This window comes from Nothoprocta perdicaria, unplaced genomic scaffold (assembly GCF_003342845.1).
Source record: "Nothoprocta perdicaria isolate Ctin4 unplaced genomic scaffold, notPer1 scaffold_91, whole genome shotgun sequence".
Classification (NCBI taxonomy): domain Eukaryota; kingdom Metazoa; phylum Chordata; class Aves; order Tinamiformes; family Tinamidae; genus Nothoprocta; species Nothoprocta perdicaria.
In genome coordinates, this window is record NW_020456210.1 from 770,491 (window position 1) to 896,163 (window position 125,673).

At 47.6% G+C, this 125,673-nt stretch overlaps 3 protein-coding genes across 3 annotated transcripts in view; 2 read left to right on the forward strand and 1 right to left on the reverse strand.

The window, feature by feature from the left end:
- Positions 1-42,283: 42,283 nt before the first annotated feature.
- Positions 42,284-83,628, forward strand: RASSF3 (Ras association domain family member 3). Its single transcript, XM_026052788.1, has 5 exons — positions 42,284-42,438; positions 78,245-78,352; positions 79,246-79,513; positions 80,572-80,687; positions 81,759-83,628. Exons 1-5 carry the CDS (start codon positions 42,310-42,312, stop codon positions 81,906-81,908), a joined length of 771 nt encoding a protein of 256 aa, XP_025908573.1. The 5' UTR covers positions 42,284-42,309; the 3' UTR covers positions 81,909-83,628.
- A 7,470-nt stretch (positions 83,629-91,098) lies between these two features.
- GNS (glucosamine (N-acetyl)-6-sulfatase) lies at positions 91,099-107,849 on the reverse strand. The gene is made up of 14 exons (XM_026052755.1): positions 107,769-107,849; positions 107,407-107,466; positions 106,562-106,768; positions 105,571-105,636; positions 105,101-105,199; positions 102,998-103,165; positions 100,513-100,595; positions 99,106-99,224; positions 98,511-98,614; positions 98,090-98,191; positions 97,088-97,195; positions 96,320-96,430; positions 94,571-94,731; positions 91,099-94,183 (listed from the first exon to the last, which is right to left on the reverse strand). Exons 1-14 carry the CDS (start codon positions 107,769-107,771, stop codon positions 94,108-94,110), a joined length of 1,467 nt encoding a protein of 488 aa, XP_025908540.1. The 5' UTR covers positions 107,772-107,849; the 3' UTR covers positions 91,099-94,107.
- Positions 107,850-108,996: 1,147 nt separating this feature from the next.
- TBC1D30 (TBC1 domain family member 30) overlaps positions 108,997-125,673 on the forward strand; it is a 43,913-nt gene continuing 27,236 nt past the window's right edge. The window contains exons 1-2 of the mRNA XM_026052760.1: positions 108,997-109,059; positions 110,471-110,635. The gene's annotated coding sequence lies outside the window, so the exon portion shown is untranslated. The remainder of the gene's footprint in view (positions 109,060-110,470; positions 110,636-125,673) is intronic.

Consider the following 125,673-nt stretch of genomic DNA (forward strand, 5'->3'; position numbering starts at 1 on the left):
GTAACCCGCAAGGAGGGAGGCCGGCGCGTGTGCGGCCGCAGGGTGCACCCCGATGCTGCGGGGCGTCCTCTGCCTTTGTGGGTTTAGTTTTCACCTCTCGCAGCTTGCTCGGCCTTGGGATACCGAATGTCGCAAGCAGGTACCGCGTGCCACCGCCTGGGTATGTCTGGGGGCTGTTGCGTTTGSTTCGTAGGAGTTTGAATTCGTAGTTGGGTTCGGCTTTTTCCTCCGCGCCTGTAAAAGCGCCGAGTTTTCTGCTTGTTTGGGCTATTGCCCTCTCGCTGAAATGCTGCCAGGTGCAGTGATTTCACTGACCTGCTGCCCCCTCACAGCAAGGAGATACAATCTAGGCCTGATAAATAAAAACGCTCACTTTGTTATTTTACCCATAAGTTGAGAAATATTTTTTTCCTCAAGGCCATCGCCTCAAAAGTGCTGAGCAGTAAYCCCTGCAGTTTTGTGCTGGAGCTCTGCCTGCTGAGACCCCGGTGGTGGTTCCGTTCCTGGGAAACGAGAGAAAAAGGCTCGTACAGGGAGGAGCCACGACCAGGACAGCCAGGGATTCTGCTTCCATCAAGAACCTCTGCGGTTACTGCTCTTGTATCCCCTAAGAACATTATGCAACTTTCTTTTGTCGGTGCTTTTATGAAGTGTATTGAAGGAAGAAAAGATTGTCCCCCATTAAGAACTCCAGGGCCCATTCTTCATAGCTGCAGTTAAGAAAAGAAAAAGATTAAAATCACATTACTAAGGATAAACTAGTACTGTCCTTAGTGGAGTGACACATTGAGATGAGTGGCTTGCTCTCAATCTGTGTCACTAAACCTTCGTTTAGCAGCTGATATCTGAAACCCAAGGAAGGACAAAAAGCTCTATCTTCTTTCTGACTGTTTTGTTCTGGCTTAAAGAGATGTAGAAACCTCATGTTTTCCTTTGCTGACRTATGAGTTTTCTCTTATTATGTTGTTTTATATATAGAAGGTGTTATACTCATCTTCTATAGCTCTGCCTTTACAGGTTCCTAGTCATAATGCAGATGCTTTGGCTGTGAGAAAAGTGTAATTTTTATTTGTTGTTTAAATTAGTGCAAAGTYTGTTCTGATAGGATATATAATATGCTTATGTGGAAATAGACCTTAAAATCATGATTTTGCTTTTAAGATCATTTTTTCAAAGTGGCGAGGATTTCAAATTTCAATATATATTATATTCGGGTAACATTTTCTCAGAACAATTACAGCTTGTAGCATTTTTCCTTCTTCTCCACAACAGCTCCATTTCCACGAGCCCTTCAAGCCGCTCTCTGAGTTAGGAAGCAGTCAGCATTTCCAACCCAGCATGAACATAACAYGCAAAAGCAGCAGAGCCCTGTGGAGATGAAGGGAAACGGTGGCTGCGATGCACAAGGATCGCTGCAAGAAACTCAGGTCTTCCTGGCTTGCAGGCACAGYACGGAGCAGATGGGTGAGAAATCAGCTCAGGGCCACCAACCCAGCAAGCCTGGAGCTGGGAGCTCCAAAACAAGGAGCTGCGTGTCCCTGTGATCTGCAGTCCCAGCTCAGTGCTGCGGCCAGATGTCACTTGGTGCCCTCGGTCACGGGCTGTTGTGGGAGGGTTTGAATACGGAAGATGCTCCTCATTTCCCAGCTCCTAGACCAAAAAGGTGTGAAGGAAGCAGCCGGCTTCTGAAGTGTGGCTTGAATGGCCTTGCAAGCTGCAAGATGCACCACTGAGTCCAGCTGGGCTTGAGAAGGGAGGATTACACCTCACGTTACAACTGCAGGTGCCTTCCAATGGTTTTAGGCTGCCAGCTGCATGCAGCAGTGCCCTCCTTGGGCTGTAAGGTTCTAAAACAGGGTCCCTGCGGAGGCACCTTCATTTTGCGTGTCATCTGAAAAGCAAAACACAACAGCATCTTCCAGGTGGCCCATAAAGAGGGAATACTGAAATGAATGAAGACTTACAGAGTAAAGATCTTTCTCCTTTCCTGAAAGGAAATTTGAATTTCCTTTCCTGAAATCTTTGCTTATGATTTAGAAGTTTGYGCTCAAGCTGAAGCTGAATTGAAAAAATATTTTAACGTACCACAAGGAAGTAGGAGCAGAAGGGAAAGAGTTCAAGGAGATCAATGATCTTCTGTTCAGATGTGGGACACAAGGTGCACCTTATTCCAAGAGGAACAAGTTATTTCTTGGAATAAACTGAAGCAATAYGATCTTCGTGCCTCTCTGCCCAGGAAGAAGCCAAGTGCAATGAAATACTCAAGCCAAAGAGGCTTTGAGGTGTCTGAGCTCTCACTGGGTTCCGGCGTTCTTGCTGCCAGGTTTTGAGTTGGGGTTTGTTAACAGGTTTATTTTCCATTTTTTTTTCCAATTTTTCCATTTTTTTCATTTTTTCATTTTTTTCAATTTTTTCAATTTTATTTCCAATTTTTCAATTTTACACTGGTGGCAGGGGCTGTGAATGGCTTGATGAATTTATTTGCCCCTACATCTTCRGACTATCTTTTTAGATGCACTTTTTTTGTGGAACCAAACAGAAATGTTACTGCATTTTTGTGGTAGAGGTTACTGCCTCTTCAGAAGCTTTACCCATGTTGTGTGTTATTTTGTATGTCTACATACAAAGCACATATCCCTACAATCATTTTTAGGCCAGTGTAAAATGCTCTTACATGAATATAGAGAAATTACAGAGATTTGTGGCTTTTAGTTTAAGCTCTCTGAAGATCCTTAATCAGAGGATATTTAGAGGAGAAGGAGAGAGGAGCAGGTTAGTGGATTCGGTGGCCAGTTCCCTCTTCGCCCCCAGTCTGACACTCCTGTCAGAGTCATCTCTTATGTCTTTTTAATATTTTAAAAATACTCTTTTGATACTGGCTCTAGGTGACGGCTACTTCGGTGCAGTTGAAGGACTAACTGGGGGATCCTGTTTTAGTTTATGGGATGTATCTCCCACAAGAGGGCTTTGTAATTATACGTTTAAAAAAAAAAAAGAAGAAAAAAAAAAGGCCCTTGGGACAAATTAAGATATTATCTGAATGCATTCCAATTAGCAGCAACATTAAAGAGAATTATTCCTCCTTACAGAAATGAAGGTAAAATGCAGAGGGAGTGGGGAACAAACAGGGTTTAATGAGTTTCCTTTTTCCTTAAAAAGGCTGTATGCTGATGCTTTTCAGAAASAGGACAGACTTTATGAGCCGCGTCGGCAGTAGGAGTGTGTTCATATTTAAAGACATGTAGTAGTGAAGGGATTCAGTTGCTAGAGGTACATCCCGAGTGGCTGCTTCAGTCACCAGAACCATTCAAGCTCCAGGAGCCTCCTGGGTTTTTAGCTTAGGAGGGAGAGCTGTGCCCCAAGGCTGAGGAAGCCTTGGGGAGCACAGAGGGCCTCGGCGCTCGGAAGCCCTGCGGAACTTGCTCCATCTCGAGGGCGACTCTGTAGATCTAACATTGCCGTGCTCAGAGTTCAGCATGGGCTTAGTGGTGCTTGTCTGGGAGTTTTGTGGGAATTAACAGTGCTCACAGAATGCTTAGGGTTGGAAGGGATCTCTCGAGATCATCTAGCCCAACCCCCTGTTCCAGCAGGGACACCCAGAGCACGGGGCACAGGGCGGCATCCAGGCGGGTTGGGAAGATCTCCAGAGAAGGAGACTCCACAGCCTCCCTGGGCAGCCTGTGCCAGGGCTCTGTCAACGCTGGGCAAAAAGATGAAGTTTTCCCTGATCAGTGTATTCTTGGATGAACTGGATGATGCTTGTTGAAGTATTCGTTATTTTATTTTATTTTGTTTTGTTTTGTTTTGTTTTATTTGCATTAGGGCAGCAATGGGATCTCTCAGCCCCACCAAGTCCCTGGGAGGCAGCAGCCCCTGCTCTGGGATGCTGGGAGCAAAGCAGCCACGGGTGGGAGCACCCAGGGGTGCAGTGCCTTTTTCCAAGGGTATCTCAGAGGTCACTGACCAAGCTGGAATTAGAACTCGCTTCTTGTCCAGTGATCTTGGCCATCTCCTCCTGTTGCCAAGTAGCACTGCAGAACCCCCCGGTGTGACTGGATGGATTTCCTTGTCCAGGCGGTCACAGGCAGGTCAGCGGCGGGAAGGGAGCGAGCGGCGAGGCTGCCCTCGGCTGCGCGGCTGCATTCGGGCTGCCGGACGTGTCCGGTAGCGACAGGCGCCTCCGGCTGTGCCCAGCCCAGCGTCAGGCGGGCGCGCGCTGACGGGGGCACGGGCAGCCGCCCTCGGGGCTTGCTAGGAGCTTAGGAAGAGCCTAAAAGCTGCAGTAAAGGTGAGCGCTGCAATAYCCTCTTGTGCGTTTTTCTCTTATGCTTCAGATCTAAATAGTGTCTTCTGCCTAATATCTACCCAGATGAAAATAAAGCTTGGGGTGGGGGGACAAAAGCCTGGCTTTTGCGTTCCCAGGGAAAATGAGCGTGCAGGGTACAGCCTTGTCAACCTCAAGTGTGTAACCACTGTCACGGCATTGAGACCTGAAGAAGGGTGTCCCTGCWTTATTACATCCTGAAGAAAGATTGGGTTATTTTTGTCTTAAATTAGGGTGACCAAACTGATTGCTTTAGCAACACGCTCAACACCTTTCCTTGTTTTTCTGCCCTGACCCAGTTCCCTTTATAGATACTTCCGTGCAGGCTCCCAGTGAGAAATCTGCTAATTTTGGTACAAAGTCACCCAAAGGCCGCAGGCGAGTAGATCTGTCACCCGCTGAGTCAAACCCTTCGTGTCAAACTGTGTTAAGAGGCAGCTCAGAGTCTGCTCTCTACTTCCAGCTTTGAGATTTATCTTTTTCTGCATTCTAAACTATGTACAAAACTGAGTCTCCTAAAGGCCTTTGAATCATTTTTCATCATTTCATTGCTATTAGTATAATATCTGTAGTATAACACTAAYATAATAGCCCAAATTAATGTCAGTCTGTTATTTTTATTGTAAACAACTTTTCTGCATTTAGTATTTTCATTAATACCCAAATCTAATGTTGATACATGGATACATACAGGAAACCCATAGGAAGCCCAAGCTACATTAAAATGATGCTTTACATCCCCCTGTGCCCCGTGCTCTGGGTGTCCCTGCTGGAGCAGGGGCTCGGGCTGGATGATCTCCAGACGTCCCTTCCAACCTCAGCCATTCTGGGATCCCATGTGTTGGGATACTGAACTACAGAGAAGCAAGCACATGTGTAAGGTCGAGGGGAGTCTGATAACAGATGTGATTTACATCAATCTGAATGCTACAAGTTTTCAATGTCCCTCTTTCAAATTGAGGCAATTTTGAAGGTTGCAGATTGCCGAGCGCGGGTTCGTTTTTAGTCTCTTCCTTTTGTGTGTGTGCAGCTGCTAGGGATCAAAAGGGTTTTTTTGGAAGCGCACAAATAGAGCTGCTTGCTTGGGCTGGGAATGGGTGAGCAGCAGGGCTGGAGCTGSAAGTTGGTTACGCTGGTTCTGCTGAGCCAAGCACAAATGCAGCGGKTTTTGCTCCGGGACTCCTAGTAATTAACGCTGTCTTCGTTAGGAGCTTCCCAATATCTGTGTGCTTGTCGCATATGTGATATTGTGCATGATGTTCCAGCACAGAACGGGAGATGCTGTCGAGGGACCAGGAAGGCAGCACCCCCTTCTCGAGCCTTAGCCATAATCCCTTCTCACCTACAATCAATGGGATTGAAGCTCCTGTTTATTCCCAGCTMAATATCCTTCACAGAGGAAGCGAGGTCCCCTGCACAGATACAGTATTTCTGTGCGAAACCCAGTTCGAGGTTACTAGTCTTCTTAAAATCTTTTGTTCTGTTTCATCGCTCTTGGGCAAAGCCTGAAGCGAGCTGGTGCACGGAGATGTGGAAAACTCCTGCTCTTTAAAGCTCTGGAAGCTCAAGCTTGGTGGGCACAGGAGGTCCTGTACGGCCTGGCCTGGGGATGTTTCTGTGCTGAACTCTGCCTGCAGGCGCAGGGCACAGCACAGTGCCACAAGGCAGCGTCCTGACAGGTTAGGAAGAGGCTCCTTTGCCTTCCAAAGGTGTTATTGTCCCTATGTGCAGACCCCAAAGAAGGCAGGGACCTGTTTTTGGCTCAGCTAATCCGGCCAGCTGTTAATGCAGGCGCCCAAGGGCTCCGCAGTCTGCACAGCTCCTCCTACATCAAGTTCCTGCTGGGAATGGGGATCATCCACACGGATGGGGATCTTGGCACCTGGTTCCAGCCTGAATGGAGGAGCCCTGGAGTATAAGGACTAGCTTTGGAGCTGAGCTTTGGAGCTTTTCATGCCACGAGGCGACAGTGACGTGTTTGCGCTGCTGGGGGCTGTGTTCCAGGTGCCCCTTTGTGCCCAGTGTGGGGCCCGTGTGGGCCGCTCCGGCCCTTCCTCGAGGTCCTCCTGCCTCCTTGGGAGCAGCCCTGTCCTGCCTGCCCTGCCACGGGGGCAGGCTGAGCCTGGGGCAGCACCCACTAAACACAGAGGGTTCCCAGCTTTGGGTCAGCGGCTCCGCGCAGCCTCAGAGGGGCTCCACAGAGCCCGGCCCATGGAAGCTGATGCGGGCGGCCCCTTCCCAGGACATGTATCCAAAGGGAAGAGCTGAGCTTAACAGGAGCTGCTGCCGTCGCAGCGGTGCCCTGATCTGATGACCTGGGTAATGTGAGTGTGGAGCATCATCCATCCATCCATCCATCCATCCATCCATCCATTCATTCATTCATTCATTCAGCATCTTGGTTTGACTGCAGCCTAGAAGCTTAAAAGTGATAGAGGACCCATGAAATTGTTGCGAGGTCAACCACCATTGAGTTCAGCCGGAATTCAGGTTTGTGTTCTTGTTAGCTCGTTCACTGTAGAGTGTACTTGTCAGATTTATTTAGCTGACATTTTAATGTATAGGTTGGGTTCTCTCTGCATTACAATAACATACACTAGGTACATTGTGCTCTTGTATGTATTTTGTTCCTATAAGGCAGTAGTCACTGTAAGGCATGAACCTCCTCAGGTTTATTGTTCTCATCAGCAAACTCGGTTTACCCTTTTACAGTGTTAAATCCTGGTGTGTTTTACTGATTAGTCCTTGCCTTGTTAATTAGTGCTAGGGTAGCCAGAATGCTCTGTTGGCATTTTCTGCTTAGGAAGCAAAATCTTCCTGTGCACTTTCTGTCTTCCTAAAGGTAATAGCAGCGCTCGGCTGCTGGAGCTCAAAATAGCTTATATCTGGGTGGGTTCTTCATAAAACTAAGTATGAAAACGTATTCATTTCTAGTCTGAAATATCAAGTGTTCTTCTACGCGTCGCCTTTATTTTCATTAACCTTATGTATCATTTTTAGCGATGCCTTTGTTCTTTGGTTCCGCAGTTGGTGGATGCTGGTAGGTCCCTGAAGGCCGTGTCCCGTCCTGGGCGAAGCGGGTCGGCGGCGGGGCCGTGGCTCCGCTCCTCGTCCTTGCGGAACTGGGTGACCGGCCTCCCRCGTGTGCCAAACCTGTCACCTTGCTGCGGGTCCACGGGCTGCRGCCGGAGGCAGCCACGTGTCCGGCCATTCGAGTCCTGCCTGGGGCTCTTTGGCTGGCACGGACGGAAGAACTGTGGCAGATAGAGCGAAACTGGAAATGTTTGTTTTGTTTGCAGAGAAATATTGACCAAGGGAGATGCAGGATCTGTCTAGCRTAGCCCTGAGAAGTGGCAGTGTGTTGGAAAGGCCTGGTGTTTAAAATGGGCTTAAATATTTCCCATATTTTAGCGTAGAAAAATACACTGTGAATGCTAGAGGAGTTATTAGCTGTGCACTGTGAACGTAGCTAATGTAACAAAGCCCTTACTTACTGATGAAAAGGGATCTTTGTTTAATAATGCCCTTAGTCTTGATTTTCAGTGTYCTCTACCATCCATATTCAGCAGAAGAAAAAAAAACCTGAATAAGCTGTAGAGGAACTTGTGGCGTAGCTGAGATCATACAAAGCTTGGGAAGGGATTAAGCTGCATTGCTGTTAGAAAGTGAATGCTGGAATTCACGGGAAATTTGTAGGGGGAAATTTGCTACTTCATAACATCTCTGGCTTTATGTTTAAATACATATCTTATTGAAGCATGTGGTCTCAGTACTGAGATAATAATTTCTTTGGATAAGTATTAAGGAAAGCTAGACTTAAATTGTGGCAAAGAATAATTTGACTGTTATGTGTGTCTTAAAATYCATTAAAAGTAAAAATTGCTTTTTAGAAACCCTGTTTATCAATAGAAATCTCTGTTAAATTCATTGCTAAGAACCTTCCTAAGAAGATCTTTAAGTRTCTTTCTCTGTCTGGATAACATCCTGGTGATTAAAATAGAACTTTTTTAAGGGGAATTATCCTGTAGGGTTTGAAATGCATTTGTTTCCTGACTGGAAAAGATAGCTGGAGATGAACAGCAAGCCTTTCAAAAACCTCTCCGAGGAAAACACTCCTGGTCTTAGCGTTACTGGGATTAGCGAGGCGCTGGGAGGGCTGCAGCCGGAGCAGCGCCGAATACAGCTCCTGTGGGCACTGAAAGGGGAGGCCGGGAGGCCGGGGAAGCTGCAGGGGGATTTGGGGTGGCAGGCGGAGGATTTGGGTGGCAGATGGGGGTTTGGGCTGGCAGGTGTCCCAAGAGGCGCCGGTGGGATGTGCAGGCAAGACGGTTTCTTCCCGTTTTGCTGGATTTTGCCTGGCGTTGTTTGGATTATTGTGTTTTATGAGGCTCACTTGGACCAAGCTGTGGAAATAGTTTGGCAACACAATACAACATTAGGATTGCTCATGAGGAATTCCCTTGCAGCATGGCAATTTTGAGAGGTTAATATTCATGTCCGTGATATTTGGTGTCCCGTTTCTATAGACCTGAGGTTAATACCTTGTTTTTTCCTTAAGTATGTTAAACTCTGATATGATTCAAAGTTCTGCCAGAAAAGGATACGGAATCGCCTGATCTATGGGTTTAGCTGGAAGGCTACGTGCAGGATGAGCTGCCTGAAGCCCCTTAATTCCCATCTTGGAGCCCGTGTCCCTGCAGCGAGGGGCGCTCGCAGCGGCCCGGCCCTGGCCCCAACACCGCTCGTCACCTCCCCGTTATCCAGCACCAGGCACCGCAGCACTCGGTAAAGTCTCTGCTTCCAAACGCTCCTCTGTGTTTTCATCCCTGGCCAGTCCTAGTGGAGAAAGGTTTGCRTCTCTCCATGTAAATACCTGGAGGATCTTTATTTCTTCGTAAATATCCCTGAAGCTGAAAGGCGCCCTTTGCCGTTGGAGGTGCCCATTGGGACTGAGGCACATGAGTGTCACAGACAGTCTGCAGCAGCGGACGGGCTCTGGACCCATCCAGGTACCTTAAATACCTTGGGTTTGTGGCTTGACTTCACCTCCCGTTCCCGAAATCCCTCTCGCTCTGAGCCAGCGGTGAAATCTGCTGAAGCCCAAATGGGTATTTATGTGTAACTGTGAATTGAGGCCTGTTGTCGCAGGTGTAATCAGAGAGCTGTGTTTGACAATTCCGCTCCAGCAAGATCTATCAAAGTGCAAYTGGGTTTCTGTTCCTAAAAATCTCTCGTTTTAGAACCTCTGCCTGGATGGATACGTTGGGATTTTTGACCATGATTTATTGCCTGCCACTGACGTGCTCGCTTCTAAATAACACTAAACATTGACAACATTAGGCACAGTTTTTCGTATGGGGGCATAATTGAAAAAACTCTCCTAGGAGGTAAATTCTAGCATGGTGCTCACTAACTTTTTTGGGGAAGGACTAAAAAAAGGGGGCTTTAACTGTGGTCCAGATTATATCAAACGTAGCTCCTAATATTTTAAGTGCATTTAGTTTAGTCAAGGATATGTACCATTTTTTAGAAGAGCTCGAGTCTGCAGGATGTATTATTTAAGATTTTAAGATTTTTATTTCTTTGAAATAGGTTTATTTTTTTCCTACATCTTCATCCATTGTACAGAGTGTAGAAAACAATGATCAAAAARACAATTTATTTATTTTTATTTTTTTATAGCCCCTGGTCTCTGTTTCATTGCAGAAATGCACTACATAGATGCAACAGTTAACAAATATAGAGCTTGCTTTTTCTTTTCATTTAGCATAGCATGTAATTAAATTGTCAGACTTACTAGCAGAGGCTGCTGCTGAGGTCAGGAATGTAACAAGGTTTAAAGAGGGTCTGGAAGAATAAGAATATTCCCTATCATGACAGGAAAGCTACAGCAAAAGCTCTGAAAGGCTCGAATCTTTTGCTCCAATATTCAAACTGTTTTCCACCATTAGGGGTTATTCTGAGATAATTTTGTGGTTAAGGTGCCACAAGCGCTGCAGTTTCTTGTGGTTTATGAAGCTCAGCAGTAGCAGAGACAGGCTGATGATCCACGTTGGTTTAAACCTCCAGGCCACTTTGCAGCCTTATGCAGAAGAAAAGCAGATTTTGGACCTGTTCCTCAAAAAAAAAGCATCCCATTATATCCTACAGAAAACATAAAGAGCCTAATGTTGCCATAATTTTTTGCTTTGACTAAAGGGTCCCAGTAATAAAACCCTGCTGGCTTTGAAGCTCTTATAACAAATAACTAAAGCCGATTAAAGCAATGCCAGGTGGATCYCTCGGCATAGCCTTGTTTCTCATCAAGTCCTACCAAGGCATGAAGAGCTCCCAGCTCGTGAGAGCTCTCAGGGCTCGAGCTGCTGCCCTGCTGGCTACTGAGGAGGGTGTTTCTGGGGGCAAGAGAGGGATTTATTGACAAAAATCTTAAAACTGACTGGATCTTTCATGTAATTCTAAGTTGGTGATTATGCTTCAGTGCTGGTAGGGACTTTGTGCAAGTTCTCTGTTCTAGTGTGTTACTCCCTTAGTTCTTCTCTAACACTAAAGTTAATAGATTATTTTTATTGATTTGGAAGAGTTTTTGGCCGGGATGRTCAAACACTATTATAAAATCGTGTTTATGTAAAAATGTGTGTTTTGAAAAGTCCCCAGAAATGTAGTGCTCTCTCTTAATTTGGCTTCCTACTGAAAGAAAACAGGCAGGCCTAAAGTTCTCTGCAAGCCGCTCACGGAAAAATACAAGACAGTTTTTCAGCTSTCTCTCTAAAATGTGCTCAGCCCAAAAAAGAAATCTGTAACATGCACACATAGAATATATATAATTATTTGTGTGACAGGTCAACTTAAAGAGATTTAGTTTAAAATATTTGTGTATTAATTTCTTATTTTTACATCTGACTATTAGTGTAAGTGCATATATTGTGCATATAATAGTGTAAGTGCAAATATTCTTACATAATCTTTTAAACTCTGTTATTCCAGAAATKCTTTGGGTATGCAGAGGTAGCAGATTTATACCTGGCATTTGTGAGAATACGCTACCAGGAAATGAATGTATTATGGATCTTTTCATGTATCATTTTCTTAGAAATATGCTTAACTTCTAGAGAAAACTCTGCAGGGATCTATACTGCACATAATATTTTATTAATAAAGAGGATATTTTGGGATGYCAGTGTTTGCAGGTCTTCAGGACAGGTTCATCGTAGGTTAAAGAAGTTCATCATATTAGTGACTGGATAATGAAACAGAATTAATTCCCTATTGATAAATACGGGGGATTGATAAATACAGAAACGCTCTGGCAGCGCGTACGGAGCAGTGGCTTCTAAGCTGCCGTCTKCTCCTTGGAAGAATCTCTGAAGAAACTCGTCTCAATGTTCAGGGTAAAAGGCAACTAAAAGCTGTAAATGCATTAGGAGATGAGAACACAAACCCCTTTTTCCCAACCCGCCTGGATGCCGCCCTGTGCCCCGTGCTCTGGGTGTCCCTGCTGGAGCAGGGGGTTGGACTGGGTGATCTCTAGAGGGCCCTTCCAACCTCAACCATTCTGGGATTCTGGGATTCTTTCACTGGGTAGAGCTGTACTGTGCCCACCCATCATATAAGGCATAGCTTAGGTCACCCCATCTTGAGGAAGATACAGAGGATTAGGAGACACACAAGGCAGCTTTGGCTGCTTGAAGGGATGACGGTTCTYGCAGAGCCAGGGCTTTGCCGCCCGGAGGGAGCCGGCAGCGCGGAGCCTTCCCGGAGGGAAGCCCCGTTTCCTGCTGCTTCGGGGGACCTGGCGCGAGGGGTCCCCAGAACCCTCGTTCTGGGGCTGGAAGCAGAGGCTGGAAGCAAACTGCTCTCTCTCACACACACGCACACACACACGTGGAGCTCATGCAATGGGGTGCTTTGGAGACTGGAAGCATAAATGTGCTCAAGAAAGCATTAGATAAATTCATGGAGGAAGGAGCCATCAAGGCATATTAAATAAGAAGATGCAGATACAGCCTCTGGCTCATCTGTTTTAAACTGCAGATTGCCAGAGAGCAGGAAGGTGCAAGGGAGAATGTTGCTTGAAATTCACCCTTTTCTCATAYGTTTTCTCTAAGCATCTGCTGGTTGACTGCTAGAGACAGGATTCTAGCCTAGGTGAACCTGGGTCTAATCCAGTCCACCTGCGCCCGGGTTTTTCAGGTGCATTGCTGGTGAAAACTGGGGCAACCCAAACCTCTGTCATCATTACAGATTTCTRTGTAATTCTCCACTCATTGAGAAGTTGTTTAGATTTTCCTTTACATTTTTCCACTGGAGGCGGGAAATTGCATCAACGCACTTTCTTATTCCATCTCTCAGATAATTAGGTCCGGCTAAGGTAGCATCTCACTAAATTCCTTTTTCCTTGACTGTAACAGTCTTCCTTTTTYGCAAGGGAAGGGAAAATCATGATTTGCAACCTGAGATTTTACCAAGATCTTTATAAGCTCTTTATAAGATCTAATTAGCTCTTTATAAGTGCCTAATAAACCTAAGTCAGAACTCTGTACAGACGGTGGCTGTTCATCTCCTGGAGCCTGTGGAGACCCTGCACGGAGCAGGGTGCAGATGTGACCGTCCTCACCAGGTCCMAGCTGTTAGTGTCACCAGGAACTGCTACTACAACCTGGCCTCACGTGGATTTGTTCTCCTGAACCCTCTTTAGGGAAAGTACTTCAGAAGATTTGATTCTGCTCTCAGTTTTAGTGCTTCCACGCTTCTCTCCTTGCGCGTGTCCAGCAGTGGAAGCAGCGTCTCCCTGCTGCTCCCGTGGGCTCCCGCTGGCTCCCATGGGCACTAGGAGAGAGCAGGAGCAGGGCAGGATGGGGGGACGGGGCTGCGTGTGTTGAACAGAGCCACTCCTCCGGCTTCAGGCTCCACGGCAGCCTGGGAATGGGGACAGGAAGGCTGAAAGAAAAGCTGCGGATTCGTCGCTTAGGGTGAGGGACATTAATAAATCAGTAGAATGACCTGGTTTGAAGACATAAGGTAACATTATATCCTAATGTGCCCGATAAACCGAGGCCTTGGATAAACCGTCCTTGGATGCGGCGCGCAGTTAAGCGCTCAGGCCTGGACAGTGCCGCATGTGAGAGATCCCAGAATCCCAAAATGGCTGAGGTTGGAAGGGACCTCTGGAGATCCCCCAGCCCAACCCCCTGCTCCAGCAGGGACACCCAGAGCACGGGGCACAGGGCGGCATCCAGGCGGGTTGGGAAGATCTCCAGAGAAGGAGACTCCACAGCCTCCCTGGGCAGCCTGTGCCAGGGCTCGGGCACCCTCATAGTAAAGAAGTTCTTTAAACGAACTTAAGAGATGATGAATCTGTAACACCCGTGAACAAGCATCTGCACAACCGCTTCTGCAGGTGGGTTTTGAATCCACTTTTTCCTCGTCTCATGTTTAAACATGGCAAACTCCAGGTTTTATTAGCAGAAAGTTCAAGTACTTAGGTTTTGTTGAAAGCAGTCTTTCAATAAAGGCCTGGCTTTTGTCCTACTAGAATATGTATTTTTTTCCTCTGCTAATAGAGTGAGCTTTGGTTCTTCAATGGAGATGCGGAATGAACTCCCAGTTTTCTGGGCAGATAGATCAGTTCTGCTCCGAGTTCTCTGGAGGCCTTTCCTTAACCCGCTCCAACTGAAAATGTTCCCTTTATTGTGCTATTAACTCCACTAAAAAGAGGAAAATTATTTACTCAAATTTGGTCATTAACTCACATCTCCTTGACATGCAGGTAACTAAGGTTAAGCCATACATTTAATTCCAATTTTTTTTTTTTTTTTTTTTGTACAGGCTTCTAGACAAAAGGAAAACTAAAAATGCTCATTTTGTGAATTAACTTGATGCTAGCTGTTACGGGTATTCAGCAATAGAGGGCACTGGAGTAAATGCTTTTGAGGCAATTGTGTTGGATTTGCACATAGGACAAACAGTTGACTTTTTTCTCCTTTTTTATGTAGAAAAGTTTTTTTTCCCCTTATTTTAAGAAGTTTTTAATTTGAAGAGAGGCTAACAATCAGTGAAGGAGAAGTCCCCAAATGTCAGCATGTCAGCTGAATTGTCCAAGTAATTTGGAGCAATTTCTGGAAGCATTTTTTGTACAGCCTTGTGGTCCTGGGGCAGATGTTCTCCAAACATAAACTCATGTGACAGCAGTACTCTCAAAGGTGGATTTTGAAGTAACCACCTCCTTGGTTTTCTCCGCTCAGCCTCCAGGTCCCTGTGTCGCTGTTGCATGTGCCAGGCAGCACAAAAGCCCTCTCTGAAGTCTGTTAAAAAGGGGAGGATAAGATGATATATCACGATGTCTCTCATCCTTCATTTGAAGTTGCTCCACAGAAGAAATGAGGCTCTGCACTCCAGCTGCACTGGGGAGGAGAGGACGGTGGGATCTGTGCACCAGCTGTAAGGAGCAGTTAGGTCTCTGAGCGCTGGAAGAGGGCTCATCTCTGGAAGAGGGCTCATCGTTTTCACGTGTCCTTCTAGCTTGCTGCGAAGTATGGGTATAATTTATTGGTCTGTACTTATCAGCACATTGAGCCTTGCCACGTCTGGCAATTTTTGTGTTGGSCAAACACAAAACCAAGGAAATAAGGCGAATCAGCGTTCAAAGCTTTGCCAAGTCTGGGGGTTTGGGGCAGGACATGACAGTGTCCCCAGAAGGGCACTATGGAAAAGTAACTGGGTGCGTCGGGACACAAGAGTACTCCATCAAAACACCCTATTCCCCATTTCATGGTTTCATGCTTGGTGTCCAGCCAAAGCTCCTGGTAAAAATGGGTGTTATCAGCCTAAGGAGACACTTTTTCAAGACATTCAGTTCACATAGTTTTTAGGGGATTGTAGCAAGAAGSGTAAGCATAAAGCCATAGCTTGGACGTGCAATTGAAGAGCCCAGCAGAGAGGCCTATGAGAGACAATGGGGAGGCAGGAGGAATGAAGTGTCTCCCGTCCTTCCCAGGCACGTGCTCCTGTGCGGGGCTCCGGTGCCCAGCTTGCTCCAGGGAACGTTGCATCAAGCCCAAACAAGGAGGAAGAATTTCAGTTTGTGGAAGGAGAAGGATGTAACCCTGGGAGGTGGAGCGGCYGCCTCACAGGCTTTGATGCCGAGGCAGATAAGGAAGGTGCCGTTTAGTAAATATAATCTAACCTTGTCTTGTCTTGTGCTTCTCTTTTTAAACTGTTTCCACTGTGGCGACTTAATGTTTTAATCCTAGCTTTATGGGGGTGACGAGACCAAGCTGTGAGGTGAATGTATTCGGTCTTGCTTGCAGGTGGGTTCCAGGACTGTTTTGGGTGCTCGGGCAGGCGCTGGATCTGTGTGCTTGCAGGAGTGGTGCTGTGAACAGGAGTGTGAGGAGAGGAGAGCGTGTCTGTCCCGTGAACAGGGCTGCGTGCGGAATGTCCCCTGTCCGCAGGGCCGGGCGCCTCCGRAGCCAGGGCTCCTCGTAGGGCATTGGCTTCCGGAGCTCTGGTCGTGAATGTACCTCCTGTAAGCAGGCGCTGAGGACCTGGCACTGAACCTGTAGGCTGATAAAAGTGCAAATGGGCCTTACAAAGAGATTAAATTGACTTTGACAGCCCTGGAGTGAGTCAGTGGGATTCATGTCCCTGTGTCAGTCCCTCCAGGGCAGCTGCTCAAAGGCCTGTAAGCATCAAAGAGCCCCCTTGGATTCGGTAGTTCACGGTACGTGTGSGTCTTCCCTCAGGTGTGTGTTTTACAGTCATTGGACAGTCGTAGTGCTATAAACTCCTTCAGCAGTCGGGCATTTTTCTATGGCTTTTGGCAGCAAGTTTATGTGGCTCTTGAAGATGCTTCTTCCATGCAGCCTCCTATATTATTAGTTCTTAAGAGTGCAGCTAGATGGCAATGCCCCCTTCCCGTCCTCGGGTACGAGATGGTGACCTGGCTTGGGATGTTGGCCCTGCTTAGCTTGGAGGATGCCTGAACTCTCACGTTTTGGGATTGGCAGCTATCTRGCAAACCCTCTAGCACAAGCCAGGTGAGGTAAGTTCAGAATAAATAAGGTAAGATCAGATAAAAAATAGCCTTTTGAAAGCTCCAACATAGACTACACAGTTTTAGAGGCCTTGAAGTCCCAAGGACTGAGGAAAATCCAGTTTTGTCTGTTTAGTGCAAAATGCCTTTTCCAGTGTCCTGCTCTGCAGTTGCTAAGCCCACAACATTGCCTGATGCAGGTGGTCAGAGATGGGCCCCTGTGCTCCTGAGCAGCAGGGACATTGGAGAAGCTAAAGTTCATGGAGGCTGCTGGGTTTTATAGCTCAGGGCTTCCCTGAAGTTGGGACCTCCCCCTGCTTTGCAAACGCCACGTCCTTTGGATGTGGCTAGATCAGGTCGCGGCCTGCCTAGATGATGAACAGTTATCTGAAAACTTGGATCTTAAGCTGGTTTGTAGTAGTTAATGATGGTTCCTGTGTGTTTCTGTGTGTAGCAGATGAAGTCCAGCTTGGTAGGATGCTTCAGAGGAACAAAATCACTGAGCTTGTGGGTTGGGTCCCGCATTGCTGTGGTGAAACACCCATGTTCTGCTGAGGGGATATGTCTGTATGTGAACAAAATATGTCTATATGTGAACAGAATATGTCCATACGTGACCTCGCAGCTGGGGGCCCTGGGAGCTCTGGCTCGTTCTGTCTCGAGCACCGTGAGCGGTCCCCAGTGTAGCTGGTTCCAGGATCTTCTCTCGTTCGCAGGCCCTGCCTTGGAGCAGAGCCCAGGAGGGTTATCCCTGCAAACATGTGGGTCGCCCCGTGCTGGTGTACGGGGCGGATGCTCAAACAGGCAGTCAGGAAAAGTCCTACCGCTACCCAAGCGGCCTTTGCAAAGCTCTGCTAAACTTGTGCTAATTGTTTCTTGCTGCTCTTCAAAAGCACAAAAAATGCCAGGGCTCTTTTCCGCTTGGTGAGAATGTGGGATGTGGGGAGAAAGGGGCACCAACCTCTCTCGTAACAGGTTTCTTGCTGTTTCTGAAACAGCAAGATATTCTGCTTCTCCCAACAGCTTCCAAAAGGATAATTCTTGATGGTCTGGAGCAACAAAGATATAAATCGAGCAACATCCTGAGACTKGAATTCGTGAGAATACTGTTATTTTCATATATTCATTAAAAGAGTGTAAGGCATATGTTTGTCTCATATGGACATAACATTTTTTCTCCTTATAAAAATTGATTAAACTGAGCATATTTTGAATTGTCATGCCTGCCTTAGACTTTTGTCTAAATGTAAGTCTTGTTCTTATACCTAACACATCTTTAATAATGGGTAGTTATTGGTGCAGTCAGTATCTTGTTTCATTTTAGTTTCTCAGGATGATTTTCTTTGTTCAAAATGATTCTGTTCAGTAGGTCAATATTCAACACAAAGAATAGGGTATCGCAGCCTGACTTTCACCGATTGGTATCAATAAAGCTGCAATTCTTTAAATGACAGTCATGATCATGGTTTAACATTTCCTGAGAAATCACTTATCCATAATTATATTCCATTGATTTTTGACTTTGTATTTAGAATTTTACTACAGAAAAAAATTTAAGACTGTTATAGAAGTAGTGAAATGTGTGAATATGGGAGGTGTAGCGATGGATGAGAGCCCGAGAGTTACCTGTTTGTTTTTGTTGATCGGAGATGAGAATCCAGTTGTATCTGCGAGCTGTATGGAAGCAAAATGCTGGTTCCACGCATGTCAATTAAGATTTAAAGTACTGAGCACCTTAGTTGGTTTCCCAGGAATGTATTCCAGGAAGCTTTGACAGCTCACATTCCTTTGCGCAGTTACGGCAGGAGTCTCCCGTGCGATGCCGGGAGCCAAGCCCCAGGCTGGCAGGTGAAGCCGCTTTTCCTGGCTAACTTCCCAATGGAAGCAGCAGCAGAATCAAATCATGTCCCCCCAGACCCACAGCCTTTTTCAGGTCATTGCAGCTGACAGTGGCCCAGACCCGAGTGATGYGAACTTGGCTTTGAGCTTCCCTCGTGCGCGAGTTGCTCCGGCCCCGCGTCCACCTTTGCAGAGCCCTTTGGAAGCTGAATCCGCTCCGGCAGCGCAGAGAAGAGCATGTAGGTTCCCTGGGAGAGGCAGGAGCCCGCGGAGGGATTTTGCTCCGGAGCCTCTGCTGCCTCCCTGTGACTCCGTGATGCTCCATCACCAGGGCTGCTGCTCGCGCTGCCTCCGTGCGCGGCTCCTGCCCGGCAGCCTCGGAGCAGAGCGCGGATGGGGACGGCTATTTACAAGCTATCGAGCAAAATCAAGGCGCAGGTGAAGAAAACCCACGGGGCATCAGGTAGGGGCTATTCACGTGAAATCAGTGTGACTCTGGTCAAGCCGATGCTACAGTAAAATCTGAAATAATGACATTTTAGATTATGCCTTAGTAGTTGCTCACATGACTTTTAAAAGGTGGTGTTTGTGTGTTTGATAAATACGTATTTACTTTGTATTTACCAGTGATGCAGTAAGTAAATATTACACATTCTATATGCATCCTTTTCATAAACAGGTGTACGAGACAATCTTAGAATAAGTAAAATAGACCTGCTAGCCTTTCTAACTGTCATGAATGCTTTTATCAACCATACCTAGTATCCCAGGGCTTTGAATTTCAAGGTTTGCAGGCCAGCTTTCGTTTCAAAGCCCATYGGAACAGCATGCCTGGTTCGGATCTCTTCCCAAGCAATCTGCCATCTTCCAAAACTGGGTTTGCAGAACAACAGAAAACTGTGGAACTCTGGTGCTCTGGGGCTTCCTCTGTGGAGGAATCGCCTAAAAAGGAGGGTGTTGTTTTAAATTTGGTGCTATCTGYATGTTTGTGAAACACCTTCGTGGATGGAATCAAACAGTGATTTTAAAAGCAAAATACATAGATAAAGATTGCAATTGTTGCTCTAGAAAAAAAATCAGAACTTTTTTTTCTTCATCATTAAACTTACATTCARTATACTGAAATCTAGTTTCTGGTCAAAAATGTTTCTGGAGTTTCAGACAGAAAGCTTTCACATTTTTCTCAATTGTGTCTGTAATAGCTGGGAGGAAATTATGGGCTTGTCTTACAAATGACATTACGGACACAAATTAAAATTAATATAAATGACAAACAAAATAGCATTGAGAGAAAATGTTTCCTAACTCAATTAGTAATCCTGTCTTTGAACACTGCTTAAGGAGCAGATTTTTCCTAACATTATTTATGAAAATGAGTCTCTAGCGTGGGTGCATTCTATCTACAGATGTTCGCATAACCATCCACAAAAAAMTGTTAAATTAGTGAAGTGTTTAGGTTGGCTCGCCCTCTTTCACCCAGGAGGTAATCTTCATAAAACCGATATCATCTTAAATATCTCTTACGCAGTGCTGGATTAAAATAGGCCAAGTCTCAAGATTGCAGGGGATAGATGGAAAGATAGACAAGCAGTGCAGGCTCAYAAGCATTTTTATAAGAAACCAAGACAAAAAAAACTATTAAAAATAGTTGAACTTCCAAAGTAAGGAGTTCAAAATTTAAGAAAAGATAAGAAATCCAGGTAATGCTTTAGTTGGGCCTGTGTGTGTGTTTGAAGTAGGGGCTCACATCCGTGTTGCCCATGGAGCGCTGCGCCTCACCTGCTCAAAGAGGTGGGCAGGTTGACTTTGTGTGGGCAGATTTTGTGCCAAATAAAATGTATTTCGTGCTGCATTAGTGTGAACATAGCATAAATTGGGTATCGGGCCCCACTGAGCAGAGCTGTGCTTGCATCCTTGCGCCTGATCCCGCATCAAGCTCTTGCTTTTGGATGACCTGCCTGTGCGAGGATTTCAAGGATTTTATAGCACAGATTAGTGGTCTAGTCCATAGCCAAGCGGGGTGGTGTTGTGGGAAAACCCCTGCTGCCTTTCCCCAAAACACTGTGCTGGAAAGTATTCGTCGTAAACGGGAACCGCAAAGAGTTTGTTCTCCAGGAACTGTAGTGGGACTCTAAGCCAACTCATAGGGAACGAGGATTTTTCAAAGGCTGACAAGGGAACAGGAAGCATGTCCAGAATCCAAACGTTTGCTCCAGCCCAGGAAGGTGCACAGCTTTGTAACAGAAAGGCATTTGCAAGAATAGTTTTGTTTGGCGAAATCAAGGCATTTCCTCCCAAACCCATTCTTAGAAACGGCCTTAGAGATGTTTTAGCTGAAATGTCCTAAAACAAACAGCGTGAYGCTCCCCAGCATGGAAACTTCAAGTACAAGCGGTTATGTTTTGGCAAAACTATAAACAATTTAAAACAGAGTCTAAAAATAGGAAGCCGGATTGGAGGCTAGACTGAAGTGGGATAATGAGCTCTRTGGGAGCTGTGTGGGAGCAGCATGTGCAGCAGGGCCTCAGAGCTGAGCACCGCGCTGTTCTTACGGATACCCTTAAGGTGCTTCTTACGTGTGAAATCAGAAAGTGGAAGAATATCCATGTGGATATTCTTACGAGACCTCAGGTTTAACCCAGACCAAACTTGTAGCAGTGGCTGAACTTCTAAACTGAAAGCCTAGAGGGTGACMKAGCCYTGGAACAGGCTGCCCGGGGAGGCTGTGGAGTCTCCTTCTCTGGAGATCTTCCCAACCCRCCTGGATGCCGCMCTGTGCCCCGTGCTCTGGGTGTCCCTGCTGGAGCAGGGGGTTGGACTGGATGATCTCTGGAGGTCCCTTCCAGCCCCAACCGTTCTGTGTTTCTAACCGCCGTGTCTCTTTGAGCACAGCCCTTTGGTGGCTCCGTGTCCGCAGCTCCCTCAGCAGCACCTGCAGGAAGCTGGTGCCGAGGCAGCTCCGAGCTGGCCGGAGAGCAGGATCCCCGTGACACAGCACGGAGTCCTGCACTGCCACCTGCCCTCCGGGGTACCCGTGTACCGTGGGTGTACCCCCACCTGCAGTAAGCTGTAGCTACAACCGTAAACTGTAACCGTTATTTATCGGGCTTCATTCCAGCCCCTCAGGCACGGGGAGGGAGCAGTTTCCCAGAGATCACGCAGCCCCTTCCTAAGGCCCTGCCTGCAGCAGTTCCATCTCTAAAGGTCTCCTGTGCTTTGTCTATCTGTGTGTGTGTGCGTCGCAGATTGCAAGTCCTGCCATGCCCGCTGCCGGGAGCYGGTGCACCTGGGCTGCCGCTGGAATGGGAAGCTAATGGACACCCTCCATGGAGCCGACGGCCCCGGGCAGGTAACCAGCCCCACGTCTCCCCGCTCCCCTGGGCTGCGCCGGCCCCGCGCTCGCCCGCGGCCGGAGGGTCTCGCTCAGGGCAGGGCCAGCAAGGCTGGATTCTGCTCCTAACTCTGCCCTCGTGCAGCTGGGGCCAGGCTGCATGTGGTCACTGCCAGACGGGCACTCTGGTTTCTCCCCCCTTTTTTTTGGCTAAACTAGCTGGAAAGCAGCCCCCCAAGGAGAGGTGAGTGCCTGTTATCATCCTTRGAAGTCCAGCCAGACTTTAAGCGCATGAAAATTCACCCTCCACCAGTAGGAACTTCCGAGAGGGCCGAAAAGCGTTCCTGTGTGTCCCTGTGTGTCCCTGGGGAGGTGCTCCCGGCAGGGCAGCGCGCGCTGTGCCGCCGCAGCGCTGGTTCCGAGGGAGCCRCTCCCTCCAGCCACCCACAGTGTCACCGAGGACGCGGTGTCCCGTGGGCTCCCGGTGACCCGCRCTTGGGAGACAGCGGCTTGGAATTGCCCACGTGCTGGAAGGAGGAGAGCGGGGCGGGAGGGCACCGCGACRCACGTTCTGGTAATAGGGGTGGCTGGGAGCAAGAAAGTGGTGCAAGAGCAGAGAGAGAAGGCCATTAAAAGCTATTTACGGTCAAAAAGGCATTCCTGAATGTGCAGGAGATCCCAGACAGAGCTAGTATTCCCCAGGAGAGAGCAGCTCTGCATAGTGAGCACGGGAACCAGCCCGTGGTGTTTCCCCAGGGAAGCAGCGGTGCTCTGCATTTGTCTGTGTGCAGTAAGATTGCCTCAAAGAAGTGCTGCTCTCCTCTACGGATTGCTCCGCGCTGGGAGAAGCCACCCTTTGGCTGGTTCCTGTTGATGACAGTYGTTAGCAAAGCTCCCTTTTCCTCACTCTGGTCCCGGGTTCATGTGCCCAACCAYGGGTACAAGTAAGTTCAAGTGCTGGTTTCAGCTTTCATCTTCCATTGATTTTGAAGGAACAATCGTTTACATGCACAAAAGCTGAAATGCTCACACAGCTACCACTGAATGTCACACTGAGTTCCCTCCTTGCTCTCCTGCTTACCTGCTCCTACCACTCTGCCCTTCTAGCACTTAGATTTCATTAGGCTAAAGTGACAGTTTTTAAAAAACATTTTAAGGTCTCTGAATAGAAGGAGCTTTTGCAAGAGCTGTCAGGTGTTATTGTTACTGAAATGTAACCCTTGGCCAGCTGCTTTTTCAAAAGTGCTTTTCTCTTCTGAGGTAAAATTTTCTGGAGCCAGTCTCAGCTGGAAGGAGATTTTTTATTTGCGTTTGAAGTTTTTATCTCCCTCTCCTCCTCACACGCACCGCTGAGTAGGTGTTGGGGATAAGATAATCAAGGAGGTGCAGGGTGGGACAAAGGCTGAAGATTTCTCCWTTACAAAATTATTCTGGTGTTGCTGTTCTGAACAGCTCTAGTGGAGGGGGTTGAGTCTGTAGGTTTTCAGTTAGTGTCCAAGTGTGTTTTGAAGCAAACCTCCCAACCACCCTCGCTTTACCACAAAGCTGATTCTTACAAGCACCACAAAGCTGATTCCCTCCAGGTGAAGCTCCCTAAATCGTGTCCCTGGTGGGCTCCAGCCCCCAGGAGCCAGTGGTGGCCACCTGGGGGAAGGCTTGGTCCTCAGCACCAGCCCTTCTGCTCTGTAGACCAGCCTCTGTGCTCTATAGACCAGCCCTTCTGCTCTGCAGAGCTGCTCCTACTGCACCCCACTGCTTGCTGATGCYGCTGGAGGAAGTTTGGCACCGAGCAGCCCCCGGTGAAGAGCCGACTGATGCGTGTTGCAGTGAAGGCAGCCTTTGCTGCTCCCGCATCCCGGCTTGGAGCATCCGTGCTGTGCAGAAGCAGTTAATGTTCCACCAAGATCTCGGCTATGGTGGTAAAATGCGCAGCCTTTTGCAGGAACAGAAGAAGAAGTGCRTAACTTGCCTTGCATGCGTCCACACAGCGAGTGGGGACTGAAAATGTGAAGAGCTTGCAGAGAACTGCTGGAGCTTAATAATATTTATGGAGAGGAATCTCCAGCTAACAGGCTTTATCCCGAGGCTCTGGACACTTCGTTTTTTCTATTGCGATAACTGTTTTGCTTTCAGGTCTAATGTGTTTTAAAACCAAATACTTACACATGGCCAAAGCACCGTGTGGGGCTGTGCTGGGGCTCAGGTCTGCCCCCAGGAAGGGACGTGGCAGCTTGCTACTCGCACAGCTTCATCCACACCGGGATACAATTCCCTTAGGGATAACAATGGACAAATGTTAACTCTGTAACACCTAAGATCACTTCACACCGGTCTGGCAGCGATCCAGGGATATAAGCTGCGCTTCGGACCGCTATCATGATCCTGAGGTGCCTTCATTGCAGCAGAGCTTGTTTCAGAGTACGGAGTATAAACATGCTGTTTGACTTGGCTACAAGCCATTGGGACTTGAAAGCCCCGAGGTTTGAGCTCTTTTCTATGTATACATACATATTTTTCATTATGAASAGATCTTGGAAAATTCTGCCATGGGCCTATGTTGAGATAACAGCCAGACTGCGGAGTTAAATATTTGTAAATGAAGCTGTCACAGTTTCCCATGGACTGCACGTCCTTGGTGACAGAAGTATATGGCTCAGTGARAAGATGCCTTGCTAATTCTGCAGCCTTAGATTTTTTCCTCCTGAAGAGGCTTCCTATAGAGATTAAACAGAGGAAGGGGTGGATATAAGAGAGCTCTCGGGAAGTACAAGCCCCCCAGGCCCTTGGTAACGTATAGAAGGGCACAGAGTCGCTAAAACCAGCCGCATTTTTCTCCTGGTTGCTCCAGAGTTCATGGACCTTCCATGAGGAAGCCTGACAGTGTTTCACAGTGAAACTTTGAGCATCTTCTCACAGAGAAACTTTGGGATCTGGGTCTCTAATACAAATGTAACTACTGAAATTGAAAGTCATTTCAGCTCTTCCCAAGCAGAGGTGAGGTAGTTTGACATCAAAATTAAAAAGTATCCCATTTGYGGGGAAAAAATGTCAATAGAGAGCAGAATATCGCCGGGGGCTGTTTGCATCTCTTGAATATTAACAAAAGCTGCTGTTGTGCTGTCGATCACCCTCCCGTACTGGCCCTCGATCGCAGTTCGTATTCTGCCCCGCGTGCAGGGTTTTTATAGGTCATGTATTTCCCATCACTATTAAACCAGTCTGTGCTGGGCGGCAGTGCAGGCAGAGGAGGAGAACCCAGTGACGATGGTTTTGGCAGGCTCAGCACAGTTTCATTTTGTCAGTGACTGGGAGTGATTATAATCTGGAGCTGATTTCACTTCCAGTCGCGTATGTTGCTCAGATGACTTCTAGAAAACCCCACTTTGCATAGATAAAAGCCATGAGGAATTATATAGGCTGGAAACCAGTCTCAAGATTTCAAAAATATCTTATTAGGTATCCACAATAATTCTGCTGTCAGCACCATCTGCAGCAGCTCTTCACAAGAGTGTTACAGTTATGCATTCACTGGCCTAAAATCTTTTAATTATGGATGCATTGCAACTTCTACATGGCCCCAATTTACTGTATCTGGTATTTGGAGTTAGTGACTTCCTCGCTGCCTCCCAGTTCTGTGGAGCAGGAAGCATGAAATAGTCTGGCAGATTTACTGGTGTSGACTGGGTGAACACTTGGGTCAATGATTGCCGAGAAAGGAGCAACACGTGGCCCGTGGGGCTCATCCCAAAGAATCATTTAAACAAGGAGATGTTTTTTTTCATCGAAAACTGTATCTTCAGCCTTACGATTTTTTTCTTGAAAATGATCTGCTTTCTCCAGGAAATAGCACTTTTTTTCCRCAGATAAGTTTTCTTTCTTTTGATGAAATTTTTAATATTTTACACAGACAATTGTAAAGCAAACTGGATTTTTCGTTTCCTTTCATGTATGTTTTCCACCAGGGGGCAGGGAATAATCTCCAACCAGCTTTAGCTTCAAAGGAGAACCTCAGTCTGGCTTTGATCATGTTCCTATATCCTCTCTGCAGCCGCAGTTGCTTGAAGCCTTGAGCTCTGCCATAAACTTATATGTTCGTTCTGCTGCCAGAGCAGTCCTCGTAGCCCACAGCTGCCTTCCTACCAAGCCTCACTTAGAAAACCTGTCGAGAGCCAGTTACCACATGCCGGAGTTATCCTGACCATCTCTTTCCAGCCGGCAGGAGTCGGGCCCGTTTTCTCTGGAGAAGGCTGAGAAGGGATCTGATTAACATGAAGGGGGAATGTAGCGAGGAAGGGGCCAAGCTCTTCTCAGTGGTGGMCAGTGACAGGACAAGGGGCAATGGGTGTAAGCTGAAACCCAGGCAGTTCCATCTCCATGTGAGGAGGAACTTGTTCACTGTGAGGGTGCCAGAGCCCTGGCACAGGCTGCCCAGGGAGGCTGTGGAGTCTCCTTCTCTGGAGATCTTCCCAACCTGCCTGGATGCCGCCCTGTGMCCCGTGCTCTGGGTGTCCCTGCTGGAGCAGGGGGAGAAACCCTCCCCGTGCACAGGGCTGTTATTAAACACAGCTGTTCTGGTGCGCTCCTCATGGGAAGCTTTGATCTGCCCGCAGCCCAGGAAGGCTGGGGCAGGGTCATGGTGCGTGGACCTGKATCACCCAAGTAACATAATACTGCAATTCATGTATTTAACAGAGCAAAATTCAACTTATCCAAAGTCAGGGTCATGGTGAATGGAGCGGTATCATCCAAATAACGTAGTACTGCAATTCATGTATTTAGCAAACTTCAACTTACTGGTGCCTGGTGGGAATTTTCAAGCCAAAGATGCAATCAGAGTAAACATTGATACGCTGTTGCAGCACTATTGATTTAGGAAGGTATTTTAGAAAGACATACTTCCATAAGGAAATCTCTATTTAAATCTTTCCATAAGATTTGTTTTCCCTTTAGAGAACTTGGATTATAATATACAGGCCTGGCCTCTCCAGCAGTAAGATAGTGAGTCTTCTGTTTAAAGAATACACTGTTGAAATCCAAGGAAGATCATTTAGGAAGATCAATTATTGGTCGATTAGCCACCAGATCAACCCCAGTCAAACAGCTCTGTCTTTCTAGTCACAGAAGAGAGGCAGGCAAGGTTCCCATTACAGGAAAATGCTGCTATTAGAGCAACAGAACATTTCAAATACCCTTTTGATTTTTTAAGTCACATGTTTTCTTATTCAAGCCATCCGTGCAGTCCCCGGAGAGCAAGTACACAGGGCTCCCCTAATGATGTGTGCCCAKCTCCAACCTGAAAGGCTCGCAGTGGTCATTGGAGCCTAAAATCAATGTTATTTTTCCTCCGTTTAATTCTAATACTGACTCTACTCCCCATGACCATATCTCCACAGTCTCTTCCAGTTTGAGCTCTCAGGGTTGTGAGACAGGGCTGTGTATTTCATATAAAATGCTAACTATCTTTTTGTAATTTGTTTTTTTATTGGAGCACTTTTTCTTYACAGTATCTGAGCAGACCCAGCAGAGTGGAGATGATCACGTTAGAAACTAAATTCCAGGAATAGGGGACTGCGTGTCTGGTGAGTTCCAGGTGCTGCTCTGAGATGCACAAATCATTGCCTGGGCTTGCTGGAGAAGAAAAGAAGAGCTCAGGGTGACCCAGTGCTCTGAGGTGCTCGGTCATGCAGGCTTGCATGTTACAGGGAGCGGTATTTGCTGCGAGGTGCTGCCAAMAAGGGCTGCATTTGTGATAGTCTGAAGCCAGGAGATCAGAGGGCAGTTTCTCTATTTTCTTCAGGGCGGATTTTCAAGTGCAGATCAGGACAGCAGTCGCTAGATGATTGKTTTTGACGGGGTGTGTGTGGGCAATTGACTCTTGGCTGCCTGCATAAAAATGTGCATTGAAATCCCTGAAGAGAGGTAATTTGCCATTATATGTCATACACTGCATGACTGTACCTGCAAATTGCCCAGTTGCTTGGTGATAAACCACTAACTGTCGTAGTGCCTTGAGTGCCTTAGTGAGCTGAGGACAAATATTTTGCCTTTCAAAGCATGCAAACAAATGGGTGCTGGGCTGGGGCACTGGGAAATGCGGCGTCAGAGCCGGTCCCTGCACGTCCCTGCTCCGTGCATTCCCAGYGCCGCCTCTTCCCAAAAGTCAGCGTGGAGACAGACAAAAACTAAACTCCCCTTCCACCCGGGGGCTGGATCGGCTGGTTAGAGCGTGGCAGCGACTTTCACTCCTCACTTTAGAGGCTGCTCGAGGTTTTCTAAMCCCCTAAAACACCCTGAGCAAAGTGGAGCTGCCGGCAGCCGTGGCAGGGCTGCCTGCTCCCACGCAGCGGTGACTGCTCTGCAAATGCAATGGGGGGTTCACAGAGGGGTTTGCTGTCACCCTCTTTCCAGGGGTGCCCTTCACGAGGCTGCTGCTGTTCTGCGCTGGGTGTTTGGGCAGGAGGCTGGCCCAAAGTGGGGCTGCGGCCTGCCCCTTGTAGGCCGGCCCTAAGCAAACAAGAAGGTGCCAGGCAGAGTTGATTAAAAAGAAAGATAAAGGAGGTTGTTGTGGAGCTCGCCTCCCCTTTTCTGACCCAGATTTGCTGTAATGTTCCTCCTTTTGAGGGTGCCGGGGTTCCTCTGTTGGCTGTGGCGCCGCGCGGTGAGAGCGGCCGYTGGGCGGGAAGGGCCTCCCGCCCTCGGCAAAGGCGCCGCGCGAAGCCTTCCTGCTGGGAAGGAGGGTGGGCAGCCCAGTTTGGTTATTTCTGACGATAACATTGATGGGGGAAGATAGGAAAATGTTTGTTCCTGTTCTTTGGTCCGAGCAGTTTCCCAACTGTCAGTCCCACAGACAGGTGGAAAGAGAGCCCTGTGTTCTTGCGGTTTGTCACAGGGGAGCGAGGAGCCTCCTGTCCCAACAGGAATCAAACAAGGGGAGCATTGTTTGCTCCCCTCATGGCTTCCTCCGGCTTGGACACTGCCTAGGAGCTCCCTTCCCAGCTGTTCCCCGGTGTCCTGCTCTTAGTCCTTGTGCTGATGGCCTCCCAGGAGCCCTGCTCCTCACGTGCATCCTCGCCAAACTGTGGATGGAGGAGTCCTCCTGTTTCCACAAGCTCTGTTTTTCACTGGCTTGGTGTGTGCACTGGGTGGTGGGGGCCTGTGCTTCCCATGATCTTGATCTAGAGTGAAACTCCGTTCTTGTATATCTTCTCATGCCAGTCTGCTCCACGGGAAACGTGATTCAGAAGACACCCATTTCTTGTTTACACTACAGATAATGCGTATGAGCGCATACATTCAGTACATGCYGCTGTGCAGTCAGTGTTAATGCTTCAGCACATTTATGAGGAGGAAGGAAACTGTCCCCATTTACTGTGTCACTTAAAAGTACTGGCAATGGGGTCAGCAGCCTTACGGGGAGCRGTCCTTTTCCTCACCCAAGGATAAAGAAATAGCTGAGTATTCCTGGGCAAGAACTGCTGGATCCTCACAGCAACTGAGAGCCCAGGCCACAGTCACATTGCCATGTTGTGTTCTCCGCTTTCATGTAGCCCTTGACGAGCCTCCCTTCTCACACACTTGTCTTTTTGGGGATCCTTCACCTCTGCTCCTGGGGCTTCCTGGTCTCTTACTGCCATGAGGAGGAAGATGCCCAGATCCAAAGCGCCGTTGTGCTGTTTCTTCCAGTCACAGACAGAGAGCTAGGTGGGGCAGATTCCTACAGGCTTTTTAGATTTGATTTATTCTAAAAATAATATACTGGTGATTAGCTATTCATCTTCTATTTCATTCAGTGTTTATTTCACAAATGATATAATAACCTTTTCAAAAAACGAGATAAAGACCCTTCATCACTTTACTGAGGATGGAGCATATTGTTATGGTTGTGATCTTTAGCGTGAGATTCTTGATCCAGAGATTGTTTTCCCCTTGATAACYTTTCTCCTTTGACCCTCAATTTTCTGTGGCTCCCATTTCTTTTGTATCTACTTCTGTTCTGTTGTGCTGACAAAAGGAAGTCGCCTAACACTAGGGTGAAAAAGGGGAAGAAATCATGTATGAGTAGGTATGGCATACTCACTTAGCAAGTAAAACAGTAATTGGTTGAAGCATCTCTTTCATTAGGCACATCTTCTGCATACTGTCTCTGCACACATTTCATGTATAATCTCCAGACATTCCTCAGCTGCACTCATGGGGAGAAACCTAGATGAGTATTTTCCTCTGTGTACATATGGGCAGCTATTTCCATCACACTTCCCAACTTGATACACATCTGGACCACCTGCAAAGTTGGGAGTTGGTAGGTTCCTCATGTGAAGTGGGGATAAAGAGGCATGGTTGTTTTTTCCTGTAAAATGTATACAGCATCCTTCATTTTCCATTAACTTCTCTTTTCTCTGGCCCTGTTTTTGATTAAGAGGCCCCTCTAAGGGTGATTTTTGGAGCAGCTGCTGGCCTGGAAGTCTCTGGAGTGCTGCAGCTTGCAAGGTGGATGGTGCCTTGAGGGGATAAACCCCATGGGGACACCCTCCGCGTGCCTGCCTTTTGATAATGCCAGGGGTCCCCTYGGAGAAAARGAAAAACTCTTCCAAACTCTTCCCTGTGCCTGRGAGATGAAACATTTGTGGTGGGAGCCCAAGAGGTCCTCCCGCAGGTAACTAGTCTCACGAGCCAGTGGRGCCTGTGGACACCCATGCCACAGTCACCTGCCTTGCCTAAACCAGGTCCCATGGGTCTCCATCTGTCTCCATCTCTATGGGTGCTTGCAAGTGTGTAGGTAGCCATTTCACTCCCCTTGTAAAGCTTTGTCTTCTCTGACAGGGTGTTTACGAAAAGATAAGATACATATGGTCAGTGATTACCTTGCTTTACAGTGCTAAGTGGGAACAAAGCACTGGGGCAGCGGGATGAGGTCAGCCCCTCACTGGCGACTTCACGGTACAATTACGTCCTCTTGATTTCACTAAGTCCCAGCATCACCCTGACCTTATCAAGCCACTGTGCAACATCTTTATCATGGAAGGAGGACGAGTGTGCACAGCGAGGCTGCCCGCTGCCTTGGCATCTCCCATGGAGTGTTTGGAGAGAGGCTGCTCCACACACATGCTCCRCTCTGAGGTTCCGCACTGACCTCTTCCCTCTTCCTCCTTTTGCCAGAGTGATTAGTATTTTCCTTTGCTGTAACCTTGGACGGAGGTTTCTTTATCTGCATATATGACTAATCAGAAAGGTCTTACGATAATTAAAAAGCAATTTGTTGGAGGTAGGAATTAGAGCATGAAACTGGGGGTGAGGAAGCCAGACTTGCAGTCCTTGCTGTACTAATAAGTGATTAGATATGGCCTTCAGCAAGTCAATTTGGCCACAGTTTTCAGATACGCTGATTTAATTTTTAGTGTCATCCCTCCTGCTTTCCTTTCTTCCTTCTCAGGGGAGAGGAAGGTGCCTGTGTAATACAAATGTGATACTTCATTCTACCTCAAAAATGTTGCAGTTTGAGGAGTCAGAAGTAACAGGAGTTTTTGGAAATTGTGGCACTATGAATAAAGCTGTTGGCCTGTCGACTGCACTGAGGATGCAAAGTGTTATGGGCAGATACAGCTTCGAGGTGGCACAGCTGTGCATCAATAGCAAGTAGAGTTAGATTCTGAAAACTTTATTTTTCTTCTTCTCTCCCTCTGTCTCCCATCGCTGGACCACCTGTGGCAACCCCTCTCTTCAGGATGAAGACCACCACATTAGCTTGTGCAGTGAAGAAGGAAATACAGAGGCAAACAGAGCCCGTGAGGCCAGAGTTTTGCAACAACACGTCCAGTCTCCCCATCAGTTTGTAAACATTTGTTAACTATTTTTTTTTAAATCCTCAGCTGATATTTTCCTTAGGCCGGGGTTCCCGGGGAGTCAGCACAGTTTGTCCCAGAGCCTTCCTGGAGGTGGGGACAGGAACTACCGCTGCCTTTGGCACCAGAGGGAGAGGGTAGCAACCGTGGGGCGGCTGCCGTGGGGAATGGCCGGGCCTGAGTCCCACCCAGCCGCAGGCTCCCGCCAGGTCAAGGTCAGTTGGCAGACGCCCATGATGCTATGGACCGTGGCAGCGTTTCATAGCCCCGTGCTACATATTGTGTCGGAGCAAAGTGCATAAGAGCAGCGCTTCCTGGTCATTCCACACTCTTCCTCACACTTTCATTTCTTTTGAGTCACCTGTGGTTTTTGGCTGCAATTAAGAAGAAGAAAAAAAAATCTCTGGCACTTCTGCTGTAGTCAGATTTGGCAGGGTCACTTCAGCCACTTCCAGCAATTATCTTTGTGTCACAGATATACCCTCAGTGCCAGCTTTAGGAAAAGTGTCCACCTTTCTGGTGTTTTAGTTAGGAAATGGATTCTTTAGGAAATTGCTTTTCTCCAAGAGCGCCCCTTTCTTTGCAAACAAAACTTAAAAATATGCTGATCTGAAAATAGTTTCCATAGGCRACCTGCAGAATCCGCTGGCAGGGATACGGGGCGGGCTGGCTGTGCCCCCATCCGTGCGCGGCGCCTTGGTAGCCCAGCACAACCTTCTCCAGGGTGGAACCACCTGGAAGGGCTTCACGTGCCGCCTCACACATGCACCTCAGCCTATCATCTATGTGATGAAACAGCGCACACTGCCCTTTGCTTCCCAGCAATACCTGGAATGAGCCCTGGGAAGCTCCTTTGTAGATCCATGGCGGGGAGGCTGGCCACTGAGGAGCAGAGGCTCTCACGCTGCAGCGGCGGGGGAACGAGAGGGGAAGGTATGGAGACCCAGCCGAGCACCACTGAGTGGAGGTAACAAAACAAAAGCCATGCCTTCCTTTTGCCTGGAGTTTTTAGCAGCTGGGCAGGTTTGCCTTTGCAATTGGATTTGGCTGGCCTAGGACACTCAGAGCACCCTGAATCATTGGAGGCTGTGCCTGGTGCTCCAAAATCCTCWGTGTTACCACTTGCATCCGTAGGTCTCCAGCTTCCCAGTGATGCCACCTTCCCTTGGAGTCCCCACGTCCCTCCTGCCCACCCTGTTTCCCCCAGGGATGCTCCAGCTACTGAGGCAGCTGTACCACTGTGGCGGATCTCAGCCTAGTGTATTAAAAAGCAGGGACAAAAGTATATATCAAATATAACTATCAAAGTGGGCTCCTGTTGGTCCCAACAGGCTGCACGCTCGACRGGGCCGGCTGGGCAGCTGCTTTGCCAGCAGCTGAGGYGCCTTTGCGGGGGCAGCAGGAACCTCCGGGACAGGGCCCATCCCTTCCTTGCTCCGTGCCGGGATGGAGCCTCGGGCTGGAYGTTAAGCGCCAGTCGTGTCGTTGCRGGCTGAGTCTCAACACGGTGAAGAAAGTCAGAGATGTTTTCATGAGCCTGCAGAGCGCCTTTTTTATGGCACTTACAGAAACGAAAACATGTTGGAATAAAGAATTCAAATGCAGGAAAAAAGAAGCTATATTTAGCTGCTCTAAAAATTGCTCAGGGCTGTGGTACAAGAAAYGGCTGGGACAACCCAAGTTCCTGGGGTTTCACCTGTTGCGGTGTTTCTTAAGCTAGAAATATCCATAAAATAAGTAAGCAAGCAGTTAAACCTTCCCCAGAAGGGGTGTAAGCAAAGTAAATTCACTCGCTAAGGCGGCTCTTGCTGAACTGCGAGTTGACCTTGAGCGGTGCCGAGTTGCTGTAATTGGAGCCAGCTGCTCCAGCACAATTAAAAGCCCTCAGATCTCGGCAGAGTTTCCTTCCTCTGATTATAACTTATGTGCTGCGGTGAAGCGCGRGGGTAAACAGCTAGTCAGTGTGGACGCGCGCCTCTCTCTCGTCTAATGGTGCAGCCCATGCAAACCCATTTCCAGCTGCAGGGAGGGCTGGCTTTCAAGTGGCAAACGTCATCTGGGCTTTGTAGCGAGCACAGGGGCCGGCGGTTGCAGGGGGGCTGCAGTCAGATGTATCTGCTTCACCCCTGTCGCTTCCCTTCCCAACGGGTTCTCCTTGGCACGTAACATCTRTGATTTTCAAAGCCGTTCCCATCTAGTGCCATTCTAAGAAGGCGGTGCTGCCACGCAAACTCTTCCTTTGGGAAGGCCTCGTTCCCCTGTATAGCTTAAACCCATGGGATTTCTCAAGCAGTGGTATGTAAATAGTGCTTCTCTGGAGGGAGTCTGTGGCCATGTTTGCAGAAGAGKGATTGGATGACAATTACACTTGATTTTTTACAAATCTCTTTGGGTTTCCTTAGTTTAGAGGTAACTTTTACTTCAGTTTCCAGAAGCTAACAGTTGACACCTCTCTAAAGGCCCAGAAGAAGTCAGTCTTTGGTCGTGAAGGCCAATGTTTGCGTGTTACGGTGCTGGGAAAACAAGAGCGCTGCGGCGCTCCTGCGCGGGGTCTATGCAAGGCTCTTGCTGCGCCAAGGCCCTGGCCGTGTGGGAGGCCATGGCCACCTGGGCTGGAGCAGCAGGCACCAAGCAGGGCCTTCTCATAGCGATGAAAATAAACCCAGCAGCGTGATGGAAGCTGTGCGCAGGCCCCGCTGGAGGCTCTGGCGGCTCCACCCACGGCATGAGTGGCCAAGGATGGCAGCTCCAGGCTCGCCATTGCCCTTCTTCCCACACCCCAGCTCCGGAGGGCTCCTGCTGCAGGGACATGCTGGCTTTTCCCTCTGACCATTTCCCTTTTCCTACAGCGTCGCCAGGGCCTGGCGGTAAAGCGCAGGCGGAGGAGCCTGGTGCAGCAGGCGAGCAGGAGGCCGGGCCGTGCGGGCCGGGGCCCCGCGTGCTCCCTGCTAGCATCAGGCATCGGCTTCTCCCGGCCCCCTTCCCTCTGYGCCTGAAGCCAGGGAGCTGGCCTGGAAGTGACCAAATTAGGGATTCAGGGTGCCTTGTACATCATGTTGAAAAGAAGTGAAAAACACCTCCATATTTTTCTTGCTTGTTTCTCTCCAGTATCTTCACAATTCCAATACACACACATTCTTCAGCTGTCTCTTCATGTGTTCTACCTTTCCTACAGTCATCCTCTTTTTTTTTTTTTTTTTCTAACTTCTTCCTAAGAATTGGAGTGCCGCATCCCTGCTTTCCTGGATGTGTGCTGTTTCTCCAGCCAGCAATTCATCCGCTCATTTTGGGCTAAGATGCCCCGAAACTTTAGGAGAATGAGGTTCCCCACAGGAAAGGTTCCCTTTCTCCTCGGGTTTCTTTGTGGCTCACTGCACTCGCGGGTCTTGCTTTAGCCGCCGCCTGCCGAGCTGGCGATGTGGGACTGGGAAACCCTGGCAGCTCTGCACCGGCGTGGGGCGGATGAGGGGCGGATGAGGGGTATATGAGCTTCCAGCAACACGTTCTGAGGCCTGTTGTCCTCTCAGACTCTGCTGTCTCCATGCSATGCCTGTGTTCATGGATACAAACTGAAGCACCAAAAGTTCCACAGGAACTTCAGGAAAAATTTCTTTCCTGTGAGGGCGACCGAGCCCTGGCACAGGCTGCCCAGGGAGGCTGTGGAGTCTCCTTCTCTGGAGATCTTCCMAACCYKCYTGGAYRCMGCCCTGTGCCCCGTGCTCTGGGTGTCCCTGCTGGAGCAGGGGGTTGGACTGGGTGATCTCTGGAGGGCCCTTCCAACCTTAAGGATTCTGTGATTCTGGGATACCTGTGTTCAYGGACAGTTGTCTAGTTTCCTTACCAGGAAGTCCTAAACCTCCCCTGAAGAGGTTTAGGTCCCCTAGCATCTCTAGGGACTTTCTACTAGATACCACAATTAGAGAATTATTAGAAAACAGCAAAAATGATCTCTCCTGCGTATCTGACACGGGAATTCCTTGTTCTTTGCATGGAAAATGACACTGCGGACTCCACTGCCCCATGAGAAGGCCCCTTCTCCCACCGATTTACTGGCTTTGGGACAGATGCCRGGAATCAGATTGCAGCTACAGTACATTAGGGCTCACATTTTCCCGGTATTCACAAGCATGCTGAGCTTCCACAGTTGTGGTTTCTAYAGTTAAAACAGAAGGTCCTAGTTAATTTTACTGCACCAAGTGTTTTTAGATACTGTTAGCATTTGGGAAGAGAATTAAAAGTAGGAGAATGTTTTTTGTAGCCTTTGTTATAGATTCCTATTTCCTTGGGGTTGTGTTTGCTCCTGTAGCGGCTCTGCCATGCATGCTGGTAAGGCCTGGTGCTTACAGAGAATGAGATGACCTTGCTCCTCAGACCTCTAGGCTTCCTCTATGTCAGYCTCCACTTATGCTGCAGTTTGACTGTTCCCATCAGCGGGAGCWTGAGCTGGGGCTGGTGTTGCAAGGACTGGCTCCAGCGTGAGCCAAAACGGGCATTGCTGAGGGGAGCACCTCTTCCCATGTAGTGACGCCGCTTCCAGCTTTGGTGCCAGTATTGGCACTTGTGCTGGCCCCGCTGCGCCACAAACACCCGGCGTTGAGGTGAGAGTGAGGAATGTGGCCAAGCTTGCCCTGGGCTGTTTGCACCCCCTGGAACTCCTCCAGGAAACACAGGATGGGCCTATGAAATACCTGCTCCTCATTTTTATTGTGAAATCTACCTTTTTAATATCGGTGACAAAAGAAGTACATGCTTAATAATTCTGTTTATGGTCAACAGGATTGAAATAAAGAAGCATTACAAGCAAATGCCTCAGGTACAGAGAGCGCTTAAGCCTAATTGGAATGCAAATATATATTTTTAATACAGTATTAAACGAGGAGGGAAGCATACCGCTTGGTAAAGGCTCGCTTTGTGAGCAAACACCCAAACCTGCTGGAATCAGGTTCCAGCTGGTGCCGTGGGATCTGGGATGAGGGCAGGATGTGGTGGGGTCAGGCGGTGCTGGATTCCCTGGCAGCATCTGCAGACTGCAGTGATAGTGCCCTGGTGAGAGGGGCATTTGCAGCCCGGCACTGGCCACTCCTGTGCCATGTTGATAGCCTGGCTCCAGTGACATGCCAGTCTTCTTGAGGTGAAAAGGTGAATATTTTGTGAATATTCTGGGAAGCTCCCACATCTCACCTAGAGAGGACGGTAATTCCAGTACTGTAAGGAGGGACACAGCTGGATCTTTCTGCCTTTAGGCTGGAATAAAAACGGGGCTCCCAGGCCTCCAAGCCCTGCACGTTTGCAGCCGTGAGTCACTCTGCTGATTCCAGCACGTGGTAGGTGGCCACGTGTTTGCAGCATCACCAAAAAAGGACAAGCACAATCTCCTCTTTCTGTCCTCTTTTTCATGTCCGTTCAAGGTAATGCGAGCCTGATGGCTCCGAGCACAGCCCCGGAATGGGCACGGTGGAAGTGAGCTTGTCCTGGGGCCTATAAGCTTGTGCTCAACAGCTTTCATGGATCAGGGCTGTGGATTCAGTGTGGGGACTGCGAGTGGGTCAATGTGCAAGTAACAGGGAGATTACACAGATCTCTTCTCGTTTCCAGCTCTCCCTTTTTGGTTTTGGAACAAAATAGGATAAATTCAATTGGATTTTGAATAAAAGAGCTGCACTGAGAAGTCTGAGGAGCTTCTGCTTCTTGAGCAGAAGCACAAATTTTAGAAGCCAGAGAGGGCCTTAAGGCTGTCTAGGGCTGCTTCTGCCCTACCAAGTACGTGCCCCCATCCCGTTTTTCCACCAGGAAGTGGAGAGGGGCTCAGGAGTGGCCTGCTGCTTGTTTTCAGCCTGCACTCATGTGTCAGTGCGGTTGGAGTGACCTTGTTTGAGTTAACAAGTCACTGCGTATGAATCAAAGTGTAATTGTCACTGCTGGCAGTGCTACTAAGCAGACCTGAGCTATTAATTCAAAGCAAATGGAAGAAATGAGTAAACAGAAAGTTTACTGGTCTGAGGAAACTACAGGCCTGAGTGGCCTGTTCTGCGTTGGGTGTATTTCAAATTTATTGCTTCGCTTTGATCATCTGAAATTACCACTCTTTTCAGCTGGAATGCAGAAAAACTAAAAACAAAGGGCCCCAACATTATTTATTCTGGTTTTAAAGGGGAGTCCTCTCACAAACTATTTCCTCCTCTGCAACCTGCCTGTTGGATGCTGTTTGCTCTACAAACATAATTTGCATGCTGAACATCACAGGAAAGCTTTATTTCATCATAAAATGTTACAAACAAGCCAAACGCGGAGCGCTCCTAGGTATGAGCACTTGCTGGCCTCACTCCTGGGCAGGTCTTGAGAGGCAGGACGTGCATAGGGACTAAGCACAGCTAAAACTAGGTACATAGTTAGGCCCTCATGGGGTTGGTGCCAGCGCACTGGGAGATGTGTGAGCGGTGGAAAACRAGAGCCCTGTGGAGGTGTTGCCAGCCGCGGAGCTGCGGCCACCGCTCCGTCCTGCCGGCGGAGCAGAGCGGAGCAGAGTGTCCCAACGCCCAGGTGGGCAGGAGGCCACAGGCTTCCCTGGAGTGTCCCAATGCCCTGGCAGGCAGGAGGAGGGAGACTCCAGCCCTGGGTTCCCTTCGGGAAAAATGGAAAGGGCGGAAGCCGCAGAGGCTCCCGAGCGCCGGGCTGTATCCAGCCCCGGCACGAGAGCTGCCGGGCCATCTGCTTTTCCCCAGTGCCGGGGTCAMGCATTTCAAAGGCTAATAGGGCTTGGGAATATTTAAAATGTAGGCATATGTTTAATTCCTTACTATCCTTGTGGYTAAAAAGATGGATTGAGATTCTCTCGAGATCTCCGTGCTACTGTTTTCACTTAAGTGGAAACTGAGTGTTGTGTTACAGCTCCCTGCAACCCTGTGCCGTATGTTGCTTTTAGCTTTCATGCTCCTTCGACACGGTGCTTTTTGGGACCCTCGGGTGAATATGGGGATAAAAGTCCAAGCGTGGGGTGCAGGACGGAGCGTTGCGGGGCCGGAAAGTCAAAGCACTGCCGGCAGCCGGTGTCTGCTTGGTGAATTTGCCTTTCTAATGAGCTCCCCGAGTTTCTGTGTGAGAGGGCTGAGGGTGTGTTTTAGAAACATGTAAACACCAGGCAGTTGCTGACGGAGTTAATGTAAACTCTATAGAATGTTTTATCGGGTGTCTCTGTGTTTAGTCTGGAGAAGAGAAGAATTYGGGAACAATTGGGCTCCTCAGATGCCCCAAAGGTTGCTCTAAAGAGGAGCGACCAACTCTGTTAATGCAATCAAACAAATGAAGCCGGACCCCATGAAGCGGGGCAGCTTTGTTAAGTTCCGTATCTGGTTCTAAATGTTGTTTCAGTTATAGTAGTCGAGTAGTTGAAAGACCAAATTCTTACCAGATTAATCAAGTTATTCACTCCCGTTCTGCCCTCTGAGAAGGTCACGGTCAATTTTCACRTTTCTGGAAGCTCTACCTACTGTTTCCTTTCCCTAAAGCGAGTCTCCAAAACCACAATGTAAAGCTGAATCTTAGCCATGAATGTCAGAGGGATTTTTTAATATTGTTTTTTCCCCCTCTATAGCAGTAGCTGCACGTCACATGGCTCCTCTTTGCCTGGGATTGACTTTTATTAAGATTTTATTCATGAGATTTTTTTTTTTGAACACAGAGTGCCCGTTACTATTTTTGGTTGTATTACTTGAGTTTCTACTTTTAACTGGCTTGGGCAGGCTATAGCTTAAAAATATTCTGAAATTATATTTCTGCCTCATCAAGATTTAAAAAAGAAGAAAGTTTCATATTTTCTTCRTGAGTGCATTGGAAGAATGATTTGGTATTTGAATTTACTCGCTCTTTTAAAAGATGTATACCCTCTTCTTGCCAGTTGCCTGTCCAATCGTGTGGTAACTGGGAGCCAGCAGAACTCCTCACTGGATTTAATTTTTACATATGTTATAGTTGACTGAGAGCCTGACAGTGCTTGGGTTTGGTTTAAAATCTTCCTCCCGGGTCACCTTTATTTTGGCATCGAAATGCATTATTTTTACCTAATGCTTCRTTAATTTTGCAGAAGAAATTGTCTGTTCTCAGAAAGCGTAGCATTTCTTTTATACATGCAGTATTACCTGATGCTTGAGATGTGACTCTGTTTTCACTACGCAGTGTTCTTTTTTTTCACTAATTAAGAGGCTTGTCAGATCGGATCAAAAATAATCCYGTCTCGGGAGTCTCAAGATGTGATGCGGTACCTAATAAGCAAATGAAAAGCCATGGACAGATCTTACTTAGGTGAGATTAAGAATGGGATCTAAGAAGTAGGAAAAGTACCTGAGGACGGAGACCTTATAAAATGTGCTCCTGAGAGGACCAGTAAAATCCATTAAAGGTCTATTCCATTACACGGCAGTGTAATCCACACATTAGGGTATGAGAAATCCACACATTAGGGTATGAGGGAGCCCTCCCTCCCGCACGGCGGAGCCCCTTGAGCCTCACGCTGACCCAGCCCATGGTGCCATGTGGAAGCAGAGTAATCACTGACAGATGGAAGCTGGGAGGGAAGGYCCAACGGGGGCTTGTTTTTCCTTTTAAAGCTTCTTGAAATGCTAGTGGGTACATGATAATCAATATAATGGACCCTCTGCTTGGAGCGGGCCAGGTAGTGGCATCTCAAGTGACAACATATGGCTGTGTTTTCAAGGAGAAACTGTGCTCGCTGGTGCTGTCGTAAATAAAGTATAGGCCTGATAAATAAGCAGACTTTATCTGAACTTCGYTAAGTTGAATTTCTGTCCCAATATTGCAGCTGATGCAGTCACCATTAGTTTGTACAGCATTCCTGAAAGATACCTCGGTGGAAAATCTTCCAGCTCGGACTTCAACGTGCTGCACTTAACCAATCCACAGGCTATGGGATGACCTGCGTTAGTTTAAAACACATTCAAAAAAAAATATGCCTGAATTACAGCAGTATAATGGTACTGCTTACTTTTTGTGAAGTATTTGACAGGATCTCAGCATCCTGTTTGCAAGCAGAATGCAAAACACAATTGGAAAGCCTCACTGCTTGTATCTTTAGGTGAATTTTCTTTTGTTTCAGAATCATATCTCAAAAAGTTAAGAGGAAACTGCTGAAGTTAGAAGGTTTAAAATTAAGCTAGACTTAAAAATTAAGCTAGACTGAACCCACTAACAGATTTATCATGAAGAGCTTGGGCACACGTTCTTCCCACCAGTTTTTGTTGCAGCATGAGAAAGYGAGACTTGAAGTCTTTCGGGGACAGCAGAATAAGTAATTCTTCACGGACAAGGTCAATACTCCGCCTTGCTGCCAGAGAGCAGCAGGCTGGAGGGCGGCGCGCGGCTGGCGCTGCCCGGGTGGAGCGGAGCTGCCCGGGTGCAGCCGCGGCGCCCAGGGAACCTCCTGCCGGCACCRGGGCCGCCCAGACGCTGAGAGGCCCGAGGCTGAAGCCAAGCAAATGAACGGGCCGCTCTTGTTGCTGCAGAGACAGCAAAAGCACTGCCGGGGTTTGGAAGTACAGGTGCTGCTTCYTAGAGTACCCAAGTCACCTAAAAACCCTCGTCTGCTTCAATCCCGGTCACCGTTTGGGAACCCAGAAACGCGGTAAACTGGGGGTGTGGGGCCTGGAGCAGGTGGGGTATCCTGGCCTGGGCTGGGCTGGGAAGGGGTAGCACGGGACTCCTCCTCCTAAAGCGAGCATTTCAGTGCTCCTCCAGACACAGCCAAGTGACTTGGCATCCAGCTTAAACCTGTCCTGAATGTGTGAAGCTTGACATCCCCGGCGAGACCCGGGGCATTCACCCCTGCCCTGTTGTCCTCAGGGGTTGTTTTTAAAAGCTGTGATACCTCCTAATGTGCTGGATGCCAAGCCTGGCACAAAGAGCTGGAAGTTCATAGGAAAAGCAAGGATTTAAAGCATCATCCCTCCGCACTTCCCAAGAGAATAGCTGTTTTAGTTCTCAACACGCCCTGCTGAAGCAGAGGCCACTTTGTCAATATGTATAGCAGAGTAAATGTGTGGTGGTGGCAGAGGAGCACCAGGGGATGGGAAGGGAGCCAGACCTCGCTTGGGAGYGGGGAGAGGGAGAGCAGCTGCTCCGAGCGGTGGCCGGGAGCGCCAGGATGGACATGGGACACGCGGAGCGGGCGCGGGAAGGGCTGGGCTGCTGGGCGCCCGCAGGAAAGGGTGCCTTAATCCCAGCATSCTGTCTCCGGCTGCAGCCAGCCCTATGTGTATTATGGAATATATGAGAAAATCCACGGCGGATAAATATGGAGTGACTGGGCCTGCAGGGATCCGCTGTCATTTCCCCCGTTCGTCACCGGGGATGATTTATGCCCGCCACAACTTCTGTGTTTCCCAGTCCGCTCCCCACAGCCGCAGCCACCGCTGCCCTCCGCGTTATGGAAACTTCGTGGCTCGGCTGCATCCAGGCGGGAGCTGGCTCSGAGGGGCAGCCTGGCACCAAGCCAAGCACTGCAGCTCCCAAGGGCGAAACCAGGGAAGGTGCCCAGCTCCCTCTTGCCGCTCCTGGGTTTTGTGTGTTTGATTTTTGGTTTTTACAGCGCTTCCGCACACACTGGCCGCGAGCAGCGACCTGCGGGGGGAGCCGCRGGAACCTTCCCCCCTCAGGTGGCCGCAGCCGGGCAGCGAGGCCGCTTCCCGGGCGGCTCCCGCGGCGGGACGGGGCGGGATAGGAGGGGACGGGAGGCGCGGCCGGCTGCGTCGCGGCCGGGCAGGGCGAGGGAAGCGGCGCGGGCGGCTCCTCCTCCCTCCCCGCCTCCCGCAGCTCCTCCCGCGGCAGCGGCGAGGCGGGAGCAGCGGCCGCGGTGGGGCCCCGTGCGGCGGGCGGCAGGGCGCTCTCCGCCGCCGCCGCCCGCGAGCGGCACGAGCAGCATGAGCAGCGGGCGCCCATGAGCTGGACGAGCAGCATGAGCAGCGGCTACAGCAGCCTGGAGGAGGAGGACTCCGAGGAGTACTTCTTCACGGCGCGCACCTCCTTCTTCAGGCGGCCCCCGGGCAAGAGCAGGGCTGCCCCGCAAGTGAGTGAGGGCGGCCGGGCGGGCGCCGCGCCGGCCTCCACGTGGCCGCTCCCCTCCCCCCCGCGCGCCGGGCGGGGCCCAACGGCCCTAACGGCCCCAACGGCCGAGCGGGGCGCGCCGCGCCGCGCGCGGTCCCGCCTGGGAGTTGAGCCCCACCGAAGCGTCGCGGAGGGGGGKTTTTAAAAGTGTCTTTTAAGTTTGTTAATTTTGTGTTTGTTGGGAGGGGGGCTCGTTAGTACCTGTTGAAAACCCGACTGAAAGAACTGATTTGCGARTATTCGCCCCAAACCCTGCCATGTGGGGATGTGATTTTATTGAAAACGCAAAAACGCACGCGGCGTTTCTGCTGGCGGCGAGGCCGCTGTGGCGGCGCCTTGCCCGTTCGCGCCGTGGGCCCCTGCGCCCCTTGGCGCTCCTGTTGAGCGTCCGGAGCGGTGCTTGGGCGAGCACTCTCCGAAGTGAGCACTCACCCCCAGCAAGCCAGGTGCGAGTGGGCACTGGGGTGAAGATCCCGCCGAGGGCAAGAAAGCGCTTTCCTGGTTAGCGTGGAGSGTGTTAGTGAAGTTCCTGCCAGCTTGCACGAGTGGGGAGAAGTTTAACATTCGGCATTTCCTACTCAGGAATGCCCTCAAACCAGGACCGTGCCCAGGCCGCTTCTCCCGGGAGCAAGCTCCGCTTCAGCAGTGTGCTGCAGATGTCTGCTGTGGGATGGGTTAAAATGGGGGCTCAGCAGCACAGGGTTGAACTTCACGGYTCCTGAGCCAAGCCGGCAGCCCTCTCCGTTTCTCTGCCTCCGGCGCYGGATCTCCTTCTAGAGCATTTTGTTTTGTTTTGATCTTGGGAAGCCAATGAGCTACTGCGTCTGTTTGCTTTATACTAACTCTTCCCCTGCTGCCCCCGCTGCTTCTTGTAGCTTTTCTGTTTCTAGTTCATTGTGCAAATTGTTGGTGCTTTTTCCCCGCTGAACTTCGGGCTTAGTAATACTGCTGCTATGGAGATGTAGTTAAAAACTTGCCTGACTGAGCCTGAATGTTTGGGATGCCTCCTGGTCACCCCAAGGTCTTGCCAAGGCTCTCCTTTGCCGCCAACCCTTTGCTTCAGGTTAAGTTGTGCTGCAGAAAACCCACCTTGTTTTCTCCAGGGTGCCCCCACTGTTGTTCCTCATGTGAGGTTTGCTTAAATTTTAGAACCCCCTAACCCATCAGGTAAGTCCTGCGCCCCTTCGGGAAGCGCTTTCTTGATCCCCAGACTCCCCTGTCCGATTTGGGACAGGAGCTCTGGGCTCTCCCAACACCTGAGCTCGGGCGCCTAGTGAAAATTGCCTGGAACCCACATTTCTTTGCTGCCTCCCGAGGGTGCGCCTCACAGTATCACTTCCCACCCTTTTCTCATTCGTGTTGTGCTCCAAACTCCCACCAACCTGAGTGACGCTGTGGGATTCGGCAAGCCCTGCGCAGTGTCCTTGAACTGCATGTGCTGACCTATTTGGCCAGGCTTGGCTACCACCTGGCTGCTAAAGAGGAGGACCGGCCTCTGATGGTGTCGTGCCAGRCTAAGGAGATGTTAGAAGGCTCAGATCTTGATTAAAAAAATAACCGTGTCTTCACAATGCTGTTACATGAGTGGCCTGCGAGTTGTGCAAGTGGCAGGTTGTGCAAGCGCCAGAGTCGCTTAGTGGGACGTTAACTGCCCCACCGAAGTGCGAGTGGGGAGTAGCGTAGAGCTCCGTGGGGCTGGGTGGAGGTGCTGGCCGCTCGCACCGCAGCCTCCGGGTGCGCTCGGATCCCGCTCGAGAAGCTGCTGGCACTCGGATCCCGCTCGAGAAGCTGCTGGTGCTCGTGCTGGGCGAAGGCCAGAGCCCCCAAGCAGTGCTGAACGCGGACGCCGGCCGTCATGTGGCTGGCGAGAGGGAGCTTCCCCTTCCAGCAATAACAGTCATAATGAGACTCTTTGTGTGCGCGAGGATGTTGCTTTTGGTTTGTGTTTGAGGTTTGGGCAAAAAATGCTTGCTATGCCCCCTGAGCTAAGGGAGAGGAGTGGAGGTGGTAGCTACTGCTTCTCTGTCTTTCTTGGCTGCACAGATACTAAGTTTAGCAGTGTGGCTTTTGCTTGCAGAGGACTTAAGTGCTGGTCACTGCTTTTGTTCCTCTTGTTTTTCCCATGAGAAATGCAGGAGAGGAAACTGTATAGTTAGAATCTCAGCTTGCTGCTGTACTTACAGACAAACACCCTAATGGCTTTGGGGTTCATTTTGTCCAGATTTCCAAAAAAGTGAACATGGGTAACTGTGATATATTTAAATATTTAAGAAGGAAAAAATGAAATGGAGTAGCTTGGCKAGAGTTTGTCTTCTGTTTGAGTAGGGGAGGGAAGACAACTTAYTGACAGACTTCAATTTATGCAGCCGAGACAGCATAACTGGAATAATAGCAGTTCTGGTGTAGATATCTCGTAATAGTGTCTTTTGACTTTGCCCATGAGGCTTGATCTCCCTTAGAATATGTAAAGATAGGAATTTGTCTCTTCCTTTTTCTCCATTCCCCAGAAATAGTCGGCATAGGAAGCACTGCAGCCTGTGATGGGCTGCAGTCAGTCGGCAGCCCCTTCCTTACGTAAGCTGTAAAGAGCAGGGATTGCTTCCCCTCTTAGAAGTGCCATGGAAGACCAAGCCCCTGTCCTGCAGAGGCCCCTTGAGAGAACCGCTTTGATTCCCAGAACAAGCTGGATTTACATGGTTTCATTTGGTGGAAGGCGGTCTTGAAGCTAAGAGATCTCACATTCGAATGGCCATTCATGTTTTGAATGACATGTCCACGGTGTGTTGCCTTCCTTTCTCTCAAAACAGCCTCCTTTTAAAGTGTATCGTTTAGAATAGGTGGCCTATTCCATCACTGCCCCAGCTCCTGTCAGTAAAACAATGTGGGGGAGGAAAAAGGTGAATGAAGTCAGTGAAATCTGGGATTTGTTAGGTGACAAACATAGTTTTCCCTTTTTTTTTTTTTCCCAATAAAAGTGATATATGTAGTTGATCCAAAATAACCTTTGGGAAGAAAAATGAAGCAGGTAATACTTCAGTGTCATGGCAAAGTGCCTAAAAGGCAGGTTGCTCTGTGCTGTGGTTCATGAAGTTCAGTTTCCCACCTTCTTTCCACGTGCCTGCTGCCCGTTTTCCTGCTCTGACGGAAACCTCGGCCCTCCCCTCCCTCTCTAGAGCCGGCGCTTTTGGGGCACCTGGCTCGGTGCTCGACCTCCTCTCCTGCCCCTGTCTTCCCTCGAGAGCCCTCCAGACCCGTGGGGCAGCCCTGCCCTGGCTGTGTCTGCTCTGCCTTGTGTTTTTAAGGGTTAGAAACGTGAGGTGGCAGCGCTGCCGGAGAGAGGGCGGCCCCTGTTCCCAGATTGGAATCACTGTGAAGAGCGGGAGCCTCCTGCATCACAGGGCACGTCAGGGGGCTGGGCTCTGCCTCTGGAGTCTTCGAGAGGTTCGCACTCAAAATGTGCTTCGTGMCTAATGGAAGAGAGCTTGGGAGTGTGAAGTTTGACCCTTGAATACTGTTGTTATAATTAAACAGGAACAAAACACATGAACAAAATACCTTGTGCTTGATTCTTTGCTGTTTCACACCTGGTCCCTGAAAAAGTGCTTGTGAGAAAAATGTAGTGGCTACTGTTGGGTGCGAGACGTGCACCTTCCCCAGCTGCTCCTCAGAATATTCTCATTTCCTTACTTTCCACTTTGGTCCTTCCTCATTTGAGGTCAGCTCTCATCTCCTCTCTTCTCTTTATCGGTCTCCGTGAGYTGCAGACCATGACAGTCTGTGTTGGTTCCTTCCCCCGCAGGGTGCCCTGTCGTTGGATCCTGCYGTGGCACTGCTTTTCCAACTGCATCCTCCGTGCTGTGGTGGCATCATCGGGGTGGCCAGCAGGCTCGGAGAGGACAGCAGCAAAAATGCTGGAAAGGAAAAAATGAAAAAGAGTTGGGAGAGCAGAGATGGCAGGAAGAGAAGGGACAAAAAGCATTGGGTAGAGGTCTCATCCCTAACTAGTCCCAGGGAGGTCTCCCATTCTGTTGGCAGAAGAGGCGATTTGTAGAGAAAGGTGTAGGGTGTTTTTTTGTGTGYAGTTTTTAATTGGCAAGCTATACATAGGGAAGAAAATAGAAACTTTTATGCCCAGAACTCACGTTTTAGGTTTRTTCTGAGAGAACTTGCTCTATCTCTTGAAGAATTTCACTGAGAGGAAGATGCCAAAGGCGAGATATTTTTGGAAAAAAAAATCTGGGGCTAAAATGCTGTTTGCAACTAAGCTTAGTTAGCCTAAGCTTTGTGTTAATAATGTTCACTGTTAATGTGTTTTGTGTAGTTTGGCTGTTACAGCTCTTGTTTCCTTTCGGTTACATTCCCTAGAGAAAATGGCTCTCTTGACTCCCAGAGCAAGTGAGGATTCCAATTATAGACTTTATTTGGAGCCAAGAAGGTTAATTTTTTGTTTGACACGTAGTAACGAAGCTTATTTAAAAACAAAACTAAAAATACCTACTAATGCATTTCATTACTTTTTATYTTCCTTTAATCCATTTGGCGGTTGTTGAACATTCCGGGATAAACATTGTTGCAGCTAAAATAATTGAGAGTTACCACTTGCAGCAACGAGCGGGCTGGATTGTGCCTGTTTTACGTGAGTGTCACTGTTAGACTTGGCTTGTGTTGGCTTGTGCTTTGCCTCGTTCCCCTCTTGCAGCTCTTGCTGGGAATTTTACACGGCAGTAGCTTAGAGCAGGACTCTTAATTGGAGTGCGGAATCGCCTCCCAAGGTGAGACAGGGTTTATGCCCTCCTACGGAGGGAAACAGCAACCTGGTCTGCACTGACCATAAGTGAGTGCAAATTACTTGTAATCACCACAACCTTTTTTGATAATCACAGGTTTGTATATTTGGCTTATCTAACAGGCAAGCTCATGTCCTATGTATGAGATGAAAACTACAAAGGCAAAAATTAATCCACCCTTTGCAAGAGGTGGATTAATGTCYTGTCCCAAGAAGTGTTAAGTCGCTAAGACGTCTAACAAGTACTGTTAATGTTCAGCAATTTAAGTGCTGTGAGTGCAGCAGCACTGGCAGGTAACACTCGGGCTAGGTAATTATTAACTCTTTATCTTTTCACTTTATCCTGTAGTCTGCTGTGTTATAGGGTATTAGGTTTGTTTCAAGCAGTCCTTTCACCATTAGAGTGAGATTTTGGAGCTTCGGCACTGACTTTGTTATCGACGTTCACTTGATGACCAAATAACTATTAATATTTCTTGCTCTTTTTGTTTTGCTGGGGAGAAAAAGACTGAGTAACGTTTGGGGTCTTTGGAGGACAGTAGCTAAACTTATTTCTGTTAAAGTCCTAAATTCTGTTAAAGTATCTAATATGTAAGGCTGTTTTGAGACTTGAATTTCAGTAATGTAATTGAGTTTGGGATAATCCTGTGGGCTTTATCTAAGTGCACAGATAGAGCTTAGAAGGAGGCAAAAAGACAGAACTATTGGAGTTTATAATTGCCWCTCATGGCAGAAGGTATTAGGAACCTATATATTTTGTTGTCCAAGATGTTTAAACATAGAGTTTTGTTTATTCTCATGTGAATTTACATGCAAGACACAAGGAATTTTGTTTAGATTGAGGAGCCTGGGGAATTCAGAAAAATGCCTTACAGAGCATGTGAGCGCAGGATCATCTGAACAGGGTAAGTTTTGGGGGGGCTTTTTAAGCTCTGTAAGGAATGAGGGGGAATTAGTACCCAATGTCATAACTTATACACAAATCTACAGCAGAAATAAGAACAACATTGGAGCAGTCATCTTAGAGGAAGTTGCTGGTTAATATTTAGCCACTGTAGGAACAAAAACACAAAGAAAAACTGAAGTAAAAACAAATTCCATATTGCTGCCCATTGTTTTTAAAAAAACAGTGACATTGGTATTGGATTAACAGCTCAAGGTAAACTGATTAACAGAGGATTTTAGATGAAACAGGAGATCTGTAGGGCAGCATCTGTCTGTGGCAAGATATCTGTGAGCTAAGCCAAGCAATGTAAGTGTCAGGAAGAGATAAATCAGGATGATAGATCCTGTAGTTAAACTCTCTTTTTTTTTTTTTTTTTTTTTTTTTTTTTTTGGTTGGAAAGCTAAGTCTCTGGTGACTTCAGCAGGCAGTGCACACCAGGACAAAACTCTTCGGTAAATACTGGGCTTTTCCTTGAAGGTAGAGGTAGTGGTGCTTCCATATTTACAAAGTTCTTAAAACCAGAAAGTCTTGTGGACTTTAGGGAGATGCCTCCTTATGCCTGAAGTTAGAGCAGGGTGCTTCCACATAGCCCAGTTTATGCAGAGCCCTGACCTAACTATTTTGCTAAAGTTTTATGCTTTTAGGTGCCTGTAATAAAGCACACCCATTTTTGTACCCAAGAGAGGCAGTAGTTGACTTGGGATGAGTAACTGCCCCTCTCATTTTCTCCTTTTGCAAGGTTGATGAAGCACTGCAGGCAGTTGGGATGAGAGAACCTCCTGTGCAGACGTGTATTTGGCTATGTTAAGTAACCGCATGTGATTTATGTAGTAAATAAGATGATCTTCTAGTTATTCATCTGTGCGTGTGCTGGAGACGAATTTGTGTCCCTTCCTGGGRAGGACTCTGTGCTGTCCAGAAAGTAACAATAAAAGCAGTAGTAGTTCACGTGCCTCTCAGAGGAGGCAGCGAGTGTTAAAAGTAATGCTGCTTATTCAGGAGTATTTAGTGTGTTTTGTTGTCGGATTCTCTGACTGGTTCTCTGCTTTACCCAGGAGATCCTGAGGAGTCCACGCTAAGTAATTATGGAAAATGGTGTGTGCAGATTAAGCAGCACTGCCTCTCGTTTCTGTCCTTTAGCTGATCGTAGGTGTGCGCAGGTACGTGGATGAAGAGCCTAACTGTGCTGTACTTGTGCTCGGGGTGCTGATGCCTGTATTGCCTATCTCCTGTGCCCAATCAATACTCTCTCTCTAAAACCTCATTAGGTTTCATCATTTCAGTGATGGAAACTGAAGATCAAGTTTAAAGCCTACTTAGCACTAAGCCTGATTGAAGATCAAGTTCTGTGGTAACTGAAGATGATGATTATTTATTTAATAACTCAGCCTTGCTGCCACTGAAGGAGACGGTCTCACAATTTTGGCTTATTGCTTTTGAAGAACAACGAAGAACAGTTCAGGACAGATTAGGTCTGTGGTCACTGCAGGAGTGGCTTAAAGCCTTTGTGATGAAKAGCAGCCTGTGTTGTGGGGGACTTCTCAGCGCCTTCACCAGCACATTAAGGTCACGTCATTGCTTGCAGACACATAAGTGAGGATTCTGGAAACCATTTTGTCCTGAACCAATTATTTAATTACAAAAGGTCTTTGTCGCCTGTTTGAGAGGCACCTGGTAAAGCCCTGTACGCTGCAGTAACTGCACTGAAAATGTCAGCGTGCCCCGAATGCCCACGCCCATGGGAGCTGGCACGTCTCTGCCCAGCAGAGGAGCCTGGAAGGCTGGTGGTTGTGTCCTGCAAAATGGGAGACTTGACCGTCCATGGCYGTGGCTTTGGGAGGGGAAAATGAGACAAACGTCACAGTGGGCTGCGCTCCCGAACTCGCCGCAAGCCCCGACTCCTCCAGGTGCTGTCCCRGCAGCTGGAGATGGGTGGTGCTTCCAGAGGGAAGGCAGGAGGAGGGAGGGGGACTTTTGCTTATCCAGGCTGTGTTCCTTGCAGGGGGACATGTGGGTCACTTGCCTGTCTCTGGGAGCAAATCAGAGTAAACTGCAGTGGGTGCCGGTGAAGTGCAGGAAAGGCCTCCTAGCAGATGGAGAGTGGATCTGCGGCACAAGCCATCCTCCTCCTTCCAGTGTGAGCTCCTCAAAGACAAGGCGTTGCGTTTGCTCTGCTGCATGTGCAGCCCAAAGAGTGGCCTCTSCATATCTGCGCACCACGGAGCGTTGTCTGTTGTCCTGTGTGGTGATGGACAATTTAGTTGTTCATCCTTGGAGCAGTTGTTGCATCAGGTGCCCACATGCAAATGTTGGGATGTTGGGCCTGGAAGAATTACCAGGTGCCTGAGCATGGGAACATCACTTGTGCAGGCAACTTCATGCCAACAGTAAAACCAGACTCCTATATAATCAGCAGAAGACAATTATGCTTTTTAAAGGGGAGCTTAATCTTTCATTAAAGAAATCTTGCTCTTGTAATAACATTCCCAGCCTGGAGGGAACCTAAAATAATATGTTATTTTTCTTCTTCTTTTTTTTTTTTTTTAATACAGTGTCTGTGTAAGCTGTAAGCTTGAATGAACTCTGAAATCTTGTTTTGTGTATGTGAGTGTCTTTGTGCTAAGTTTAATATGAAATCTAATAAAGAGAACAGTTTGTAGTTCTTGTGTGAATTAGCAGGTCAGGTTAAAATAAGCCAAATCCCCACAACCTTTAGCTCGATCTGTAGGGTCCTGTAGTTGTTAAAATAAGAGTACACCATTTTCACCTTTAAATAATGTATAATTTAGGCTGATGGCTAGTGACCATGGCTGAGGTCTTAATCCTCTCTTTCTGTCCTGAAAATTACTTCTCTGAGGATCCGAGTTGATGGATGCAGAGTAGCTAGATGAGATACTGGTGTGGGGCGACCGTCAGGCAGTTTGAGCACTGTGTCTATTTCTGCTCAGTAATGTGGCTTAGTTATCTGCAGGGGAAAGCAACACGTCCTGAACCAGYACAATGCTATATTTATCTTTTAATTCAGTATAGTGGCCAGAAAAGAGACTGAACTCTGCACGCTTTGAGGAGACAGACAGTGCTTCTGGACAGCAGTCAGATAAACCTCTGAATTAGATCACCACATAATTTTTGACCATGTTTTTCTGTTCCCTTTTAATCTAAAGATGAATTGCCTTTCTTAAGTTGCCTTGTATCTCCATTTGTGTTGTGAGTCTCTCCTGACATTTCCATCCTGGCTGCATTACTGACGTACCCGTGTGTTCCTTCTTCAAGGTCCTGGCCACCTGAGAACCTGCTCTGTCCTTTGGGGTTTGAGTCTGCTTTGCACTGATGTGCTTTATGCCAGAATTGCTGATGAGTCTAATACCATCTATGTCTGCTCTAAAGCATTGCTTGGAGGCTGACTTCTGGCCTTCATGAGAACCAGTTTGTTTTTATAGAGTCTGAAAAAAGGTATTGGTGTTCAGCTGACCATATGATCTGCTTCTTTGAACTCTTTTTGGTCATGTATTTGTGTCCTCGTTTTATAAAGAATAACGTTGGCAAACTTCAGAGTGCCTTGACTACCACGTTTTAACTTAAGTGTGATAGCGTAGATATTTTTGAAATTATTTAATTTCAATTAATTTTTTAATTCCATGCTGTAGTTTCAACTCATATGCTTAAAAAAAAATGTTCAATAGACTGTATCATTAGAGATGAAAAGAAAAGCGAATGCCAGGAGAATGCCTCCATCACCACCGGCCCCTGGCTCTGCTGCCTTGCAGAGGGTGGGGTGGGTTTGGCTGGGGCATCTCAGGCTTTTTGTCAGCCTGGCTTTTAATTCTCGTTTCAGTAAAATGCTCATTGCAGTGACAGCTCATGCACTCAGGATAGTGAGCTTTTAAATTCCCAGGTGCATCTTAAATTCTCCCATTCTAAACCCACTCAGAGTGTCCGCAACATTATCCCAACTAAACATCAACTTGAAGGACGAGCAAAACCAGGGACACTTTTTAAGGCACTGAAAGTCAGATACGAAGTACTTTGCTTCCCGATCCAGTGTGTTTCATCAGGCTCTTCTCTCTTTTGATTGCTAAATCGTAGCACGTTTATAGTAGCCTTGATCCTGTAGTGGCAGGGGGGCTGCTGCTCCAGCCCCGTGGCTCCCGCGTCCCACCTTTGCGCCCGGGTTCCTGGCAGGTGGGTCCCGTGTTGTGTCACAAAACGCTTTGCACTCCTCTGTGCCCGCAATGAATTCGGGAACAGACATGGGAATTATTGGCAGCACCCTTGTGTTTTGGCCTGTTCCCATGGGGAGTCTGGCTTGTTCTCCAGTTGCCGTTAACCGTATGACTTAATGGCAGCAGTGGGCAAAGGTGTGGGGTGGTTTTTTTTTTGTTTTTACTTTTTATTTGAATATTTCAGTAGCTGAGTTAAATTCTAGAAAAGACTTTATTTTCTTCTCTTAATGCTTTACCTTGAGGAGAGCGCTGACACTTTTGAAACTTCAGGGATTCTCCTAACACTCCTACGTAAGGATTGTGGGAAGACATAGGGCGTTTYGGCTCTCCAGGCTGCTCTTCCAGTGCTTCTTTTGCTCCCAGCCCTGGGAGATGCCCTAGGACAGATGTTAAAACCAAAGTTCTGGATTATTCACACAGCACAGAAATTATGAAATGCCTTTAGTACCTTTCTGTATGATTGCTATTGCAGCACACATCTGCCCAGTAATGGGTTTTTTTTTTTTTTTTTTTTAATTAGATGTAGGTAGAATTATTTCACAGGTTATTTTGTTTTGCACATAGAGTTGACAGCGCTGTCTAGGTTGACAGCTGCTTTTGATTCAGTTACATGTTCCCTTGGTATGAAGCTTATCTCAAGATGGGGGAACATGATTGTTTATGCTGTGCTAAAAGGTTGATAGTTATATGAAGTGAAACATCAAAGTAGTTTCGGGTGCTCTGAAGTTTAAAGCTCACAGCTGATTTAATTAAAAAAATAAAAGGAACGTGTTTCCCCACCGCCAGAAACAGACCCCAAATACTCTTCAAAGCATATTTGATTTTAATGATTTGTGATTTTTTTTTTCCCTGAGGCATTTGTCAAGTTCTAGTTACCACTGGAATATGAAGATGTAGTTTTGACATGTGAAGATAATAGACCTTTAGTGAAGTAGGTGCTTGTATTGCAAGCTGATAAAATTACATGTTCTGTAAAAGCAGGCTGGTGTTGCGATAAAAAAGAACAGAAACCTGATGATTTTGTTTTGACAGCCCGAGTTGATGGGGGGCCTGGAGAGCTTCCTGGGGAGTCACAGCTCCATGCAGCTTCGGAGGCAGCTGCGGGAAGCAAGTGCCAAAGCTGCTAAGATGCTGCCCTGCTGCTGCGGCTGCTGCTGCGGTTTGAATTTACCTCGAGTGCTCTGGGTTGCAACGAGCACGGTTGGAACTAGGCCTTTATGGCTGGCATGAGAAACGTCTTGTAATGTGCAATAAAACCTGTCACATTTTTACAGCAGGATAGTGCAGTGTGTGAAGAACTCAGGATAGGGGCTCCATGTGTTATGTTGGGATTTAACCCCCTGCTTCTGTAAGTAATAGACTGKTTTTGATCTTTGGAGAGAGAGATCTTGAAGATACTGAGGAAGAGGCCGTCTCTCAGCAGATAGTTGCACATATGGTGGTAGCTGAGGCAGAGACAGAAGACAGCCAAGCAGTGTTGTGAGCGGCAGCGCTGCTAGCCCTGGCGTTGGCATTTCCTTATCTTGTTGGTCTGAGGTGTCACGCGAAGCAATGTGCTGCGYGCAGCCGGCGGGAATGCGGTGCCGCTCCCGGGAGCGAGGATGGAGCAGTGTTTCTGGCACTTCCAGAGATCCCTTCTCGCTCTGCCCTGCTCCCTAAGCGTGTGCTGCCAAGTGAACCTCAATTTTACCTTTCTGTACGAATCCAAGACTTTTGTATTCCTTTTATCTGGCTGTTTGTAATACTCAAAACCACCCCAAACAAGCCAGAGAAAAAAGGATTGAAGTATGTTGGGAATGACCCACTGCAGCTTAGAGCCACAATTTGAGCCCGTTTGCTCTCAAGCATGAGCCAAAATGACACCCCTGGGCAGTGCTTGCTCTGTTCCCCTCGCTCCTCTGGTTTCTGCATGGTCTGTGTTTCCCCAAACTCCTAAATGTGAGATAAGTTTTTATGCCCCTTAGTTGTTAGAGTGCYTCTCAGTGTTAGAGTGCTTTCCTCAGCCTGTCACTGTGCCGTGTGTCGCCTCCGTTCCAGCTGCAGGGTCCGTAGGCAGCCTGCTTGGTGACCACGAGCGTGGTGCCGCCCGCCCGTGTTGGCCCCGCGATGTGGCTGGGGCCAAAACACGAGCCTGCTGCCACTCAGCGCGCGTGTTTGTGTCTGGATGAGCTGTGCGGCACGTGGCCAGCCCTTCCGCGTCCCAGATTTATCCCACTGGCCACGAGGAACAAGTGAGGGAGCAGGCCGGGCCCTGGCAGCTTCCACGTGCGGATGCTGTGGCTCTTGGGAGCGCGTGAGCAGCGGGGCTGGCTCTCGTGCAGCACCRAGGCCGGGTGTGAGGGCAGCTCCGCTGCCCCAGCACCACGTGAGGAGCAGCACCCAGGGGTGCCACGATGGGGAGGCCGGGCCACAAAGCCTCGGGAGCTTTGGGTGGCCTTCCTGGGAGCTTTGGGCGGCCTTCCTGACCGCTCGTTCCRTGGAGATGCTGCCGTGGGGCCCTCCGTGGCACTTTATTCCCGTACTGTTTATCTGTTCTCTTCCCTGAATAAGGGTACTGAAAGGACATGAGCACAGGCAAAGCAGCGGAGTTCACTGCATGGAAAAAAGGAGTTCCCGCTTCAGGATGTGATGGGAGGGAGCACACCAAATAGGGTTGCAGGGTAAACCTTGGATTTACAGACTTTTGATTTAAAAAATTAGTATATTACTGTATTTCTCACACTTATTCCTCTTCCGTTCATCACTTGATTGTTCCCTCAACAGGTTTTATAATCAGTTCATCCATTCAAAGATTAGAATGGAGGGCAATGTTTTAAATACATTGAAACAAATTTTTTGGTGTGGCATGACATTTAAAATAGCTTCACTCTTTCCTGTGCCTTGAATAGCTTCAGTATCAAGAAATTATAAAAATTTCCATTGCAGTCATAAGCCTATAAATAGTCTCTTGCTTTTGTTTGCCTTTGAGAACGGCAAGTAGGTGCTTCTGCTTCCTGGTTCGGGTGGGAGGCTGGGAGACTTTATTCTGCTTGACCGACGTATCGTTGGTTTGAAACATATCTTTGGCATATCATMTTTATCTCCACACTGCGCCACGCAGAGGTTTTACAGCTGGAGCCACCTGCCTGCGGTCGTCGCTGCCTGTGGGTTCCCTCTTGTCATTTTGGACTTCGGTTGATCATGGCAGGCGATCGGTGCTCTCTTCACAAGCGTGAACGCGGGCAGCTTTGGGAGCGCCGTGGTTGCTCAAGGGCAAAAAAATAGTTTGTTCTTAGTGAGTGGATGGAAGGCATAGGAGAAATGTCAATGAAGGAGAGAGGAGCAGGAGGAGAGAAGGCTCTTCCTCACAGGAGATCCTGTTTCCCGTTGGACTGCTGAAAAGAGAGAAGACTGGCTTTGTGCTCCTTGTAGTTCTGTCTTATTGTTAGATGGGGATCAGTGAGTGTCTTGGCTGTTCAATCGTGTGTCCTGCTCATTTCAAAGGGGGCGAGCAGCACCCGTTGAGCTCCTGGCCAAGCCATGGGGCAGCGTCGCTTACTCTGAGACTGGAGATGAGAGGCAGGACGGGGCTCAGTAGAGTTGTCCTGGTCTAGGCAGCATTGCGAGTTACCCTAAAATCGTATGTGCTGTCAGTGTGGGAAAAATAATAAAATGTGCAGAATGGCTCTGTTTGAGCATGCACATCCTAAGCTGCCGTGACGTGCCAGCACTAACAGGGAGGCCTGGCCGGGGCTTTGCTGCCAGGGCTTTGGAAAGGTGAGCGCGATGCCTTGTGGAAGGGCAGCTGTGCTACCAAGCTGCTTGGGAGGGCGGGGCGAGTCCAGGGAGATTCCTGGATTCCTGCTGGGTGAAGGACACACAGCTGGAGGAGGCTCCCGCGGCTGGAGGAGGCTCCCACGACTCTGCATTTCCTGCGGGCTGGTTGGGGCTCCTGCTCGGGGTTGGGCAGCAGGACGCAGGGCCCTCTTGGGTGTGAGGYGCAGAGGGCCGAGGAGCTGTGGGCAGGAGGGCGCAGAGCTCCCGGGAACAGGCTCAGTGTCGGCTGGCACCTGGCCCTGGAGGCCGCTTGAACTCGGCCAGGCTGGTGCCGGGTGGTGCCAGGAGAGGGAACCTGGCAGCACYGAGGGCAGCAGCTTGTGCCCTGGGGGAGCCGCACGGGGGTGTTGCTCGGGTTTGTTTTGCCATCTTTTCCTCCACCGCCTGCTTTGTTTTATTTGCTTGTCAGGACTGGCTGGGCCGGCTTTGAGCCGATGCCATCAGTTCAGCCTGTATTATTCTGTGTCCTGTTAAAGGGCTTCCTTGGGATCTGCAACGCCCAGAGAGGTCAGGAAGCGGCCCAGATCCCACCGTGCTGTGCACAGAGGCGTCTGCCTTTGGGACATGCTCCCTAATAGCACTTAGCAAGCGTCTGCTGGGCGAGCCTGTGCTCCCTGATCATTAAACTAAACCCCTCTTGGCTGCTGTTCTCTGGACGATCTGCGACAGGCCGGTTGTTGGATGGTAGCCCATCCTTGCTAGTCTGCAGCCTGGATGGGTGTTAGCCACTCGCCTCCCTTGGCAGGGTGAAGAGAGGCGCTCGCACGGGCAGTTTGAGGCTGGCCCTGCAGCTGCTCTTACCAGAATGCGGCTGGCTGGAGCTCGGCTGGCTCCCCGGCAGCCTTCAGGACACAGAACYGTTCCAAAAGTACATAGAGGAGCAGGGGGCGGTTTAAGCTGGAGTACGTGAAGCTCATACCGAGTACGGCAGCACTTGGAGCCTGGCTGTTGATGTGCAGTGATAATGCGTGGCAGTGAGTGATGCAGCTCATAAAGCTGCCACCTGCTAGCTGCGGTTCTGCGTGGCCTTTGTGCGGGTAAAAATGCGCCCTTTACCTGGTGGCCGGAGGGTGAGTGCAGGACCCTTGTGGGGAAGTGTTTGCAGTGGCAGCCCTGGCTGCTTGTGAGAGCCTCTGCTCCAGGCCTGAGCTCGGGGCAGGCGGCCGGGCACCGCGCGGCTGCAGCGCTCGCCTCGAGCTGTCACTGCTCTGCGCGGCAGAACGCACGGAGCGGCTCAGCAAACGCCCTGCTGCAGAGCCGCTCTCCCTGCCTTGCAAAGGATACGCAGCTGAAAACTGCCCTTTCAGGGAGGTCTGGTTCTTCAGTTCCTGTTTGTTTTCTCACCCTGAGCCTAGGTGATGCCTTTCTGTTTTCTTTTAATTTGAAAATGCTCTATGTTAATGATATGACTTACTCCTTTTGAAGGTGACCTGTCATATTTACCCTTTGAGGTAACATTAATTCACTGAGCAAAACTTGTTTTTGTTGTTCTTTTTAACAAACACACACACAAACAGTCTACCTTCTGTAAAATTAGTTCTCAGTAGCAACTTCAACGTGTTGAATAGCCCTCAAATTCTTGCCGTGAACCTGCACGCAGGCCCTTTCCCCCGTATATGGCAGAAACCACAGGGCTCTTTGCCAGGCTGCCTACCTCCAGACGGAGCAAAGCCTAGAAAATYTTCCATTAGGAAAAACGAATCAAATCTGTCTTCATCTTCATCACATTAGTCTTTTCCAGTCTTTTTTTTTTTTTTTCAATTGTGTGACCTAACTAAACTTTATCACCCCTGACATAGACGCACTTTTTTATTTTTATTTTTTTTTAAGCTGGACAACTGATGTGAGAAGGCCCCAACTGAGGACCTTGTGGCTTATAAACAAATACGCAGAATGTCCTTCCATTTGATGCAATCGCCTGTATTTTAAGGGGGAAAGGGGAAGGTTTGTTGATATGAAGTGCATTTATGACCTACTCATACGCAAGAGACCATTCATGGGCACAAAGGTTGCCACTTTTCCTTTACTGCTTTTATGACCTTAATCTTTGGAAACCCCCTTTGTAATTCTGAAAGCCTGATTGCATTTGGGTTCTTTGTAATTCTGAAAGCGTGATTGCATTTGCATGGCCCAGCAAGGATGGGAGATGTTTGATCTTAGCAGCAAGTTGATCAGAAGTGTGTGAAATTCATGCCTTGTTTTTATTGTACTCTAAGGTTTTGCTAAACTTCAGAGACTTCCAAGTCTTGGAAATATCAGTAAAATACCTTAAAGCAGGAAGGTGGTTTTCAATGGAGTAACAGAATATTCAAGCTTGCTGTCGAGCTGAGTGCCAGTGTTCTCCGCACAGTTTCCCTTATGATCATGCTTCCTTTTGCAGTAAGGACATGCTGCTTTGTTGTCAAAACCGACCATTTGCCTAAGAAGAGTTTGGTGGAATGGGCTATAAACAAATAATTTATGGCAAATGCATGAAGCACAATAGGAAATTTGAGCATTAAGTCGGATTAGAAAGCTCAATAAAGGAAATACCACTTCTGAATGCGGAAGGGCTGTGAGACATTTGCAGCTCCATGCCTCTGGAGTCCTCACGGGGTGAGCGTGTCCCGTGGTTTGTTTCCAGCAGCCGTTTCTGATGTTACCTGTCAAAGGCTGGGTGTGTGAGCCCGTGTTTATATCCATGGAGCACGGCCCTCCCTGAGGGAGCGTATCAGGGTTTTGCAGCTCCCAGAACCGATCCCTGTGGTACCGTGCAGGGTGCAGGGCATTCGCGGCGCTTCAGGCAGCCTTTTCCCGTCTCCTTGGAGGTGCCGCCCGCGTGCCCGAGGCGGCCGCTGCCCCTGGCTGCGGCGGAGGTGGATTCGCCGCACGGAGGCGAGTGCAGGGCCCGTGGCTCGGCCTGCCCGTGTCTGTGTCCCGTGCRCGGCTGCGCTCCGGCATCAGGCATGGTCTGTGCCGCCCCTGTTCCAGGGGACGTGTGGCCACTTTGAGGTTCGCTGCTGCTCTCGGAACTCCTGGAAGCGGCATGTGAGAACTGAATCTCTTTCGAGACCTGACCTTTAGGTTTTACCTGCGTATGCTGAGGTTTTGGCTTATTAATTTGATCAGGTAGCACTTAAAGAGGTGCCCTCAGTGGAATRCAGGCTCTGCTCAGAGCACACAGCTGGGTTAAGGATTCTGGTGAAAATCAGGACATGCTGCCTTTCTCATTCTGTTAATATTTTGCTTTTAAGAAGCAGCAAAAACCCAGAAAGAGTGTTTTAGGGTGCTTGACAATGTAGCAATCGCTCTAGTCCAACCTACTGAAGTCAACCACCCCATTGAAGAGTTTCCCCTCGCTTTCTGTTATCCACGTTTACCCCAGGCTCCCCTCTACTCCCTAGAGCATCACATTGACTATGCAATGCTAAAAAAAAAAAAAAAAATCAAAAAATCAAATTACTTTTCAAATGGTGGCTTCAAGGCATGTTTGACAGCATGTAGTACTGCCTACTGTTCTTAAGTTTGAACGTTAATAAATTGGAGTGTCAGTTTTGAATTATTTGCTTTTGGGAAGTATTCACTGGGTACACTTCCCCACTACTTTGGGAAGTATTCACTGGGATGCACAGCAAGTCTGCAGGCATTAGTTTCCTTCTGGAAAGGTTTAATGGCCGAGTGTTTCTCTTTGAAAGGTGAATTCTCTTGAAGTCTGAATTGATATTCTAGTATAGGGACTTAATGGCTCCATTAAGTCATCTCATAAGAAAGAAAATTGATTCCTGCAAGTGCTATCAATCTGCTCAGTGGCTGGTCTTTAATGTCAGGCTGAAAGAAATTGTTTTAGTGGAATTGAACTGCGCATTGGTAATGTTGTAGATGGCCAGAAATCGTTTTCATTTTAAATCACAAAAACACAAGACACAGCTACCACGTAGTGTTTTCCCTGTGTTTGTGATTCACGTTTGCCAGTGCAAGTGGCACCTAATAAGAAAGTAACCTTGTGTTATTGTTGAGGTCTAACCACCCTTTAGACATCAAGACTGGATTTTAAGGATGAACTTACAAATTCATAGTCCTGCTGAACTTWGTACTGTGCAAGTAAGTTGTGTTGTTACTGGTTTGGCTCCTATGGAAGAGATTAAAGGATGCTTTTAATCTTTAGTGTAACTCTGTGGTCCTCCACCTTCAGAAGCTGATGACAACTGCAAGCTCTTATGAAAATCAGGCCTCAGGTTCTTCAAGTTCCAAAAAGCTTTTTCCATTTTCTCCCTGGTGGAAGATGGTGTTGCAATGAAAGCTAATTTGGAAGCGGCCTCTGAGCTGTGTACGCCCCAGTGTAGCTCTTGTGCCCGGCTGTTCTTCAGCGAGCGCCCTTCCTCGGGAGCCTTAGCTGTGGTGCCAGGGACCTCTCGGCGAAAGGGCCCGCACTGGGCAGCGCTGCTCTGTGGGTGTCGCAGCGGGAACCGCTGCCTGGGGGCTCCCCGTGTAGCAGTCGGCCAGTGACAGCTGGTGGCCCTGAGCAGCTACTGGACCTGCAGGAGGGGCTTTGGGAGCTCTGGATGAATTCACGTGCACCTCTCTCTCAGAAAAACCTCACTTCTCGCGGAAGCTCCTGCTTTCTGATCCTTGTGCCATGCGCCTTCAATGCCCTTTGCTTGTACAGCTGTAGAAGAGCATTTCTGCGGTTGTTGCACGTGGCTTCCGTGAACGAGGCCAGAGCCATCTCCGTCCTCATCAGTTAGTGGCAACCAACCGTGCCATGTTTTCCCAGTGCCCCTAAGTCACCAGGCTTGGCTGCCCCTGCATTTCTTTTYACCTGACATGGTTTTCACCTGACGTGCAGTAGGACTGGGACTGCGCAAGCCCTGCTGCCTCCCTGCCAGCTGCTGACAAGCTGGAGTCAGCCCTTCCTTTTCTGCTTTTCCTTTCCTCCCCTTGTTAGGCAGTGCGAATCCTCCCCAGGGCAAGGAGGAGCCACCATGGCTCTGCAGGCTGCTGTAGCAGCCTCCCTGTGTGTGCCCAGGGGCAGAGGCAGCCGCTGCCGGAGGGACAGGAGGGGCAGCAGAGGGACGGGGCAGAACTGGTCAGCMGGGCGGGTGGCGAGGACCTGGCTCTGTATCCCAGGGAGCCTGAAATCGGGAAGGTAGCACTTCAAGCTCGAAGGTCCTTGAACCGAGCTGGGGAGAAGCATCTGCAGGTCCTGGACTGCCCAGCATGTGTTCCCAGGTGCTTGGGCCAGCCCCACGTCTTGCTCCGCTCCGTGTGAGCGCTTCCACCTATGTCATGTCATGGATGCCTGTCCTGCTCCAGCCACCCATCCCATCCCGTCCCGTCCCATCCCATCCTGTGGCGGTGACTCAGCCTGGGTGGATCTGCAGCTCACCTGCCCGTGTGGCCCGCAGTGGAGCCGCCCCTCCTGCCTGGCAGACAGCAGCCATGGACCCGCTTCCCACCTCGCTCCCGCCCCCCTGGAGCTGCCTCCTTCACCCCACGTTCCAGGATTTGCCAGGCTCCCCAGGGAGGTCTCCTTGTTGAGTGGGTGCGGCCCATCCGTCGCAGTTCCTTCTATCCCCACAGGCAGTGAGCTGTTTCACTCCCACACAGTCTGGCTTTCAGAAGTGCGCAGGAGGCCGCTGGACTTGGTGGGGTGTTGTATTCGTTTGCTGCTTTCCTCACCCAGAAGTGGCAGGAGCCTTGTGTCCCTCACTGTGCTGCCCCATGGGTTCGACTCATGTGTCCTCGGGTCGAGCGGGTTCAACCCTGCCCCGAGTCCCCAGATGCAGAGCCGGCTGCGCTGAGGGTGGCTCTGAACTGCAAGACGTGGAGCTTGGGTTTCCTCTTCTGCCTGGCTGGAGTGCCCCGCGGCGGGCTCGGAGCGGCGCGAGCCCTCGGCACGGCTCCCTCACGGGCCTCCGGGGTGGATTGGTGGTGATCCAGCTCCTCCGGGCCTGTCCCAGCCTGGGGTAGGGGCAAAATCAGGGCAAGGGCAGAGCCTACACATGCTGAGGGCTGCTCACGGGTGGGAGGAGGCGGGAGCTCTCGTGGCCTCCCTTTGACTCCGTGGGGCACAGCGGGAATCCGTGCTCCTTGAGGCCGAATTCCCGGATCAGACGGGGGCCCAAGAGCAGCAGCTCGCCTGGCGGGAGCGGGTGTTTAAAATAGGTCTCGGGTATAAACTGCAACAGATGGTGGGATCCTTGAGGYGGTTCTTATTCCCATGGTGCTTTCAAACAAGTATTTTTTCCTACATCCTCCTTATCAATGGTAATTTCTGGAAAAAAATGAGCAAAGACGAGTTTCCTTCATTTTTGTTTTTCTGTGGTGCTCTTTGCCTCTACCTGTAAAATTATTTTTATCACTCAAGTTAGGGAATTGCTGTAARTGACAAATATCCAAAAGGGTTTTTACAGAGTCTTATGTATGTTAACATACACCATATAACATTGCAGGATCGGCACTGGCCTTTTTTTACCAGTGCTCATTTCAGGGAAGGGAATGCCTACCTTGCAGGAAGGCAGTGAACTCTGTTGACTAAGTGCAGGCTATATATATATATACATATATATATATGTATATAATATGTGTGTGTGTGTGTGTGTGTATACACATATAGAGAGTATATGTGTGTATATATCAATACATGAAGAACTGACTGCAGATCATAGCCCAAGTCAGGTTTTGGTGCTTGCACAGCCAGGCTTGGGTCCGTCCTTTGGTCCTTCYGTCCTTTCCCAGAGCACAGGTGCTGTTCCAGCCGCTGCTTTCGGCCTGCCCAGGAAGGGCATCCCGGCGTGTTGGGTCCCTGCAGTATCTCRTTACCCCAGGAACCAGGACGTGGTTGGGAAGCCTTGACTGGGCGGTGGCAGCTGGGATCTGCCCGTGTTGTCATTATCCTTCCCGGGTGTTTCTACTTGTTTCTGGCAGAAGTGGCTCCTCTGGAAGCTGCTGCTCATGCTCATCGCAGTGGAGTGGCAGATTTTGGGAACACAGATCTGTCCCCCATGAAGGCTGTTAATGGAAGAAGCAGTTCTTGCTCCTTATTTTGCCCAGACCAGACACGTGCTCTCACATTCCCTGAGTGGAGGGTACTTGCAGGTCTCCCTTGAGCTGCCATAAGGAACCTCAGCTGGAAGAATGTTCCCGTTTGGCTCCCAGGCTGAAGCAAGGGCCGGTGTCTGCGCAGCCGCTCGCGGCGCCTGCGACGCYGGGCGCAGAGCTCTGTCCTGTGGCGGGCGTTGGGGCTGGCCCCTCTGCCCTGGCGCTCTCCAAAATGTTTCCCTAAGAACCCGCTTCTCCTTGGCAGCACAGGAGAGAACCTGTGAAACTCACTCCTGCCTGGGCCTTCTGACAGAACCCTGAAACAAGTTGAGGGTGGTTTTAGTAGCAAAGCYGTTACTGTTAAATACACATTACTGTTAATCCAATTTATATTAGCCTGGCTATTACTGTCCGAATCTGACTTCAGATTCAAGAGCTGCAGTGACAAATTGTTCCCGAAACTGAAACAGGAGAGGGAAGAGCGGGATGGCCCAGCCAGGGGTCCAGGTGGCGGCCGCCGTGTGTGTCAGGCAGGAAYGGGAGAGCAGAGCGGGGCGCCCACCTTGGAGCGGAGCCATGGAGCAGGGGAGCGGAGCSGAGCGGGATGCTTGCCTTGGAGCGGAGCCTTGGAGCAGAGGGTGCCTGCRGCAGCTCTGCGGAGCCCGGAGCAGCTATGGGAGCAGGAACCCCACAGAGCAGCCCGAGTGCAGTGTTCCTGTCACAGCACGGCCCGTGCAGCAACAGCCTCTTCCTGCAAGGGAGCCCCTGAAAAATACCTGGTTGAAACAGTGAGGTATGTTGTGGTCTATTTTAAGAAATACTTGGTTAGGTCTGTATATATATGTATATTAAAGTRTATGTGTATATATTTGTAAACCAGGGCGTGGTTGTGTAATGTGTAGCTGTTCTAATCTGAAAATATCTTGGTCTTCATATAAGTGTGTGTGTGTGTATATATATATATATTTTGATGAGTCCTCGCTCCACAGAACTTGATTTCTGGATTGGGCTTTCCCCATGCTAAAGTAATTTTTAGTAGAGATGACCACAATAAAGTGAGTGTTTGTTTTTCTTTTAAATTGAATGACTAAGTTGGGTTGTCACTAGTTTGGAAGTGCCAGAGTTATTCCTCCTTCTGTCTCTCTGGGTTAAACTGTGCTTTTTAATTATGTTACTTCTTGGCAGCATCCCTCCCACAGARCTTTTGCCTCGTGTGCTGCACTGAGCGTTTGATGCTAATCCTGATGAGCCTCTCCCCTTTTTATTACTGAGTATATGGCATAAAGCCATCATTTTTCCTGCGCAATACTCAAAGTTTGTTTTAAAAGAAAAATGAATGGTTTTAGCGTGGTTTTTTTTTCCCCGTGGTGTTTCCCAGAGCGTTTGTGAACAGGCCTTCCAATAGCAGCTCATCAGCGGCATCTCCTCGCGTCAGGCGGGCGGCTGCTGGTGCTCCTGGTGTGGAGCAGTGGCCCGGCTGGATCGTGGCCCCCCGGGGCTGCTTGTCCCAGCTTTGTGCTGGGGCTGCCAGTGCAGGGCAGCCCGGCCTTTCCCAACAGCTTCCCTGCTCGCACCTTCCTCTCCAACTGCTGTGAAGTTGATCCCATTCTGAGCTGCAAACGGAACGCAGGGACTGACTGGAAGTCAAAGGGAAGGTCAGTTGGAGCAATGTCTTGTGTGGCAGGTGCCCGGGCAAGAACAGAGAAATAGAGCAGAGGTTCTGGGAGAGAGATTTCCAGCCTCCCGTGACTGGCAGCTCCAGTTATTTCCTCTGTGGGTTTCTCAGGCTGCCTTTGAAGGCAGGTGGGCCAGCGGCTCTGGGAGCGTGGCAGGTCCGCGTGCAGGGCGAGAGGTGCCCGCTGTCCCGCGCGTGTCCCGGAGCCCGCTGTCCCGCGCGTGTCCAGCTGCCACTCCAGGGCCTCCTGCCCCCCGGCCCGGGCGCTGCGCAGCCTGGGGCCAGATCCACCGGGAACGCGGGCGCGAGACCCGCTCCACGTTGGCTAGGTGGGAACGCGGGAGCCTGTGCAGGTGCTCTCTCCCAAACGAGAATCCCATGTCTGAACAGTTAAACACAACAGCAGCAGCAGCAACAACTAAAGCCTTGGGGTTGATGAGATCAGTGGTTCCAATGCGACCGCCGAGCGCACTGCGAGGTCCTGCTTGCGCTCGCTTCTCCAGCACGGGCCGGGACTCGGCAAATCCCAGCGACTGGAACCTCTCGCGGTGCGTTTTTCCCATGGACAGGACAACTCTTTCCCTATAATCCCTTCCTTTGCTGTGACTGAGCAATTTTGACAGGGGTTTTGAGAGGGAAAGGATGTCTTTTTAATATATAGTACTGTGAACCTCAGTCCTCTTTGTGTCAATACACGTTTGTGTGCTTAGGTTCAGCCACAGAGCTGATGGGTTGTGTTCTGCTTGGTCTACTTTCAAGTTATGGGTGTAATTTGCAGTTTGACTCTTGAATAAGGGCTATTCCTGTGACTAGAAAGCCTTTTTAATAACCTGCCATGGCCATGTTCCTAATGAGATTTGCCTAAAGCCCCTACTTAGTGCCAGTGTTCACATTCTCAGTAAAGCTTAGCACTTTACTCCCAAAGCATCTAATTAAAGGCTGCCAGATTAAACCTCTTCCCCTGGAAATTGCGTGTGTATTCTCAGCAAAATCTGCATGGCCCTTCATTCCTGACTTGAGTGGAAAGTGGAAAATACCGTGTTTCCCCAGGAGCCAGCTGCACAGAAAGTCAATCAGGGGCCTCTTCAGGGGCCAGGTGTCCCCCGGCAGCCTTTCCGTGGCTCCGGTTTCCAAGCCAAAAGCTGCATGTTGTGAGTTTCTCAGCTTGCTTGGATATGGAGGAGCATTGTATACTGCAGGATTTCTAAATCTAAATGACCATTGCTGAGCTCTCCCGTCTCCTCTTCCTTATAAAAACTCCTCGTTTTCAACCTTGCTAAACTGGATGTGCTTGATTGTTTTAGAGTTCCAGAGCCCCCAGGCACAGGCTGCTGGAGCAGTTTGGATCGGGACAGCAAATCCCAGGGAGGCCCTGGCCACGAACACGCGTCGCTCCTTGTAAACAGCTCGTGCCATGACAGAGAGCAGGGGCAGCCCTGCCTGCACGGGGCTTCTTTGGGCTCAAGCAGCAGCAGCTGGAAGGTTTTGTCATGAAAAAGAGAAGTTGAAAATGTGAATGCTCCGCTCTAGTGTCCTGYTGCCAGCATTCCTGATAACCAGGCAACATTATCTCCGCACCCGGCATCTCGGCATTCTCACGTTTGAGTTTACAGTCAGGCTCAGATATCTGTTTAGGAGGATGGTATAAAATACCGAGTTATGTGTGGCCTTTTATAAAGGTTTGCTAAGCCTGCTGCTTGCGGAGCGTTTGCAGATTGTTCCCAGGCTCTCCAGTTGGACTGACAGGTTACTCTYTTAGGCAGTTTAGTTTGCAGGGAGAGTACAGAAGGGGTAGGAGTCCGGATTATGAGCATACATAAAAAAAACAGAGGTGTGTTTGGTAACTGCAGATCTGCATTTGCTAAGTGTGAGTCAGGGCTGTTCCCGAGGTAGCCCGGGACCTGGAACTCGATTGCTCTTGGAAGTCGCAGTCTCCTGCTCTCCTCCTGGAGCATCACACGGTCACAGAGTATCTGTTACAGCAGGCSTCTGCTCGTATCTACCACGCGTTGTTATTATTACATTTGAAAAAAAAAAAGATGCACTTCTGCGGTGAGAACCAATTTCCTCTTCGATTGGCAACAAGTGAAATAGCTGAAGCAAGAGCATGGCTTTCTTGAGAGCAGCGTGCCTCCCTGTTTACGTGCAGGGATTCCCATTCCAAGCGCTGTAGGATCGGGTTGGATGTAGGTGCTCCGTGTGGGCGGGAGGAGCAGACCGTGGTTGGGAACAGACCCCAGGGATGGGAGATGAGCGCGACTCGGTCACTGAGTCGGGGTGACTCACGTCGGTGGAAGGTGTGAGTGTTTCTTGGCCGTGGCAGCCCYGGGCACCCGCGGGGCCCCTCAGCAGGAGCAGCAGCCGGGGGTGGTGGTGGGGCCTGCACCAGGCAGACACGCGGGGAGGACCTTCACTTGCATCCTTTGGGGTTCCCTGGATTAAAGAGGTTAAAAACCTCTGCTCTTCCCATGAAATCCTCAATATATATATCAGATGGCTGTGGCTGGCTCCTTCCACTTAAAATTATAAAAACATTGCATTAAAAACATGTAGTAAGCTCCCTTTAAGTCTAATGTTTCAACACTTTGATGTGAAACATGTTTTTTTCTTCTCCCTTTTGTTCAGTGTTTCCTGCGTCTGCATGCACTCACATACATCRGCATGTGTCACCTTGATATGTTTATAGAGCCTCTCCTTCGTGAGAAACTCTGCTTGCTTCAGTAGGGTTTGCTGATGAGCAATCATAATTCATAAGGCTGAATAACTGTGCTGATTTATCTTAGTAATCAAGGACCAGGTTCTACCATTGAGAGAACTTTTATCTGAAGCCCAAGGATACCTTGTAACTTAGGTGTGAAGATGACAGTTTTTGCAGTGTTACTTAACTTTCACCATTCCAAATACAGCTCTGTGAGATGAAGATTGTTATTTGGATGCTAMATGGAGTCAAACAAACAGATAGCTCTCTGCAGTCTTCCATTGCTCTCAGAGTGCTGTGCAAGTTTACCTGTGTTGCAGATTCTCAGTAGAAGAACYGAGGGATGTCCACTGCCCAGTCTAGCTACGGCACCTGGGGCTTGGCAGAAGTCATGGATGAGTTTTTGTATTTTCAAATGCTGCTTGAAGTGTTTAACCACATAATCACAGAATGATTGTGGTTGGAAGGGACCTCTAGAGATCACCCAGTCCAACCCCCTGCTCCAGCAGGGACACCCAGAGCACGGGGCACAGGGCKGYRTCCARGCRGGTTGGGAAGATCTCCAGAGAAGGAGACTCCACAGCCTCCCTGGGCAGCCTGTGCCAGGGCTCTGGCACCCTCACAGTGAACAAGTTCCTCCTCACATGGAGATGGAACTGCCTGGGTTTCAACTTACACCCATTGCCCCTTGTCCTGTCACTGGCCACCAATGATAAGAGCTTGGCCCCTTCCTCCCTACATTCCCCCTTAGGTATCTGTCCGTGTTGATCCCGCCGTGTGTATGGCTTCTAGTACAAGTAGGAATTTGTATGCTGAGTGTGCATAGTTTTCTAATACGGACAGTTTTCATGAGTTCAGACTTTACATGCACACATGAATATACATGCAGACACATTTGTGTGTGTACATATTTATGCATGTATATAAAGTAAATGCTGTGTTTCCAGTCAGATTTTTTGATGCTTTCATTTTGTTGTCCTCTGTCAAATTAGAGCTTCTGTCAGGTTGTTAGTTTTATTTTGGGGTCACCCCCACTCCTGTGACAGATGATTCTGTCTTGAATCATCAAGYTTCTTCCTAGTGATTTAAATTTAACAAACAGAAAGCTATTCTAAAGATCAATAGTGATGTTTTAGGAGATTCTATTTAGAAGTTAATGTGTTGCTTTGTTTTGTGGAATTTGCCGTCTATTTAAATGAACTTTGATTCTACTGTCTTTTTTTTTTTTTTTCCCCGGGTTATCTCATGGCCCCCTGTAATATGACCCATCTTTTTAGTATTTCCTGTCCTCTGGGAGTCTTTCTCTTAGTGTGGGCGGGTGTGATTTCCCCCCCGAACAAGTTGTTGTCTTTGACATTAGCAAATGTGTTGAGTTTCTTTTTTTTTTTTTTTTTTTTTTTTTTTTAAATCTCTTTGAAAAATTTTAGGAGACTGTCTTCTCTTTCCACCTGAGATGTGTATCAGCTGCAGCAGATCTCATGTCCTCATGAGCTTCGTGATTACATTTCCTGAAACGTAAGCCAGGCCTAAGGAAAGGTGGAGTTGCAGCAGCGTTTCCTTGTGCCTGCAGCTTCCTGCCCATAAAAGCAGGGAAATAGCTGTTTGGAAAGAGGAAAGAACGACTTTTGAACTTTGTGTTGTTAAGTCAACACGTTCTCCCATTTGCTGTTCAAGAACAAAGCCTGTGTTTTCCCCCTGCCCTTCTCGAGTTTCCTGGTGGCTGCTGCAACCCAGCAAAACAGCCTGAGCTTGGCCCTGGGCCCCAGACCCAGGTTGGGCGCGAGCAGGCCCTTTTCTCCAGCTGGAGCTGGAGGCCAGTTTCTGCACCTGAAGTGCTGTTCTCTTGGCCTTTCCTCAGGAGTTGTTGTTGTTTATGCAGCTTTTCCAGCAACATGCCCATTAACCATGTTTTAAAKCCTTCTGTTCACACCTCCCTCAAAGCCGACCTCTCCTGCCCTCCTCCTCCTCTTCCTCCTCCGTTCCTGCTCTGTCGTGTCCTGCTGATGTTGATCTGAATAATACCRATATCAGCCCGCCCTGATTCGTTGGTGGCATTAAAAAAATAAATAAATCTGATCTCTAGAACCAGAGGGCAGTTGTTAAAATAGCTCACTGCGACACTTGTTTGCCCCGAGATGGAAACTGTGAGCTGGCTGAGGAGGAATCATAGAATCACAGTATCCTTACGGTTGGAAGGGACCTCAGAGGTCATCGAGTCCAACCCTCCTGCTCACACAGGGTCACCCAGAGCGCGGGGCACAGGGCTGCGTCCAGGCGAGTTTTAAAGATCTCCAGAGAAGGAGACTCCACAGCCTCTCTGGGCAGCCTGTGCCAGGGCTCTGKCACCCTCACTGTGAAGAGATTTTTCCTTAAGTTCCTGTGGAATTTGGTGCTTCCGTTTGTGGCCRTTTCYTCTAGTCCTATTGCTGSCCACCACTGAAAAGAGGCCGCCCCCCCATGCTCCTCACTGCCTCCCTTGAGGTATTTATACACGCTGATCAGGTCCCCCCTCAGCCTCCTCTTCTCCAGGCTGAACAGGCCCAGCTCYCTCAGCCTTTGCTCACAGGGCAGACGTTCCAGGCCCCTGATCATCCTSGTAGCCCTGCRCTGGACTCTCTCCAGCAGYTCCACATCCCCCTTGTACTGGGGAGCCCAGAACTGGACACAGTGAGGCTCCAGGTGAGGCCTCACCAGGGCTRTGTGGAGGGGGACGATCAGCTGGTGTCAGCGCTGAGTTCTTAGGTGTTAGTGGCGTGAACGGCTCAGACACTCGCTCTTGGCTTCCCCCTCCTCTCGGCTGAGCCCTTGGAGTGAATCGTGTGCCAGGTATGAGGAGAACAGGCCGGYGTCGCGGGAGCCTTGCCCAGCGCCCGTCTCCTCCTTGAGGTGCAGTCAGGTCTGAAGCTCGGGTAAATTCCAACTGAAACTTCCATCAGGTTGAACCCACCTGGGGAAAGACCCCAAAATTCCTGCTCGCTGCAGCCTTGAGACAGAGACCTAATGGACTAATGGGCTCTTGGATTTACCTTTCAGTATCTGACATGTTATAGGTGGGAATATTAAAAAGAGATGAAGCTTCAACATCAAGGCCAATGTACGTAACACCGTGGCGGTCAGTGGTGGTGGTGCTTGGTTGCTTGCCTAGTTCAGCCCCTGCCTCTTTGCCGCCCTCCCCAAAATACTGCATTTGGGCCAGAGCAGATGGGGTGGGAGCAGACAGAGCTAATGATCCTACTGTGCCTCTTCCGCCTGTGTTTCGGCTCCGCTCCCGGTAGCTAATGATCCTACTGTGCCTCTTCCGCCTGTGTTTCGGCTCCGCTCCCGGTTTCAGTGAAACGCGCTGCTTCCTCTCGCGGTGCTTCTGTGGCTCTTCAGCAGTGCTGATCGTGCAAAGCGCAACAAGGCCCCTTGTTTTGGTGCAAAAATATTCCCTATGGGCTGTTTCATGAGAAATTAGCGTTTCTTTTGAAAGAGAGCTGTAGTTGTGGAAAAACGTGTGTTTTAGGTGGGTTGGCATTTAGCTCTTGCCGTTACAGATTCACACAGAATCACGGAATGGTTGGGGTTGGAAGGAACCTCTAGAGATCATCCAGTCCAACCCCCTGCTCCAGCAGGGACACCCAGAGCACGGGGCACAGGGCGGCATCCAGGCGGGTTGGGAAGATCTCCAGAGAAGGAGACTCCACAGCCTCCCTGGGCAGCCCGATGCCCCTCTGTAAAGCAGCAAATGTGTAAATCAGCTGTAAGTACCTATGAATGCCAATTTGTCTCTGCTGTGGTAACGTTCAACATGCTATGAAAATACATGGGCTTTTAGGTATAGAGGTTTTTTTTTTTTATTATACCAATAATATCTTGTAATGGTGTTTTTATTTTAAATGACTGGTAGAAATGGCTCAAGCACTTGCAACCTTTAAAAATGCAAATTTTATTTGAAATATAAATAATTGTGCTTGTTTTTTTTTTTTTGTTTAAATTTTGTGGGCTTTTTTTGAGAAGTGTATGTGGTAGAGCAGGGACTTTTTTTTCCTTGGGGAAGTTTCAAATGTGAGGTCAGTATCTGACCAACCGAAAGAGATCCCGTAACTTCTCCAAAGCATTTAGGGAACTACGCCCTCCCCAACAAGGAACCTACCCCCATAATCCGTAGGTGCTTCAGATAACTCTTTATCTTTTTAAACAACATTGTTTTTATTCCCGCTATCCGTAGTCAGGGAAACTGGCTGCCAGGATTGTGCTGTATCAGAGGAGCCCATGTATTACATGGTGTTTCCAAGATTAAATTTGTTGCTGCGCAATATTTCAAGATTTTTTTTTTCTATCAAGGAGAATAAATCCAAGCAGAAACGACTGGGGTTGGTGGAATCTCAACCACGTGCACACTGACCACTTGTACCATGAAACCTAAAGTGGGACCGGGTAGGAGGTAGTTACTTTTCTTGATATAAACAGGTTTTGAGTTGTGCCTGTATATACGCATATATAATATATGTGTGTGTGGCTTAATATATCTTGCTTAGACCAATGTTCACCTCCTGGGTTTGGCTGCAGATCCCTGGTTTCTGCTCACAGGGCTCATGACTGAACTTGCCCCGGGCTTGAGAAATGCCAGCAATGCTCACGGGGCCAAAAACTGCCTGTTGTTTCCTTTCCTTAGCACATGRTTTGCTCTCTCCACCGTAAACTTCCCTAGGAGCTGCTGGTGGGTTTCTAGTTCTAATTTTTAAGCAAAGCAGAGATAAATGTACTGGAAAACCAGGACGTTTGTCCTTGCAAGCAACATTTCCTAGCTCTTTGKTGGCTTGAGAGCGCTGAGATCTTGCGTTTCGGGTTCACACCTGAGTACTGTGATGGGATGAGACAGGCTCCTGGTGTTACCAGAGTGTCTGATTGCAAACTGGGTGAGTAACTGGGCTTCCGAAAACACTTCACCTTCTTTTCAAGGCGTGCTAATTAGATTTCTAGATAATATCTTGTATAAGCTTGTTTCCTAATGGCGTGGTAAAGCCAAGCCTGCTAAAAGCTAGATTTTGGTGTGGAGGTTGCAAAGAGAGTGTTAATCCATTTTACTTCATTAAGTCCCATGTCTATCTAAATAAGCAGTTTTCAAAGCTCACGTTCTTTCTGCAGGCTACAGGAGCTCATTACTTGTTTTTGGTTCTTAGATCTCGTTAATTGAAATCTACAGAACTGAAATGGATGTGAAATGTTGCTTAAAATCACGCAAGGAATTGCTTTTAAGATATATCAGGATGTGTGAAAGACCATAAATCTGCCTGCAACCTGCTGTGTCCTTGGGGATAAAATCCGACGCTGGATTCTGTTCCTCGTACACTCGCTTTTCAGGCTCCAAACAAACGACTGACTTTTAAAAACTGGGTCGCGTGCCAGTAGTTAAAGAACAGCCATGTAGGGTATGGCAGGCTTTGTAAGCAGGGGTTTTCAGAGGTGAGATCATGATAAACTTAACATTGCTGCTTAAATTTCATTTAATGGCACCAACAAAGAGGTTCCTTTTCCCAGCCCCCATTTCGCGGTGCCGGCGCCTGGGCCGTGCTCGTGCCGGCTCTGTGGGAAGGAAAGCAGCGTGGTGCAAGGGCTGGAGAGGAGCGGGTCGTGGTGGGGACGATGCACGGTGTGAAAAATCACAGAGGTGGTGCTGGATGAGCTGCGTGTGCAAGGCAGAGTCAGCACGTCCTGCTGCTTTAGAAGCAGCAGCCTTGTCCCTGCAATATCCAGGTGGCTGTTTGCTGAGGAACGTTCCCAGTGTCCTCATGTGGGCACGGACCTGTCCTGGGATGGAGGCAGCAGTTGCCCCTGCACTTGGGGGAGCTGGCACGGAGGTGAACCACTGTGTTTGATTCCAAGTGATTCAATTCCCGTCTGTCCTGTGGGAGCACTGGCGGGATGCAGGGGAGCCAAAGCCGCCTTCCTTGAGGACCCGAGGGCCCTCGTGTCCTCTCTGCTCCCCAAATGTTGGCTTTTTCTATGGCCATGAGAGCACTCTTAGTTATGCCGTGTTTGCATTGAAGAGAGGATGTAAGTAAGACACATTAGCTGCCTCGCTCTCTGTGTCTATATATAGAGAGAGATGAGGCGGAATTTCTCGTTTGGCAGTCTCAGCACTTCCCGTGAAAAGCGCTTCCCGGTCCTGCTTGGAGCAGGATCAGTCCCTCTTCGTTGAGGTGACTGAAGCAGGGTCACTGTCTGGGATGAGTATGGAGTGCCAGGGCAGGGGGCAGGAACGGACAGTGCTTAGAAGTTGGCTGGAAGCTCCCCAGCTCTTTGGTTCCTTAGATTTCTTAGAAAGCCACTTCCATGCATTTCTTTTAGGWTCACCTTTCCTAGATGTGTCGAAGCTCTATAGGAGCAGGAGCAGAGGTAGAGGAGCGAGGCCTTCGTGTGTCCCTGCCGGCCCAAAGCCTGAGGCCGCGGCCGGGGCTCCTCCCGAGCCAACGGGGCCTCTCCTCCCCTGGTGCTTGTGCCGCCCTTGGCAGCCGCGTGCTCCTTGGGAATGGGCTCCGGCAACGGCTGCACAAAGGTGCCACGTGAGGCCCCCGATTCCTCATCTGTGGCACCGCAGCTTGACTTGCAGTTAGTTTAAATTATCATCTGTGTGGTTTTAGTTGTGCTCCCTCAGGGTTTGTAGTGAATTTATTTCTCAGGGCCTTAGACTGTGCACAAATATACTAAAAAAAAAAAAAAAAACCTGCTGCTTAGGAATTTCATGTGCGAATCCAGCGCTGCTCCGGGTGACCTCAGGAGTGGTTTTAGTACAAACGGCCACCGGTGGCGTGTGCTCTGTATGTTGGGAAGTGCTGCGTGATTTTTGCAGGCAGGCCATAGCTTTGCCTGGAGCTGCTCTTCCGGAGCTGACCGTGGCACCCACGCAGGTGCCAAGGTGCTCGGTGGCCTTTTGGGGATCATTATTGTCTTCCGCATCCGTGCTGGGCTGAGGAAATGCCGGATAACATGAGAAACGGGGAATGGGAGGAGAGCAGGAATTCTGCTGAGGAAAACGCGCGTTCTTCGCTGGGTTGGGGGGCAGGAAGGGTAACGTGGTGGCAGTCGTGCTGAGCGTTTCCCCAGCACCACCGTTAGCGCTTGAGGTGGGGARGCAGCCCTTGTCTCGGGATCCGTGTTTGGAACCAAGCAACTCAAAATGTTGGTGTGCTGGTTTATACAGAAGCTTCCTTTCTGCAGCACCAGAAGCGCCCTTGCGAGGCGTAGCAGCAGCTGGGCTGTGCCTGGGAGGAGAGGCGCATGGATACCTGCCTCCCCTGCCTCCGTGTGGATCGGGATCTGCGCTGGTGGAGCTCAGCAGCAGCACTGACCTCTGAGGAAGGGGCGCTGCAAAGTGCGGAGCGCCAGGACATGGATCCGCTGCCTCGGGCTGCCGTGGAAAGGAGCTGGTGGCCACACGTGCGCGTCCTTGTGCTCCCACCATGTCATGGAGCAGTGTCCGGGAGGTGTCTGAGCGGGATTGGGGCGGCCAAAGCCTAGTGGGGTGTGCGGGGCACCCCCCGCGGCGGGTGCTTTTGGGGGTGGCTGATGGATGGGAGCCAAGAGCCGCCTGGGAAACAAGGGAAAAAATAGGGCCYGATATCCCCCTCGCTTGTCTTTTAAGCACACTGGTTGAAGAAGGGTCGTTACTTCGTTTGAACCCTGGCTGTGACTAGGGGAAGCAGTGATGGCAGAGGGCTCGTGGGGAAGGCCGGGTGCCGCCTGCCAGCGGGTTCGGCAACGAGGGGTGATTCGGGAAGCTAAAGCCCCCGGTGCCTCGAGGCTGGGCCAGTTATCAGGGGCCGTGATGTTCACCAAGAGCAACCGGCCTAGTGACTCATCGGGCCCTGAGCGCCCCGGTTCCTCACAGCGCCAGGGAGGTATTTCCTGCCTGGCTCTGCCCCTGGCAGCACCACGTGGGATGCAGGCGCTCCGATCCGTGTGGGAGTGGTGGGATTCTCCGTGCGCCCAGGTGTCCTGCTGGCCCGTGCTTCCGTCGGCTTGGCTGGAGCGCATCCCTGGGGAGCCTGTAGCCGGAGCTCCCCCCGCCCCCCTTCTTCGGCTGCGTTCAGTTGGTTTGCACATGCTCTTCACGCTGCTGAAATACTATGCGAGGCTTTGGTGGTTAAAGACTGAGCTACAGCTGCATCTGTTGCCAGCGCRCTGCAGCCTGCAGTTCTCTAGGCTGTTGCATAAACAGGGCTCTGCGTTTCCCCTGTGCTGGACTGGACTTTGCCAGAATTTCCTGGCCTCTGTGTTGGTGCAGGAYGCCAGGAATTCCAACAGCGCTTGGGCCAGCAGTCCCAGCTGGCTGATGGAGGGGATGATGCACATTGCAGGGGAACCTGCAGCAACCCAGAGGCCGTGGCCTCGTGGAAGGARGCTGCCCTGGGTGTCGTGCTCGGGCTTCGCCCACCGCTCCGGCCTCCCCGCAGGCCGTGGTGCCGGCTGCMTCGCAGCTGGTCGGCTCCGTTCCCGCCCGAGGCAGCGGGTCCTCTTGGTGCCTGGGGTGACCTCAGTCCTCACGGTGACAGGCGGCGGGTGCGACGGTCAGTGGCGTCATTCTGGTACTCAGTGAGGTGTCGCTGTTGGAGCTCAGCATCGTTAGTGCGGGCAGATGGGAGAGCACCCACTGCCCGGCCTGCCGGAGCCCCCGTAAGGTGAGTTTGGCTGGTGTGCGTGTGGCAGGGCTTGGCTGCAGCCGGAAGGACCACGGCCTTCCCCAGGTGGAGCTGGGATTCCTCTCTGTGATCCTATGCGTTCCTGTGGCCGCTGGCATCCCCTCCTCAGACACCCTCCATCACCTGAGGTAGCGTTTGAGTGTTCCTGCTTCTGGGCTCTTACTGGGGAGATTTTAGGTGTGAAAGCAACAACAGCATTTAATTTTGGGCAAAAGCCTGCTTGGCTTGGTTTCTCTGGGCCTTTTTGTTTTTTCAGCTGGCCCCGGATCRGGTGCCACAAAGCCATAGGAGCCCCTGCGGAGGCGAGGTGAAAAGTCCAGATGAAGCCGGATTTGTGCTTACTGTGGTAGTCCTGGGGAGTGGGGAGAAGAGTGAGAAAGCTTAATTTCCCTAGTGGGAAAGAAGCCTGGGATTCTTAGCGATCTGCTCTGCCCTCASCCATTGGCAGTGCAGGCTGGGGTGGCTGCTGCGTGAGATGCTCCGGGTCGCGCCAAGAGCTGGGATTCCTCCCGGGGGCTGTTCTGCAGGTGTCCCGTTTGCCTCCGTGTCCTAGTCCATCGCCCAGGGCTGTGTGTGCTGCTCGCAGGACAAAGACACACACACACAGAATCAGAAAGCTCCTATTTGAGCCCAGATGGGAAGTGGGGTTCGTGGCCTCCACTCCCCCCCTGGACTGCGCCTGCCCTTCCACAGCTCCGGGACAGCGAGCTCTAGCCTATCATTTAGCAAACTTCCGGATGGCAAAAGCAAATCTAAGCCRAAAAGAGCTAAATTAGCTGGGTTGAAATTAGGAGACTGAAGCAATTTTTGCAGATTCTTTCCAACAAATAGAAGGTGACAGCTCCACCTCGGACATGGATCCCACAGGCTTTGGGGTCCTGGTGGCCTGAGAGGCCCTTGAGGTGCACTGAGAGTTGCACGGCCCTCACTGTGGTTTTGGAGGGGCTGCTGGAAGGAAACCTCTTCTCGGGATGAGCTCCACTAGGATGTGCTTGTAATGATAGGCTGAAGTGCTGTCGCTTGGCAGTGTGCCCCTACAGTGAATGTGCATTCCCCTGTTCACACGTACCCTGCAGGCCCCGGGCCCTCCGAGTCTCCCTTTCTAAGTGGTGCCTTAAATCATTAAAGCTGAGAGCTAGAACTCTTCCCTACTATATAAGGCATTTATGCTTGTGGTAGAAACCAGAGGGTATTTATAACGCGAGTTTGCTGGAGTAACGTGGAGCGGGAACAAATGTTTGTTTGGATAAAGTCCAGCTCCGGCGACTGCTTTTGCTGCTGTGTGTTAAATCCGTAGCAAGCTCCTAAAAGCAGCTGTTGAAAAATCCGGTARGGTGAAAAAATGTGAATTTGGTGCAACGTGGTGGGGCCAGAGACTTGGCTTGTGATGGTGCCCGTCGCAGTCGGTGTTGCTGTGTGCAGCCTGCTGTGGGGCTGCCGTGCGGAGAAGCTCCCGTGTTGCTGGCCTGTAGCAATGGAGGCTCCTGGTGTCACTTGTTAACATGTGCTCCTATCCCTGTACGTGTTCCTTGCCTCGTTAGAAATACTTCACTTTTTGTGCCTTAAGTAATTCTTCCTGAAATTTGTAAGTGTATTCTTAACAACGTTGAGCAGCAGGGGCATGAGCAAACCCTGCCATGGAATGAGCTGYGTTGCTTTACACGCTGCTGCTAAATACTTGAGCAAAAACAGTTGGCGAAAAAGTGACACAAGYGTTTGGGGTATGTTGATTCAACTGCCTCCGTTTGGTTCCAGTGTTTCATTAGGCTTGTCTGGCTTGTTAATCCTTTCCACTGCTGAACAGATGATCACTGTGTGTCGAGTCTCTGGGAAATAATGATCATTTGCACCCATGTTCAAAACCCCACAAATTGGTTTTTATTTTGTTTTCTAAGACTGTTGTCTTTGTTGTCATTGAAGGATGATCAGAAGGAGAGAGAACCTCACCTTTGTCTCAGTAAAGAAGAAGTTAAAGAGAAGATACAAAGCTATAATTCATCTGTCACTGATAAATTAAAGATGACCTTGGTAAGATTTGCATGAAATTCCTGTGATTTATAGTGGGAACACTGACTTGTAGTTCTTTGTAGTGCACAAATCATTTTATTCTTAGCATCTTTCATATACCTGTAGGTTAATGACCTTGTGGGCTCTTTTTTGGATCTGGGAGTTAGATCTTGGATCTTAAATGTTTGTAATCCATTTAGGTTTTTTTTCATATGGAATTAAAGAAACCAGTAGGAACAAATCTATTTGTGGTTTGAAATGCTTAATGCACTCAAATTCACAATTGATGCTGAAATGTAAAGTTGTCAGGTGGAAGTCACTTAGTTGATAAATGTGAAGGTATCTTTACCTTTTTGGATAAATAAATGCTTGTTGAGTATTTCTCTCCTAGAGATGCTCAAGCGATGAGAAAATATTAAGCATAGAGCATTTCCTGTACAAAGCTTAAATTTGCAGAAGGGCCTGGTAGCTTTTCAGCGTGGTGAGATCTTCTCCTGCGCCCTCCTGCGCAAGACACACAGTGCAGTGTGTGTGGAGAGAGATTTTTCCAAGGATTGTGGGCCCAGTCTGGGACCCAAGTGAGCCATAAAATTCTCATGCATCTGCCTACCAAACTGCAATCGAGGAGATCTTTCTGGTGCTGTAGGTATAAGCAAATTTAGACAATACATTATGTCCTACACCGTCTGGGAATGACTATCTACTGAACAGATCTTTGTTTGGTATTTTCATACGGTCGAGGCTACTCAGGGTGCCYATTGTCTAGCTCAATAATGCCTGATCAGCATTATGATGCCTAATGTCTAGCTCAATAATATTTAATCAGTTCTGCAATTTTCTTTTTCAAGACAATTGATACATAGTAATTGGTCATTATTAATTTTAACTGTTTGACACTTGTCTTCCTCCTGCAGAACTCGAATGGGATTTACACTGGCTTCATCAAAGTTCAGATGGAACTATGCAGACCGATCACTGTGCAGTCCCCCCTGGACCCAGGAAAATGTGCTCACAGCAATAACGAGGCTGCTTTTTACCTGCCAAACGGCTACGTGAACACGCTTCACATCAGCAGCACCAATACTGTCCGGGAAGTTATTGAGGCCTTGCTCAGAAAGTTTTTGGTGACTGACAACCCTGCAAAGTTTGCACTTTATAAGCGCTGTCACAAGGAAGACCAAGGTAGGGGACGAATTGTGGCATTTGGCGGGTGGAGCAGTTGGGATTGGGAGCTGTTGCAGGAGTGCTCGAAATAAGCAGGGTGGGAATCTGGGCTAAAGATGGGGCAGTCTTGCTCGCTTCCCTCATATTCAGGCTGTGTCATCTGTTTCTGGTGAAAAGCAGTGTGAGGATAAGTGCAAATAAATAGGGGGTATTTCAGAGAGCTGAAGGCAGGAGTGACCATTAAATCCCCTATGCTGATCTCATGTGCCTTGTTGTCTGTTACATTTTGCTTTAGATACCCCGTGTTGAGCCCTAAGACTTGGGATAGACTAACACATTGCACTTTTGTGGGATTAAATCACAGGGCAGGGTCGGAAGAGGTCCTGTTGCATTGCTTACCATGGAATCCGTGCGAGGGCAGGTCGAGGGGCTCAGCACCGCAGGCTCGTGCCCCCTCCRTGCGTGGGGCTCCCTAGGGCTGCCCCGTGTAGCCGCTCGCCCTGAGCTGACGAGTGCTGGGTCTGGCATGCCTGAAAATACCAGAAGATGCAAAAAATACTAAGTAAAAAATAAATAGCACCTGGCCAACTGGGTGTTCTTGCATTTAGCTTCTTCAGCGGGCACCGGCAGCAGTCAGCTGGTAAATGTTCCTACCTGTTAGTCCTGCCAGCCCCATAAGGCAGGTGGAGCTCTGGCCTTTGAATGAGAGATCTCCACTGAAAAGGTTTCAGAGTGGCGGTGCTGTGACTTTGATCTTTCAAACGCTTATTTATAGCAACAGATGTGTTGTATTTTCTCCCCTCTCCTTCCCATGTTAGATATTGTGCTGCACRGACTATAAGTCATTTCACTCGTATTTGAATGTGCTGTTGCCATCAAGGCTGTGCTCAGCTTCCCCCAAAACACTGTCCCAAATACTTGTCTTAAAACATTTATCCAAAAGCAGTGCACAAAGCATGTGCAAACTGTGTGGCTCCAGRTGCAGGGCTTTTCAAATTTCTAGCCTTAGCCAGTATTAACCACTCCAAACACTGGGAWTTCTGCGGATGCCAATAACTGTCCTTCCTGCCCTGCAGTTTATACATGCAAGCTGTCAGACCGAGAACACCCGCTCTACCTGCGTTTGGTGGCAGGCCCCCAAACAGAGATGCTCAGTTTTGTTCTACGTGAGCATGAAACTGGAGAAGTCATGGTAGGTTATGCCCTTGGCTTGCTGGCTCTGGGAGAGGGAGGTTGTTTCCCCTCGTGGCTGAAGGGGCTTCTCTTTGATCCGTGCTGAGCGAGGGTCCGTTTTTGCACRGCGTGCGCAACGGGAACACGGCAACCACAAGCAACGATAGATTTGCCTGTAGCTGGCTTTCAGATTCTCAACGTGTCCTATTTGGTTAGTTATTTGTTTTGAAATAAATGAAGAACTATGCACAAAACTGTATGTTCAATTTTTCCCTTATAAATCCTTCTGCCTTAGTTACCTGTTAAATGCCCATTGGATCAAACATGTAATTTGGATCACAAAGATGTTAATGATATTTGGATTAACTTAAAACAATACAAATAAAAAGGAAAAATTGATACAAAAGCTACTCAATATTTGTAGCTTTTTGTTTTTGTAATTGTACTCAATTAGTGCTTGAACTTGGAATGGTTAAGAAAGGTGACATGTACTGTGAAAGGTACATTGCATCCTTTCTGTTTCACTAGTTGTCAAAACATGGTAGAATAGAAACTTTTAGGTACATGAAATGTAACCAGGTTGCAGGTTTTATAGGAAATTTGTTTTCCAAACACACTTACGTTTGTTGTCCCATAGTTGGCTGTTACAGACAGTATAGGACTTGTGTGCAAATGAAGCTACTTACAAGRTTCAAGGCTTTTGTTTGCAGCTCTTGATATTAAGGAGTGTTCATCAGTTTAAAAATTACCTGCAAAGCTACTGTTCTGTGTAGTACATTAAAATTTGGGAAGATTKTTTTTCTTCTCACAGTGTTTATTTTGTACCTTTTGCAAACACTTTATCTGAAGTTAGATTGACCCAGTCTTACAGACCAAAAACCAACCTAAAAGAAAACACACRTTCTCAGCTGTGAGATTTGCAAGGGGGGGGTGGGTCTGATGCCATTTCAGTTCTGCACTGTTTTGAGTGTCTAGCTTTTTGTTTAAACAAATATTTTGTTTATACTGTGTGTATAAATTACTCTTGTATTTCTTGTTGACCGCATTTGTCCTTTTTTTTTTTTTCCTTTTTCCTCCTTTTTCTTTCCAGTGGGAAGCTTTTAGTGTGCCCGAGCTACAGAACTTCTTGCGCATACTGGACAAAGAGGAGCACGAGCAGCTGCAGCTGCTGAGGAAGCGCTACGCAGCTTACAGAGACAAACTTGAAGAAGCCCTTGGAGGGGTGTGGAAACCTGGTTAAAAGGGGGCCAAAGCACACTCAGGAAAAATGCACGCTACCAAATGCCATATAGCATGCCAAACCCAATGTACAAAGAGCAGTAAAGAGTAGTTTTCTTTATTCGGAAGACTGTTTTGTAACGCTAGGGTACCTGAATTCTGCTATAGACTTAGTTCCAGAAGCCAGGTCACTTAGCATCGTGCCCCCACAAGTAAGGGATTCTGCATGTTTGTACATCAGTTTGCAACCCTCTATGTGCCTAGAGAGTTTCCCAAGTTATCTTGGTGCAGGCTGTGAAACTAATCGATTTTCTAGGATGCTATGAAATAAGATTTTGTTTTTTTTTTTTTTCTTCTTTGCTTTAATGGTAGCTTTACAAGTAAGGATGTGCAAATTGATCAGCTAAAAATGAGTAAAAGTGTCAGGATGAGAATCAGTTGGAGCACTGTCTTTGAGATAAAATGGATTTGCACTACCTTTCTGTTTTCAAATAGTTACTGTATAATTCTTGAGAAAACTGTTATAGGTGGGAAACATGTAAGATTTTTATGGCTTGTTCTGTGAAATTTTTGGAAGGCTTTAAATCCTGGAGAGGGTAAAGAGAAAGTTGAAAAGAAGGTGAGAGCTGGGGAAGGACTGTAAGAGCTGACAAAGAAGGACTGGTTTTAAATGGAAGTAGTATTTATATAGAGGAAAGTTAAAATACTAATTTTACAAGGGTAAAGTTTTAGGATGTTTTAATATTGTGAATAAGTTTTTAGCTTTTTTTTTAAATTGCATAAATCCACACTGGAAAAGTAATAATTAATAGACATAAGTGGGAAGGAATGAGAGGGGAGAACTAAGCGAGAATGGAAGCGGAGCGGCACGCACAGGTCCTTACGGGAGAAGCTGTTTCCTAAATGTGAGGAGCGGGGTAGTAGCCAACTGCAGCGGAACCAGCAAGTGGCTCTTTACTTGAATTCYGAAATAGGGACAAGGAGTAGTCACGGATAACGCCATGAGAAGTACCCAGCTCACAGGAACCTTTAGGTCAAACTGTAGCTACAGGTGCCTTGCTCTTCGTGGCAAGTTGGATTTTTCCTCTGGCTCTGTGATCCATTTGTAGGCCGGATGAATTAAAGTTACTGTCTTGAAAAGACAAAAAAATCTTCCTCTGCTTCCTTGTTTGCAAAAGGCTCAGTCAGGCAAAGAAGGTAGAAGTTCTTATTTGTGTTCCTAGCTTAGCATTTAATTAGAATTTATTAGCTATGTTGGTGACTGAGCTTAATGAAGTTTTGCTTTTAGTAATTCAGACTTTTTTCCTAATGGTCTTAGAATTCTTATTTGAACGACTGATTACCAAATTCTGTAGACTGCTGATTTACTTGATTTTAAAGTAGGAAAAATGTAGCAAGAAAAAAAGAACTTTTTACTTTTCTGTAAATGTAATTGTTATTTCAGAGTTATTTATCTAAAGAAGCACGTTCAGAGGAAACCAAAGAAGTGGGTGTGCAATAGAAGCATGAGGCAGATCTGAGTAACTGATACCTTCAGTCATTATGCCAGAAAGGAAACTAATGAGTTAAAAAGAAAGAGTGCTTAAAGATTTAAGAGCAGCAGGTTTTTTTTTCAGTCTTAGTAAGTTCTTTGTAAATTCCCAAGGAATTGTTGACACTTTGGTGACATCTAATGGATACTGTATGAAACTCCAAGATGCTTCTGTTCTTCCTCTTAATTTGATATAATTGTGCCTTTGTTTTGAACTTTTCTCAATAACAGACTTAAAAAAAAAAMMAMMAAAAAAAAGACTTTGGTTTTGTTTCTCTTCTACAGAAAGAATTTGAATACTTAATGAGACAATCATAATGTGTTAAGAGAAATTAAGGGTAGGAGTAACTATAAAGTATATATATGGCATATCTTGTTTTTTAATTTCACATGTAACATTGTAATGCATGTGTGAGTTAGTAACATCTTCAAGTGAGACACTTTATAATGGTTCAGGGAATGCTTTTATATTTTGTTAAGAGTTTGTTTTTTTTTTCTATGAATACAACAGCATGTTGATGGGTATTCTGTTAAGATCTACTTAATTTATATATCTGCCCATAACTATGTTATCATTACATTATCGCTGTTAATATTGAACCATTTGTTGCTCAGATTTAAACACTGTTTGAGTCTAAAAGTGGTGTATATTAATATGTGAATTTTATTTTTACTTGAACTAAACTATCAGTCTTTTTATGTGGGCACATTTACATTTACTTTAGCCAAAAACCTCAATCAGTGTTGTATGCACTACAGGTTTTGATTGGAGGGGGGAATGACCAAAACAAGCTTACTATATTTTGATTTTTCTCTTAGTCCACAGATAATTATTGTAACCTGTCATGTGTGGAGTTTATTATTACTATTTTTTTTTACACACTGGCGATTACAACAGCTTTAGTTTAAAAGAAATGGTCATGCCTGACCAGTTGTTCTATTTTTGATTTTAGCATCAAATTCAACTATGAAAGCTGTGTTGCAAAGCTGTTTTCATTTCATTGTACGATGGTACCAGAATGATTAAATGATACGGGGGGAAATGCAGGGAAACATGAAAATGTATGTCTTTAAAAAAAAACAAACAAACTATTTATAATTTTGACAAGTTTAATTTTTATTTTTATAGGGAAGATTGTCTTCCCCTTAAAGTTATTACTGAAAGGGCAAGTGATGGTTTCATTATTAAAGTTGAAGTTGGCAGTACTTCAGCTGTGTGGTGTGTTTTTCTTTTCCACGCTCACCTCTGTTCCCTGAGTTTCCTGTTCCCTCTAAAATTTCCTTGCCTTTACCTGTGCTTGAAACCAACTCATCCCTGCCAGCCTACGGCATCACTCTCAGGAAGTCTCCTGCGCTGAATGGAGGAGGAGTCCATCATTTTATTTTAATAATTTATTCCAGTATGCGTTTATTAATTCAAAATATAAAATAAAAGCGGGGCAGGTGGGGAAAAAAAAGGCTTTTTTTCCCCCTTTTGCCCCATGCTTCTTCCCTCCTCCTGCCGGTGGGCGGGCGCGGCCGCCGCCATGAGGCGGCGCGCGGCGGTTGGCGCCGGTAACGGCCGCTCGCGGGGCGCCCCCAGGGGAGGAAATGGCGGCCGCGCGGCCAGCGGTGCCTGTGGAGGGGCAGGACACGGGGCAGTTACGTAACGGGAGGAACGTGGCTTCTCGTAAGGATGCTGTATTGTTTTAATTTTATTGTTTTAGTGTCGGGAACAACCATCCCGTGGCTAGATATGTTCCAGTGCTGGCAGAAAGTGGTGGCGGTACTGCTGCTGGAGGAGCTTCCAATCTTAAATAAGTGCCAACCATGATTTCTTTTTTCTTTTAATTGACTGTCTTCTCATCTCCCTGTTTGTGTTTGGTTATTTATATTTATATAACTCTTATTTCCCTCCCATGTGCCAAGCATGGAGCTTTCTAGTTGCAGTCATTGCTACCTTTGCTAACATTTACTTTTTACTATAGATCCTATAGATCCAGAACCATTCAAGTAGGTTCCCTCCCTTAATTTCGTCTCAATTTAGTGAGGTGTTTGTCAAGAACTACACGTGCTTTGAAAGCTTCTCCCGTACTCCTCAGGGACAAATCAAATGTGCTCCGGAGCTTAATGAGCAGGAGTGACTCTGTGAGGTAAAACTTTGTTGAAGCTTTGAAACTGAGACACAGGTAGTCTTCAACATAGTGTTCATACCTGCATACAAGGACAGGTCTCAGACTAATGATGGGGAATAAAGCTCATTCAGGATGATGGCAGCTTTGKCTGTATATTGATTACAGGAGGAAAAAAACCATCTTTTAAAATAGACATTTTGGACAAGGTCTTTTTACTCTGATTTTGCAAGCTCCACGTGATTGTTAATTTAGTCAGAATCAGTATTTTTGATGAATTCTTTTGAGAAAGCAGTTATTAAGATCTCTGGAATAAAGTCCTGTTATTTCTCTCAAAATAATTTTCTATTTCAATGTTATTTATAGTTCATTTGGTGTAGATTTAAAAAGCCACCTCCTGCTCTAGTTGGTTTGTAGCAAAAACGGCCTCAGAGTGGATGAAGAATCTTTACAGGACAACTGAAAGGGCCCGAGTCTTTTGCTTTTGGTGACGAAGGCAAGTAGGGAACTTCCAAATGGGTAAAATTACAGAATGGCTGAGGTTGGAAGGGACTTCTAGAGATCATCCAGTCCAACCCCCTGCTCCAGCAGGGACACCCAGAGCACGGGGCACAGGGCGGCATCCAGGCGGGTTTTGAGCATTTCCGAGGAAGCTGACTCCACACACAGCCTGTCTGGGCAGCCCCTTCCAGTGCTTCAGCCTTGCCTGGCATCCCTGGCACCTTCCCAACACCTGGGCTAAGCCGCGGTATATGTAAAGCAGGCCGAAAGCTCAACGGAAACGGAGATCTTYTCTTCAGGACGAAGCTTAGTGCTGTAGACCCAGGACTTGCTATGTTGGGATGATTTTTTTTCCTCGTGTGATGTGGGTGACACAGGATCCCACAGAATCCCTGAGAAGTTTAGCAACTCCAAATGCAGAGCAATGAGTCTGACTGTTCAGATACCTTCTGGTAGTTTTATGATATTTTCCAGTGAAATACTGGATAGCCCAGAACATTTTTATCTTAAAGGCACTGTTTTGTGCTGTGTTTCACAGAGCTAAGAGGTTATTGCCTGCAACACTCTTGCCATTTTCCAAGCTGGAATTAACCTTTATTTTCCATTGTAGCAATATGGGAGCCGAATGGACCTTAGTTCAGCTGTTTACACTGAGGCACCTCTTCCTACCAAATGGCCAGGTGGTTTATTAAAACTGTTTCCTTTCTTCAAAAGTTGTATTTTAAACTGTATTTTTTTAACCATACTTTTGTTCTTCCATCCCTACAATGCTACCAGGGATATCCCCCACTAAGGATATTTTAGAAGACTGGATTCAGCCTGTTGAAGTCATACAAGACRATCAAGTTTGTAATAACTGTTGTTGTGGTGTTGCCTGATTTAGATAAATGCTGTTTTCCATATGTGTTAAGATGAACTATTATGGGTAATAACTAGTGATATATTTTGCCTTTAGTTTACTACACATACCCATAAGACAAGTCTAGTGCAATACCCACTACGGCCTTCTCTATAATTTTAAATATAGCATGGTAGCAGAGCATGGTAGGAAATAGCATTGCAAGTTTAAATTTCTCTCTTTAAATATGGAATCTGGTATGTGATGAGAAATTTCAGCTGTTCCCAACATGCCTAGGGAGGCACTAGAAGGCCGGGATATTTGATCACAGCAAAGTCTGGTCTTTGTTTCTTTTCCCAGGCAAGATGGAGCAGTGCTGAGCAGCGGCTCTGAAGCTCTCCCGCTGGATAAACAGGTGCCTTCCGTAGGCCACTAATCCTTGAGAATCCTTTTAATCTACAGCTGACAGCTGATACCTTGAGAATCTGACCTATCTGCTCGCAGCATTTTTCCATGGATGTGAATGAGCGGATGCTGGACATTTTTGTAGCAGTTTATAAACTCTGGTAGAAGTGCTCACTGGATAAAGCCGTAATCCATGGTTTTAACTCATATAATGTCAGAATGGCAGCGTATCCTTCATGCCAGTTGCCAAGTAGCAGTTCACATTTTTCAATATAAACAAGCCTAGGGTGAACATGCACCTGCAAGCAAATTAATGTCTCCTTTATCCCCATCTCTGCCCAGAGAAACTGCCCCCTCAGATGCCACCGTCTGCGCGTTTTTACTGCGTGTTGCATCCTGTGCATCACCTTCCAGGCTGCAGTAAAAGCAAGGGAGCTCACTGCCGCTGTGCTTGGGGGTAGCTCTTCTGTGTGATCATATCCTRTAAACAAAGTTTTTCTGCAAAAAAAATCGGCTTGCAAAGCTGGAACTCAGGGAGATCACAGACATAAAGTTCTTGCTGAGTCTTATCTTTGCAGAGAGTTCTGGATAAAATGAGGTTGGGAGAAGCTTTGCCCAAAGGGAAACACACAACTTGTTTRAAGCACGAAGAAAGGACAGGCCTTGAGCTTGTCCTTTCAGTAAGCTGAAGGGGAATAAAAACCCCAGAAGCTGAAATCACTTCTGTAGCTTTCTGCTTTTTAAGCTGTGAGGGTTACCACGGTTTGATAGTGCATCATGCCTAGTTCATCTTTGCCTTTTAGGATTTCAGTGTTGAGAGGGGGCTGCCAGCATGAGAGGCAAACGTAAAGCCTGATTTCTGTGTCTGCAGCTGTCCTGCAGACCTGCTGGCGGGAGACTTAGGTCAGGGATGAAATAATTATGGTAAAATGCTAGCTCTGTCCTTGCTGTAGAAAAACACTCATGGATGCTCCAGTTTTATTTTGAAAAGTCCTAACTGCAGTTGCAGTTGTAATAGGCCTTAATATTTTGCTAAAGGAGGAACTACAGAAGAAAAGATGTTGTATTCTAGGCTTTGAATCCACCTCATGTTGAGTTTTTGAGAGAATGGTGTGATCAGGCTGCGAATTTGTTTTTGCAAAGCGTTTGCACCTTGAGCACTGTGAACTGGCTGGTGTTACAAAGATGATGCTGTCCTCTCTGTTTTCTTGTGCCTAAGTCAGGCTGCCAAGAGCTTCGGAGCATTTCCTCGCTGCAAGCCGGCCCGGCAGCAGCCTGGCTTCCCAGTGGGCTCAGCGGTTAAGGGAGCAGCTCCAGAGGCTCCGTGCTGGCAGTGGGAAGCGGTGGCTGCAGGGCCACATGCGCCACYGGCGCTCCCCTCCCGTGGCTGCGGCAGCGCCCAGCAGCGCCGATGCGAGACCTTCAGCCCCTCTGCACACAGGGCTTTTCCTGGCTGTTTTTCCCCTCACTTTTCTAGAATTGCCACCTAAAATAGCACTTAGCAGGGCTGCTACTGGAACCTTCTTATAGGGGAAAAAATCAAAGGCAAGAATCTCAGGCCTTAGTTAAATTTAGGTAGACATGGATAGATGCTCTATCTGCTGTCAATTAAAAAACATCAGTGGGCTCTAATTCCCTGTGATCCTTTCAGGAGTACTGTTTATTTTACTTATAGAAAATTTATTGGCAAATCATCACTATTGCAATTCCGTGCCACTCAGCCTTTAYTTACTACTTCCTGCAGCCTCCCTTCCTCTCAATGTGACCGGTTCCATGCGTGACTTGCAAAGTAAGTGACCCATCTCGCACAGCGCTGGGCTTGTTTCTTTGCATCGGCCCCTATAGCCAACCCGCTGCATCCACCTCGTGGGCAGCCTGGGGGCAAGTGGAGCTAAGGCAGGAGAAAAAGAAGCTTTTGTGGACAACCTGCTTGGATAGCCAGACAACAGCAGACTATCAAGCAAAGGCTTACAGAGAGTTGGAATATCTGCTAGTTGCTCTCCTACTCTCTTTTCTCCTTTTCTGGATGCTTTAGGCCCCTATCCATTCCTGGAGAGATTTATTGCAAAGGTAGCGCTGATAGTGTGTAGCGTTACTTAATTATTGGCAGTTTKCCTCACAAAAATGTTAACATGTTAAGGCACAAACAATACCAAGGAATTTGGTATTTTTTCTTAAGAAATACAAAGCCCACTGTTGGATCTTCACCGGCCTGCATCCCAAAACATAAGAACCTAGGCCCTTCTAGAACCTCTGAGGATTGCCACTTTTCAAGATTGKTTTCTTTTCATATGTTAAACCATAGCAGTTCTGTTATTGTGGTAACCCTGAGCGCTCATTTATAAGGCAGAATAATCAGTTCTGAGCACAGTAGCCCAGCTGTAAGCTCTCTATAAGCTCTCAGCCTTTTGCTGACAGCAACACTGTTTTTTTTTTCCCCGAAGCAGGTAGGCCTGCTGCCAGTCCAGGCATTGCGCTGTAGGGAGCAGACCCTTCCCAAAGCCCAGAGAAAGGCATTCTCATCCTGCAGGTGCCAGGTGCTTAGCTGTGATCCAGCACAGTACTTGTATTTGGAACAATTCTGCTTTTGCCCTGGGATGGGTAGAGGAAGAGAGGAGGTAGCTGATTCAGTTGTGCTCCAGTAAGTCCCTCTTTTCCCTTTTTGCATACCATGAGCTCCTGGTGGCAGCTCAGCCACGAGCCCTCCATCCTGAGCAAGCAGGCACCGACTGCACTCGAAGATTAATGAGCTCTAACGAGGCTGTCAGTGAGACACGGGCCAGTGGTTTGTATAAGACAACATCAAAGATAGCTGAGGGACTGCAGTAACATCTGGAAAGCAGGGAACTAACAGCTGGGGTTTTTTCTCATGCCTTTGGTTGTGGTGCTACAATTAAGCTAAAGGCTTTATAAGCTAGTGTATAAATAATGTGTGTATATATATATATATATAAAGTAGTATTTATGCAAGCAGCTATTAAGTATTTTCTCTACTTCTCAGGAGGCTAGTAGAAGAACCAAAACTAATGCAAAAGAGGTGAACAGAAGTGGAGCATAGAAAGGGATATTTTAGAAGCTTGGGAAGGCTTCAGCTGTAGCACGGTTGGATGCAAGTCACTCCCCTCTGTACTTTAGGAGGGTTGTGCTGAAGGGCCCRGTCTACAGAGCCTAGTCTTGCCTGCAGTTCACTTTTTGAAAGGCTCCTCATTCTTCTTCTTTGGGACTGAGAACATAATTAAAAGCAGTTATGAAGAAGAGCTCCCTACTGCCTTTTTTTCTTGATGTGGCTGAATATATGGAAAGCTAACAGTGCCCAAGAAAAGTATATCTGACTAGATGCAGCTTATAGTTAAGTCTTCTCACATTTCACTGTTTTTTTCCTAGTGCAAATGAGTCAGGCCATGTTTTGCTATAGACACTGTATGTGTAACCACCTGCAGGGCTAGGCCAGTAACTGTGACCACAAGGAAGGAAAGGTCACAAGTGGCAGTTACATCTCTGCCTGTTGTGCTGTGAATAGGCTCATAAATTACAAATCCAGTCTCCTGGCTTGATCCTTGGGAAAGGTTTAACTTTGGTTCAGTAACAGGAGGTTCAGGAATTTGATAGGCAGTTTATTTTGTCTTTACCCCAAAGTGCAGCAGTGAACAGGGTCCTCTGGAAGGGCACTTTCTAAACAGAGATTCCAAACAGARCAGAAATCAAGTTTGCTCACAACATGCTACAAAGTATGCTCACATACAGAGAAGAGTAATACAAATAAAATACACTTTAATTGAATCAAAATAAAATTTGACAATTATTATAATCAAATCTCATTTAGCTTAGGTAATTGATCAGACTTAAGTGTGATAATTGGAACAGATTTTTACACCTGTTTTGTGTGTATGCATATGTGTGAGTTGTTCTATAGGTTTGTTGCCGAGACAAGAATGACAGTTCTTGGGCCTATGCTGACTAAGGAGAGAGTTAGCTCTATTTGCTTACACTGAAGTAATGGCCTGAGAATAAGGTTTACAGTTCAGGTTACTGGAATAAGGGAGCTGTTAGCCACATTTCTCACCATAGAGTAAGGCCACCTCCTTTACTAGATCAGAACCAGGTATGAACAACCAAACAAACCATCTCTCACCTTTCACTTGCATCCAAACTCTGCACGTGTAAGGGCTCTTCATTTTTGAATACAAGTGCTTTCAGTAACAGGRTACTGAAACAGCCATGCTCAAGTCACATAGCAAAGGGAAAGCAAGGGAAAACATTTAATTTTAAAATGACTTATTTGGGAATTAGATGTGGCTGCAAGTTAAAAGTTCCTTCATAATATTCCTTTATTGTCAATGGTAAGAATTAATACTGCTCATTCAGGGCTGTACAACATAGCCCTGGAGGTGACTGCTTCCTGCCAAGAGACACAAGCCACACTGGGGGTTTGCTGCAAAGGCCGTGGGACCCCAGCAGCTGCAGGGCCTGCCCTGCCCTCGAGGGGCTTCTGCTGAATCCATAAATCTCAAGTGTGTGGCAGAGAGCGAGTGAAGCAGGTACCCTGAGCAGCCATTCTCTTTTGGTGCAGTAAGGACCAAGCAATTCTGTTCCAAAATTGAGTGTGACGTGACATTTAATGCCTGTGACAGACTGCAGGATAGGGTGGATCTCTGACCCTAGTGTTGGATATTGAGCCTTATTGCAGACAAAACTCTTCACAGCTGTGCAGATAGCAAGAGTGTTCATTTGATTAAAATGCTTTCTCTGATCCCACTTCTCACTATTCCATGTTGATTCCATTCAGTTAGTTTTCATGTCAATTATTAGACAGCACATTATTTATTAAAAATGCTTACTATGGTTTAGATTGTTTTAAGAAGAGTGTTAAATTGATCAACTTAATTTGTAACCATGGTGGATTAGCATCATGACACAGCTTGCACAGAATTTCAACTGTCTCATGCCCCATTTTTTAGATAGGGCAGCACTGGTTAGGACTTAATTTGCAGCTATCAACTTATTTCACTCTAGCCTCTACACAGCTACCAGAAAGTTTCAACAAAGAACAAATTTAAGTTGCTAAAAACAGCTGAGCAAAACACCACTTAAGTGAACTTCAGGCTGAGCTCCGTGTGCAAGAACAAACACTTGAGAGCACAGAAACAGCTTTGGTTTTGTTTTTGAAGAGAAGCCAGGGTGTGAGGGGAATTGATGAGCGGCTCAATGAAGACAACAGGATAAAGCTACACTTGTAGCAGAGGGAAAAAGAACCCAAATGTTGAGCATCCAAGAGCATGCAAGTAGACAGCAACCAAAACCCAGCCTTTAGACAGATACTCCAGCTGAAAAGKTCTCCCTCAAGCTATTTTTCCCTCCAAATGCTCAGTCACTTTAGAGATTGAAACAATGAGCTAGATTTAAGACAGTGATGCTATAGAAACATAACCTGTATTCAGTCACAGGAATCTTACAGCTCTAAGCTACATGAAAGTCAATCTCTGTCCTTCAGAGGGAAAAGTGAGGAAAACTGAGCTGCTCTGGGTAGGACCTTGCACTTGTAGCCAGTTTGTGGATGTATGCACCGGAGCACGTGCCCCATCAGCTTGGCAAGAGCCCTACCTTTGCTGCCTGCCTGGTGTTTCCCTGGCAGGAGGGCTCCTCACACGGGCTGCGTTCCAGGTCATGTCCCCCTTGCAGAGGAAGCCAAGCGACACACGCTGCAGTCGCGGGTCTGGCGTGCAGCCCTTGGGTGCAAAGGCCACTTGCTGCAGGTTCTGAGCAGCTATATCTCAACAACAGAGCAAATCTAGGAAGCACTTAAAACTGCCTCAAATAGCTCTCTTGCTATTGCCCTGCACATTAGTGAGCTAGCTGGCTTTCAAAATTTACCTTCAAGCATCTAAATGGCTTAAGTTGTTAGACAGCTGGAAACACTGGGAGGTTAGAGAAGGGTCATCTCTGTTGCGGTGCCTTGTTCTTGACTTCTCGTATTCCTGTTCACGTATCCAAGCTTACTTAAGTGAGCGCAAAGCAGGCACACACTTACTTGAATCCTTGTTAGTCTCAACCCTGTTCTATGATAACTCAGTCCTTATCACATCTTAATGATAGCTCATTAAGAAGCCTAAAACCTTACCTCTGGAGGTTGCAGTAGTACACAAACCTACTCTAGCATTCCACACTAGAAGGAGGTTGAATTTACATTCTTGTTTACAAGCAGATCCCTCAAATGCACTGGTATCACTTGAAGTGGTCGTGTCCAAAGAAGGGGCCTGGCATTCTGATTTTAACTGTGCACAAGACACCCGCCAGTCACATCCTACAGTCTGGGCTAGTGCTTTCCTATGCCATTTGGGGCAGCTTTGCTCTTGTCATCAACAGCTTTGAGCTCAGTATGAGAAACCCATAATTAAACTTGGCATTTCAGAAAGTCCCTATGACAGGGTGTGAACATGGGTGAGCACTTCCGTGCAGTGACACCTGCCTACCTAACCACAGCCAAGTGGGTATTGGTTGATTTTTTAAGAACAAAATAAACTGTGTTCAGATTCGGAGGTCGTAGGTCACCCCTATGCCTGTGATATGAAAAAAAGTACTTGAAAGACAAAGGTGGTAATCAAATATCTGAGCAAGACAGATTAGCTGTGTCTGGCAATTTAGAATTACAGTTCAGCTGTAAAGTTACATATTGCACAAGGCAACCAGCTAAAGACAAGGGGGTTTCTTCCAAACTGGGTTTGAACAGCCCATTAATAGTCTTCCAGCTGTGATCAATCAAAGGTGAGAGACAGACCTGCTGCAGTCACTGGAGAAACTGGTCAGTGGGAGCTGATCACGGGGAGCTCTTAATGCTCTATAAGGACTGGGCAGAAAACCTGCGAGCTCGAACGCCGTGATTGCTGAACATGAGGCGCGGGTCAAACCTGTACCTGTGAAAGGAAACAATCGGTGTGAACTCCAGGGTAACTAACACTCCTAGAAGTTGCTTATTTGGTAATAAGCTGATTCGTAGCTGTTACAAGGCTACACAAATGGCTGGTTTTGCCAGCATCCAGCAGGGACATTCCCTCTACACATAGCAACAGATGAGTCATGATGATACAGAACTAATATGCTGATGTTACCAGAAGAATACTAGYTATGCCACCTCAGCTGAGGCTTAACAGGTTAAATTTCAATGAAGAGTAAAATAAGAATCGGACAATCAGGATATACAATAATAGAAAAGTGTGTTGGTGGTACCGTGTTCCATCATAACTTTCTGCTGTGAAAGCTTATCTACGCTCAGCACTATAACCAGTCAAAGCAGTGTTTACCCGGGATCAAAGACGCCTGGCGTGCGGCACGTGGCTCCTGAGCAGGACTGCAGCATCATGAGGCGGTAGTTCATCTTCTCCAGAATTTCTTGATCTATCGTTTTAGCGATATTATTGATCTGGTGTGGGTCTGCAGTCAAGTTGTACACTTCCACAAACACCTGTTTAACAGAAGAAAGTGCCTGTAGTACAGCAAGAGCTCCATGCTCACAATATTATTTTGGAAGTACAGTGTATGACAACATAAGATGAAGTATTACATACTGCAGCATTCCCATGCATAAGCTCACAGATCCAAAGACACCATGGGGAAATTACTGGCTGTCATTTCATTAATTGACTCATCTAAACAGGCATAGAGGCATCGTGTCACCTTTGTGTGGTTGCTGTGTACATACAACTGTACAACTCAGATTTTAGGTGTGCATRAATACAAATATACTAGAAAAAAAGCTTTCTATTGTGTGCTTTGGAGGCTTGCTTTTAGGGCAGATTCAGCTTTTGGCAGAAAGCTCTTTGAACCATTCTGCAGAACAAATACTGGGCAAACATCAAGAGTGCAGCTCAGGTTTGGCCTGTGCTACAGTGGGTGCAGTTGCAGCAGGTATCWGTGCAAGCTGACAGCAATTAAGCTGTATCCAACCTAAAGACACCTCTGCAGAAGTTAGAGTTGCAAGGTCTCTTGTTCACCACAACGTTTTAAAATCCACATTGCTGCATCTTCCTGGTATAATCAGTCCAAGTTGATGTGGCCTTGGTAACACAGATAACCCGTAACTGCAGCACCTTTTACTTTTATAAGAAAAAAAGATGACATGAAATCTGAGGTCAGCTTTGGAGTCTACTTTTACAAAGACAGATATAGCATTCATTCTGCTTCATCGTAAGTTGTCAGCAAGTGGTGAAAGGGCAGGGACTGTTAAGCAGCATCTTAATCACCCCTACATGTCATCCCGGCTTCCTGCAACAATCTAGTCATGAGATTTACTCTTCTGCTATAAGCTCTTAATTTTAAGTTACTAGAAAGTACTTCATATGCTGGCATGGTACCTGGAAATACTTGATATTTGCACGTTTATCTATCTTCCTGGAGGGAGATTAAATTTGTGGCCCCAGTACTTCAGACCTGAGGCTTTTTAAGAAAAACTGTACAAACTGACACAAGCAAGACCAGCCCTGCAACACTTCTGTTCTGTGCATAGAGCTAGTGCTTCGTTAGCGAGACCTGAGCTGCTTCTCCTATGCCCCATGACCACCACAATGCTTCCTCATTTCAGAAAGTGTGTCACAAGAGGGAAGCCAGTGCTTGTAAAGTAGGAGAGAGATTATGAACAGTCAGAGACTTCATTTCCCCCTGCCTCCTGCCAAAGGAAAAAAAGCAGCAACTGAATGCACGGAAAGCAGAAGTGCCGTATAACAAAAATATTTGTGGTACAGAAGAATCTGCTACATGGAACTAGGATAAGACAACAGAAGCCAGCTGCCCATGAGGCTGCTAGATGACCAGTACTAGCAGGCAGTTATCATAGTTTAGGCTATTCCTTCTCCCTGTCCTTCTCTAAACTCAACCACAGAGTTTTGGTCAAACATTCTCCTCAGGATTTAAACATGTGGCTGCTTATCCTGCGGGCCAGGCTAATCTGCTTCTCGGAGTACTCCGTGTCAACCTTGGAAACAGATAAGGCTGTAGACAGTGACTAGCCCAGTTGTGACGAGGAGCTCATGGCCCTTAGTGAGCACAAGAATTACCTCCCGGTCGTCGAATTCACAGTACTGCAGATCCCAGGAAGTCGAGAGGGTCCTCACRCAGGCGTACGTGTTGTTATAGGAATCCTCACAGACGCAGTCTGGGAAGCAGTGCTGGGAGGAAAGCAACAAACAAGCACTTCAAAGGAGAAGCTAGCAATCCTTCCCCTAGAGTCGACAGCAGCACTGAGGAGCATCAAAAAATCTCAGGAAATGCGTGCTGGTCTCCACTGGGAATTTGAAACAGAAATGCTGTTCTGAATCTGAGAAAGTGCAACTGGTTAACTCCCATCAAAATGGCATAGCTTCCCAGACAAAATCAAGTACACCAAAAAGAAGAGCARAACAACCCCAAAAGCCCGCTACTAAGATGACCTCCTTTGATTTTCATAGCATATCTAGTGATACAAGTAACAGTTGCAGATAAAAACCATGYGGCAAGGCCTTCGGAGGCTTAGAAGGAACATTATAGCACTGCCACCCATTTCCAAGGCCATATGTTTATAGATAATTCTAGGGCTTCCTCTAGTCCAGGGCCCTATAGTTTCCTATAGAAAGGGGGCTTGTGCTCTGTACAACATGCAGGTTATCAGCTTTGCATGGTTTATATGGCATCTCTTAAATGTTTGTGCTACAGAGTGCTGTACGTGTTACATGTCACGAGACTTAAAACTGGTCTCAAGTTCATTTCCAGAGGCACATTAGCCCCCAGGACAGAGAGGTTTAACCCAGCAGCTGTTCCCTGCTAGGACCAGACTTTGTGCCGCTTACTGTGACGCCAGGCCCCAGGCCGGGGCAGGTGGGGTCGCTGCCGTTGTAGCCTTCTCCTTGGTACTCCACCAAGAAGTCCGATCTCCAGGTCACGTTCTTGTCGCCTCTCTAGGATGGAGAGTTAACGACTTGAGTGCACTGGAAAACAGAGCAAGCTTTCCCTGCCTGGGCTACCCCCAAAGCTGTTGTCCATAGCGTTTGAGTCATGCTCCCCATGCTGAGTCAGTCTTGTAATATCCAGCCTTTCGTTCAAATTGGAAGGCAGATCCAATTCAAAAACCTAAACCCCAATAAGAAGGTGCCCTAAAGCACTAGCTTGGATTCATAAGGAATCACACCGTAAGATAAAATAGGAGCCATGCTGCCAGGTGATATCACTGTATGATAGGCAAGGTCTCTCTGCAGGCCATTTGTTTAGCTTTTAAATTGAATTACCACAACAGATGGAAATAAATAATAAGAGAGACAGCATTGCCTTAAAAAACAGTTTCAAGCAGCAACTAAGTTTTAAGCTGATTTATTTCTTCCGGTTACTTTTAAAAAGCTGGAAGTGACAAAAAGCTCTATCATACGCTTATGCAGTAGAAGAGTGAATGCAGAGTTTGGATTCTTACAGTTTCAACTAGATGCCTTTTACCTGCTTCCATCTAAAGAACGGCTTAAGGCTTGGATAGAAGGTTTTAATAGCAAAGCACTGTTTTAAATCTGGATGATCTCCTACCTTTCCACGTAATCTGCCTTCAATTTATAGACTAAATTTAATTAAAACTAAAAGGATCAGCTATAAGCAGCTTTATTTAGATAGGCCTCTGCTCACTTATTGGAAGGTCAGGTTTACTTTATGAAACCAGGGAAGTTTTGCCAGAATTTAGYACTGGGAGCACTAGCTCTTACTTAGAACTGGAAAACAAACAAACAAAATTTGCTGAAGGAAGTACCGTCCTGTTCACTCTGAATAGCACCCTCAGCATCACCACTTACTGTCCCTGCCCATCCACTTACGAGCAGTGGCAGCAGTGACATCCCATCCATCTGAGTCTTGTTCAGGTCATACCCTGCGATATCCAGAATGGTGGGACCCAAGTCGATGTTTGCAACAAGCATCTGTAGGGCGAGGGAAACAGTTAGTTCCAAAAAGTGGTATAATAAGACTTACGTATTTTAAGTACTAGTAACTTTACATACATCTAAACAGAATCTGTAACATTTCCAAGAATTTTTTTTTTAAATGTAGTCTTTACCTCATGTATTTTTGCAGTTTTCAATTTTGTCAATTTACCGATCAAAGGCGGTCAGGTCTTTGTTGCTTGTACTGCCCTGCAGATTTCACTTGGTGTGCACAAGTATCAACTACATCTAAAACTGGTAACTGTGAATGAACTTTAAAAGCAACTAAGTGTTTTGGCTTCATTTCTGATATTACCTTGTTGGTCTGATTTGGTTTTATTCCTGGTCCCCGGACTAGCAGTGGAACTTTGATATCAAACTCGTACAATTGCCGTTTGTCTATGGGCAGTGAGAACTGGCCTATGCAGCAAAATCAGAAAGGGGAAAAAAGTTAATTGGTTTAAATAAATAAGTAAGCATTAACCCATGTAATTTCCAAGAACCAATTTTAAGAAGTCAGAAGAGGTGCTTAACAATAACTACACTAAGTGGGAGGATGTGCAACTTGAAAATACAAGCCACCTTTTACAGGATTTAACAGCTTAGTTGTGGGTTTTTCAGTAGTGAAACATGATACAAAAAMAGACAGATGTTTACTGATCAATTCTTCCTACAGAACACAGATCTTTCCTCCAYTTCTGCCCTAGTTTTACATATACTACTGTATAGTGGTAGAGATTAAGGCTCAAACAATAACAAGAAACAATTGCAACACAAGTGTGTGTYGCAACACAAATTAGTGCTTCTCACGTGGCTATTTTTGCCACAGCTGCTGTCTCCAAATTCTGGAGGGTGACAAGGTAAACAATTCCCAACAATTCCCAGTTTTCAGTCAGCAGTGAACACCTTACCAGTATGAAAGCCGTTGTCTGACGTATAGAAGATGTAAGTGTTATCTAGCTCTCCATGAAACTCCAGCTTCTTCACTAACTTCTCTATCAGGTCATCTACTGACAGCAGAGTTTGCCACCTATACAGAAATAGGCAAGTAATTCATACTAGAGTATTGAAATTTAGAAACAACAGGAATTCTGCTAGCATTCATACTGTGCCCTAAGTCAGCAATGCACATTCTGTAAGCACATTTTAYATATTCTGAAAACAAACTGGATAGATTACTGTACTGTACTGTTTGAGGCTGCAGTTTTAGATAAATAGACAGTTTGTCTTCACTTCTTGTTGATTTGGTTCTGTAGTGTCTGAGAAAGGTCAAATGCTGCTACTTGTAATCTTATCTGGAGACCAGCTTTGAAGCAACACAAGCAGCAAAGAGTCAGAGTGATCTCCCACAAGGTCTTTTGCTATTACTTCTTTGTACCTAGTATTACTATTAAACACAAATATTCCTTGAACTTAGTTATTTATACAGCATCCTCTTTGCTTGAAAACTGTATCAAGTATTTTGTATTCCTCTCTCCACATCAGGGTTCTGAGATTCTGCTGTCTCTACCGGCCTTCCTGTGTCACGGTGGCTGCTGCTGTGACAAGTGGCTGCTTCCAGCAGGCCAACAGTAGGTCGCCACAGACTAGTATTATGCCGAGTTAACTAGATCATTCTGTTCTTGGGCTCCGTGGCCTACAAGCTGTATTTAAGGTTTCACTGCACAGTTTTACTTGTTTCATAAAGCCAATGCCCCAAACAAACAACTCAGTCTTCCATCTCCAGAGCGACCGGCTAACACACACTAACTGCCCAAAATGAGCTTAGTGTGGAAAGGTAAATGGACATCCACCACAGACCTCTTAAGGACAATATTCCTACAATATAAGCCCATACTTATTAAAAAAATAAGGGATTAACTGTACCTTCACTTTATCCACTCAAAAGAGAAAAGAAACATTCTCCTTGCCTAGTTGGTTATTACACATATTCCCATTTAACAAGGGCACATGTGAAGAGACGTGGTGACTAGGACAGATTATTGGCAGGAAAATTCAGAGGTATCTGCAGGAGAATCTGCAGTTTAAGTGCCTTTAAAGAAGCATACATTTTGTACATGAACTCAGAGTAACACTGAACATACTCAGCATGACTGCTCCTTACCAAAAAGGATAGCAACATTTGGGAGCAAAAGGTTTCAAAAATCAATCGGAAAAAATCAAGATCTGTCAAGGCAGATCCCCAAAACTATTACAGGTAACTTGTGGTCGACTGTCAGACCACAGCCTTCAAATTAAAAAAGAAAATACCTATTTTTTGAAAAGCTAAGAGTTGAAGTCATGGGAACTCCGATTAAGGAATCAGAAGAAATTCCTACCTCTTTCTATAAGCGTCATCAAGAAACTGTATTGAAGAGTTGGTCATTGGAGTCTTTGCCTGTCGGATTAACCAGTGCTTGTTCTGAAGGAAAAAGACCACAGGGTTAGTGCAGCTGAGCAGCAAAGGCAGCAGCCCCGCACCCGCTCCCGCACCCTGGATGGGCCACGACGCCGGCTGCTCCGCGTGGAGGCGCCGCTTGGCTCCTGCCAGAGGCGACGCGGCGGCACCCACGGGCTCCCCGTTCCCTTGCACAGCTGTGAAGGTCCCAGCTGTGAGAGCAGGCAGGAGCTCCTGCACACTCACGCYTTGGGGAGAAAACGGCTGTGGGCGTTATCAGAGCAACCGGGGAAGAAATTGTGGCAGGAGCTGGTGTAACAGCTCTGCCTGTAGTTACCACAGTCCAGCAAGGAGCCCCATACAGGTCTGAACCTTGAAGAACTGGGCAGCATCACAAGATTAGACCTGGTTGTCAAAGTGGGGCTCTTCAGGGCCAGAGAGAGGTGTGTGCACATCCCAACACTGGGAGAGARGCAGGGTGGGAACTCTTGCATTAAGAGTCAAGGGCAACAAGAAAAATCTTTAATAGCACTGCAATTATATCATAGTGGATCATAAACTCAGGGCTGGAGGCTACTGAAGGGAGCAAAATTTTTTTTTTTTTTTAAGTGACAGAAAGTGTCATGTCACAAATGACAGAATGACAGTTTGTTTTGCTGAAGGGTAATATCTTCTGGCTTCAGGCCCAACTTTTAGGAACAGCAACTGAGAGAGTTTAAGTCATGAAAAACCATACACATCCTGAAATATCAACCTGCACTGGGTCAGCCACTGTTCAGGTACACGGAAAGGTTTGTGTACAACTAAGATTAGTGATGGCAGGGAGCAGAATAAAGGAAGAGACAGTGCAACTTTACACTTTGGCATTCAATAAGAAAGATAAGAATTGCATCCATTCATCCTCATCTCCAGTCTGTATTTGGTTGGGATGCTCTTTGTAGAGCTTCTAGTTACACAATTTCCCCCCTGTCACAAGACCAGCTATGAAAGGGCTCAGGCTTTAAGGACTCACAATGAAGTGACTCATGTTCTGCAGTTTCTCAGTTTCCCTGTTTTCTGCTTCGGCAAAGAGGGAAGTTGTAGTTCAGTTATACTCAGATCTTTCTTCTACGACTGCTGTAAAATAAATCTCTGGAGAAATGGCAGGTCTGCCTCAGCAAGAAAGCTGACCAGGTGACCAGGAGCAAACACTCAGCCATACCACTAACAGGTTTCAGGAACTTCCCAAAGCACCTAAATATCTTTGTGGGGTCCCTATCAAGTTTCTTTCAGGTACACACAAACTGTCCACCAAGTCCTCCTTTCCACCTGTATCCTGCTCTTAAAGGAAGTCAGGAGACCTTGAGACAGGATCCTGTGTCTTCTAGCAGGACCTGAAAACAGCTGTGCTCTGACCTCGCAGGCAGAGGAACTCATGAGAGGCAAAACATAAGCCATGTCTCTGCGCCAACTTCTGTCCCGGGAGAGCTTCRTGACACCCCTCCGGTGTGTCAGGAGTCCAGCTGCCTATACCAAGCGATAGGGCACAGCTGAGGGTCTTCAGCAGATACTAGAGCACTCACGACTGGCCAGAGCCTGACAAGATTTTCCATCCTACCCTTTATGCARGTCCCCCCTGGCTGGGGGAACCCCTTGCCCACGCAATATGCAAGGAAACGAGGAAGTTAGCTCAGGCACCGTGGCTGGTGCAGTGCCCGGCTGCCTAGCAGACATCACAGCATTGGTGACTGGAGTGCCACTCAAGGCCTGTTGAACCCCTGGGTGCCCTTCCTGCAGGAGCTGCAGCTGCTCTAGGCACCAGTGCRGCTCCGAGCACACTTGGGCATCAGGAGCCCCCGCTGCCAGCTCAAGAAAAGGCACTAACGCTGATCACAGCTCCTGTCTCTAGAAGGGCAGCAGTGTTAGGCTGTTCCAGCTGTGTAACACATCACAGTTCTGCACTCACAGAGACTAACTACCAATCATTAAGTCATGTGGCTTTGTATTATGTAGGCCTGGCTAGAGCTTCGCCTTTGCTGTGCATACAGCTTATGAGTTGCTACATTTCATGGAAAAAAATCCCATTCCTTAGTGTGAGCACTTTAGCCTAACCTGTTAGGTGCCATTCTTGGCTCCTTGCAACCTCCCAGCCCTTCCTAGTTGTACCTCACACTGGTCAGCACACAGCTATCCCACAAGCTGTCATCTCCAGCCAAAACAAAGGTACCCGCTCAGCCTGGGCTACACGAGTCACACTGACCAATTACAAGACATCAGAAGCAAAACTCCCAGTGTAACAATAAGGAGCCTTGTACATTTAAAACAACTGAACATCCAGCAGGCATGGTATTAGCCTGTTCTTCTGAACACCTGAACATTCAACRTATTAACTGTCCACTGTTCTCATCAGTGAGAGAACACAGGCCGACTGTGTGCAGGCAGCCTACCTTGCCGTGGATGTTAAAATTGCTGTTTCTTGGTGCGCTGACATTCGGAAAACTCTTTGCATACTGGGGAGCAGCGGTCCAGGGCGAGTGTGGTGCCGGTGTGGAAATCATCATGAAGAAGGGCTCAAAGTTTGATTTGTACTCCAAGAAGTCCAAAGACATGTTGGCCTGCAGACAGATTTGATGGAGGGAGGGGAAAAAAACAGGTGAAATGCCATAGGAAAACAAGTAGCACTCAAAATGCAAAAATACTTGTAGCTTTTATTTAGAGCTTGGCAGCACTGGACTGGGTAAACTGCTGCAGAAATTCAGTGCTTGCACCTCTGCATGTGACAGAGCAGTTTGTGACCACKTCATCTCACGCATTCATGTTAAACAAATCCTCTGTCTCACATTTCTGACTAGCATTCTACTTCTCATTTTCTAGATTGAGAAGGCTCACAAAAAAGTTGTAAAGAATGACTCCCAACTTTTCATCTAATTCAATCTACTCCAAGTATCTACAAAATCCACCTAAACTCTCCCTTTGTTGAGTAAAATGAAAAACATTTTTAATAGTCTTGAATCTTTCTGATTCTCTCAGACACAACCTCCTGCCTGGCAAATCAGAGTTTGGCAGTTTCAGTAATCATCTGAAGTGGCAATTGTTCTGAAAAGCAGTTTCCAGCTCCTGTTTAACTTATGCTCATTCTGTGACTAAGCCCCAGCTTCCAGTGGGTGCCAACGTTTCTGCCCATGAGGGCAGACCTTCCCGCTTGCTGGTGCCACTCTGCTGCACACTCATTTTCACTAGAGCCTATATACGGTTCCGAGTGGCAGTCTGGAAGAGGTGAGTCATGTTCTAGCTTTTCCTTGGACAGTCTTTGCAATTAGAGACTTAAGTTACCACTTCCAGATCAGTTATTCAAAGATATAATTCAAAAATATTCCCATTCAAATACCACATTTTCCTCTCCTGATTAACGTATTCCACACCTCCCCACCCCCTTCCCAATTTCCTTTTCTTCCCTGGAAGAAAAAATACCCTAGGCAATCCCCACAGTACAAAACTCATCTTCCTTCCTCTCAACCTGTACATCCAAGCAATTATGCCTGGGCCTCAAACATAGGATGTCAGTCTGGAGGGGTAAGAACTACATGCAGGCCTTCAGAGGGCAGTTTGCAGGGCAGTTTGCAGCACCGGTAACGTGGCCTTGGGCAGCAGATCCAACTGCAGCAGATCCAGCACCAGACYGAACTAGGCAGGTGCCTCAACAGGAGGGGGCAGATTGGGCAGCAGGGCAGGCAACACAGGAAGGCTCCAGTTTGTTCCTGCCGCTGCGSATTGAGCAGTGCAGACTGCACGTCAAGCGCCTTAAGCTCAAGCTCTAGCTTTGAAATGCTGAACACACCTTTGGTGAACATGGAATGCACCACACAAAGTTATCCTAACACTGCTTCACTGATAGGCAGCCCACCATAAATAAGCACTTTATGTAGCAAAAACCTCTGTTAGTCAAAATGTTTACGAGCTGCTGAAAGATCCAGACGAGACAAGTGCAACAGCAGTAAGAGGATAGCCTCACCTCTGACTTATCAGCTCCAATCTAGCCTAGGCCAGTGTAAAATCTAAATTTAATCAGACAGCTGTTCAGCGTCCTCTAAGGAACACCAACCGGGGCAGCTCCCAGTGAGCAGCTGCCTCTAGAGAGCCCCTTGGCAGCAAAACTCGTGAGAGCTCCAGTGCAAGGCTGCAAACTGACTGCATGCAAGACAGCACTAACAGCTAACAAAAAACGTGGGGTAGAGTTGCTTTTAAGTACCTGGCGTCCCACTGAAAGCTCAGCCCCGTTCGTGACTGTGAGAGAACCTGCACGTATTTCAGTGAAACATCCTTGTCTCAAAATAATTTATGTGAGATGAGCTGCCTCAAAAACCACTGCTCTTGAACGCTCAGAGAGCAGGCACAGCAACACTGTGCAGTTGTGCCACCAAAGCCACCGTTAACCTCTCGGTGCACAGCGTGTGCACACAGCGCTACCCCTCCAGCGCGAGGTGCCCTGCAGCCAGGAGCTGCCCTGCAGCCAGGAGCTGCTCTGCACCACAGTGCCCCAAGCTCCTTACCAGGACATCCGTGAGATAATCTACACTGTAGTTCTCCCCGTGCCTTCGTGCTTTGCCATTCACAGACAGGGTGTAGTTGTAGTACTTGGAGTTTTTCTCCTGTGAGAGGGAGAGAGAAGAGCCATGCGGACGCTTCAAGGAGTGATACCCACATTGATTACCTGGAATGGTCTATGTGAACTTTAGCAAGCATGTGCCAAATGTAAATATTTGTCAAAACCAAGCTGCAGAATTCTCAAAACTAGTCTTCAGCAGCATCATGTGTTTTAGTATTATGTTATACTTTTTTTCCAGGATTTTTTTGACCCAGATATTTTAATAGGAGCATTCATTAAGTTTATATGCAATAGAGGCAAGGAAAGAAAGAAATATTATAAACTGTTGATATCTTTGTCTGCTATTTTATGATCAGTAAAGTTAGGATTATTAAGCAGTCTAAATGAAATATTTCCAAGACAACTGCCACGTACCAAAGCATACCAGAAACTCCATCCAGGAGGTACATGACCTACTCCCCCTGCATCCTCTGCGCCATACTGAAAGAAAAAGGGGGAAAAAAAAGAGAATTATTTGCAGTTTTAAATATGATATCTAGAAAGTAGGAGTTGCATTTCACATTCATATGCTTAACACTAGGCAGAAACACAGTTAAATTTGTTTCAGAGCAGAAACCCCCAGGTACATATGAGACGGATGTAYAGCACATTAAAGAGAGCAGAATTAAATAGCTAGAAGGAAGGTGACTGGAAGCCTACCATCCACCAAGAAGCACTGTTTCCTGTTTGCACCTAAAAGTATGCAGAAATTCTATAGAGCATATGGTGTATCACTATGTAATTAAGGATGATGAGAGGCACATACGTGGCAAAGCAGCCTTAGGATGTTGTGAATTGTCAGAGCACAAGAACCTCCTGCATAAACCAAGAGCGTCTCCACCCGCTCCAGGGATGCGGAGCCCCTTGCTCCCAGCACCGGCTTACGGGAGGGATGCTCGGAAGCAGCCCGAGCAGCTTTGCCTCCCTGAGCTGCCTCGGGACACCAGCACAGACAGATCCAYGCTGGACCAGGAATGTTCATATCCAGCACCAGCATTTTCCACCAAAAACACAGAGGACAAAATGAGAACTTTTTAACTCAGTCAGCTCCAAATCGAAAACCCATTAGTCAGGAGGCAGCCCACTCGCAGGGGCTTGACCAGAGCTGAATTTTAAAGACCTACCATAAAGTTAAGCTAAGCTGTAGTTTACAGTACAACACAAACAGAAAACCAACCAAGCAAGTGATTCAGCAATAAAGTGATGGCTAACAGTTGTAGGGAAGTCTATAACCTCTGTTCTCCCATGCTGCCTCAGAGAGGCTTTGCAACTGAATATGGATTTTATGCTAAATATAATCCCCATAGATATTTGAAAAAAAAAAGTGATAAAGGGAAGTGAGCAGTAAAAACAAAGCACAAAATACCTCATTCAAATACTTCCCAGCAAAGAACGTTTGATAGCCACATGCGGTCTTGAGCAGTGCGGGGAACGTATAGGGCTCTTGGATCTTCTGCCACGATTTGCTGCTACAGTTCCCCTCGAGCGTGTTGTTGACAACGTGATGGTTATGTGGGTATTTTCCTGTTAAAATGCTAGCTCGACTGGGACAGCAAAGCGCACTGGGAACATACTGGGAAGACAGGATAAAAACAGGTGAGATTTGTACTGTAAAGCAAGTTTTCCTTAAAAAYAGAGGTTTTGAAGTATTAAATAATAGGCTGATCAGAGTTCAGCAACTTCCTGACTTCCAAAGGTTCTGGCACACAGAATCCCAGCTCAAACATCTTCACCAGTTCAGCTGCATATGAAACTGGCTTCAGGGCTCTGCACCGTATGGTCTGACCTCCCCGCCACGTTACAGACTGGATGCATTTCAAACACAGCAACAAGTGACCATTAAAACACCGCTGAGCAGTTGATCAATTATTTTGACCAGGACAGCTAATACATTAGAAACAGAGGAGYGAAGCAGATCTTCAACACGTGTATACATAAACCTAGAACTTTTAAGTAGCTACTTCTAGCACTTCCCAGCTCATTCTAAAGCTATTTAGATGACTCGGTTTTACTTGGCTGAGTGAATAAGTCACCCCAGCAGCTTTCAGGAAGTAAAACTGTCTCTCTCAGACATCGAGCACCACCACGATGTCAGTTTACATCGAGCCCCGAGATGGATGTTAAAAAGAATGCAAAGCCCTCGGTGAAGCCACCGGCAGCCCCGGGATGACGATGCCTGAAGGGCTTTGCGGCACAGCCCACAAAACTCACCGCGTTCACGAAGGTGACTCCCATGTGCGCGATGAGGGCGGCCGTCTTCTTGAGCGGGGTCTGCAAGAGACGGAGAGGGGACGGGGGTCTGCCGGGGTGCTCGGGCGTGGAGCTGCGGCCGCCGCGGGCMCCGGCCCCACGGGCCCCGCTCCCGGGGCTGCACGAGCAGCCGGCGGGCCCGGAAACGGCGCTTTTCGCCCCAAAGGCGGCGCAGCTCCCGCGCCGGGACACGGGCCCCGCTCAAGCAGCCGCCACCCCCCCAACCTCCCTCCTCCTGCCCCAGGGCCGGCCCCGCGCGAGGCCACTAACGGCCCCGGCGGTGCCGGGCGGGGGCAGCAGGGCCGGGAGCGGGGCGCGGTTACCATGCCGCCCAGGCAGACGTCCTGGTCGTCGGTGAGGATGAGCACCACGTTGGGCCTCCGCGCCTGCCGCGCCGCCGGCACCGGGCACAGCAGCAGCAGGAGCAGCGGCAGCGCGGGCAGCGCCAGGCGCCGCGCCACGGCCGCCGCGGGGTACATGGCGCCGCCGCGGGCACCCGGAGCGAGCGCGGCACGGAGGCAGGAAGGGAAGGAGGGAGGGACGCGCGGCAGCGGCGGAGCGCAGCGCGGGGAAGCGGCGCCGCCCGCCCCGCCCCCGGCATATGACCCGCGACACCGGCGGTCACGTGGCCCGCGCGCGCCGGGCCCCGCCCCCTGCAGCGCGTCATCCGCCCCGCCCCTGCGCCGTCGCCCCGCCCCCCGTCGCGGCCCCGCCCCCCGCGAGCGCCGTTGCCATGGCGCGCGCGGCCGCCCCGCTCGGCTCCGTTCGGGCCCGATTCGGCCCCGCTCGGCTCCGGCCTGGGCAGCCCCGGCGCAGCGTGAGCCGCTCTGGCTTCGCTCTGGCTGCTACAGCGGCAGCGTCTGCTGCCTCGAGCGCGCGGTCCGCTGTGGGAGCAACGCGGCTCCCCCAGCGGTATAACTTTGTCTTGTACAATGTTTTGCTGTGAATTGAGTAATTGCACCTCACAAACACGCCATTAGAGTTCCTTCATGCTTCTTCCTACGTTCCTTCATGCGTTTCTTTTTTATTCACCTTCGCCTGCAGCACAACGCCCTAAACCGTCAGCGAGACAGGCCGAGATATAAAGGCGGGCACCTGCCGTTAACGGCTAGCGGCGTGAACACGCGCGTGACCGTTAACGGCCAGCGGCGCGGGCACGCGCGTGACCGTTAACGGCCAGCGGCGCGGGCGGGGCGTGGCCGCCCTCCTCCCCCGCCCCCCCCGCGCAGGTGCGGCGGCCGCGCCCTGCCCCGCCGCCGCGCGGCCTCTACCACGCGGAGACGCGCGGGGGGGGCCGGGCGCTGCCCCCTCCCCTCGCCGTGGAACGGGCCGGAGCCGGAACCCCGGCGGCGGGCGGGAAGATGGAGGCCGCTCCGGGCAGCGCCGACAGCCTGGCCGAGGAGGAGGACGATGAGGAGGAGGAAGAGGAGGAGGACGAGGAAGGCGGCAGCAGTGGCCGCCGCCGCCGCGCCAGCCGCACCTCGTCGCTCGTGAGCGGGCTGCTCACCGAGCTGTACCGCGCCGACAGCGCCGAGGCGGCCGCCGCCGCGCCGGGCAGCGCCCGCGGCCGCGTCCAGCAGCGGCCGAGTCACCTCCAGTACCTGCGGCTCAAAGGTAGCGCTCGCAGCGCGCCTGGGGCGGCGCGGGGGGCAGCCGGGCACGCGTGTAGGTGTTCGTGATGTTCCAAATCCCCTTTCGCTGAGCTAGAAGGGATGCGGCACCTAGCAGGTCATTAAGAGGTAGGTAGTGTTCAGGTCCTCTTATTTCCGCCAGATCTCAGCTTTGCAAATGGTGGGTTTAGTTCATCTGCTCATTAACCCAAGTGTGCCAGGAAAGGGGAAAAAAAGTTTGTAATAGGGGAGGAAAAAAAAAAGGCAAATATTGGCTAAACAAAATGAAGCTATTAAATAATTTTAATGGATAGCAAGGAGATGCAGCAGTGAATGTTCATAAAAGAGTATGACTTATAACCCCAGCCTGGCCTGATGAAGAGGATAGTGCAAAAGCCTTTGTCTCCTGGTGTTAACTCATTCTTGCTGTTAATGAGGGGGGAAAAAGCAGGAAATGAATAAACTTGCCTGTTTTTATTTCTGACCTATACAAATAGCTTTCTGCTTCCGTGTTTGGCCTCTGAAGGAAATGATGTGACAAGATGTAGCCCATGTTCTTTGTGTCCAGTGGGAACCTGCGGCTTGACAAGAGAYGTGCTTGTTCTGGACTACTTTGTTCTTGTAGATTCAAAACAAAGGTGTTTTGCTGCAAGGATAATCAGTTGCTGTTACAGGAGCAACTAACTGGAATGGATTGAAATGAATAAAACCCATCTTGCTCCTTTTGTGATGAGTATACAAGTCAATGGGAGTGCAGTCTGTTCCTTCTGCTCTTAAAATCAATGGATGTGGTTCTGAAATCCCCTTGCTAGATACCCATTATTGGTGGGCACGGAGCGAGAGGTGGTGCAGAAACTGATGTCAGGTGCAAAATGCAGGACTGTGCACACAGTGGCTGCTCTCCYTGCGGTCGTTGCTGTTTCTCCACCATCCTGTAAATGATAAACTTCGTTGCCCACTTCTTGGAAAGGGTTTCCCACTTAGAGCTCATCCTGGAATTGTGTTTCTAATCTACCAAACAGCTTAAATGTTTCCTGYGTCCCTAGCACTTGCTTGCTCCTCACGCAGGTTTTCACCAGGCTGCTTCCAGACAGCACTGACTGTAAGTTATATCTATAGTAGCACAGGTACTGGATACATGATGCCTTTATCTGCCGTAATGTTTCCAATTTATAGCAACGTAATTCTTAATATTAAGACACTGTGCTATAAGTCAAGTTTAAAACAAAATTAGAAGGCTTTGGCTAAAATCCTGAAAATAGTTTTACCTGGAAACTCTTGGACTACAAGAACTACAGATTTGTGGAAAGTTTACATAAACGTCTGCGGGGCAAGTCCCATTCTGCATCAGTTGCAATGAGCTGTTTACTTACGTTTTGGCCTGGACTGAAGTAACTTTCTGTGCTTATTGGCAGGTGTGGATGAACTGAAAACTATCAAACAAGAACTGAATTACAGAATTTCCGTTCAGTCAGCAAAGCTGCTTCGCCTCCTGAAGCAGAAAGACAGACTTGTGCAGAAAGTCCAGAAGAACTGTGACATTGTCACTGCCTGTTTGCAGGCWGTTTCCCAGAAACGACGTAAGTGCCCTTCTCAGTACATGTGCATTAGTGTAAGTAGTTTATTTCATTAATGTGGGCTGTATTTCAGTTAAGCTGTCACATTTGATTATAYGTGATCTCTAAATTATTTTTAAAGCCAAGAGGTCAGATTATGCTACTGTTTGCCTGTGGCTGGCTTTCCGGGATGTCTGTGGTATGTGCCTGGGAGWGGATGAAGTGCAGTTTGAGCTAACTACATGTGCTGATTGTGTTGGTGTGATGTGTGTTGGTGAGCCACTCTTACTGCAGATAGGCTGCCAACCTTTTCACCTTTATACACAGGCATTCTTGAATTTATTTATTTATTGGTTTGCATATTGTGTTTAACTTTTGTCTGACATTAAGGAAGGTGGCAGAAGTGGAAATTCTTCTAAGTGGAAGTTCTATAGACAGTGTATAGAGTTGTCTTTCCTGAGCATTACTGACAGTCCCGAACTCCTTTCTGCTGAGTTGACTCGAGGTGAGGCAGGGTGCTGACACAAGCCCCATTTCCTCAGACAGTGGTTTTGGTGGGGGGATTTCAAAAGGAACACGTGGGAAAGAAGAGAAATGTTGCTGTTCAACTGTCTAGTCTTTCATTCAAACACAGGGAGACCTTTTCATTTAACTTGGCAGTGTTGTCATCTAAAGATACACTGTAGTGCTTTTGTTAGTTTTGTTACAGAGAAACTGAATGTCGTGTTGTTTGTAAGAATTTGTAAAAAAAAAAAAATGCCTTTAGAAAGGATATATGAAAATAATCTAACATTCCCTGTCTTATTTTTTTTTCATTAACATGCAGCGTGACAGGTACAGAAATGTTCAGGTACAGTAAATAAAGCATGGCCTCGTCACAAAAATGCCTGTAGTAGCTTTGAGGTGCATGTAAAAATTTTATTAAAAAAAAAAAAGAAAAAAACTCACAAAACCCTTACTGTAGTGGCATATGCTAATGTAGTTTAGTTAAGGGTTTGTCTGTTACAGTGAAGCTGAATTGTCAAGTATTTACAAGTACTTTTTCATTCCACTTAAAACTGAGCATGAACGTTTTTGTCTGACATACTTAACGTTACTTAACGTTTAACGTTTTTAAGTTACTTACTACTAAATGTTTCTCTCTTTTTCCTACTAAACATCAGCTTGATAATTGGCTTCTTGGTGCTGTGACCTCTTAAGCATACCCTGTAGTATCATTTTAAATGACACTACTTGAATTTTGAGTCTGCTCAAGTGTTTAGATGATTTGGCTGTAAATTCTGAAGTCTGAACATGCTGACCACCTTTGTAAGGTAACATACATTTTGGTGGCAAGGGATGTGGCGTTTCATCCTAAATATGAACGAGTTGTGATTTTGCAGATATCAGATACTTTGTTTTATACTTAGGAGAATGAAAAGAAGCATTATGTTATAAATGCTAGTAATAACTGAGATGGCAGGGGGAATTTTAATGTAATACAGTTTATTGCTTAATATCCATGCATATGTGTGTAGGCTTTCTGAAGCTTTTGTGTAGGTTTGTATATTGAATTTGTTTTGGTTAAATATGCATACAAAAAAATATTATTATATTATATACTCCTAAGGGAGCCAAACTGCAGAGGTTGTTCAATTACAAGAAAAATATATTTTTTTTCTATTTTCTTTTCTTCTCTCTGTTCGGAGAGGTTTCCTGATTCAGTTCTGTGCAGAATGCAGAAAGTGGTAGGAGAGGCAGAAGTGAATGGCTAGGAAAAGGTGACTTCTGCCTTAAGAAATGCAGCTGCCAAATATGTAGCGAAGCCCTAAAATCTCATCAGAACTATCGTGCTGACAGTAGAAACATCCGTTGTCTCCACTTAAAACTACAAACAAACAAAAACCCTCTAACAGTTAATGTGATGGAACATTAAGAAATTCACTTTAAAACATAACTGAYGCGTAACTGAGCTTCGCTGCCTGCGAAAGCCCCGCAGACCCCACGGAAAGCTGCCCGGGGGCCCTCCAGCTTTCCAGCTCTGCTGGCCCTTGGTCTCCGCTCAGCCTGCGGAGGAGACCTGGCCCAGGACACAGCGTGGCGCCTGCAGGGCTCCAGCTGCTGAACAGGCAGGGTAGCTGGGGAGGAGAAGAGAGCCGGTGGCTGTGAGCTGGTGCTGGGCTCTGTCAGCACCTGCCGGCTTCTTCCTGGCGTCGCCAGTCCCTGTCACCAATAGCTGACATTACAATTGCTTGCAAGCCAACCACCGGGCAAAATAAAACTCGCTGCAGAGGGATGTCCGTTTTGATCAGAAGGGTGAGTGGCTGCTGCTCTGTTGGATGCTGGATCAATTCCTCTGCTAGATACATGAGTATCTAAGAGCAGTGCAGTGCACGCGCTTGGATTTCAAAGGTAAATGACTGACCAGCTTCATGTAAAAAAGTGCTTATTATACTACATGTTTTAAACTTGTGTGAAGTAAATCAGGAGGAGAGAAACCACACTAATGGCCTGGTGCCAGATGTAGGTTCAAGGYACATGCATCTTTCTCTTGTAATTTTGATTTATTTGGGAGAGCAAGAATTTAGTTTTCTTGGAGCACTATTTCAAGCATTTGAAACTATTTCAAATCCATCCTAGCAAGCAGAGAGCTTAACATTGATTATGCTGGTATCACACACAGGATTCAGTAGAAAATAAGCAAAGGTGTATGTATCAAAAATGATTTTGTCCATTGCTTTAGCCACTATTGTCCAAATAATATGCAGCAATCATYTCATTCTTTTTGCCCTGTTTTTGTATAGGGACAGCTTGCTTGTATTACTAAGTTTGAGTAATGAAATTGTGAACCAGAATTTCTTTGAATTGCAAATTTGCTCCCATGTCCTTTTCATTAAAAGTGTATTATCTATAGGTAAATCATTCAACAACACAGTTATGGCTCAGTCAGCCTGTGGCGAGCAGAAATACTTAAATCTGGGCCATTATAAAATAGGTTGAAATTATATCAAGAACATTCAGTAATAGTCTCTCGTATTTTTAATGAAAAAAACATATTTTAGCACAGAAATTAATTTCTTGTGACAATAAACATTTTTCTGTTTGTGYGTGTGCTTTTTTCCTCTTTTTTTCCTTCCTTGCCTGACTTAGTGCAGAGCCAGCAGAGGGAGACAGAATATTCTCTTTCCTGYGGAGTTTGAGGTTGTCTCCCCAGCTTTCAGAGGTTGCTGGCTTTCATATCCTTCCTTTAATATGAAATTAAAGTGCTTTACGAATGTGATTAGACAATAGCTAGATGAAATGATTAAAAGTCATGTATAAACTGGTAAATAAATATTCACRCAAAGTGTTTGGCTCCATGTATGGATCAGGTGAACAAAGGCTGACGAGTGGCCTGTTTGTGCTTAAGATCAGTAACTGCCCCTGACTGTGGAGGCGGTGGCTTATTCAGAAGCTCCTGCCTGCGGGGCTGGGTAAGTTGGTGTCTAGCTGTGGACAGTCCAGCACTTGTCCCTGTGGCTGGTGAGCACTGAGCGCGTCCCTCGCATGTCTCATCTTTCTGYGTCCCTGGGCAGAAAGGCAGCAGGGGCACCGCGTTGCTGCGCCTGGTGCTGCATTGGTGCGCGTGGAGCCTGAGCACATCGTGCTTGGTCTTATGTTTTCCCTTGTTCCCTTTTCCAGGTCTCGTAGGCTGCATGCGCTGGTTAGCTGCTCGCCAGCTTTCTCGTTCCCTCTGGCTCCCTCGGTAGTTACAGGGCCTTGGCAGACACTCATGCGAACTTCCACAGAATCACAGAAGGTTGGATGGCTGAGGTTGGAAGGGACCTCTAGAGATCATCYAGTCCAACCCCCTGCTCCAGCAGGGACACCCAGAGCACGGGGCACRGGGCGACATCCAGGCGGGTTGGGAAGATTTCTAGAAGAAGACTCCAGAGAATGAGACTCCATTTTAGCTCATAGGATATAAGTTTCTTAAATATATAGGAAGCTGTAAATATTGCAGTGAAAGGCTGTGTGCAGCTTTACAAAACAGCTTTAATGCAGCAGTGTCCATAATCCAACTTTTAAGATGTCCTACAGCTATTGAGTTGACTGTGGTTGTGATTCAGATGTGTGTCTTACCCAGGGGCAGACACTTGTGTACATGCCTAGTAATGCATCTGTGTGAAGTTATGCACATTATTTCCTCTCACATCCCAGTTTCTSTTGCAGACGTATGCACATGTCTTACCACAGAACCTCTCTCCTACAGTGTGGTTTATTTTTTTTTCAATTCTTATTAAAAAAGAAAACAAGAATAAAAAAAGCTACCTGACTCTTCATGTGATAAATTAGCAGCTACATTTTAAACTTGTTTTAATGTTCATTACTCGGAAGTCTGATTTATGTATTAAAGGAGCTTCTGTATTAAGAATACAAAACACACTAGGGTCTGTGCATTTCTCATTGTTGTGCGTGTGGTTAAAAGAGGAACCGTTGTGCACTTGTGGTGTTCATCTTCAGCTCTTCTCTAGTTTTCCATGTGGAAGTGAAACGGATCATTCATTTGGAAAAATGTGGCTCATTTTCCAGATGTTAGAGTTGTAGTAATACGTTTTAAGTTGCACTCAGTAGCATTGATATTTGAAGCCGGATTGATCTGCTTCAATGCCTTTCTATAGCACAAGCTGTTTAATTGATCTATCAAAAATATGTTCCTCCTGGTGCAGGGAAAATAGGTGCTTTGCTTCTTACGGAGGCTGATTTCTTATGAGCCGTGCTCAAACGAGTCAGGGGGATGTGTGCTTCACATATGTGATTCTCTCTATGTACTAATTTGTGTGCCAGGTCTTTACCCTTCATGGGTGGTAAGAATTTTGTAATTTAAATAGATACTGTAGCTTTTTGAAATGAATGTCAAAATAAATGCTTGTCATTGGTGTTATTTATTTTTTAATTAATGGTTCTTAGTATTTTGTTCTTGCACGCCTCTCTATGGCGAAGGGGAAATGGGAAGAAATCGAATCACGAGCTTGGAAATGTGATCATCATCTGTTGTCTCTTGGCGAGCTGTTAGCAAAGGCAGCGAGGCCCAAAGCGGGCTCTTCTCCTCCGCCAGGGCAGTTTTCCTTAGGGCCAGTTGCCTCCTTGCAGCTGGGAGGACGTAGCTCAAAGGCCTCTTGCCGTTGGGTTCTGCTGCGTGCTGGTGTCAGCAAGCTGTAGCTACRCGGCACAGTGAAGGCTCTCCGTGGTGCCAGAGAATCAAGCTGTGGAGGTGGCCAGAGCACCCCTATCCAAGGGGGTTGTGATCCGCTCCGTGCTTGTGCCGGTTTGCATGGAGCGGCATAACGGGGCAGCTGGGAAATGGGGAGCACCTGACCCGTGTTTAGCAGAGATGGAGTGAGGCCCGAAGCCTGGGCTTGGACGTGGCCGTGCTCCGGGCCGTGAGCCGCGTGGGCAGCGGGCTGCGCTCCCTCTGCATCGAACGGTGACGTTACAGCCCCTGGGTTTAGGCTGTGCACGGGGAAGGAATGGCTCTACGTAAAGGTAGCTCTTTAATCGACTAGCTCAGTGTTAGCCAGCACTGGTAATAAACTGTGTGGTGCTTTAAAATACCRTCAGAGAACCTTTAGAAAGAGGCAGCTACACCTGTGTATGTACTCTTACACAATTAAATGCTATATGATTATATTTCATTGAGCTTCGGCCGGCCAAGATTCCAGCAGCTCTGGAAGCGTGTCCCATTGCATGGAATYGGGAAGGGTTGCTTGCATATCCCTTTAGCCCTCGTCTGGAGGAGGAGGCCTGCGACCAGCGTCGCTCATCTCGGTGCACCAGCAATAAGGAGGTGTGTGCTAGGTCTCGTCTTTGCTGATGCAATTGGGTCAGGTGTTCTGGATTTGGGTTAGTGAGTGTGGAGAGAGGGGAGAGAAGCGTGAGGGTTGTCAAGCACAGTGCCAAAGAGGGGAACGCAGAGCAACAAGGCGCTGATGCCTCGCGAGGACAGCAAGTTTTGCTCTTCAGCGAGGGTTTCATGCGGCTATGGAGGTCACCCACAAGGAAAGAGTGAACGCTGTGCTGAAGGCCTCGGCTGGCTAGTTAAAAGGGTCGTCTACTCTTGCTGGTATTCTCCACTGTAGAAACCAAGCMGTGATATAAACTTAAATTTGGCAAACTGTGGTCATTTTCATTACAAATTGAGCAAATTGTGAGACTGAACCATGACAATCTTGGAATCCTTCAGAGGTCTCTTGGAGTCTAATAGCAGTTTCTTGATTCCCAAGGTGAGGTAAAARTTCTTTGTTGTGCTTGAAAGTAAAGGATGTGGGTATTTTTTCCTGAAAAAACATGAGGGGTCAGATTTGCTGTCTGATTTGACAGTGTCTATTTAAAAAGCTTTTGTGGTCTGTGCACTTGCAGAGAATTCAATGCAAAAGGTGTCAAAAACTAGTGCTTAAGGCAATATGAAACCCACAGTCCTCACCCTGAGGGAAATGTTGCTTTAAGAGTACAACAGCAACAATCTTTCGTTTCCAAGGTAAAGTAAAACATGCACTCACAAAAATCCATTGCTCATGAACCAAAATTTTGAAAATTTACATCTTGAGCTAGACTATTTTGTTCCTTTTTGACACTTCTAACCCCTTTTCATGTTAAAAAATGAGCTGTTTTGAAATATGAAGTTAAAATCTTATCCTGAAAAGAGTGAAAATTGAATATGTTTTTAGCTTTTATGAAAACATATTTCTCAAAACTTATCTTCTGCAGTGGGCGCCGTGCTCTTTAGAAGCTGGTGTTTTATGAGAGCCCTTTCCATTAAGATGTTTCCTGCTAACTTTTCCAGTGATCTTCCTGGGAATACAGAGGCAGCCGCCTGTGCAAGTCACTCCCTGGCTGCTCTGCACTAGGGACTGCTTGGCTGGTCTAGGCGGTTGCGGAGTCAAAGTCATTCTTAAGCTACAGGTTTTCCTTTTGCCCCTTCAGGGGGTTATGATGAAATCCCCCAAGGTGAATTCCCCCTTCACCGCCTAAGGTGCTGGAAGCGTCACCTGTGGCTTAGATAAAGTCTTCAGTTTTCCCACTCAAAGTAGTTCTGTGATAGAAAAGAAGCTTTTCTTAAACAAGTATTTCATTCTGGACTCCCTAGTACAAGAGCGACATGGAGCTACTGTAGAGCTACAGAGATGATGAGGGGACTGCAACATCTGCCCTGTGAGGAGAGGGTGAGAGAGCTGGGCCTGTCCRGGAAGAGAAGGACTGAGCRGCCCTAACCTTAAGGGAGAGTGCCAAGGGGCTGGGGCCAGGCCCTTTTCCGTGGTGGAACAAGAGGCAGCAGCCACAGACTGAAGCCCAGGAAGTTCTGCCGGACCGTGAGGAAAAGCCGCTTGCCTGCGACGGTGGCAGAGCCTGGAGCAGGGTGTCCAGCAGGCTGTGGGGCTCCCTCCCTGGAGATCTCGGAAGCCGCCTGGCCAGTGTGCCGTAGGGCACCCTGCCTGAGCAGGGTGTTGGGCTGGATGCTTTCCAGAGGTCCCTTCTACATTAATCATTCTGTGATTGCTGCTATGGACCTGAACACTGAATTCAGTAAGATCCTTCTGCAAGCAATAATCTTGCTGCTGAAGCTAGGACTAGTTAATGTTAGAAAATGCATTCTTTTTTCAGTATATGAATGTATAGATTGCAGAAGCGCTACCTRATTCCTGTCCTACGTCATCTGGTGTAGGTTGTTGTAAGCAGTCTTTGCCAGCTGTGGCAACAGTATAATGGTTGTTGGGGCTGTATCTGGCACTGTGTATATTTTAGATATGAATAAGACTTGGCTGCTGMCTGTTTACCCTCTTTTCCATGATCTTCAGTGTAACCAGATTATTAGTGCTGTTACAGAACTGACTTCCCGGATTATTTTCTTGATGCATTTAGAATTTTGAGTCCACAGAATTATGCTTTGAACAACAGCTGTTCCATGAGAAGTTGATGCACTGGCTGTAGTGCTTGTTATGTAAAATACTTGCTGAGCACAGAAATGTGATTTAAAGTGATGGCAGATTATTGCCTTTTTTCTTTTTTATTATTAGTTATCTAGGGATGCTTATACACAAATTCACCTGAGGAAAGTGATCCTCAACTCAGTGAGCTATCATTTCTCTAGTACTTGCAGTAATTTCAGAATATGATTTTTGATCAGCTCAAATTTAGGAGGCTTCTAGTGGCATGAAGGGAAGATTCTGTTGCCTGCTGACAGTAAGAAAGTAAAGTAACCTGGTCTTTATTTACACGTCATCTTAAGCTAGCTGCAGCCTCAGAAATAACCTAGTCAGTCGGCAATATTTCCTCTGTTCGCTCGAAGCCGTTGAAGTGGACACCAGATCAGCAGTAGAGCTCGGTTGCTTTAGTTGTGTTGTTCTCTGCGTTATTTGGGTTAAATGAGCTGTGATGCTGCTGTCCATGTTGGTTCAGGATTCGTGTGAAATGGAGCTTATGACCCTGCTGTGGCCTGGTGAGGTCTGCCCCGTGCCTGCAGCTGGGGTGCTCCTCCTAAATGGGAATCTGATAGGAAGGCGGCTGTGCACGAAAGGAGGTGTGCGAGGAAGGCTCCTGAGAAGTATTTCCAGTCTCCACATTTCATAAACCCTTTAGGCACTTCTGAATCAATGACAGATCCTGCTGTCATTCCTGCAGGTAGTGAAAACCCGTGGCATCCGTGGCAGATATTGAGCAGTCGAGATGTAAGGGGTGGTGTGTGTGAATTAAGCTCCCGGGATGGATGTGTGAGCTCTGGCTGTAACAAGATGATGTTACCATCGTTTAGTCTTTCTGTGACATCCTTTTATATGTGGAAGTAGACTGAGACTAGACTGTTGTACAATTAGATAAACAAAAATATATTGTTTTCTACTTGTCTACCTTAGCACTGCTTCCTTTGTTAATACTCCTATGGATTATATTTCAACACCAATATACATTTTTTTGTGTGAAGTGAATTAACAGCTTTTTAACCACTCCGAACCTGCAAAAGGGTTAATGGGTCTTCATTGAAACCGCCCAACAAACTACATGGCTTTTAAATGAAGAAACTAAAACAAAAGAGTGACGTAAGCCTGTTATTTATCTCTGTCTTAGTAAAAATTAGAGATTTTGCCAGCAGTGAAGCAGTTTATGGACTTAGCTCCTTACAGCTGTAATTACCTTCCTAAAGTCACAACAACCTGGTACCGATCCCTGTGGTGTTTTGCCTGCCRTGTGTACAACACATATTGCCAGAATACAGAGCATGAACTGCTCTGTTTGGTCCTAAGGTTGCATTAGACATCATAGATACCTAACAGTTTTATGGGTTTTTTTTCAATATATTACTGTTACTTTTTTTCACCTGGCCTAATAGTGCTGGCTGCAATAGTTWTTGGGCCATTTAGGACCTTGGAAGAAAAGTAATTATCCACTGGGATAGTTTTTGTCTTCACCATCACCAAAATTCCCACTTAAGTGCTCTTGTACCCATTAAAATTGATGTTTAATGGTGCAGGCTTCAGGGAACGCCCCTTGCCTCCCCAACTGCTGTGTTTGGCAGAGAGTCTCCAACAGTTTGCCCTCCATTCCCCTAAGAACTCCTCGGAGTTAAGCTCCTGGATGCTCTGTGTCCTGGGAACGTGTGTGCTGGAAAAGGGCCTGGGCTACGTGTGAGCAGGGGCAGCAAGAGGTTTTGCAGCAGGTCTTTGGAAAGCCTGGGCTTTCCAAAGCCGATCCTGGGCTTTGACCGATGTCTTTAGGATCACTGCAAAGGCAGTAATAAAAAATATTTTAAAACTTTAATGTGTAAGCGTGGTCCATTATAGTGAGGAGCAGCAAGGCGAAGGTGTTCTGTGGTTTGTCATCGTTTCTCTGACTTTGGCAATTACTTTTTAATCGATGATYGTTGGAAAAGGTTCTGCCCGTGGATAAAACTCACCTTGCAGGCGCTCTGGTTTTCCTTGCTGTTTCTCAAACAGCAGTGCAGACCGGTCAGCTAGCAAACCACCCTGGGAAATTCAATTTCCTTCCAGCTACTAAGCAAATAATCAAAATCTAATAAGAGCTCTAAGAGCGGGGGACTGAAATACACTGTAGTGACCTCCATCCTTCTGCAAATATTGTCTTGAACATAACCACAAATCATACTTGCTGAAGGAGTAGCTCTCAGTATTCTTTTTTTCATATGTTGCAATAGTTTTTCTATAAGCCTAATGATTTGTATTTTTTTAATGACCACGTGGTGTTTAAGCAGCATACTGGGATGTGAATAGCTGGCTAAGACATGCCTTTACTTTCCATTATTTAGCGAGATAAGGGATTGTTTCTTAATTTTTATACTCATGTTTTTTAGCAATATGGGGTTTTTGATTTTTTTTATATTTTATTTTATATTTTTWTATATATAAATTTATATTTTTATATATAAGAATTTTTCTTCCTAATATGCTCATTACTAAAATAATATTATYTCTATGGAAAATCAAAATTTATCTCACAGAATTTCACAAGAAGAGGCTTTTATTATCTGAGACTCCAATTCATTTCAGTTTACTTAAAATGTGCTCTGTATGTTTTTACTGGGCATCTCAGTACTGCTGTGACTGTTGCTCCAGTTCTTAACCACTGCTGCAGTAAATGGTAGCATAAAGTCTAAAGTTTATTGTCCCTGTGTATGCAGTCCCTGTATAACATAGGGTTCATGGGCAACAGTTTTAATAGATGCTCAGGCTAATTTGGCTGAGCGAGTCCTCCACCAGCGGGGTGAGGAGGAATCGACTTACTCCTGGGATCAAATGAGATCAAATTGAAACTCTTTCCGTTTCCACATGGCTGTTTGGAGTTATGTCTCTGTTCTGGGCTCTCAGGGCAGCCACAGAACTTTTAGTTAGAGTAAAGGTTTCCAAAAGCACCTCTATTTCATAATGTGAAGGTAGATTAATTTTCCCTGAGATGCCTGAACTGCTTTTGACGATTTGTGGCACACGATGCTTAAAGAGCGAGAGTTGGTTTCTGCTTCGCAGAAGTTCCCTCAGTTCTCTCGTCTTGAGCTGAGAGGAGCCGTTTCCCAGTGGCAGGACTGGAATGGGACAGGCCCCCTTTTCTACCCAGCCCCGTGGACCAGTTACTGCTCCGTTGTTGGAAAGGTTAGGCAGACTCCGCAGAGCGCATCTCAGCTGGCAGGGATTTCCCAAAGGGGGGTAGCTCTGCATAAGGTGCAGCTTGCGGGTGCCCTTCCTGGGCACCCTGGGCCTGTCGCTCCCCAAAGGAGGGTGCCGGCACGCGCCTGGGCTCAGCGATGCTGGGCTCGGGGAGGGCTGGGCCTGCGCGCGGAGCTCCCTTCTCTCGGCCTTGCCACGTTCCCTCATGCTGACCTGCTGGGCACACGTGTAGAAATGGAGGCAGAAGTGGATAGTATGTTGAGGAGGAAGGAAGGGAGAGAGAGCAAGGTTAAAGCTCACAATAAATAATCTCAGGTCTGTAGTCTTCTCTTGGCCACATCTCGGTTATGATAAGCTGAAGGATCATGCAGYGTCTCTACAGCTGTGAGCTCTTCACCACAGGAGTAATAGTCTTGTGGATTGGTTTCCTGTTGAAAGACATACACTACACTAAGCAGTCCTGTTTTAAATTACATTTCCTAGGTAAGTTCTCCACCAGTATAGCCAACACAGAGGCAATATTCTCAGATATTTTAGCTAAAAACAAAGCCCTACTGCTGTAAAGTTCTCTCTAGTGAGAGTATTCCCCAGATCCTGTGTAGTTTGCCTTAATTTCTCTGAGAACAAGTGGGCTYGCAGTTTGAGCACTTCCTTGAGGAGAAGATGCTGTTTAAAACCCAGCAAGGCAGTAAGTGCACTTTAAGGGGGGAATAAGTAGGCAGGGTCTGGGCAGCTCAGAGGAAGAGAAAGCATCTGGTTCTTCGTATCTGGATTTGTTTCTGGGTTCTGCTGTATGCTCCTTCAGAAGAATAATTTAAAATGTGATTCCCTAACACTAAACATGCTCTGTGTTCCGTCCTGACAAGTGAGTGGGTTCTGGTTGCTCTGTGGCTTTTGTGCGCAAGGATTGGCTCTTGCTCGTTTGTCTTTGGGATCTRCTACAGGACGCAGCAAGTTCCTGACGTCTCTTGTAACCTTTACCTACCACAGCCGTACAAGTAATAACCAGTGCAAAGAAAAGCATCAAATACCAAGGTGCGTGTCAACAYACTGCACAGGTGTTTGCGAGCCCAGCTTCTTACATGTACATAAGWTGAACCCCTAAGCACAGACACAATAACAAAACTTGCTATTTTTCTTGTCCCTGGAACAGTTCCTTGTCCAGTAAAGAGAACCCTGGTTGGYTGGCAGCAGAGCCCAGCTTGGTGCTCTGTCAGTCCAAAATCACATTTGTTTTTCGGTGTCACAGAGATGTGTAATAGAGAAGTGTCCTTTCTTTTGACAGCAAGAGCCAATTCTGCTGCAGTTCCTTCCATCACACCATCTTCCTCGTCCTTCTCCTTCTCCAGGATGGTCCTTCTGCAGATCCCTTCCAGCTGCATGGCTTTCACAATGCAGACAAAACAGAAATGGGCTGAGGAGTAGGGAGATTGAAGATAAATGGAGCRAGTTTCTCCATGTCAAAATCTGGCCAAGAGCTGGCACTGGTTGTAGGACTGCTCAGCATAGGACTGATACTGATTGAGCAGGTTATTCTTGAAATGTRGTATTTCTCATGAAGTGCACTGAGGCCGCCTTGAAGAGGCACATTTAGCAGGTGACCAGGCTGCAAACAGACGCTCAGTGGAGAGGAAGAGTTTTGTTAGAAAGTGGCTGTGTTGTGTGGGAGGGATAAATGAATGTCACGGAAAAGAAGCAAAGTCTCAGAATCACAAAATTACAGAATGGTTGAGGTTGGAAGGGACCTCTAGAGATCACCCAGTCCAACCCCCTGCTCCAGCAGGGACACCCAGAGCACGGGGCACAGRGCGGCATCCAGGCGGGTTGGGAAGATCTCCAGAGAAGGARACTCCACAGCCTCCCTGGGCAGCCTGTGCCAGGGCTCKGKCACCCTCAGTTTGGTAATTACTAAATATCTGCAGTAGCTGAAACTCTTTAATTCAAAATCCAGTCTCGYTGAACACCGTCTGTCTTGCCAGCAACTGTAGGTGAGAGCTTGTGGACCTCTGTATGCATCAAGCTGGGTTCATGGTGATGGTGACATTTTGGGGTCCAAGCCTGGAAGCTCCTGCCTTTTCACCAACTTGAAGCTGTGGGGGTTCGTCTGCAAGTCCTGTAGTTACACACACATGGAAATTTCCCACTGACTGAAGACTCTTTACGATATACAGAGCTGAATACAGCGAATTTCTACAATTACTTGCTTAGATGTCTGCAAGTCCTTGGAGAGGTAGACAGCAAGTCTTGCCAGTGGCAAATTAGCAGCTTAGCCTGATCAGTAGTTAAAAAGAGTCATCCCTCTTTCTAGAAGCTCTGCTCTTTATCCTGAGGTAGGGGTGTGTGTGCTGGGTGATAGGCCCATCTACGTCTCTAAACCRTTTCTGCTAAGGATCCACTGAGGTGTCAGTCCCTTTCCTCCGGYTTGGCTCCATTTTGTCCTCTGCTGGAGCCTGCAGTTCCTTGCTGCACTTTTCTTAAGAGCAGTGATGCCTTTTAGCTGGCTGACATGTTTGTAGGCGAGTGTCCTTAATGACTTGCTGGGCATTAAAGAGCCACGTACCGAGTCACAGAAATATGGTCCTGTTTCCTATTTCTATTCCTATTCTGTTTCTATTCCTATTTCTGTTCCTAYTTCCTATGTTGTATTTCTATTCCTATTTCTTTCATAAAGTGACAAGATGATAAGGGGGAGAAATAGTAGTAATGAGGACACCAAATTCTCACTTTAGCTGTACCAAAACAGCTGTTTATCCTAACCAGTTAAATATAAACATCTTGTGTAGAGCTGATTTTCAGTTGTTTAAAGACTGAAGGCAAAGAGCTTTTGCTCAGTTTTGTGGGCCTGATTCACTGGATGGTGCTACAAGACCTTCTGCTTGTGCTGGATCCCCAAACTGGCTGTAGAGGCTGAGACTTTGGCCAAGGCCTGTGGTCAGTCAGTCCTGAAATGAAGACCGAACAACGTGGTACCACTCATATATGCTGCTCAAAGAAGAGAAAGAAATATTAGGTTAAATGGTTATTTCTGTGTTTAAATATTTGTTGCAGCCCCATCGGTATTAGCTGTGCACCGAGGGAGATGGATGCCTTTCAGAGTTGATTCTTTAACTGCTACATCATCCTCTTCAGCTGGCACTGAAATAAAGTTGCTCTGCATCACGTGCGTCACTGAAGAAGTGGCACCTTTGCTAAAAACAGAGCCACCGACACAGACTTAATTATCTGCTGAGGTGCCAGCTACAGCTCTCACAAAGGGCCTGTTCCCCAGAGCTGAACCAGATATGTAAAGGAACATGATCAAAATCACGCTTCCCTGAAAAAAAAAAATAGCAGTAACTTCTAAAGATAGCTATAGCTTCTCAAAAAATGTTAAAACCTTCTGTATTTTGTTTTGTGCTTCTTTGGCATGATTGGCGTCACTGCTTATCCATAGCCATATCTCATATCTTTATATCCTGTCATTACAGTGTRGTGGTAATAACGATATTTCTTAAGGAGAGAAGAAATGCTGTTCCAGTGCTGCAGATGGTGGCAGGTTCCTCCTGCTACCTCCATGTGTGAATCCCATTGCTGTGACGGGGAGAATCTCCTCTTCCACCGAAGCCTGGCGTGATCTCAAAGCTTCATGTCTTGTCAGGCCACTAACTTGGAGGTGCAATTCTGCATCGAACACCCTTACGTTGCTGCTAGGTCCAAGAGTGGTGCTTGAGGATGCACCTGAGCAAATGCTGTTGGGCAGATTTATTTTTATTCTTATTATTTAGGTGTTTAGTTCTCGGCACCTTGTCACTAGCAATAAGAGGGGCTCCAGTCGGGTTGTCAGGGTGTGAGGGAGGTGAGGAGGTGCAAAACCTTGGAGCTGGGGAAGGGGGTGCGGGCAGAGGGGCTGCAGTGGCCGCGCTGCAGCCCTGCGCCTGCTGCCCTCCTGTGCCTGCT

Bases quoted from the DNA above. Each gene is read 5' to 3' on its own strand.
- RASSF3 (XM_026052788.1), top strand. From the start codon at position 42,310: ATGAGCTGGACGAGCAGCATGAGCAGCGGCTACAGCAGCCTGGAGGAG. The intron at 42,439-78,244 runs GTGAGTGAGGGC...TTGTCATTGAAG, and splicing joins AGAGCAGGGCTGCCCCGCAA to GATGATCAGAAGGAGAGAGA. The intron at 78,353-79,245 runs GTAAGATTTGCA...TTCCTCCTGCAG, and splicing joins ATAAATTAAAGATGACCTTG to AACTCGAATGGGATTTACAC.